The 125,046-nt window shown below is 42.1% G+C and overlaps 1 protein-coding gene, 1 non-coding gene and 2 pseudogenes across 3 annotated transcripts; 1 reads left to right on the top strand and 3 right to left on the bottom strand.

Moving 5' to 3' along the window:
- The first annotated feature begins 28,529 nt into the window (after positions 1-28,529).
- On the top strand, positions 28,530-124,775 carry AK4 (adenylate kinase 4). 2 transcript variants are annotated; one of them, XM_027537013.1, is made up of 6 exons: positions 28,530-28,548; positions 29,080-29,351; positions 89,051-89,170; positions 114,336-114,508; positions 117,305-117,423; positions 118,709-124,775. In XM_027537013.1, the coding sequence occupies exons 2-6, from the start codon at positions 29,207-29,209 to the stop codon at positions 118,821-118,823; spliced, it is 672 nt and encodes a 223-aa protein (XP_027392814.1). In that variant the 5' UTR covers positions 28,530-28,548; positions 29,080-29,206; the 3' UTR covers positions 118,824-124,775. The 2 variants fall into 2 exon arrangements, with proteins under 2 accessions (XP_027392814.1, XP_027392813.1); XM_027537012.1 differs by having other exon boundaries at positions 28,539-28,880.
- Positions 35,643-36,779, bottom strand: LOC113889770 (annotated as a pseudogene).
- Positions 45,722-45,794, bottom strand: TRNAE-UUC. The gene has a single exon. It is a non-coding gene; the product is annotated as a tRNA-Glu (tRNA).
- LOC113889773 lies at positions 47,334-49,786 on the bottom strand (annotated as a pseudogene).
- Positions 124,776-125,046: the final 271 nt, after the last annotated feature.

The following is a 125,046-nucleotide window of genomic DNA, read 5'->3' as shown; positions in this document are numbered from 1 at the left end:
CACTTTTTTTTAATCAGTGAAATTGGCTTATTTTTGTTTAACAAGATATTTATGGCTTTTCTTGAACTGGTTATTTTATTAAGATAGAACATCAGACATGAAAAATTTTAAAAGACCCATATGGAAGGGTGATCAACAAATGACTTTCATGTATAAAATAAATCACAGTAGTATACAATTTTGAGGGAGAAATGAAAAAGAGAAATGAGTCCAAGGACAGAAGGGAATAAAACAAAATTTCTAGCCATTATACACCTGTTCATATATTTTTTTAAACAGATTATCTGGATACAAACTCACTTTTGGTTTTAAATTCTATGGGTTATATCTTCAAAAGTGACTCAGCCCTTCCTCTCAGTCCCTCTTCCTCTAACTTGGGTTAGAAGAGGCCAGTTAGGTCTCAAAATGGAAGTAAACCCTCTGCCCAGGTGCCCCACCCAGACTCCATCTGCTACTAGAGGGACAGGACCTGTTGGATGCCCGAAAACCTGGTACCCAGCTAACAGTAAAGAAAAAAATATGTTGGTAGTATTAAAGAAGAATAAATTTTGAGAAACTATTTTGAAAAGAATGGTAAGATTGAAACCACAGAAGCTATGGAAGACAAGCAGAGTGAAAGAGAGGATGTGGCAACTTCATAGGTCCTGGAGAGAACTTAAGCCATAGTGGTAACTTCACTGGAGTCAGCTAATAGAAGTGGTGGGAGCACGGATAGTTATGAAGGGCATAATGGTAGATACACAGATTTGCAGGTGATGGTGGCAGCTGTGGAAGACGGTAGTAGATGGGACTATGGACCAGGACGGGGAAACCAAGGTGGAGGATAGAATGGTGGCAAAGAAAGAGAAAATTTTGGCAATGTTAGCTATTGTGGTGATGGGAACTATGATTTGGGAAATTATAATGGACAATGGCAATGAAATTATAGACCAATGAAGGGGGGCAGCCTCAGTGACACTGGATCTGGATCTGGATCTGGGGGTAGAAGTAGTGGATATGGTAGTAAAGGTTCTAAAAGTCTGGCATAAAAGGGCTACATTTTAGCAGGAGAGAGAACAAGGAGTTATCAGGAAAGTTGCAGAGTACTCTGAGACAAGGTACTAGAGGAACTACAAAAATCTGCCATAAAAGGAAAGATGAATGATGCCCTTCCATAGTCACAAAAGTTACTTGAGCTTAAATAGGAGACACTGCTTGTTTAGGGTTGTCATAGTCAGTTGGCAATACACTACACTAACTGACACTACATTATATTAATGACTAATGTAATGTAGTGTCAATTAGATGTACATTCTTGAGCTCTTTTAACAGTCACAGCTTTTCCCTTTTCTTTCTATTGCATCAGGCACGTGGCCCCGACTTCCAAATTGTGGAAGCAGTACCAGAAATTTTTTTTTTAATTTAAGGAAATTTTAACTACATCCCTACCAAAGAAAGGTAATGAAATGTTTTTAAAATGTCAATATTTATAATACTGAGAAAATTATAGCCTTTGCAATTATTTCAACTCGTGGTAAACCATTCTAGATGTCAACATGGAAAGGTACAAGGGGCACAAAAATATTTAAAGACCACAGGTACAGAGATAAGAGTACACAGGCTTTGCTGGGAGGAGAGACTGTCAGGTGTGTGTCCTTGGGCAAGTGACTTTACCTCTGTTCAGCTTTCTCCTCTATGTAGGCAACCGTAACAGGGATTTGATAACAGCATACCTCATAGGAGGATTAAGTGAGGTAAGATACATAAAAGAGCATCAAATGCGGTAGATAATAAATAATACTTCCTTCCTCCTCACAGCAGCACTGCAGGAAGGTATTGATTGATTCATTTAACAGTTTTTTTAGCTCCCATGTGTCAGTCCCTATTCCAGGTATTCTAGGACCTGCAGACACTAAGGTAAACAAAGTCCCTTGGACATGGATAAGAGTGCGCTCTTGGAGCCAGATTGTCTGGATTTGAATCTACTCTTTACCAGCTGTGTAATCATTGACAACTTAATTTGTCTTGGTTTCATGACCTGCAAAACATGGATCATAATAGTACCTCAAAGGGTCGTTGTTTTGAATCACAAAGAGCTGACAATGTGCCTGGCACATGGTGAACCCCTCAGTAAATGTTAGCTGTTAATGTGATTCTCCACACGAAGTTTGCAGGCTCATGTAGAGAGAAGGGGGGTGAGAATACTGGTCTGCATTTTATAGATAAAGAAACTGAGGGTCAGAGAGGTTAAGTAAACCACCTAAGTCAAATAGATAGCAGGGTGGAGGTGAGACTTAGTCCTCTGTTCCATCAGACTTCAAAGCCTACGTGCTCAGCTATTTCTGTCTGACTGATTGAACTCTTTCATGGCCTGTCTCCTCTGGGACATTCCCCTTTGCAAATTCCATTGGTGTGGACAGGAGTTTTAAAGAGTTTTCAATGGAGGACTTAGAAAAATCCAAGAACACAACTTGTAAACCTCCAGAGCTCTTCATTATCAGATCTGTCCACTGCAAAGTCTAGCTTCCGTCCCTTTGGATAAAAGAGCATCAAACAAGTCCTAAGGAAGAAATTCAGAGTAAGTGTTAGGAAACATGCCATTCATGGTGGTGGTAATTGCCTGAGATGTGATACTGGTCTCAACTACTGGTCTTCTGCTTGTCTGTTTTAAATTTTAAAATGGTGCCATGTTCCAGGCACTTTCCAACATAATGAGGATATCAAGTCACATACAACAGTCTCTGCCTCTTCACAGTACTTGGAGTACTGTAGGGGAAACCAGAAATCCTTGCACAAAGTGCTGTCTCCTATGATAATGATGATGGGAAAGCCAACAGCAGGACTCCTGAGAAGGAGTGAACGATAGGGCCAGGTGAGACTTCAGAGGAGGCAGCATGTAAACTGGATCTCGAGGCATGATTAGGTTGAGGAAGGGGAAGCATTATAGAATATTCTGGGATCTGAATAAAGATCTAAAGACAAGGAAGGAGAGTTAGATTAAAGTGGATGAGACACATGGTGCAGGAAGATTCTCTTGGTGGCAAGGGAAGAGGATGCAGCACCATGATGGCAGGGCCTGCTCTGATGTCTCAGATGTTGCTTGATACATGGCTCAATTCAGTTCAGTTCAGTCGCTCAGTTGTATCCGACTCTTTGCGACTCCATGGACTGCAGCACACCAGGCCTCCCTGTCCATCACCAGCTCCAAAAGCTTGCTCAAACTCATGTCCATCAAATTGGTGATGCCATCCAACCATCTCATTCTCTGTCATCCCCTTCTCCTCCTGCCTTCAATCTTTCCCAGCATGAGGGTTTTTTCCAAGGAGTCAGTTCTTCGCATCAAATGGTCAAAGTATTGGAATTTCAGCTTCAGCATCAGTCCTTCCAATGAACATTCAGGATTGATTTTCTTTAGGATGGACTGACTGAATCTCCTTGCAGTCTAAGGGACTCTCAAGAGTCTTCTCCAACACCACAGTTCAAAAGCATCAATTCTTCGGCACTCAGCTTTCTTTATAGTCCAACTCTCACATTCATGCATGACTACTGGAAAAACCATAGTTTGACTAGATGGACCTTTGTTGGCCAAATAATGTCTCTGCTTTTTAATATGCTGTCTAGGTTGGTCATAGCTTTTCTTCCAAGGAGCAAGTGTCTTTTAATTTCATGGCTGCAATCACCATCTGCAGTGATTTTGGAGCCCAGAAAAATAAAGTCTCTCACTGTTTCCTTTGTTTCCCCATCTATTTGCCATGAAGTGATGGGACTGGATGCCATGATTTTAGTTTTCTGAATGTTGAGTTTTAAGTCAACTTTTTCACTCTTCTCTTTCACTTTCATCAGGAAGCTCTTTAATTCTTCACTTTCTGCCATAAGTGTAGTGTCATCTACATATCTGAGGTTATTGATATTTCTCCCAGCAATCTTGATTACAGCTTGTGTTTCATACAGCCTGGCATTTCTCATGATGTACTCTGTATATAAGTTAAAAAAGCAGGATAGCAATATACAGCCTTGACGGACTCCTTTCTCTATTTGGAACCAGTCTATTGTTCCATGTCCAGTTCTAACTGTTGCTTCTTGACCTGCATACAGGTGTCTCAAGAGGCAGGTCAGGTGGCCTGATATTCCTATCTCTTTAAGAATTTTCCACAGTTTGTTGTGATCTATGCAGTCAAAGGCTTTGGCATAGTCAATAAAGGAGAAATAGACGTTTTTCTGGAACTCTTTGCTTTTTAGATGATCCAATGGATGTTGGCAATTTGATCTCTAGTTCCTCTGCCTTTTCTAAATTCACCTTGAATATCTGGAAGTTCACAGTTCATGTATTGTTGAAGCCTGGCTTGGAGAATTTTGAGCATTACTTTGCTAGCATGTAAGATGATTGCAATTGTGTGGTAGTTTGAACATTCTTTGGCATTGCCTTTCTTTGGGATTGGAATGAAAACTGACCTTTCTAGTCCTGTGGCCACTGCTGAGTTTTCCACATAGGCTGCCATATTGAGTGTAGCACTTTCACAGCATCATCTTTTAGGATTTGAAATAGTTCAACTGGAATTCTATCTATCATCTCCATTAGCTTTGTTCATAGTGATGTTTCCTAAGGCCCACTTGACTTCACATTCCAGGATGTCTCGCTTGGGTGGGTGATCACACCATTGTGGTTATCTGGGTCATGAAGATCTCTTTTGTATAGTTTTTCTGTGTATTCTTGCCACCTATTCTTAATATCTTCTACTTCTGTTAGGTCCATACCATTTCTGTCCTTTATTGTGCCCATCTTTGCATGAAAAGTCCCCTTGGTATCTCTAATTTTCTTGAAGAAATTTCTATTCTTTCCCATTCTATTATTTTCCTCTATTTCTTTGCATTTATCTCTGAGGAAGGCTTTCATATCTTTCCTTGCTATTCTTTGGAACTCTGCATTCAAATGGATATATGTTTCCTTTTCTCCTTTGCCTTTAGCTTCTCTTCCTTTCTCAGCTATTTGTAAGGCCTCCTCAGACAATCATTTTGCCTTTTTGCATTTCTTTTTCTTGAGAATGGTCTTAATCACTCCTGTACAGTGTCATGAACCTCTGTCCATAGTTCTTCAGGCCCTCTGTTTATTAGATCTAATCTCTTGAACCTATTTGTTACCTCCACTGTATAGTCATAAGGGACTTGATTTAGGTCATACCTGAATGGTCAAGTGGTTTTCCATTTTCTTCAACTGAAGTCTGAATTTGCCAGTAAGGAGTTTATAATCTGAGTCACAGTCAGCTCCCAGTCTTGTTTTTGCTGACTGTGTAGAGCTTCTCCATCTTTGGCTGCAAAGAATATAATCAATCTGATTTTGGTATTGACCATCTGGTGATGTCCATGTGTAGAGTCTTCCCTTGTGTTGTTGGAAGAGGGTGTTTGCTATGACTAGTGCATTCTCTTGGCAAAACTCTGTTAGGCTTTGCCCTACTTCATTTTGTACTCCAAGGCCAAATTTGCCTGTTACTCCAGGTATCTCTTTACTTCCTACTTTTCATTCCAGTCCCCTATAATGAAAAGGACACTTTTTTGGGTGTTAATTCTAGAAGGTCTTGTAGGTCTTCATAGAACTATTCAACGTCAGCTTCTTCAGCATTACCTGGTTGGGGCATGGACTTGGATTACTGTGATACTGAATGGTTTGCCTTGCAAAAGAAGAGAGATCATTCTGTCATTTTTGAGATTGCAACCAAGTACTGCGTTTCATATTTTTGTTGACTATGAGGGCTACTCCATTTCTTCTAAGGGATTCTTGCCCATAGTAGTAGATATAATGGTCATCTGAGTTAAATTTGCCCATTCCAGTCAATTTTAATTCACTGATTCCTAAAATGTTGATGTTTACTCTTTCCATCTCCTGTTTGACCACTTCCAATTTGCCTTGATTCATGGACCTAACATTCCAGGTTCCTATGCAATATTGTTCTTTACAGTATTGGACTTTACTTCCACCATCAGTCACATCCACAACTGGTTGTTGTTTTTGCTTTGGTTCTGTCTCTTCATTCTTTCTGGAGTTATTTCTCCATTCTTGCCTAGTAGCACATTGGGTACCTACTGACCTAGGGAGTTCATCTTTCAGTGTCCTATCTTTTTGCCTTTCCATACTGTTCATGGGGTTCTCAAGGCACGAATACTGAGGTGGTTTGCCATTCTTTTCTCCAGTGGACCACATTTTGTCAGAACTCTCCACCACGACCTGTCTATCTTCGATAGCCCTACATGGCATAACTCATAGTTTCGTTGAGTTAGACAAGGCTGTGGTCCATGTGATCAGTTTGATTAGTTTTCTGTGATTGTGGTTTTCATTCTGTCTGCTCTCTGAGGGATAAGGATAAGAGGCTTATGGAAGCTTCCTGATGTCAGAGACTGACTATATGGGAAACTGGGTCTTGTTCTGTTGGATGGGGCTATGCTCAGTAAATCTTTAATCCAATTTTCTGTTGATGGGCAGGGCTGTGTTCCCTCCCTGTTGTTCGACCTGAGAGCAAACTATGGTGGTAATGAAGAAAATGGTGACCTCCTTCAAAAGGTCCCATGCACTCAGTGCTGCTCAGTGACCATGACCCTGCAGCAGGCCACTGCTGACCCTTGCCTCTGCCAGAAACTCCTGGACACTCACAGGCAAGTCTGGGTCAGACTTGTGGGGTGACTTGTGACTCTTGTGGGGTCACTGCTCCTTTTTGCTGGGTCCCAGTGCACACAAAGTTTTGTTTGTGCCCGCTAAGAGTCTGTTTTCCTGGTCCTGTGTAAGTTCTGGCAGCTCTATGGTGGGGTTAAAGATGACCTCCTCCAAGAGGGCTTATGCCACACCCAGGTCTGCTGCACCCAGAGCCCCTGCCCCTGTGGCAGGCCATTGCTGACCCATACCTCCACAGGAGACACTCAAACAGTCAAAGGCATGTCTGGCTCCATCTCTGTGGGGTCTCCTAGTGAACACAAGATTTTGTTTGAGCCTTCTGAGCATCTCTGATGTTTGGGGTTTGATTTTATATGTGATTTTGCCCCTCCGACTGTCTTGCTGGGGCTTCTCCTTTGCTGTTGGATGTGGGGTATCTTTTTTTTTGGTGGGATCCAACATTCTCCTGTCAATGGTTGTTCCGCAACGAGTTGTAATTTTGGAGTTCTCGCAGAAGATGAGCGCATGTCCTTCTACTCCACCACCTTGGAGTGGTATTACATGGCTAGTGCGCATTAATTACCTATTAGTTAACTGAATGCTAAAACACTGTACCTACTTCAAGAGATTCTGACTCAGTTGATCAGGGGAGAACCACGACACATATGTTTTAAGAATTCCCCAGGTGATTCTAATGTACTTCCCAGTTTAGTAACAAACTGAATGAATGACCTGAACCAGTGGAGATGAGAAAATTTGTGTTTGTAGTTTTCTGTGAGTCAGAAGTCTTACTCCTTGAAAACACCCTGGGTGAAGGTACAGTGGTATTTTTCTGTCTTATAGAAGGGGGAAATGTAAGCTTTCAAAGATTTGTTTAAAAAATAAGCCTGGCTGACTATTGAGCCTGTGCTCTGGAGCCTGGGAAGTGAAACTACGTGAACCACAACTACTGAAGCCTGAGTGCCCTGGCGTCCGTGCTCTATAGCTGTATAAGCCACCACAGTGAAAAGTCTGTGCACCACAACTAGAGTAGTCCCTGCTCACTGCAGCTAGAGAAAAGACCCATCACAGCCAAATATAAATAAATGAAAAAAAAAAACAAAAAAAAACAGCCTGGCTGATATGGTAAAACATTCATGGAATCTAGATATGTAGCTGGGTGTATATGATTTTTCAATTTAGATGCTTTCAATTTTTTTCTTAATAAAATATTGGAAAAATTAGCCTGAACCAGAGTAAAAAAGCATGCTAATTGAGTGAGTGTCACTCAGTCCAGCATTTTATGAGGAGGCAGAGAAGCCTCCCAGGTAGGAAGGCAGTGGTGCTGGGATGGTGTGTTGGTCCACTTGGCTGGAGCAGAAGCAGGGAGCTCTGCTAAATGAACTCAGGAATGTTGATTTGACTGGTTTCAAGTGACTTTAGGTAATTGATGTGATGTCTCTGTACCTCATCTGCTACATGAGAGTCATATTAATAGCTCTTGTATGTACCAAACTCACAGAGCTGTTATGAGGGACAAATAATGTACACGGTATAAATCTAGTGGTTTTCAAAGACAGATACAAAGACTTTCCAAGGGATCTGATGGGCACAGGGAATGCTAAGGGAATCAGTTTCCAGATCTTGATTTCCGTCTATAATCCACCAGAAAGGATTTCTCTGAGGAAATGACAAGTGTTATGTCAGTTTTCTGTTCCCCACTCCCCTTTCATAATCACAGTTATCCCATTTATAAAATAAAAAGATATTGTTGTCCCCAGCTTATTATGTTACCTTGCACTGGGTAAAAACCTCCAGGGCTCCAAAGAGATTAAATTACTAGGGTAGCCTGAAAGTGAAAGTGTTAATTGCACAGTCGTGTCCAACTCTTTGGCTCCTCTGTCCATGGGATTTCTTGTCCAGGCAAGAATACCGGAGTGGGCAGCAATTCCCTTTTCCAAGGAGTACTTCCTGACCCAGGGATTGAACCTGGGCCTCTTACATTACAGGCAGATTCTTTACTATCTCAGCCACCAGGGAGCAGTGGCTTAAGGACAGGTTGCTGCTGCTGCTAAGTCACTTCAGTCATGTCCAACTCTGTGCGACCCCATAGACGGCAGCCCACCAGGATCCCCCGTCCCTAGGATTCTCCAGGCAAGAACACGGGAGTGGGTTGCCATTTCCTTCTCCAATGCATGAAAGTGAAAAGTGAAAGTGAAGTCGCTCAGTCGTGTCCGACTCCTAGCGACCCCATGGACTGCAGCCTACCAGGCCCCTCCATCCATGGGATTTTCCAGGCAAGAGTACTGGAGTGGGTTGCCACTGCCTTCTCCGAACATGATGGCAATTATTATTTAATAACCTCAGCCTTCCTATCCCCTGACTATTGTTAAAGAATTTATCACTTCTGACAGAGTCTTGTGACAGCAAATAAATGGGGGAGGAGGGTAGAGGCACATTGATAAAAAAAAATATCAACATTAAACAGGATTTTTTTCTTTTTAAAAACAGGTCATTTTTAATTGAAGTTTAGTTGATTTGCAATGTATTAATTACTACTGTACAGCAAAGTAATTCAGTTATACATATATATATGCATTCTTTTTTCATATTCTTTTCCATTATGGCTTGTCATAGGATATTTTTTATATTTACTTTTTAACTGGAGTATAATTGCTTTACAATATTGTGTTAGTTTCTGTTACAACAATGTGAATTAGCTATATGTATGCATATATCCCCTCCCTTTTGAGCCTCCCTCGCACGCCCACATCTCACCCCTCCAGGTGGATTATTTCATCTAAGAACAAATTCTCAGCAAGATCGCGTCTCTCTCATTTTGAGTTCAGAAGAGAGATGGTTGTCATGAGGATGCGTTTCAATATGTTTATTTGGATAGAAAAATATAGTCAGATCTTTTCTGACTGGAAAGAAAAATCTTATTTGGCTGGTTGGTTTGACTGTGAGGGCTGACTTTGCCAGTTAGCTGTTAGGCAGATATTTCCATAAATCAAATGAGCTAAAAATACAGCAATTACTTTATTTAAGAGAGAAAAATTCCTTGTAAATTTTATTCCTAATAAAATTCAAAAACTTTATTACCTAAGATATTTTGAAATTAATAGTACTTTCATTTTCTAAATCTTTCTGAACATACCAGGTTAATCAGAATGCCTCTAGGTGGAGAAGTAACAGATCTGATTTAATAATTGCTTGATAATTCTTGAGAAAGCCTTTTTGACAAACTTCCCAGAAATCTAGAAAGTGAATGGCTCGCCTAACTGGATAGCAAACACTTTTGCAAGTCAGGTATTTTCTAATTTTTTCCTTGCAACAGAATTGAGAAACTAATTGAGTTTCAGCTAATAGACAACTAAAAAATGCATTTCAGTGATAGATCATTCTGTGGTTCTTGAAATATACCTTGGAAGGAGTTCAAAGAATTAAATGATATTGCTGCAACAAAACTTTTATTTCCATCCACTGATACGTGTGGAAAGCTTTCTTAACACTTATATCTATAAAATGGAAAATAGAGTGGAATTAATGGTGAGCGCTATCTCAGTCTAGCAATAATATTTATATGAGCTAATTGTTAAAAGTATAATTTATCTTAGTAAGAGAGGCTTTTATAATAAAATATTAATTTTATTAGTATAGCAGAGTTGATGTTCCTCACTCATAGCCCCCTAACCCTCCCATGAGATGACCTGCAGACGATTCCTATGCATGCAGGTGGCTGTGTTTTTCTGCTGGAGAGACACCTCAGGAGTGACCTTCTACCTATGAAAACAAGTTGGTGAACTAATACCCCGGAACAATTCTGAGGTGTGTCTACATAGTCATTCAAAAAGTCTCTACGAGAATGAGCTCCAGTTGCCCCTCGAGGTGACTCACTAATTCATATATACTCTGTTGACTTCTTTCTCTTTCCCTTTTTCACTTCCCTCACTCACCATGCTTTATAGGGCCACCTTTCAAAAAAAAGACTTATACCCAATTCCTTTACTCAGGAGATCTGGGAGAATCCCAAGTTAATAAGTTAGATTCTAAGAATATAACAGTGAGCTTTCATTATATGCAGTTTATTGTATGTATTAAATTGTATGAAAATAGTAATGTAAGCTATACAAGGACAGAGATTTTTTTTCAGTTTTATTCAATGATGTATCACAAACATTTAGAACAGCGCTTGAATCATACTGTTTAATGAATAGTAGTAGTAGCTAATATTTACTGACTGCTTGCTATGTACTTAAGGTGATACATAATTTTTTTCAGAAAGCATTTGATCACCAAAAATATCTTATGATATAGGTATTATTATTATTTCCCTTTTGATTTAAAGGAATTCAGTTCAGTTCAGTTCAGTCCAACTCTTTGTGACACCGTGGACTGCAGCATGCCAGGCTTTCCTGTCCATCACCAACTCCCAGCCTGCTCAAACTCATGTCCATTGAGTCAATGATGCCATCCAACCCTCTCATCCTCTGTCGTCCCCTTCTCCTCCGCCTTCAATCTTTCCCAAGATCAGGGTCTTTTCCAATGAGTCAGTTCTTTGCATCAGGTGGCCAAAGTATTGGAGCTTCAGCTTCAGCATCAGTCCTTCCAATGAACACCTAGGACTGATATCCTTCAGAATGGACTGGTTGGATCTCCTTGCAGTCCAAGGGACTCTCAAGAGTCTTCTCCAACACCACAGTTCAAAAGCATCAATTCCTCGGTGCTCAGCCTTCTTCACAGTCCAACTCTCACATCCATACATGACCACTGGAAAAACCGTAGCTTGACTGTACAGACCTTTGTTGGCAACGTAATGTCTCTGCTTTTAAACATGTTGTCTCAGTTTGTCATAGCTTTTCTACCAAGGAGCAAGCATCTTTTAATTTCATGGCTGCAATCACCATCTGCAGTGATTTTGGAGGCCAAGAAAATAAAGTGTCACTGTTTCCTTTGTTTCCCCGCCTATTTGTCATGAAGTGATGGGACTGGATGCCATGATCTTCGTTTTTTGAATGTTGAGTTTTAAGCCAACTTTTTCACTCTCCTCTTTCACTTTCATCAAGAGGCTCTTCAGTTCCTCTTCACTTCCTGCCATAAGGGTGGTGTCATCTGCCTATCTGAGGTTATTGTTATTTCTCCCGGCAATCTTAATTACAGCTTGTGCTTCATCCAGCCCAGCATTTCTCATGATGTACTCTGCATATAAGTTAAATAAGCAGGGTGACAATATACAGCCTTGATGTACTCCTTTCCCAATTTGGAACCAGTCTGTTTTTCCAAGTCTGATTCTAACTGTTGCTTCTTGACCTGCATATAGATTTCTCAAGAGGCAGGTAAGGTGGTCTGGTATTCCCAACTCTTTAATAATTTTTCATAGTTTGCTCTGATCCACACAGTCAAAGGCTTTAGCCTAGTTAATGAAGCAGAAGTAGATCTTTTTCTGGAGTTCTCTTGCTTTTTCGATGATCCAATGGATGTTGGCAATTTGATCTCTGGTTCCTCTGCCTTTTCTAAATTCAGCTAGAACATCTGGAAATTCATGGTTCACATACTGTTGAAGCCTAGCTTGGAGAATTTTGAGCGTTACTTTGCTAGTGTGTGAGATGAGTGCAATTGTGTGGTAGTTTGAACATTCTTTGCCATTGCCTTTCTTTGGTATTGGAATGAAAACTGACATTTTCCAGTCCTGTGGCCACTGCTGAGTTTTCCAAATTTGCTGGCATATTGAGTGCAGCACTTTCATAGCATCTTTTAGGATTTGAAATAGTTCAGCTGAAATTTCATCACCACCACTAGCTTTGTTCGTAGTGGTGCTTCCTAAGGCCCACTTGACTTTGTACTCCAGGATGTCTGGCTCTAGATGGGTGATCACACCATCGTGGTTATCTGAGTCATGAAGATCTCTTTTGTATAGTTCTTCTGTGTTATAGTTCTTCTATTCTTGCCATCTCTTCTTAATCTCTTCTACTTTTGTTCAGTTCAGTTCAGTCACTCAGTCATGTCTGACTCTTTGCGACCCCATGAATCGCAGCACGCCAGGCCTCCCTGTCCATCACCAACTCCTGGAGTTCACTCAGACTCACGTCCATCGAGTCAGTGATGCCATCCAGCCATCTCATCCTCTGTCGTCCCCTTCTCCTCCTGCCCCCAATCCCTCCCAGCATCAGAGTCTTTTCCAATGAGTCAACTCTTTACATGAGGTGGCCAAAGTCCTGGAGTTTCAGCTTCAGCATCATTCCCTCCAAAGAAATCCCAGCTTCTGTTAAGTCCATACAATTTCTGTCCTTAATTGTGCCCATCTTTGCATGAAAAGTTCCCTTGGTAGCTCTAATTTTCTTGAAGAGAAAATAAAGGAATCAAGGTTAGACAAATGGATCTACATCACCCAGATTGCAAATTGTGGATCTTTGTGTCTAGTTAAGGTCCCTTTGATACTGGATCTCTTTCTTTCCAATTTTTTGTTTTGGCTTTGTTTTATTTTGTTGTTGTTGCTGTTATATGTCTGGCTTCTTCATTAGTGGTAAATTGTATTAAAGGTAGCGACCATATTCAACTCTGTAGCCCCATCACCTAGCCTGGAAGATGGAATAAAGTAGGAACCCAGTTATGTTTGTTGAATAAATAAAGTGAATCGTGGCTGATTTATACATATCTATGGTGAGGAAGAAAGGAAAAAGATGTTTTCTGGATCCAACTGGAGAAAAACCTTGAGTATAACCTGAGATATGGTCTATTTTAAGACAAAGCATTTTTAGGATGCTGCCATTTAAAACACCTCTGAGACTTTTTTTGAGGGAAGGTCACACCCCATGGCATGGGGAACTTCTTCAACCAGGGATGGAACCTGCCCCCCTGCAGTGGAAGCAAGGAGTCTTAACCATTAGACCACTGGCAAAGTCCTGCCCTGAGATTGTTGACTCTACGACCAATTCAGCTTGGACTCTATTTTGGCTAGTATTTTAAGATATCTTCCTTGGTGAATTTTCCTTCGTCTAAGAATTTAACTCATATCTCTTTCTTTCATTTATAAGTTTTCTGGCAGAGGTATTTAAACCATTTCTGAATCTGAATTCCTTGTATATGATAAACTATAATCAGTGAAAAGGGGTCTCTTTTAACCATCATTATACTGAGTGACTGGTATGCAGTTGGCATTCAATAAATGCTTGTTACATGAATGAATGAGGCAGAAGTAGAGAGTGGAAATCATCTTGTTTCCAGAAATCATCCATGAACAGTTGAAAAAAATATATCTTCAAGGCTTTATGTAAATACTGGGTTTGTGAAAAAAGCAACGTCAGTTTTAGATAATATGAAATTTTAGCAAAATGAATCATAATTCAACTATGATGTGAAAATTGTAACTTCTAAAATTTTTCTATGACTAAAATTGATATTGATTATGAGTCTGTCAGGATGCTTTAACTTCAGACAATAGATAATATAATTCAAGTTGACCTAAACAATAAAGAGTTTATTGACTAATACATTAGAGCACATCCAAAAGTAGGGAAGAATTTAGGGTTGCTCTAGAGGCTAAATTATATCATCAAGGACCAAGTTCTTTTCATCCTTCTGCTCTGCCATTCATGCTGTTGGCTTCAAACTAATGCTGGTCCATCACATGACTGTGGGTGGCTCTCAACAATAGTTGGGTTACAAAGAAATCTTGTTTTTAAGAAAGATAGACTGGCTCCCATTGCTGACTCTGAACCAGAAACTTCCATAAAACACTCACTCATGGTTGCTCAGAATCAGCTGCTTATTATTCCATTTCTTTATTTGTCCATACCGGGTCTTAGTTGTGGCACGTGGGGTCTTTGGTTCTCACATGGGCTCCCTAGTCGTGGCGAAGGAGCTCCAGAAGTGCCTGGGCTCAGTAGCTGCAGTGTGAAGGCTTAGTTTCTCCCTGGCGTGTGGGATCTTAGTTACCCAACCCGGGACAGAATCTGCGTCCACTGCATTGCAAGGTGGGTTCTTAACCACTGGGCCACCAGGGAAGTCCCCATTCTTGAATTAATTGATGGTGGGGGCAATTGAAATGTCCTTGGACCAATCAGGTATGTCACTTGAGTCAGGGTCAGTTTCCCTAGCTTCACTGCTAGTCCTCAATTAGAGAGGGCACAGCTACGAGGGAGTCAAACATAATGCCCAAGCACAAAACATCTGTCACTAGGGTTGCCTTCATTTTTTTTGGAGAGTGGGACTTTGGAAGTGCCATGACTTTGAGGAAGCATCCTGGTCTGGTTGTCATCCCTCCACATCAGCATTCACTGAGACACTGTTGTTTACCTCTGGTTTTCAATCACAACTGAGCTGCCCATTCTCTCCTTCTCTTGCACGGCCCTCATGTGTAAATGGAACTACTTTGTTGAGGCATATTGGGAACTGTGTGGAGCATTAATATTTTCTTGTCTGTCTGGCTAGTCAGGGATTTTAAACTCAGTGCCTTTAGGGGAAAGTCAGTACAGTAGACCAAGTATAAGATCATAGAGAGTGAGGACTGGAGAACCCAGAAAGGGCATGCTCTACTCAGAGTCATTCAGAATCAAATTGTTTAAAACCCTTGTCCTTGGGACTTCCTTGGTGGTCCAGGGGCTGAATCCATGCTTCCAATGCAGGGAGCCTGGGTCCCATCCCTGAACAAGAACTGGATCCTACATACTGCAGCTAAAGATCTGGGGTATGCCACAATTAAGACCCAGGGCTGCCAAATAGCTCAAGGCTGGGGCACTGGGATGACCCAGAGGGATGGGATGCAGAGGGAGGTGGGAGGGGGGTTCAGGATGGGGAACATATGTACACCCGTGGCGGATTCATGTCAATGTATGGCAAAACCGCTACAATATTGTAAAGTAATTAGCCTCCAATTAAAATGAATAAACTTATAAAAATAAATAAATGAATGAATAAAATAATAAAATACAAACCTGGCACTAACCAAACAGAACATGCTTGTGGAACAGATTCATTCTGTGATGCACTTCATTGTGAAGTTTTGTCACCTTTCTAGGTCCTACCTGGGGCTTCTCAGGTGGCTCAGTTGCAAAGAATCTTCCTGCAGATTCAGGACATGCAGTTTCGATCCCTGGGTCAGGAAGATCCCCTGGAGGAGGAAATGGCAACCCTCTCCAGTATTCTTGCCTGGAGAATCCCATGGACAGAGGAGCCTGGTGGGCTACAGTCCATGGGGTCGCAAAGGGTTAGACAGAACTGAGTGACTGAGCACGCATGCATGAACGCAGGTCCTACTTGGGGAAGGGGCGACACACTTCCCTGCATTTGGATCTTCTCCATCTCTCTTTTTCCTTACATCCTCCCTGCTGGGCTCAGTCCTGGGAAGTAAACAGATAGGCAGTTTCCCTTCTTTCTAGGAAATCGTTTTCACTTAAATTCTCCTCTGACTCTCATCTTCCTAACCCAGGGGATTTTTCCTAGTTTAGAATATAGAATGTAGTAGAAAGCTTTCAACCATTTGCAGACTCCCAAATCAACTGCATTTTTTTCTACTCCTTCTGAGATCCCTGCCCCAAACTCAAAGCCAAGAAAAGACTCTTGATTTCTCTCTTTCTGCTACTTCACCTTTCTTTCTTTTTTGTCTTAAATTGTATTCACTTTTGGCTGCACCGGGTCTTCACTGCTGTGCGCAGGCTTTCTCTAGTTGTGGTGGGCAGGGGCTCCTCTTGTTGCAGTGTTCAGGCTTCTCATTGCAGCGGCTTCTCTTGTTGCAGAGCACAGCTCTAGGGCGGGCAGGCTCAGTCGCTGCGAAGCACAGGCTCTAGAGCGTGAACTCAGTAGTTGCGGCGCACAGGCATAACTACCCCGCTGCACGTGGGATCCTCCCATACCAGAGATCGAACCCATGTCCCCTGTATTGGCGGTGGATTCTTAACCATTGGGCAACCATGGAAATCCTACATTACCTTTCTTAAGGTGATGGGCATAACATTCCTCAGCTGTTGCATGAAGAAGGAAAGGGATCATAGTAAAATGTTATCCTGCTATGGAAGAAATACACTGTACAGAACAAGAGAGTGTCATCAGACTACATGCAGAATGTCTTATTTGTTGCTATGTATCTCATTTTAGAATATATCCATCCACAGAAGATGCCAGGGATTCTGAATCACATTATGTAAGTATAATCAATAACACTTTCTATACAGCATTCAGCATCCAAGGCTGAGGATGTAGCAGTCAAGATAGATTAGCTTCTGTGTGCACATGTGTGCTCATTATGGTAGCTCTTCTTGTTACAGAGCTTGGGCTCTAGGGCACATGGTCTTCGATAGTTGTGGCTTCTGGGCTTAGTTGCTTTGAGGCATATGGAATCTCCCTGGACCAGGGATCTAATCCATGCCCCCTGCATTGGCAGGGGGATTCTTTTTTTTTTTTTTAATAATTGAAGGATAATTGCTTTACAGAATTTTGTTGTTTTCTGTCAAACCTCAACATGAATCAACCATAGGTATACATACATCCCCTCCCTTTTGAACCTCCCTCCCATCTGGCAGGAGGATTCTTAACCACAGAAACACCAGAGAAGTCCTATTTTTCAGTTTTTAAAGGTTTAAGTCCAAACTGTTTTCCATAGTTACTGTACCAATTTACATTTCACCAACAGTGTAGGAGGGTTTCCTTTTCTCCACACCCTTTCCAGTTTTTACTATTTGTAGACTTTTTGATCATAGCCACTCTGACCATTGTGAGGTGATACCTCATTGTAGCTTTGATTTGCATTTCTTTAACAATTAGCGATGCTGAGCATCTTTACATGGACCTGTTGACCATTTGTATGTCTTCTTTGGAGAAATGTCTATTTAAGTCTGCTGATTCTTTTTTTTTAATTGGGATGCTTGTTTTTCAATACTGAGTTATATGAGCTATTTGTATATTTTGGAGATTAGTCCCTTGTCAGTAGCATCTTTTGCAACTATTTTCTCCCAGTCTATAGGTAAGACACCCCTTTTAAATTACACCCTTTTCCTGCCCTTTTGGTTTGTCTCTCCGCTGTGTCCATAGTGACCTGTCAAATAGATGGGGGCCCATGACCCTGGCTGGAGATCTGGAAGCCAAGTTTGGGACTGATGTGGTGCAGAGGCTGTGGTGGTGGGACAGGGAGAGCAGCTGGAACTTGATTCCCAAGCTGGTAGGCAGGCCTGTGGTCATGAGATGGAGAGCCAAGTGGAAATGCCACCTGAGAGCCAGATCCGCAGTGAGTCAAGCTCCCGTCAAAGGGTTCTGGCAACAAGATGTGAGACACAGCAATGATCTGGCAACAGGTTGGCAGTGGGAGGCTGACAGGCAGGTTCAGGAGGGAAGATGTAAGTTAAAACCTGTGGTAATACCTGAGACAGAGGGCCTAGTGGGAGAAACCTTTCATAGGACCCAGTTGATATTACCTGGCTGTTGAGGGAGTGAAGTCAGGTTGAAGACAAGTGACTTTCTCCTTGCTGTTAGCATCTCTCTATTCTAGCATCCAGAGAAGCAGTCTGGTGAAGATTGCTCCTGACATAGTCGTAGGACCCTCTTCACTCAAGTACTAGGGAGACTGGGTAGGGTGTAGTGGTTATATGCTTTGATCCATGATACCTGGGTTCAAATCCCAGCTCTGGCTCAATGACACTGGGGGATAAACTACCTAACCTCTTAGTGTCTCAGTTTCTTCATCTATAAAATAAAAAGATAACACTATTACTCCACACATCTTTGAATTTGCATAGCACAATGATTAAAGAACGCTGGTTCTAGAGTCAGGATGCTTGATTTATGTCCTTAAATCATCTACTTATGTCTATAGGATGTCAGGCAACTTGCCAGATGTCTTGCTTCAGGTTTAAGATCTATAAAGCGGATACAAAATAATAGACTACCTATGGCATACGGCTGTGGCAAGCATTAATATTGTATATAATATAATAATATATTAACAATTTTATATATATATATATTATATAATATATAGATAAGATTGAAGGCAAAAGGAGAAGGGGGAGGCAGAGGATGAAGTGGTTAAATAGCATCACTGACTCAATCGACGTGAATTTGAGCAAACTCTGGGAGATAGTAGAGGACAGAGAAACCTGGCATGCTGCAGTCCATGAGGTCACAAAGAGTCGGACATGACTTAGCGACTGAACAACACCAACAAAATATATTTATATATACACATATATGAAGAGAGAGAGAGAAAAACAGTGGTACATAGCAAGTACTCAGTAAATGTTTATTATAGTCTATACTGCCCATCTTGGCATGAAATGTTCCCTTGTTATCTCTAATTTTCTTGGAGAGATCTCTAGTCTTTCCCATTCTGTTGTTTTCCTCTACTACTTTGCATTGATCGCTGAGGAAGGCTTTCTTATCTCTCCTTGCTATTCTTTGGAACTCTGCATTCAGATGCTTATATCTTTCCTTTTCTCCTTTGCTTTTCACTTCTCTTCCTTTCACAGCTATTTGTAAGGCCTCCCCAGACAGCCATTTGCTTTTTTGCATTTTTTTTCCATGGGGATGGTCTTGCTCCCTGTCTCCTGTACAATGTCACGAACCTCCATCCATAGTTCATCAGGCACTCTATCAGATCTAGTCCCTTAAATCTATTTCTCACTTCCACTGTATAATCATAAGGGATTTGATTTAGGTCATACCTGAATGGTCTAGTGGTTTTCCCTACTTTCTTCAATTTAAGTCTGAATTTGGCAATAAGGAGTTCATGATCTGAGCCACAGTCAGCTCCCGGTCTTGTTTTTGCTGACTGTATAGAGCTTCTCCATCTTTGGCTGCAAAGAATATAATCAATCTGATTTTGGTGTTGACCATCTGGTGATGTCCATGTGTAGAGTCTTCTCTTGTGTTGTTGGAAGAGGGTGTTTGTTATGACCAGTGCGTTCTCTTGGCAAAACTCTACTAGCCTTTGCCCTGCTTCATTCTGTACTCCAAGGCCAAATTGCCTGTTACTTTAGGTGTTTCTTGACTTCCTACTTTTGCATTCCAGTCCCCTGTAATGAAAAGGACATCTTTTTTGGGTGTTAGTTCTAAAAGGTCTTGTAGGTCTTCATAGAACCGTTCAAATTCAGCTTCTTCAGCGTTACTGGTTGGGGCATAGGCTTGGATTACCGTAATACTGAATGGTTTGCTTTGGAAACGAACAGAGATCATTCTGTTGTTTTTTAGATTGCATCCAAATACTGCAATACAGACTCTTTTGTTGACCATGATGGCTACTCCATTTCTTCTAAGGGATTCTTGCCCACAGTAGTAGATATAATGGTCATCTGAGTTAAATTCACCCATTCCAGTCCATTTTAGTTTGCTGATTCCTAGAATGTCGATGTTCACTCTTGCCATCTCCTGTTTGACCACTTCCAATTTGCCTTGATTCATGGAACTGACATTCCAAGTTCCTATGCAATATTGCTCTTTACAGCATCAGACCTTGCTTCTATCACCAGTCACATCCACAAGTGGGTATTGTTTTTGCTTTGGCTCCATCCCTTTATTCTTTCTGGAGTTATTTCTCCACTGATCTCCAGTAGCATATTGGGCACTTACCAACAGAAGATATTAAAAAGAGGTGGCAAGAATACACAGAAGAACTGTACAAAAAAGATCTTCATGACCCAGATAATCATGATGGTATGATCACTCACCTAGGGCCAGACATCCTGGAATGTGAAGTCAAGTGGGCCTTAGAAAGCCTCACTATGAACAAAGCTAGTGGAGGTGATGGCATTCCAGTTGAGCTATTTCAAATCCTGTGAAAAGGCTGCACTCAATATGCCAGCAAATTTGGAAAACTCAGCAGTGGCCACAGGACTGGAAAAGGTCAGTTTTCATTCCAATCCCAAAGAAAGGCAATGCCAAAGAATGCTCAAACTACCTCACAATTGCAGTCATCTCACACGCTAGTAAAGTAATGCTCAAAATTCTCCAAGCCAGGCTTCAACAATACATGAACCGTGAACTTCCAGATGTTCAAGCTGGTTTTAGAAAAGGCAGAGGAACCAGAGATCAAATTGCCAACATCCACTGGATCAAAATAGGAAAAGGAGTACGTCAAGGCTGTATATTGTCACCCTGCTTATTTAACTTATGTGCAGAGTGCATCATGAGAAACGCGGGGCTGGAAGAAGCGCAAGGTGGAATCAAGATTGCCAGGAGAAATATCAATAACCTCATATATGCAGCCGACACCACCCTTATGGCAGAAAGTGAAGAGGCACTAAAAATCCTCTTGATGAAAGTGAAAGAGGAGAGTGAAAAAGTTGGCTTAAAGCTCAACATTCAGAAAATGAAGATCATGGCATCTGGTCCCATCACTTCATGGGAAATAGATGTGGAAACAGTGTCAGACTTTAGTTTTTTGGGCTCCAAAATCACTGCAGATGGTGATTGCAGCCATGAAATTAAAAGACACTTACTCCTTGGAAGGAAAGTTATGACCAACCTGCTGCTAAGTCGCTTCAGTCGTGTCCAACTCTGTGCGACCCCATAGACGGCAGCCCACCAGGCTCTGCTGTCCCTGGGATTCTCCAGGCAAGAACATTGGAGTGGGCTGCCATTTCCCTCTCCAATACATGAAAGTGAAAAGTGAAAGTGAAGTCGCTCAGTCGTGTCCAACTTTAGCGACTCCATGGACTGCAGCCTACCAGGCTCCTCCATCCATGGGATTTTTCAGGCAAGAGTACTGGAGTGGGGTGCCATTACCTTCTCCGATGACCAACCTAGATAGCATATTAAAAAGCAGAAACATTACTTTGCCAACAAAGGTCTGTCTAGGCAAGGCTATGGTTTTTCCAGTTATCATGTATGGATGTGAGAGTTCGACTATGAAGAAAGCTGAGCGCCAAAGAATTGATGCTTTTGAACTGTGGTGTTGGAGAAGACTCTTGAGAGTCCCTTGGACTGCAAGGAGATCCAACCAGTCCATCCTAAAGGAGATCAGTCCTGGGTGTTCATTGGAAGGACTGATGCTGAGGCTGAAACTCCAACACTTTGGCCACCTCATGCGAAGAGCTAACTCATTGGAAAAGTGGGAGGAATTGGGAGCAGGAGGAGAAGGTGGCTTCTCTTAATGCAGCTCCCAGGCTCTAGAGCCCGGGCTCAGTAGTTGTGGCACACAGGCTTAGTAGCTCTGAGGCATGTGGGATTATCCCAGACCAGTTTGGGAACAACTTTTTTTTTTTTTTTTTATCTGAGAGCAACCTTGTAAAACAGATAATGCTGCCTCTTTTCAATAACTGTTAAGATGTTATAGTTTAATAACCATGTGAACTAGTAAAATTTGGAAATGACTCACTTGTAACAATGTGCTGCTGTTACACATAATGCCATGTTAGTCCTCCCTGTTTATTCTTCTCTCAATACAACCTTTTGATGTCCTAAGTTTTTCATGAGTCCCGGCAGGGAGAAAGGAGACAGGCAATCTGGGGCTAATATCTTGTTCCTTTTTCCATTATTTTACATCTTTCTTTTCTGAAACTTGCTGTATCCAAGTCGCTAGCATTCCTTCTTTCTGTCCCTGTGGACTTTACCCACTCTGCATTCAGCCATGAGTCAGTCATTTGATAATATTTGCCCTCCAAGTCTGGACTCTATACCTAACTGTGCGGAGGCCCTGACATACAAGATGAAGTCACTATGTAAACAGATGTACTGGGGGGCCCTGGAGAAAGAGAACTTCTCTTGGCATAAGAGAAGCCATTTTGGCCTGAGCCATTTTTTGATCTAAGCCTAGATACAAAGCTCATCCCTGAACAAGTTGTGGTAAAACTGATAATCTTAAGGAGACAAAGGAATGCAGGAACAGAGAAAAAGCAGTCAAACAACAGTGTAGGGATAAAGTAGAGTCCTAGCTCCTCCTTAAGGGCTATACATAATAATGTCTGAGTTCTGGAGGAACTAAGGCCCCCCTAGCCAGGTTCTGGACAGAATGGTGCTGACCCTCTGGACTTCAACCAACTAAGACTTGAACTCCGTGGACCTTTGCCCCATTTCTCCTCTACTCAAGCCTCTTCTTGAATATGCATGTAGCCTTAGCTTAAAGCGTCTCCATTTTGTTGTGTGGAGAGACACTCCTTTGGGGAAGATCCCTAGTGTTCTCCTTACTTGCTGCAAGCTATAAATTTTTCCTTTTCCTGATCTCTGACTTGGTTATGAAAGGTTGTTGTTGAATCACGTGAATACACCGGGATTCTTGGCCCCCGGAGGAGAAGAATTCAATCCGGGGCCAGAGACGAGGCTTGATCGCTCAGAGCTTTTGTGTAATAAAGTTTTATTAAAGTATAAAGGAGATAGAGAAAGCTTCTGACATAGGCATCAGAAGAGGGCAGAAAGAGTACCCGCTTGCTAGTGTTAACAATGAGGTTATATAATCCAAAGAATGTCTGGAGGGTGTAAAGACCTCATCAGACCTACTCTCATAATTTATTTTATTTATTTATTTATTTTATTTTTTTTAAATTAATTTTATTTTATTTTTAAACCTTACATAATTGTATTAGTTTTACATATAATTTTACATTATAATTTACATTTTAAGATAACACTGTCCTCAGGCAAGATACATCCTTGTAAAGACCAGGTCTACTCCCTTAATTAACATTTTAAGATAACAGAAGTTTGAATCCAAAGACTGTCCTTAGGCAGGATACATTATTAGTATATAATCCTAAGGAATGTGGAGAAAGAAAAAAAAGTTTGTCCTTTCTTCCTCCTTGAGAATTCCAGACCCCTCTCTCCTTGGGGACCCCTAGATTTCCTATCAACCTGCCTAGGAAATGACTCTCTCAGTTATACCTATTGGTTTGACATCCACCATGAGGCAAACTCAGTTTTCATATAACAACTATGTTCAAAGAGCCTACAGTCTTCATCAAATACAATAGAAGGAAGCCTGAATGATGATAGAAAGACAGTGATGGAGAGTGATAGTGTGAAGAACGGGGGTGGGGGGGGACATAGGGGTTAATGTTTGAAATGGGATTGGCATCATATCTGTGAACTATGGTTGAGGTCACATCATTAAAAAAAATCCTGGTGAGTTATACTAAATTACATTTCAAGGGTACACTTTGAAGTATGTGAAAGCGTTCCTGATGAAGCTAAAGATAATTGGATATGGAGATGGAGCTGATTCTAGGTGGTACATGGACCTGGCTTTGGATAATAATAAACTAAAGGTTAAGAAAGTGTTCCCTTTCTATTTTGAGCTGTATGTTTGTAGACAGTCTCATTTAGATCCTCCATGTCTTTTTATCTTTTGGCTAACACTTGGTAAACAACATCTTTTTTTTCTTTAAACAAAGATTTTTTTTTTAAATAAAGATTAAACTCAGAAACTCAACAAGTAGATTTGAGCAATTTGGTAACTTACTTTTATTTTTCTTGCATTTATTTTAGTGTATCCTTTGTATTTATGGTTAGTGAGTTATATATAGTTTCCTTTTCAAATAAATTATTTAAACAAATCGAGTCGATGTAAAGAAACATGATAAGCAGATTACAGCCAAGATGTTAGAAGACTATGGCAAAACTGTGAAAGTAGTGTGGAAATGACTGAAGTTTAGTAAATAAGAGCACTGTGCCTGGAATGAGAATATCTGGGTTTGGACCCCACCATGTCACCAGCTAGTTCTGTGATCTTGGGCAGTTCACCTCACCTCTCAGGACCTTGGTTTTTCTCATTTGTAAAATAGGAATGAGAATCTCTGCTCAAGCTTCTTTGCAAGCTTGTGAGAATCTGATGAAGGAAGTGTAAAGTATGAACAAACGTAGTCTTTATATTATGGAAAGTTGCAGAGAGGCCACACAGCTTGATAGTGAGCGTGTTAGGATGGAGGGGGGTGGTGAGATTTGCCAACTTTTACAGATTACTTACTATGGGCACAGGGCTATCTATCTATCTAAATCTTTTTTTTTTTTTTTTTGCCTCACCATGTGGCATGCAGGATCCTCCCCCACGAGGGATTGAACTTGTGCCTCCTGCAGTGGAAGCATGGAGTTTTAACCACTGGACCACCAGGGAAGTCCAGTGCTGTATATTTTTGAAAGTAGAAAAATAAATTCAATTTGGTTTCAGCCCTCAGAGTTTACAGTTTGTCTACAGACTAACACATAGATGTGAATTATTTTGAAGACTGTCATATATATTACAAATGGACTTAAAACCCTAGGCAAAAGAAATAGAAGAAGCCAATTACAAGAATGTTTGTGTTAAGAACAGCTACCATTATGGAATATCTTGCAAGGGCCAGGAAGCCTGCTAGGTACTTTGTCATCAGTTCAGTTCAGTTGCTCAGTTGTATCCAACTTTTTGTGACCCCATGAACTGCTGCACGCCAGTCTTCTCTGGCCATCACCAAGTCCCAGAGCTTGCTCAAACTCATATATATAGAGTTGGTGATGCCATTCAACCATCTCATCCTCTGTCGTCCCCTTCTTCTATATTCAATCTTTCCCAGCATCAGGATATTTTCCAATGCTGCTGCTGCTGCTAAGTCGCTTCAGTCATGTCCAACTCTGTGCGACCCCAGAGACGGCAGCCCACCAGGTTCCCCCGTCCCTGGGATTCTCCAGGCAAGAATACTGGAGTGGGTTGCCATTTCCTTCTCCAATGCATGAAAGTGAAAAGTGAAAGTGAAGTCGCTCAGTCGTGTCTGACTCCTAGCGACCCCATGGACTGCAGCCTACCAGGCTCCTCCGTCCATGGGATTTTCCAGGCAAGAGTACTAGAGTGGGTTGCCATTGCCTTCTTCGATTTTCCAACGAGTCAGTTCTTTCCATCAGGTAGCCAACATATTGTATCTTCAGCTCCAGCATCAGTCCTTCCAATGAATATTCAGACTGATTTCCTTTAGGATTGACTGGTTTGATCTCTTTGCTGTCCAAATTATGGCTTAATCTCCAACACCACAGTTCAAAAGCATCAGTTCTTCGGTGCTCAGCTTTCTTTATGGTCCAACTCTCACGTCCATACATGACTATGGGAAAAACCATAGCTTTGACTATATGGACCTTTGTTGGCAACATAATTTCTCTGCTTTTTAGTATACTGTCTAGGTTGGTCATAGCTTTTCTTCCAAGGAGCAAATGTCTTTTAATTTCATGGGTGCAGTCACCATCTGCAGTGATTTTGGAGCCCAAGAAATAAAATCTGTCACTGTTTCCATTGTTTCCCCATCTATTTGCTATGAAGTGATGGGACTGGGTGCCATGATCTTCATTTTTTGAATGCTGAATTTTAAGTCAGCTTTTATTACTAGCTCATAATCCAGGAACTGAGATCAGAGAGGCTATACAATTCTTCCATGGTTAATCATGATGATGTTAATGAATAAATACTTATTATATGCCCAGTCCTGTGCTAATTCTCACATACATTATCTCATTTAAGCCTTATCACCACCTGTGAGATAAGTACTATTTCCCTTTTACAGATAAGCAAACTAAGGCTCACAGACATCAAGAGCTTGAAGAGTTGGTGAATGGTGCTGCTGCAATTGAATCCTAGGGTATTTGACTCCCAAACCCACGTCTTCCAGTTCTACTGCTTCCAATCAGCAGCTGAGTTGTGGGACCTGAGGATGGCTATATACACGAAAGGTCCATTGGGGCTCTTGTGAAATGTCAGGTTCTAATCTCAGCCAGGCTTCTCTTAAGTTTACCTATGTCACAACTCCTTTTTTGTTTCATAATATATGTTCATGTGGGTGGCTAGCAGAGTTGCCTGACACCATAAGGTGATGTTGGTGAAGACATTTCAAAACTACGCAAAAGAACTGGGACATAGCAAGGTAAGCTATCTACATCTAGTTTGTGGGGGCTAGAAGTTGTCTTTCCTGTGGCAACTTACAGAATCAATTCTTGGTAAATACAAAGGGACCTCTGGCACCAGCTAAATCCAATCTCATTTTAGAAAGAGGTTAAGGGCCAAAGATCCCACAGCAGGTGGAGGAATCCAGACCACATATGTCTGAATACTGATTTCCTAAGAGCAGTGGTTTTCAAAGTGAGCTCTCAAGATAGGCAGCCCCAGCTCTACTTGGGGACTAGTTAGAAATGTCCACCTCATACCCACAGAATCAGAGACTTTGGGGGTAGGGATCAGCAGTCAGTTTTGACAAGCCTTCCACGTCATTCTGATGCATGCTCAGGTTGGAGAAGGACTGCAGAGTGTCTGCTATATATTATAGGGCACATGGCAGGAAGAAGAGGGGAGATTTGTCATCCCCTCCAAAGCCCCAGAGGCTCTTTCCCCTCTTTGCTTCCAGAAGAAGGGTAAAAGGGCTCTATATAACAACTCTCTGATGTTCACAGAACTTTGAGATAGTTTTTAAATTTTAATTTATTTTTGGCTGCACTGGGTCTCCTTTACCTTGCTGGGGCTTTCTTTAGTTGCGGAGAGCAGGAGTTACTCTTAGTTGCAGTGCTGGGCTCAGATGGGCTTAGTTTCCAGGGCATGTGGCATCTTCCCCCATCCAGGATCGAACCTGTGACTCCCTGCATTAGGCGGATTCTTAAACACTGGAGCACCAGGGAAATTACTGAGGTAGTTTTGACAGGGGAAGGGGACTTTGGAACAAATACTGACCTGGGGTTGGCGGTGCGGGGGTTGGCAGCCTGGGGGTGCTCCTGGGTAAGGAGAGACTAGGCTCTGTCTGGCTATCAGTGTGTGGAGGAGAAGGGCTGGGACCTGGGATCCCACGCCAGTCTCTCTCACCCCCTCCCCAGCCCCCCAACACAGACAGAGCAGCCAGGAAGCTAGAGTAGGCTCTTCTCCACACTGTCCCTCCGGAACTGGTGAGCCACGTGTGGGGGTGCTCAGAATCCTGCAGGGGATTTCTGCAATGGCAGGAGACAGAAGGCCTGTGGAAAGATGGCAGAGGTGTACGGAAGGCACCTGTGTGCTCCTGCTGACGATTTTTTTTTTCCTTTATGCTGAAGGGTCGATAATATCTGAGATGAGGAAATAATGGAAATTGATTCGCACTTTAGCAGCTGCATCACATATGGACGGCCGGAAGCTGGAGACTTGTGGGCAGGCGGTTATCACACTAAGTCTGAGTGGAATATCAAGGCTCTGTGTGGGGCGGGAACAGATTTAAAGAGAATATGGATTGGGATATTGGGATGCGCTGGGAAGGCTAGGGAGAAGATAGCATCCATTGGGACTGAGTTGTTAATTTAGTGCCAACGTCGTGGCTTCTTCAGTTCTGGAACCAGTGTATGAGATCCTGAGGGCAGGATCATTCCTAACTCTATGAGATCCTGAGGGCAGGATCATTCCTAACTCCCCCTCCCCTCTCCCTTTTCCTTCTAACTCAAGAACCCTGCGCTTTGGAGTCGTGCAATTGAGAGTTCAAAAGTCCCGCTGAAATGTAACTTCCACAGGATAGGAGTCCATCTCTGGTTCGCAGCTATATGCTGAGGGACTAGAGTGTCTGGCACACAGTAGGCGCTCAATAAACCTTTGTTGAATGACTGACTCAATGAATGAAGGGCCGTACTCCAAGCCTCCTTTTTCGTCCATCGTGCATGCCCTACCTGGAACTGTTACTGCTTCACGGAAATCGCCTAGCTCCGAAACTGACGCACAGTAGGCACTCAACAAGTTGTATTTTTCCTTCCTTTCCACAGGAGACCGGCTCCCTAACCTACCGCAAAAGAGGGGTTTCTGGCGCGTGCGTCTTCTCCACGCTCCTTCTGCCCCGCGGGCCCCACGGCGTCTCGGGGAGCAAGGTCGCGGAGGGGACGGATGGGAGCGGAGCGGCAGGACTGGGGCGGGGTGGGGAGCGCAGGCTGCCGGCTAGCGCGGAGCCGGTCTCCCGGCTTACGTAAGGCGCGAGCCCCGCGCGGCCGGCCGGGGCTCCGAGTGGGGGCGGGCGGAGGCGGCGCCGCCCAGCGGGATCTGGGCTAGAAGCCTCGCAGAGGGCCGCGTCCCGGCCAAGGTGTGTGTTTATTTGACTTCTCCGGGTGGAGAGGCGCCGGACTCTGGCTCCACGGCGACGAGAGCATCCCTCAGACCTCTGCGGAGGCGGCCGCTGCCACTCCCGGGGATGTGACAGCCGCCGGGGAGAGGCGGAGGCGCGGACCAAACGCTGCCCACGTGCGGGGACCCGGGTTGGGGCTCAGCCCCCAGGCCGCCGCGGCGTGGGGCTACTGGAGGCGCACTTGGAGTCACCGCCTGTTCCGGCTGTCTCACTCGGTGGAGATTGGCGTGGGGATGCCCGACCCCTTCCTCGGACTGGGCGTGGGGCACGAGATATAGGAAAGGATCGAGGTGGGCCTGGCCGGGCTGACCCCACTCCAAGCTCCCGAGGGCTACCCCCGCCAGGGGCGGGCGCTCGGGAGTTCTCCGGGATCGCAGAGTGGGGGCGTTGAGGGCGGGGAGGTGTAGCGTGGCGCTTACTCCGCCCTCGAGCCGCCCAGGCGCGGGGCGGAGAGGAGGGGTTGTCTCAAAGTCTCTCCTTCCCCTGCAGGGGCGGCGGCGAATCTCCGCGCGAGCCCAGGGTGTCAGAGGCAGGGGCAGAAGAAACAAAGTTCCCGGGGCTTCTCCGAGGCCGCTGTCCCGGTTGTCAGTTCGGCCTCCCCCTCCTCTCCGAGGCAATGGCTTCCAAACTCCTGCGTGCGGTCATCCTTGGGCCGCCGGGCTCGGGCAAGGGCACCGTGTGCCAGAGGATAGCCCAGAACTTTGGCCTTCAGCATCTCTCCAGCGGCCACTTCTTGCGGGAGAACATCAAGGCCAACACGGGTGAGAGGGAGCGGGGGCGAGTGAGCGGACGCGGGATCCGGTGAGGCTGGGAGGCGAAGGGCCAGCCAGGGGCTGAGTCTCTTCGGTCCCCGGGCGCCCTTCCCCCGCCCGCATGTGGTAGTGCAGGCTCCTACGTGCCGGGGCGCATGCAGCTGGTGGCCCGCGGCCGTGCGGCTTAACCGCGCCCGGGAGGAGGCCGAGGCTAGCTGGGCGGAGGGTAGGAGGGGCGCGAGCCCCACTCCCACCCCGCCACGGGCTGCTCTTGCCTTGGCGAAAAGCGGGTCACCAACCAGCAGATCGCGGCAGCTGAAAACCCGGAGCTTCTCTCTCGCCCGGCTTCCTTAAAACCAAGCCATCCCACCGCTTGGCCGTCTCCCACCCAGTTCACCGCGTCCCTGGTGATCCGTAGCATCCCCTCCTCTCGCCAGAGCCCCCCGGGCCGAGCGCCGCCCACCTGTGGGAGTCGGGCCCTGCCGCGCGCTGGGGAACCTGTGGCGCCGCGGGGCTCGCAGCCGCGCGCCGCTCCAGCCCCTCCACGCCTCCCGGGGCCTCTGGGCAGAGCCCTGGGTGGCTTTGAAAGGCCTGTCTGTTCCCTGCCGCCTTCTAAGGTAAACTCTCACCAGTAACTTCCCCTCCTCTTCAAGCCGGGGCCTGACCCTTAGGAGACTAGGAGATTTGATCTGACAAATTACAGTTTGAATCCAGCCTCCTTGGAAATGGCTTCTTGAGAACGCCTCCCTTGGCTTGCCTGGTTAATTTGGGGCTACAGGTCGCCTGCTCTCCTTAGCCTGTCAGTGCGGCCCTTCTCCCCTCTCCTCCCACCCCGCGTTCACACGAGTTCATAATGAATTGGCATTAAAAGGCGAGAGGTAGGTAGTTGTGGTGCTGCTGCGAGGTAGTTGGCCCTTCTGGGATGCAGAATTAGCAACTCATTTATGAAAACTTGTTATTGCAAACTGGGTGCTTCCCTCTGTCTTCTGTTTTCATCTGTTCCTAGGTGGTTATAGCCTATTACGGTATCTTCTTTACAAAAGCACAGATTAGTTTGACAGAGGTGGGTGGAGGACGGTGCTTGGAAAACGGAAAGCCTGAAAGAGGCGGGGAATTAAGAAGTATCTCAAAGGCAGAATTTTACTCCTTATTTCTTAAAGCAGGTTTTAAGAGCAAACTTTTATTTTGGTTTTCAATAATGCTGTTCCCCACCCTTCAACATTCAGAAGGCTGCGTCCTGTATACCTGATTGCACCTGGAATTTTCTCTTGCAGGTATTGTTACCACAACTGGGTCTATTTTAATTTTAATAACACATTCAAATGCAGTTTACTCCTTTCCTGTTTGGAATGCAGTTTGGGTGGGGGGAGAACTGTGAGAGGGTAGGCTGGCTCTAGGTGGCCAGGTGGGTTTTGTGGTCAGGTGGGGCTTCTCAGTGGGTATAATGAGGTGAGGAAACTGCTAGGTGGGATTGAGCCCATTTTTCTGCCTTCTCTGTACCTGACTCGGTAACTTGCCTCCTTCTGGCATGAAGGCTTTGCACCATCCATCCTGGGACTGAATTAGTGGCTCTTTCCTTTTAAAAAAGATGATTTACTTATTTATTTTTTTGGCTGTGCTGGGTCTTCCTTGCTGCTTGGGCTTTTCTCTAGTTGCAGAGTGGGGGCTACTCTCTAGGTGCGGCACTCAGGCCTCTCATCCTGGCTTCTCAAGTTGCAGAGCACTGGCTCTAGGGCACGTGGGCTTCAGGTAGTTGCCATTCCCTGGCTCTAGAGCACTGTGAATAGTTGTGGTATGTGGGTTTAGTTTCTCCTTGCCTTTTAGAATTCTCTCTTCAATTCAGGGATTGAACCCATGTCTCCTGCACTGGCAGGAGAATTATCCATCACTGAGCCACCAGGGAAGCCCACTCTGCTTTTTTGAAGAGAATGTGATGGGAAGTCGCTTGTTTCTGCACTTTTTTAGGGGGTTTGAAAACTTTTCCACTTGTTGTTTTCCCTTATTTTGTTCATTTTAATTTTCCTTTGTTCAGAATTTTAGTCTCCGTTCTCTTTCAAGTGCCTTCATTTCTCTGCCAGTGTTTCTCCCTGGAGTAAAAAGTGACTCTGCAATGTTTAAATTATCTTTTTCTGTTGGGAATCAAGTAGTTTATGCATGAATCAAGTAAAACTTAATCAAGAATGGACTTCCCTGGCCATCCAATGGTTAAGACTCTGTGCCTCCAGTGTAGGGGATGCAAGTTCGATCCCTGGTCAGGGAACTAGGATCCACTGTGCTGTGGGCCAAAAAACCCCCAAAAAACAAAAGCACTATCAGGGGAAAGAAGAAGAGGACAAATAAAGGACAATGACTGTTTTGAAAGTGGCTTGTTTCTAGTGGACTTGGAGGGTGCTCTTGGGTTATTTTTCTCAGAAGATATGAGTCTTAACAGGCTCGTTGCCTGGTAAATAAGAAACCATTCCACAGCATTTATTTTTCTGTTACTTGCTGTTTGCTTTTCACTAATTTCCTGGCAGAGAAGCACAATGACCGCTCCGTAGGTGCCCCTTTATAGTTGAAGGTTTGCAGGAGATGCTGAAGTGCAGCAAAATCCCAGGAAGTAAAACCTTGGTAAGAATTTGAATTGGAAAGTAGCTCAGGCCATCTGCTGCAACCTGCAGGGTTGGGGCATACTCCTGTCCACATGGTTTTCCTGCCGTTACTGCCTGGTGAAAAGGTGCTCTTCCAGGAAAGGAGTGGCTACTTATTACATTTGGGCAATTTTCCCTCACCTGCCCTGGCAAAATTCATCTCTTTGCACATAGCTTGTGAATTCTATTGCTGCTGTCACATACACTTCTGATGCAGTGCAGCTAATGTATTCTGATTTATCCAGTAGATACCTCCTGAATACCTGCTGTATGTCAGTGATCTAGGTGCTGGGGGCTATAGCAGTATTTTTTTCTACCTTCACCATAGTCCAGTTGCCACTGAGAGACTTAAAGGATGGATCTGACAAATGCCTAATGAATAAAAGGAGTTCAACAAGTCTGATGAAGACACCGTCATAAATTCTATCTACATCTTTCCCAGAAGAGTCAAACAGCCTTTAGTGATTAAGTCCATTCTGCTTAATTAGCTCTGATTTGTGATAAAAGTTTGTGTTTACTATGGATCTCAGATGAGCTTTGTGATATCTGTCACCTGTTGGCTCTGCCTGGTCTGCCTGAAGCTCTGCAGGCTGAGACTTATCAAATACCTTATTTGAAGATCCACCCCCAAATTTTTGGCTTACTTTTTTTTTTAGCACACTGAATGAGTAAATAGATGGGAGAGTTCTCTTAAGTTGCCAGAAGCTGGGACACTGTCATAAAAAATATTAGCTTTTGTGTGTGTGTGTTTGCATACATATGCATGAATGTCACACACACACACACACACACACACACACACACACACACACACAGCTGGTACTCAATAGAGTTCCATTAAAATTTGGGACTTCCCTGGTAGTCCAGTGGCTAATGTTAATGCCAAGTTCATGTGCCGGATTGTGCAGTGAAGCTAAACTGAAACGTCAGAGTTTGGAGCGAAGAAAGGTGTATTGCAAGTCCATGATAGGAGGTGGCCTATGCCCTGAAAATCCTGAGGCTTCCTAAAGGGTTTTTGCAAAGCATTTTTAAAGGGCAGGTGAGTGTCTCAGGGTACAGGATCAGCCAGTGTACAGTTCTCTGATTGCCTGATGGTGAGGTAGCAGAGTGGTGTTACAGGGGTTAAACTTATTTGTCCTTAGGCTCCAGGAGGCCTGGGGCTATGTGCTCATGGTCACCAAATAGTTCTTCCGTTTGGTGGAGTAGGGTTTCACATCAGCAAAGCAACTCAGGAAATTTGCATCAAATACTATTATCTAGGAGAAGGCAATGGCACTCCACTCCAGTATTCTTGCCTGGCAAATCCCATGGACAGAGGATCCTGGTAGGCTACAGTCCATGGGGTCGTGAAGAGTCAGACACGACTGAGAGACTTCACTTTCACTTTTCACTTTCATGCATTGGAGAAGGAAATGGCAACCCACTCCAGGGTTCTTGCCTGGAGAATCCCAAGGACGGCGGAGCCTGGTGGGCTGCCGTCTGTGGGGTCGCACGGAGTTGGACACAACTGAAGCGACTTAGCAGCAGCAGCAGGTACTTCAGAGAGGAGCTAAAGCAGAGGATATAGAAGAAGGCCTGTGGTTATACTAAGACTGTGATCCCATCTCAGAGGGCCTGGGTTTGATCCCTGATCAGGGAATTAGAGCATGAATGTGTGTTAGTAACTCAGTTGTGTCCGTCTCTTTGTGACCCCATGGGCTATAGCCCACCAGGCTCTTCTGTGCGTGGAATTCTCTAGGCAAAAATACTGAAGAGGATTGCCATTCCCTTTTTTTTTTTTTGCCATTCCCTTCTACAGGGCATCTTCCTGACCCAGGATCGAACCCGAGTCTCCCACATTGCAGGCAGATTCTTTATGGTGTGAGCCACAAGAGTCCAAATGCTGAAACTGAAAAAAAAAAGAAAAAGAAAAAATCCCACATGTCTCAACTAAAAAGCCTCAACAAAGACCTGGCACAGCCAAATAAGAAAATACATACCAAAAACCACTATTCCCCAAACCTTGGGACTGAACTTGGGCAGTTCAGTGGTTGAAACTCCATGCTCCCACTTCCCCTGCAGGGGTGCAGGTTCAATCCCTGGTCGGAAATGGAAGTCCCTCATGCTGCATGGTGTGGCCCAAAACAAACACCGCCCCCATTTATATTTAGTGATACCTTCATTTGTTGAGTGATCAGTGAATGAAACCTCCCTCTGAAAGGTGTGAGACTCCTGTTTTAAGGTTTGTACTGGATCTACTATCTAAAGTGCAGGGAAATTGGAAAGTTTCCATTTGGAAGCATCCTGGACTTGAGAGAAAAGATGTTCAATAACAAACCTGTTTCTGCTCTTAATTAATATTAACTGCAGCTCTTGCTGAGGTTTGCAGATGGAATTGGCATTTCAAATTAGTCTATGGGCTGAGCCTCTCCTGAAAAGATGATCTAGTTCAGAAGGTTCAGGTTTTTTTTTTTTTTTTTTAATGCTCATTAAGTATAAATGTGTGTCTTTTCTTATGTAAGAATGAAAACGTCTGACAATTGGAGAAGTTGTATTAAAGAGACTAATGTTCACCAATGTATTTAGAACAACATTAAATATTAATAGTTCATGTTTTTGGAGATCATACAAAGTCTTGGCTTAGTCTGCTATTTCTAGAGTATGGGATATTCCATATTTTTTCCCTCGTTTGGTGAGACTCAGGATGTAGGTCAAGGACCTGACAAGTTTGGAGGCATCTCTCCTGTCTGCAGGTCCACTTGTACACCCCCCTGTTTTTCTCATTTCTTTGAGGGTTTTCACACATACTTCAAGAGAACTGTTTGACTTGAATAAGGTCCCATGACAATAAGACTGACTTTCACACATGCATAGTTGAATCTGAGCCTCTTTTCAGTGTGGTCATTTTTTAATGGAAATCCACTTAAAAAAAGTATTTATTTGCCTGTGCCAGGTCTTATTTGCAGCACACAGGATCTTCAGTCTTCATTGCGGTATGCATGATCTAGTTCCCTGGCCAGGGATTGAACCTGGGCACCCTGCATTGGGAGCATGGAGCGTTAGCCATTGGACCACCAGGGAAGTCCTGGTCATTTTTTAAAAGTAGTTTTTTTTGACCAAAATCATGCCGTGTAGAAAATTTGAAAAATGCGAAGCTGTGAAAGAAACTGAAAAGGCGAGTGAAAATTACCCACTATTCCACACTGACACTAGGAAATTCTAACAAGTTATTTTTTTCCTGTATATTTGCCCTGCTGTCCCCAACAAACTAACTTGGCGTCCCACTTGGATATTGTGAGCATTTTCCTGTGTTCTTACCACTTCTTCAAAACCATTTAAAGTTTCTATATTATAGTCCATTCAGCAGATAAAAGTGAAAGTGTTAGTTGCTCAGTCTTGTCTGACTCTTTGTGACCCTGTGTACTGCAGCCCACCAGGCTCCTCTGTCCATGGGATTCTCCAGGGAAGATGGCTGGAGTGGGTTGCCATTCCATTCTCCAGGGGATCTTCCCAAGCCAGGATTCGAATCTGCATCTCCTGCATTGGCAGGGGGACTCTACTGTTGCGCCACCCTGGTGCTGCTTTATTCATGTACTTTTTTGCTTACTAAATATTTTATTTAATATAGACATAGATACACATACTTTTGTGTATATTTGTATTTTTCAACATCCCCACCCCCACCCCCACACCCCCTCATTGGTACTGCTACACTTGCAGGATCTTAGTTCCCTGGCTAGGGATTGAATCCGGGCTCTCAACAGTGAAAGTGTGAAGTGCTAACCACTGGACTGCCAGGGAATTCCCTATACTTGTGTATTTAAACGCTTTCTTTGGTTTTCTTTTTTCTTTTCTTTCTTTCTTTTCAGCTTGAAAGCAGTCTCTATTAAGTGAGCAGATTACAAAAATAGTGGTAAATACCTTAATTCATCCTTCTAATAAGGCTGTTGATCTGGTCTTCCTTGCTGCCAGCATCTCCACCTTCTACAAAATGGGTAGTCCTTTTCTTCATTCCGCCTCATGGAGAAGACGGTTTGAAGGGCCATAGGAAGTTGTTTACTTCTTGGAAACATTTTTCAGCAGTGTAGATCTTATGAAACAGATTCTGCATGTAGATGATGCCATATTTGCCAAGAGATTGAGCATCATGTTATCTGTCAGGGCAATTCTGTTGATTTTGCCATAACCATACTTGTAGATCAGTTCATTTGTTGACTTCAGGTTTGGGTAACACCTTATGCAATGTATGGTTCCACAATTCTCAGCATGTTACTTGAAGCCTTGCTGAGCTTTACAAAGGTGCCTTGGAAGATCTGATGGCGATGGAGAAGCTGCAACGCCTTTTGAACCTTTGGGCTCACACCAGTGATACCTCTGATCCTGATGATAAATGCCAATTTGGGTTCCTCAGCACAGAGAAGTTGCCAGCTTTTCTTGTCATCCTACCGTTCAAATTTCAGTTCTGTACATCTGCCTGTATTCCTTGTGATACTGCTTAGCGTTTTCATAGATTAACTTCCTCCTTACCTTTTAAAGCATCTTTTGGGCAAAGTTCTTTCTCAGGCATTTTATCTTAAGCTCTGCAAAATTCTTTTGCCTTTTTCTTAAGGATTTCTGGCACAGCAGGAACCTTCTTTTTCTTCTTTTCTGCACTCTCCATGGTTCCATCCAGGAAAGAGGCCTTTCATTGATTTTCTGATTGTATAAATAGTTCACGTTAAGTTACCCAAGGTTTAGAAATGCAAGAAAGATGAGGAAGTAAAAAATTTGTATTTGCACTAACTAGGAGGAAATAATAACTTAATATTTTTTATGTGCAGAATATCTTCCCGACAGTTTTTTAAGAATATATTATGTGTTACTGTTTTGAAAATGGCTTGTTTTATTTCACAGTGTATCATTTAATATTTTCCAGTGGCATTACAACCTGTTCTTCGATGTGAGTTTAATGCTTTGTACTATTTCAATGTAATTTTTATTACACTCTTGATTTTTTGAAAAAGGTGATACATGTAGAGGGCTTCCTAGGTGGTGCAGTGGTAAAGAATCTGTTGCCAATACAGGAGACGCAAGATACTTGGGTTTGATCCCTGGGTTGGGAAGATCTCCTGAAGCAGGAAATGGCAACCCATTCCAGCACTCTTGCCTGGAAAATCCTGTGGACACAGGAGCCTGGAGGGCTGCAGTCCATGGGGTTGCAAAGAGGTGGACATGACTCAGTGACTGAGCACACACATAATACATGCAGGTGGTAAAATGTTCAGATACACTAGGAATGGTGTGGAAAATCTCTCCCATCCCTGACCTCTGGTTCCCCAGTTACTTTCCACAGGGATACGTACTTTTTACTTTTCTTGGATTTCATCCTAAAAATATGTGTGTGTGTGTGTGTATATATATATATGTATGTTTAGTGGTACCTCTTTAAAAAATGTACATGTATATCAATACTTTGTTTTGCCCTTCTTTCTTTTTTAAATATTTATTTATTTGATGTGCCATGTCACCCGGGCTTCTCTGGTATCTCAGTCGGTAAAGAATCCTCATGCAATGCAGGAGACCTGGATTTGATCTCTGGTTTGGGAAGATCCCGGAGAAGGCAGTGGCACCCCACTCCAGTACTCTTGCCTGGAAAATCCCATGGACGGAGGAGCCTGGTAGGCTGCAGTCCATGGGGTCACTAAGAGTCGGACGCGACTAGGTGACTTCACTTTCACTTTTCACTTTCATGCATTGGAGAAGGAAATGGCAACCCACTCCAGTGTTCTTGCCTGGAGAATCCCAGGGACGGGGGAGCCTGGTAGGCTACCATCTATGGGGTCACACAGAGTCGAACACAACGGAAGTGACTTAGCATAGCATAGCACCGGGAAGATCCCCTGGAGGAGGGCATGGGAATCCACTCCAATATTCTTGCCTGGAGAATCTCATGGACAGAGGAGACTGGCAGGCTGTAATCCATGAGGTTGCAAAAAGTCAGACAAGACTGCGCAACTAACACACACAGCACACGTCTTAATTACGGCACACAACATCTTTACTTGTGACATGGGAACTCTTAGTTGTGACAGGTGGGATCTAGTTCCCTGACCGGGGATAGAACCCAGGCCCCCTGCGTTAGGAGCACAGGTACAGCCACTGGACCACTAGGGAAGTCCCTGTCCTTTTTTTTTTTTTTTCCTGTCCTTTTTTAAAAAACTTAGCATTATAGCTTGGACATTGGTTTCTACTAGTGTTTATCAACCTACCATATTCTTTTAAAAAATTGGCTGCATACTCCTATCATACAGCTATACCATTGTTTCCTTAACTGACCCATTCTCAACTGTTTGGGTCTCAGGACCTTTTAGTACATTTAAAAGACATTGAGAACCCCAAAGAGTCTTTGTTTATACAGGTTCTACCTATAGTTATTAACTGTACTAGAAATCAAAACTAAGAAAGTTTAAAAATATTTATTAATTTGTTAAAAGTAAGAGTAACTGGGCTTCTCTGGTCTCAGATGGTAAAAGAATCTGCCTGCAATGCAGGAGACCTGGGTTTGATCCCTGGGTCAGGAAGATCTCCTGGAGAAGGAAATGGCAACCAACTACAGTATTCTTGCCTGGAGAATCCCTTAGGACAGAGGAGCCTGGTGAGCTACAGTCCATGGGGTCTTGAAGAGTCAGACACAATTGAGTGACTAACACACACAAGAGTAATAAACCCATGTTAACCTATTTCTATTAAAAAAGAACTGTTTTCTAGAACAAACTCCAAAGAAGAGTAGCATATTTGCAAATCTCTGTAATGTTTGGTTTAATAGAAGAAAGCTAGATTCTCACATCTGGTTTCTTACTCAGTTTGCCGTGTTGTCAGATGAAAGTATTGGAAGAGAATCTGGCTTTACACAAATATGTGGTTAGAGAAAGAGGGGATTCACAGACACTGGGAAAGGTCTTATGGACCCTCAGAGATCCTTGGACCACACTTTGAGAATGGTGATTTAACCAGTTGCCTGTGGGTTATTTGCAGTCTTTCAGTATACAAAAATACGCTTTGCTGACTGTCCCTTGATTATATCTTTCAACAAAGGCTTGAGTGCCAGGCAGTACTGGCTTATGGGATACAAAGAGGTGAGTCAAGGTCTGTTTCCTGAAGGAGCTGTAAATTTATTGGGAGAGGCAGTGAGGCAAACAAGTATGCAGTGGATGAAAGGCTGCAAGGTGTGTGTTTGTAGGTCCTGGGCACATAGGGAAGAGGCAGCCTACCCAGCATTTAGGAGGAAATGGGGTTAAAGGAAGAGGCTTCCTAGGTGGCACTAGTGGTAAAGAACCCGCCTGCCATTGCAGGAGACATAAGAGACTCGTGTTCAGCCATAAGAGCTTTATAGTATCTGGTCTTACATTTAGTTCTTTAATCCATTTTGAGTTTATTTTTGTGTATGCTGTTAAAGTGTAGAAGGAAATGGCAACCCATTCCAGCACTCTTGCCTGGAAAATCACGTGGATGGAGGAGCCTGGTGGGCAACACCCTGTGGGGTCGCAAAGAGTTGGACACAACTGAGCGACTAACACACACACATATGGTGTTAAAGGGGGCTTCCTTGGTAGCTCAGATGGTAAAGAATCTGTCTGCCGTGCTGAAGACCTGGGTTCAACCCCTGGGTCAGGAAGATCCTCTGGAGGAAGAAACGACATCCCACTCCACTGTTTTTGCCTGGAGAATTCCATGGACAGAGGAGCCTGGGAAGCTACAGTCTGTGGGATTGCACAGAGTCATACATGACTGAATCAACTTATCATGCTTGCATGGAGTTAAGGAAAGCTTTTCGGAGGATATTTCTGAGCTGAATTTTGACAAGTCAGTTTAACTAAGAGGTGAGGAGAGGTGGATGTTTACATGGAATACCTGGAATTCCTCCTCCAGGGCTTATTTGAAGTCCATGGGATCCTTGCTTTTGTGACTTGATCACACCTTGTATATTATCATTTTAGACCTCATTCACCCTGTAAATATTGTTGTTCAGCCGCTAAGTCATGTCCAACTCTTTGTGACCCCATGGACTGCAGCACACCAGGCTTCCTTGTCCTTCACTGTCTCCTGCAGTTTGCTCAAATTCATGTTCATTGAGTCAGTGATGCTGTCTAACCATCTCATCCTCTGCTGCCCCCTTGTCCTTTTGCTTTCAATCTTTCCCAGCTCAGGGTCTTTTCTAGCAAGTCTACTCTTCACATCAGGTGGTCAAAGTATTGAAGCTTCAGCATCAGTCCTTTCAATGAATATTCAGGATTGAGTTCCTGTAAGATTAATTGGTTTGATCTCCTTGCAGTCCAAGGGACTTTCAAGGGTCTTCTCCAACACCACAATTTGAAAGCACCAATTCTTCAGCGCTCAGCCTTCTTTATGGTCAAACTCTCACATCCATTCATGACTGCTGGAAAAACCATTGCTTTGACTATACGGACCTTTGTCGGCAAAGTGATATCTCTGCTTTTTATTTTATTTTATTTTTTTCTGCTTTTTAATAACACTAAGTTTGTCCTAGCTTTCCTTCCAAGGAGCAAGCATCTTTTCTTTTCAAGGCTGCAGTCACTGTTCACAGTGATTTTGGAGCTCAAGAAAAGAAAATCGGTCCTTTCTTCCACTTTTTCCACTTCTATTTGCCATGAAGTGATGGGATTAGATGCCATGATCTTTGTTTTTTGAATGTTGAGTTTCAAGCCAGCTTTTTCAATCTCCTGTTTTACCCTTTTTTATTATGCATATTATCATTCTATTATACATATTCTTTTAATTATACATATTATCAAAGGAAAGGGTTATTATTCTTGCTTCATATCACCTTTTCCAGTTTCCATTACTGTGCTTACCTTTAAGATCCATACACATATGGTACCAGGAAACTTTTAATCTTCTGTTTCTAACTTCCTGAAACTCAATTCCTGGGTCAGTGACGGCAACTGATCTTGAAACTAGAGTAAATTGGCTCTAGACGATTAGCTATAAATACAATCATTATTGAAGGGCATGAAGAATTGCACATTTAACAATCTACCAAGTAAATTATTAAATCATTTCATATTATGCTAGTCTTCTCTTTAGCACTGTGTGTGGTCCATGTTGTGAAAAGACTTAAGACTTGGAAATTGTTTTTTTTTTTTTTTTTTTTTTTAAGTTTTAGCATGCTTTCACAGTGAATCAGATATATCAACTGTGTATTGTCTTTTTAGTGAACTAGATATATGTACAAATATATATTTTTAAAATATATTTTAAATCAGGTAATAGAGGCTTTAGATTACTCTGCCTTTTCCCCTCCATCACTTGATGTTTGGTTCTGATTGGCCTTTAAGACATAGTACAAAAGGTCTCATTTGTAGACCTTCATGCAGTCCCAATTAGATGGCTGATGTTATATTTTAACAGCCTCACTTCCAAGTTCCAAGGGTTCTTGTACTGGTTAAACGACAGGTCTGGCAGCAAGCATCTCTTCCTTGGCCAGAGAGCCTGATAGTATTGAAATAATGCAAAGTCACTCCTGCTCATCAAATTCCCAAGAAGCTAGAAATCAACTGTTTTCCATTCTAAAGCATTTTTAATTGACCAGCAACCTGTGAGCCTGGCACTTTGTAATTCTTGTGACTTGATCATTGTAACTGACATTTGCAGTGGGTCAAGCACGCACATTCTCTGTGCAGCACGCTCAGTTGCTCAGTCATGTCTGACTCTTCGAGACCCCATGGACTGTAGCCCGCCAGGCTCCTCCGTCCATGGGATTCTCCAGGCAAGAATGCTGGAGTGGGTTGCCCTGCCCTCCTCCAGGGGATCTTCCCAACCCAGGGATCAAACCCAGGTCCTGTATTACAGACAGATTCTTTACTGTCTGAGCCACCAGGGAAGCCCATGCACATTGTCTAGTCCACACACAAATCTGGAGCAGTTGTAAGTAATATCTCCTTTTATAAATAAAGAAATGGCATCAGATAGGTTGAGCTACTTGCCTTACATCAGACAGTCAAATAGAGAAGCTAGCATTCAAACTTGAGACTGCATGGCTGGGGTTTAAACTTTCCATTGTGTCCTGCTGCCTTGCAGGTGCTCCAGTAGCTAGTGAATATCTACTTTGTCTTAGAAATGTCACATTGGGCAGGAGTGGCAGGGAATCTGCAGCTTAGCTCTCCACAAGTCCACTGAGATTGAGCAGACCCTTTAATGGTGAGCTGGAGATACATGGTTTGTTGCTGTTACCACTCTGTCCCTAAAACATAAAAAAAATTCTAAAATAGGAAACACCGACTTCCTCTTTTCTCCCATAAAAATGGGCCAAAAGAGGTCTAAAATAGAAACCATATGTATTTGTGAGTAGGCAGAAATTGTTTCTCATCATAATGGTAAGACTTCTGGAATAATACTTGTACTTTTTAACTTATTATAGTCCCTTAAAAAATGTTTCTGTGCCTGAGTTAGGTAGGGGGAGGTATGCACAAGTGTCTTTGAGGCGTTTACTGTCAAGGATTCAAGGTCGAGGTTCCATGTTACATTCTCATGAGTCATGGTGGGTGTATGTGGGTGAAGTGTTGAGGTCATGAACATCGTTGAGGGAGGGTGTTATTCAGATATAACTTTCTCCCTTTCTCCCATAATGCTTTTCACACTTCAGTTAATCTCTCATAGTCTGTTTGCAGCCCCATCATTTCTATGAAGCTTTTCCACAGCTGTTGTAGCTATATGTCATTTTCTAATCTGGAATTTCTCCCATACCCATCTGTACCTCTAACACGGCATTCATGATCACCTCCCTGTAAGATGATCCATTTCATAACTTAAGTTACAGTCTTTCACCATCTGAAGAGTACATTCATTAGCTTTAGTTTAGCTCAACAGAAGTTTTGAAATCCTACTAGGGCAGGAAAGAAAAACAACTGAGATAACTGTACACCTTATTTGTTATGTAAGTACTATGAAGCAAATATAATAGTGCAGTGACAGAGTGACTGGGAAGACGACTTCAGAATGTGAAGTCGGAGGAGGCCTGTCTGAACAGATGATGTATAAGCTGAGCTCTGAACGTGAGCGTGGCAGCCAGGTATGTGAAGACTTGGGCAGAAGGATGAACATGTGACAAATTGTAATATAGGAGTGAGCTTTCCATCAGTGGAGAAGAGAGGAGACAGGTGTCTCAGGAGTATCATGAGTGCAGAGGAGACGGCAGAAGTGGCTGGAAAGGTGTAGGGTGGCCAGAAATTAGGACTTCATTATAACTGGATGCAAGGTAATGGAGGTTTTTTTTTTTTTTTTTAGCTTTATTGAGATATAGCTTTCATATAGTAAAGTTTATCCTTTTATAGTGCATAAGTCAGTGCTTTTTTTTAATAGAGTTCTGCAACCATCATGCATGTATGCTCAGTTGTGTCTGACCCTTTGCGACCCCATGGACTGTAGCCTGCCAGGATACTCTGTCCATGGGATTATCCAGACCAGAATACTGGAGTGGGTTGCTGTTTCCCCCTCCAGGGGATCTTTCCCACCCGGTGTCCTGCATCTTCCTGCTTTGGCAAGTGGATTCTATACCACTGGGCCACCTGGGAAGCCCTGTGCAACCACTATATAATTACAAAACATTTTCACTACCCCAGAAAGCAACCCTGCACCTATTAGCAGTCATTCCCCATTCCCCTCCTCCCTCTAGCTCCTAGTAATCACTAACCTACTTTTTGTTTATATGGATTTGCCTTTTTTGATCTTTCATATAAGTTGACTCATATAATACATAATTTTCTTTTGCAGCTGACTGTTTTAACTTTGCATGCTTTTGAGATTCAACTATATGGTAATATGTGTCAGTACTTCATTTCTTTTGCCTAATAGTACTCTATTAGATGGCTATACCACACTTTATTTTTTCATTCTTTGATGGACACTTGGGTCATTTCCTGCTATGAACATCACTATACACATTTTTGTGTGGACATGTTTTCATCTCCCTTGGGTGTATACCTAGAAGTCAAATTGCTAAGTCATGTGGTAACACTGTTTAACATTTAGAGGAACTGCCAAACTATTTTCTAAAGCAGCTTCATCATTTACACATACCCATCACCAAAGAATGAGTTTTCCAATGACTGTTTCCTTGTCAAGTCTCGTTATTGTCTTTTTCTTTTAGCCTCCCCAGTGGGTGTGAAGTGGTATCTCATTGTGGTTTTGAATTGCATTTCCCTAAAAACAGGCAATGCCAAAGAATGCTCAAACTACCGCACAATTGCACTCATCTCACATGCTAGTAAAGTAATGCTCAAAATTCTTCAAGCCAGGCTTCAGCAATACATGAACCGTGAACTTCCAGATGTTCAAGTTGGTTTTAGAAAAGGCAGAGGAACCAGAGATCAAATTGCCAACATCCACTGGATCATCGAAAAAGCAAGAGAGTTCCAGAAAAACATCTATTTCTCCTTTATTGACTATGCCAAAGCCTTTGACTGTGTGGATCACAAGAAACTGTGGAAAATTCTGAAAAAGATGGGAATATCAGACCACCTGACCTGCCTCTTGAGAAACCTATATGCAGGTCAGAAGCAACAGTTAGAACTGGACATGGAACAACAGACTGGTTCCAAATAGGAAAAGGAGTACGTCAAGGCTGTATATTGTCACCCTGCTTATTTAACTTGTATGCAGAGTACATCATGAGAAATGCTGGGCTGGAAGAAGCACAAGCTGGAATCAAGATTGCCGGGAGAAATATCAATAACTTCAGATATGCAGATGACACCACCCTTATGGCAGAAAGTGAAGAGGAACTAAAAAGCCTCTTGATGAAAGTGAAAGTGGAGAGTGAAAAAGTTGGCTTAAAGCTCAACATTCAGAAAACGAAGATCATGGTATCTGGTCCCATCACTTCATGGGAAATAGATGGGGAAACAGTGGAAACGGTGTCAGACTTTATTTTTGAGGGCTCCAAAATCACTGCAGATGGTGACTGCAGCCATGAAATTAAAAGATGCTTACTCCTTGGAAGGAAAGTTATGACCAACCTAGATAGCATGTTCAAAAGCAGAGATATTACTTTGCCAACAAAGGTCCATCTAGTCAAGGCTATGGTTTTTCCAGTAGTCATGTATGGATGTGAGAGTTGGACTATAAAGAAAGCTGAGTGCTGAAGGCTTGATGGTTTTGAACTGTGGTGTTGGAGAAGACTCTTGAGAGTCCCTTGGACTGCAAGGAGATCCAAGCAGTCCATCCTAAAGGAGACCAGTCCTGTTCATTGGAAGGACTGATGCTGAGGCTGAAACTCCAATACTTTGACCACCTTGTGCGAAGAATTGACTCATTGGAAAAGACCCTGATGCTGGGATGGAAAAGACCCTGATGCTGGGAGGGATTGGGGGCAGGAGATGACAGAGGATGAGATGGCTAGATGGCATCACCGACTTGATGCACATGAGTTGGGTGAACTCCGGGAGTTGGTGATGGACAGGGAGGCCTGGCGTGCTGCGATTCATAGAGTCGCAGAGTCGGATATGATTGAGCAACTGAACTGAAGGACTAATGATGTCGAACATTTTTTTCCCGTGTCCTTTTGACCATTTGTATGTTTTCTTTGGAGAGAAATGTCTATTTAAATCCTTTGACTGTTTTAAGATTGGCTCATTTGTCCTTTATTGTTGAATTCTTTATATATTTTGGATATAAGTCCCTTATTAGATATATAATTTGCATATATTGTCTCCCAGTCTGTGAATTGTCTGTTTATATTTTTTTGACCATGTTGCACGGCTTGTGGGACTTTAGTTCCTCAACCAGGGATTGAACCTGGGCCCTTGGCAGTGAAAGTGCCGAGTTCTAACCACTGGACCACTAGGGAATTCCCTGTGAATTGTCTTTTTACTCTCTTCAGGGTGTCTATGGAAAGTTTTTAATTTTGATGAAGTCCAATTATCTGTTTTTTTTTTCCTTCTTTTGCTGTTTGTGTTTTTAGTGATGTGGCTAAGACACCTTCACCTAATCTAAGGTGAAGCCATTGTTTTTAAATAGGAAATTGACAGTTTGATTCACATTTTTGATAGGTCATTCAGGCTGTTTGTAAACTGGCTTGGATGGTTCTAGAGTGAAACTTCCAAGGTCAGTTAAGAGGTTGTTATGGTATCAGACAAATGGTTAGACTTTAAACTTCAGTAAGCACTTGTTATGGAGAAGGCAATGGCACCCCATTCCACTACTCTTGCCTGGAAAATTCCATGGATGGAGGAGCCTGGTGGGCTGCCGTCTTCACTTTCACTTTTCACTTTCCTGCATTGGAGAAGGAAATGGCAACCCACTCCAGTGTTCTTGCCTGGAGAATCCCAGGGATGGGGGAGCCTCGTGGGTTGCCGTCTATGGGGTCGCACAGAGTCGGACACGACTGAAGCGACTTAGCAGCAGCAGTAGCAGCAGCAGCAAGCACTTGTTAAATCAAGATATTCCAATGGCATCTTGTTATTAGGAATAAAAAAATGGTCTCCACCTTTAAGAAATTCACAAGGTAAAACATACAGCCAATTAATTGTTTTATCAGGGAGATTATACTGAATACTATAAAAAGGCATGAAAATTTTATTATAAGAACAGTGGAGGGAGTTCATTTTTTTATCACCAGTATCTAACACAGGCAGTGTGTAATAGTTGTTTGTTACACTTTGGGATGACAGAGTAACTGAAAGCTATGGGAGAGATGGCATTACAGCTGGGCCTTTACAGATGGGTTAGGTACTGGCAGGTGGAAAAATGGGAGCAGGGTGTTTTGTTTAACTTTTCAGTTTTTCATCACACCATGCAGCATGTGGGATGTTAGTTCCCTGATGGGGAATTGAACCCATATCCCCTCCATTGGAAGAGCAGAGTCTTAACCACTAGACCTCCAGGGAAGTCCTGAGAAGGGTGTTTTTGAAGGATCATGTCTGGGAGTAGGTGACTAAAATTAAGGGTATTTTGATTAAAACCTAGAGTTGGGGATTATAGGCAATAGGCTGGAAATATTCCTGGTGGAGGCGGGAGATGGGCTGTCTGTATAATCCCAGATGGAGTTTGTAAATAGGAAAACTATGGGGAGTGCCTTCCTCAAATTCCTTTAGTGGTGTGACTGTGACCAGTGGACTGGTGGGAAGGAAGTGGAGCACAGCCAGGGTCGTGTCACCACGGTTTAGACCATAGTGGGAAGTTTAGAAGTAGTTTAGAAATAGTGGGAAGAAGTGTTTGGGAGAAGTTGAAGTGGTGACATTAGATGTGACTGTATGGGAATGGTGGGCAAGGCCAGATCCAAATGCAGCCCTTTGAAGTTTGAAACCAGCGATTGTCAGGGACAGCGGTCCCATTTAACAGAGGGGTGCAGTCCATACCTGTGGGAAGTTCCAGTTGACATGAACCCTTGTGGGTTTGGTGTAGCAAGTGGCTGGCACTGAAGCTGGCCCCATGGCATAGTGGAAATACTGTTGAGCTTTGGAGTCATGCATACCTCGGGCTCAACGTCTTACTGACTTTGTAAATTTGGGGGAAGTTAATGAACCTGATTTCCTCCTTTGTAAGAATCCTATTTCACAGGGCTTTGGGGAGGGTCAGAGGAGGTTATTTATGTCAAATACCTGGCAAATAAGAGGAGTCTCTGGTTTGTTCTCCTCTCTGGAGTTATATATTTTCATTTCATTTAAAATCTTCCTCAGTGAATGTGGTGCTTTGAATGGAATCAGTGACATAATCCAGTGGTGTTTAGGGGATGTGTTTGGGTGTGTGTGTGAGTGTGTGTGAGTGTATGTGTGTGTTCACCACTCAACCATTCTCTGTTCTGCAGAGGTTGTAAGCATTTGCTCATTGTTTTAATTGTGTTGTCCTATTTTCCTTTGAATTTGTCTTATTTCTGTGTTTTTTTTTTAAATTTATTTATTTGGCTGATTGGGTCTTTGTTGTGGTACTCAGAAGCTTTGGTTGTGGCGTCTAATTGTGTGACAGGGGCTCCTGAGCTCTTGGACTAAAGTAGTTACGGCCTGCGGGCTTAGTTGCTCTGAGATGTGCTGGATCTGGATCAGGGATCAAACCCACGTACCTTGCATTGCAAGGGCAGATTTTTAACCATTGGACCATAAGGGAAACCCCTTGTTTCCACTCTTATCCAAACGAAGCTACTTATGTGTGTACCTCTTTTGGAAGGCAGGGAAAATTTCTTTTTAAAAATTGTGTCATCATTAAAAGGACAGTTTTCTTTCTTTCTTCTTTCTTTTTTTAAAGGCAGAATAAGGTTTGTTTTTATTGAATGTGTGATTTATGCAATTGCTGAGGCTACTATGTACAGAGAAGAGGGGGAGAACTTTATTTCTTGGTCGTTTCCTCCTTGGGTAGAATCTTGATGATTTCCTCCTTGGCCTGAAGCTGCTCTTATTGGTGCTTGAGGTCTTCCTTGGTCTTAGACCTACAGGCCTTAGCCTGGTCTGCCAGAAGCTTCTTGCGAGCTTTGTCTGCCTTCACCTTGTAGATATATTCCATGATATATATATATATATTCCATGGATATATATCCAGCTTGTGGATATAATCCACTTGTTTTTGAGCATGTTACCCTTCACCTTCAGGTACAGGCTGCGATACACGTGGTGGTTAGTCTTCCTAGATTCATGGTATCTTCTGAGCAGCCAGCGCAGTTCTCATCCTCTGCTTTCAGGTTACTTTTCGGGCGTTCGAGCGTTGGCAGTACCCTTTCACTTATCTATGCCCATATGCCTGCCCTTCCAGCGAGCCAAGGTGTTTTTCCACCATTGAGTCCAAGAAGTCATAGGCTTCCAGGTGATCAGCCCATCTTTGATTGGCTTCTGGATCTGCTGATGGAAATTGGCCTTGGTGACTTTATTAGTCTCCTTGGGGTCCAACCAGACCATTTTGCCACAGCAGAGGGACCCTGGGGGCAAGCCTCTTCTGAAGCCTCAACATACTCATGGCTGTGGCCACAGCAGTGAAAGGAAAATGACAGTTTTCTTAACTTTACCTCTTTATCTGATAGGTTAGATTTTCTCAAGGTCTTCTAATAAACAGAGTAACTGACATAACTGAAATTCAACTTTTGCTTTGCTTGGTTTTCCTAAATTTTAACACAGATGCTTCTGTATTTTTCTTCTACATGACCCCTATAGGTCTTGGTAAAAATAGCCAATGTAGTTTGTAGGAGAGCTATAAAATTTTGATTGCATGTATGAGTAGTTTCCCAGTTTTCTTAAATGGTAACTATAAATACCATCTCAGGACATAATTTAGTTTTTCAAAGAGGGAGATTGACTTTCAACTTGCATTACTTCATTGGCTTAGCTTTAAAAAAAAATCAAGAATGCAGCTTGGAATAAGATGAAAGTGCAAAACCTTTTCATTGAACTCAGTTTTGTTTCAGTTTTCTAGGGTTCTTAGGAGCTAAACACTATGCATAACAATGATTGTGTTAAGTTTAATTATTTGTTCCATTTCTTAACATCTTAGAATTGGAAGGGATTTTAAGTCCTTCTGTCCAAGTGGCCATTCTGTGTCAGATCCCTTCTACAGCTGCTGACAGCCAACTTGCCTCCTCTGGAGGCAGGCTCTTTCATTGCTGGACAGGTCTAATTGTTGGAAGATTTTTTTTTCCCCCTCATACTGAGATGAAAGCCAACTCCTTGAAACTGTCATCTATAAACTGTCATCCACTTATCCAACTTCAGTCTTTTGTTGTCACATAAATTAAATCCACTAGCTCTTCAGATAATTGAAAATAGTTGCTAGGCACCACTTCTCTGACTTAAGTTGTCTTTTTTTTCCCCCCAAGAAAAATAGCCCTTGTTCCCCCAGCCATTCTTCCCATGATATCATTTCTAGGTTCTTTTGCAGCCTGATTTCACTATGGCCCTTTTAATCTGCAGTGGCCATCCCTCCTGACAGCTAGCTAAATGTGGCAGGATCATTGCACCTAAGTTACCAGAAAGCCAGGTTCACCTCTTGGTGGATGTTGAGCCAATAGACACAACCAAGCCAAAGTACGGTAGAGTGAAGGACTTATTATTACTTGCAGCAAGTACTTTGTGATCTTTCTCAAAGCAGCATACCCAAACAGCAAAATCAGGGAAGTTTAAGCTAAGGCTACATGCATATTCATGAAGGGGCTTGAGCCAGGAGAGTTCAGCCTAGAATTGGGGCAAAGGTCAACAATTTAAGTCTTGGTTGATTGAAGTCTGGAGGGCAGCATCCTTATCCTGTCTTCCATCTGGGTTGGGGTCTTAGTTCCTACAGAACTGAAAGATATATTATTATGTGTATCTTTTGAGGAGTAACTAGGACTCTTACTTTATCACTGAACTGTTGTTTGACTGCCTTTTCTCTATTCTAGCATTCCTTTGTTCCCTAAAGATCATTATTATTGAGACCTGTTCAAAGGCAAGCATCCTGATCAGGGTTAGATCACAAAATGTTCTTAGGCCAAAATGTGTTCTCATGTCAAGAAAGCCATTCCTGGTTCTCTTTCTCCGGGGACCTCCTACCCTATCTGCTTACAGTTATAGTGGATTTACTTCTATATTCTACTTCCTAAATGAATACATTATTTGGGAGTATTTCTGAACATCGTCCTGCAATGCAGTGTAGCTCATGTAGCCTCATAAAGCTGACAGTATTTGAAGATTAGCGCGAAGACCTAAGTTCAGACACCAGCTACTCCAGACTATTCAGCTCTGTAGTGCTGTCCTTGAGTGAGCATTCAGAGATCTTGCTTTCTTGGTTCCCTCTGAGAATTAGGGACAAATTAGAAAGATTCCAGGAGAAATTCCGGATGGAATTAATCAGCCTAAATATTGCAGGACACAGATCAGCAATGAACAACTCATGACTGAATTTACCCAGATTGTCATTAATTATAGCTTATTTGGATTGTTTCCTACATATTATTTTATGAAACCCAGAATTGTAGCAACTTAGGTTACCAAAGGCGAGATGAGACCAAATCAATTGAAAAATCAGAGCTTGTAGCAAAGTTTTATTGCAGGGTCAAGCAAGGAGACCAGTGGCTTATGCTCAAAACCCCGTGAACTCCCTGATGGCTTTTGAGGAAGAGTTTCTATAGATAAAATTTGGGGTGAGGGTTACAGGATGTGTGACTTTTCTTCTGATTTATTGGTGGTGAGGTAACAGAGTGGTGCTCCAAAATTACCACCCCCTCCCTGAGTGGAGTCTTAGTTCCTACAGAAGAACTCAAACATACTCTTATGTATTCCCTTGAGGAGGAACCAGGATGCTGCTTTAATCACTGTACTGTTTCTTGTTTCTTCCTCCTTTGTTTCTGCATCCCTTATTTCCCTGATTGGTAGCTGTTTGAATCTGCCCTTTAGATCTCTGGGAAGGTTTAGGAAGGAGGCTGAAGCCTTTATCCTTTAAATAAGAAATGGAGGTGACTTCACTGGGCTTCCCTTGTGGCTCAGCTGGTAAATAATCTGCCTGCAACGCAGGAGACCTGGGTTCAATCCCTGGGTTGGTAAGATCCCCTGGAAAAGGGAAAGGCTACCCACTCCAGTATTCTGGCCTGGAGAATTCCATGGACTGTATAGTTCATGGGGTCAGAAAGAGTTGGACATGACTCAGCGACTTTCACTTTCACTGGGGGTTTAGTGGCTAAGATTCTGAGCTCCCAATGCAGGGTGCCCAGGTTTGATCCCTGGTCAGGGAACTAGATCCCACATGCTGCAACTAAAGATCCCACAGGATGCAATGAAGATCAAAGATCCTGTGTGCTGCAACTAACCAAATTAATAAATAAAAGAAATAGTGGACCCAGAAAGACTTTGTGTCCAGCGGGGCCCCACAGGATCCTGATCAGTTTCACCCATGCCAGATACTTTAGTGATGGAAAGCTCTGAGAGTTGCCTTTAATAAGAGTTTGTGCTATGACCCACATAGCTGGGTTTGGAGTCTGACTTGGCCATGAACTGTAGGAATTTGGGCAAAGCATCAATGGCTAACCTTTTTGTGTTTATTCATTTATAAATGAGAGTCATGATAGAGCTGCCTCATCAAGTTTCCTTGTGTGAAATAAGTTAATATGTTTTGGCAGGGCTGAGGCTAAGTTTAAAAGAGCGAGCAAGGCACCCTCCTTAAGTAAAAAATTTAAAGGGCTGCCAAAAAAATCAGTCATCAAGATAAATAGTTTAATGGAGTAAAATAAGCCAAATGTCAACATTTTAAAAATTATTGTTTTAAAGATCTGTTTTTATTTATTAATGGCTGGTGCTGGGTCTTCGTTGCTGCATGTGGGCTTTCTTTAGTTGCTGCGAGCAGGGGGCCACTCTCCAGTTGCGGTGCTCAGGCTTCTCACGGTAGTGGCTCCTCTTGCAGAGCGTGGGCTCTAGGGCTCATGGCCTTCAGGAGTTTCAGCACGTGGGCTCAGCAGTTGTGGCTTCCAGGCTCTGGAGCCCAGGCTCAATAGTTGTGTTGCATGGGCCCAGTTGCTCCTTGTCATGTGGGATCCTCCTGGATCAGGGACTGAACCTGTGACCCCCGTATTGGCAGGCAAATTCTTCACCATTGAGCTACCAGGGAAGTGCCAAAATACCAACGTTTTAAATAGAGACCAAATCTGAAAGGACTGAGGTTGGGGTGAAGTGAGTAACAGTGAGTTGTACAAGTGCAGGATTGGATCCTGTCTTTATTTAAAATTTTTATAATTCTTCATCATGGATTTTTTTGCCTTGAGAAGTGAAATATTTCCTGCCATTATCAGTAAACAAAGGATGTCACAGTCATCAGCAATTGCAGACACCACGGATGGTGAGCTGGTGAGCCCTGTGGAACCAGGAAGAAGAGAATACCTGCCATCTAGCAGCCATCAGACTGTAGCTGCTCCTTATGTTGAGCACTGAAGAAACTCAGGATGGGACAACACAGGATATAGGCCCCAGATAGATTCCTTCATATCAAAGGAATGATTTCAGTGAGCCAGGACTTTTGTATTTTTCTATACATAGGAAAGTGCAAAATTCCTTAACTTGGGATATCTGGTTTTCTTTAATCAATGATAATCATTTGATGTTCAAACTACCTGCCCTTTGTTTTAAAACTCTACCTGGCTCCTCCCCTCACCTCCTTAGTGGTTCTCCAGGGTTACTTGAGATGCTGTCTCCTAGACTTGAAATACTAAAAATTCTCTTAACTTTTAAGTTGTGAATATCTTTTAAATCCATAGCCTTAATTTTGATATTTTAAAACATTGGATAATATTTAAAAATATTATTTATCCTGGTTACTAGAGCTTGTTTTCTTTTATATCCTCTCCAATTTTTGGCCCAAAGTGAGTGCCTCACTAATCTCACTCCGGTTGCAGACAGATGTGTTGTGTGTTGTTTGTAATTATCACGGGGATGTTAGTCTTGTGAAGGAAATGCGTTCTAAAAGCCTCATGTAAGGATTTCTTTGCCCAGCATAGATGTTTCTGTTAGGTTATCTCAGAGTGCCAGTCCAAATCTTATCAAGGTCAGCTTTAGGTTTTGAAACGTTGTGTTTCAAATACTGCTAAAGTTCACAGCTAGAGAATTAAAAATGCATGTACTGAGCTTATGTCTAGAAGAATCTAGCCAAACCAAATAGCACTGCAACATTGCTTCTCCTCGATGGTGGGGATTGTGAAAGATGGACACAGATGGTGGCTGAGCCAGAGCTGGAACTACTGTTAGTTGGCAAGAGATATTCTAAGTGACAGAAGCCAGACCACACTGGGGATTAGGAAGTGGTGTTTCTAGAAGTTAAATTATGATCATAGAATCTTTCTTTAATTCTGGTTCTTCTCCAGTTTGCCTTTAGTTATACAGACCTGATTATAAGCATGGAAATCTTTTTCATAGTTAATGACCAGTGAAAGGCAAAAAAAAAAAAACTACAGAATCTGATGTTTTAAAGCTTTCTTCTCGAAAGTCCAGGTGTCACCCCGGCAAGGCAAATTGTTAGGGTACTACTCTGTTGCAGTGGTCTTTTCCTCTTTCCTTCATTCCTTTCTTCTGCAGATTCATCCAGTGTTGCTTTCCGGACAAAGTAAGAGACGTAGTTCTTCTTAAAAGGTGGTCCAGTGGTTAAGAATCTGCCTGCCTATGTAGGGGACATAGGTTTGATCCCTGGTCTGGGAAGATGCCACATGCCTCAACTACTGTGCCCAAGTGCCCTTGAGCCCATGCTCTGCAACAAGAGAAGCCAGTGAAGTGAGAAGCCCGAGTAGTAGTGCCACCTGCTGCAACTAGAGAAAGCCCGTGCACAGCAATGGAGACCTCGTGTACCCCCCTCAGAAAAAGTCACGGAAACGGGATGTTGTTGATGCTTTGCATACAATATGTAAAGCTAAATAAACTAGTAACCACCATAGCAGTTGTCATTGGCTTTCATTAGGTTTAAATTTACCTGCAGGTTTTATCATTTTGGTTTTAGATTCCAAAAAGGTGGAATCCAATTGTTGTAGTAGAATGAATTAAAAACATAACTTCATTTTGTTGACTGCTGCCAGACAATGCTGCCTTGCCATGGCAAGGTGGATCTACTGCATGAATTTGATCACTTATAGAGACTCCAGGTGTTTTTTGGCTTAGGGTTAGAAAAAGAAAAAAAGAATGGGAAATTCTTGTCTTGAGTGTATGTCACCTTCTTTGTACCAGTTTTTAGAGAACCGCTGTGGCAGCTGCTAAACTATACATGTCTGCTTTGTTTTCCTTCTTTCATTTAGCAGGTGGGAAAAGTGAGAAAGTTTAAAACTGAGTGTAACATTGTATATCTGGTGGAGCATTCAAATCTCATGTATATGCATATCTAGCAGAAAAAGATGTAGAGACTTGAGTGTAGAATAAGTGTAGAGGTTGAAATCACTAGTATATTAGTGGCACTTTGATTTATAAGGGGGACATCCTCAGATATCCAGGAACTCTTCTTGAAATAGAGGCAACTCTGGGAATAATTATCTTAGCCTGAAAGCCATCCCTTGCTTTAATGTGCAAAGTTTAATGTTTCCCGTTGGGTAATTTATCAGCTCGTTTTCAAATTAGTTAGTGAGGTAAGACTTCTAGAGCCAGAGGATGAAATCCAATGCTTTCTTCTCTTGATTACTTCTGCTTTTGGGCAAGTTCAGACTAAGCTCTAAACAGATTTGCAAACCGCAAATCCTGGTCGTTAGCGTTGAGTCATTGCGATGGTGACCTGGGGGTGACTGTGACACGCTGTCACAGTCAGGGTGCTGGGTGACACTGGGGAACAGTCTGTGGCACTTGACCAGTACTCCAGCATTATCTGTTGAATTTGGAGGACTCAGGTTCCCATCCTGTGCCCTTGATAGCTCAGTTGGTAAAGAATCCACCTGCAATTCAGGAGACCCCAGTTCAATCCCTGGGTTGAGAAGATCCGCTGGAGAAGGGAAAGGCTACCCACTCCGGTATTCTGGCCTAGAGAATTCCATGGGCTGTATAGTTCATGGGGTCATAAAGAGTCAGACACGACTCGGCGACTTTCACTTTTAAATTCCCATCACCTGCTCAGTGGGTACACAGCGCTTCACTCCACCACCTACAGTTCTGACCATTCTCTAATCGCTCTTTGTTTAAGATTAGACTCAGTTTATTTGAAAAAAATATTTATTTATCTGGCTGCAGCAAGTTTGAGTTGCAGCAGGGATCTTCTGTCTTCTTTGTAGCATGCAGGATCTTTAGTTGCAGCATGTGAACACTTAGTTGGAGCATACGGGATCTAGTTCCCTGACCAGGGATTGAACCTGGGTCCCCTGAATTGGTAGCATGGTGTCTTAGCCACTGGACTGCCAGGAAGTCCCAGTATTTCATTCTTTTTAATGGCTTAGTAATATTCTGTGTGTGTGTGTGTGTGTGTGTGTGTGTGTGTGTATGTATATGTATCACCCACATTTTCTTTATCCGTTCATCTACTGATGGACATTTAGGTTGTTTCCATATCTTGGCTGTTGAACTGCAGTGAAGATTGTTGGTGTCTAGTTGCTGCGTCATCTCCTACTTTTTTCGCAACCCCATGGACTGTAGCCTGACAGCCTTCTCTGTCCATGGCATTTTTCAGGCAAGAATACTGGGTGTGGGTTGCTATTTCCTTCTCCAGGGGACCTTCTCAACCAAGGGATCAAACCCGCATATCTTGTGTCTCTTGCATTGGCAGGCAGATTCTTTACCACCAAGCCCACTGGGAAGTCCCACAGTGTACGAAAAGCTACATAAATCTTTTCAAGTTGGTGTTTTCATTTTCTTTGGATAAATACCCTGAGTGGAATTGCTGGATCATATGGTAATTCTTTTCTTTTCTTTTATTTATTTATTTTTGGCTGTGCTGAGTCTTCATTGCTGAGCACTGGCTTTCTCTGCTTGGGAAAGTGGGGGCTACTCTATAGTTGTGGTGTGTGGGTTTCTCCTTGTCTTGGCTTCTCTTGTTGTGGAGCGTGGAATTAGCTGCTCTGTGGCATGTAGAATCTTCCCAGACCAGGTTTCGAACCTGTGTCCCCTGCATTAGCAGATGGATTCTCTACCACTGGACCACCCAGGGAAGTCCCAGGTGATTCTATTTTTGATTTTTTGCAGAACCTCTGTACTGTTTTTTATATGGTTGCCCTCTGGTATTATTATTATTGTTGTCCCTGCTGGTGTTAAAGGATGATGGCATATCTGCCTTCTCAGTGGACCATATACCCCACTGGGAGCCCTAGAGGGAAAGAGAGGTGCCATCAGCTGTTTCCCTCATTTTCTTTTCCTTTGTTTGCAGGACTGTCTGCTACCAGCCCTGGGAGGCTGGTGAACGTGCACATCATCAGTGTTCTTGGAGTAGTTCTCCATCAGAGTATTGCCAGAAAGCTATGGCAGAGGGAGGGAGACGAGGGAGAGAGAGAGGACCCTTCCCCCCACCCCCACCGTGGGCAGCAGTAGCAATCCCTCCTGTTTGAGCAGATGGCTCTGGAGGAAACAGCAGCTTCCCTTGTGCAGATCTGCAGCCAAGATCCTGCACAGAGAGGCAGCTGACAAGGTGCCTGGCACAGCCAGATCCATATCCAGGCCTTCTGCAATGGGAAGGAATTCCTTTTATCTTCTTTAAAAGTGAAAATCCCCTCTGTCCTCTGCATGGAGCTAATAGTTGGGTTGTGGTCAGGTCACAAGGGAGGCAGGGAACATCTAGACAGCTTGTGAGATATAATGTATGATCCTGCTCCTTGGGGCTGGAAGTGCCTGTATCGTGGATGCCAAGGCAGACTTGCGGCACTTGAGGAGATGGCTGAACACTCTGGGTCTAAAACTCAGCCTTGATTTTGGCAAACCTCACAGATTACTTGCCTTTTCCCATTTGTTCCCTTGCCCAGATTCTGTTGCCTTCATCCCAGTCTGCTTTTTCTCCTGCTGCTTATGTAAGGCGGCATGTGGTCCTTCACCAGATGTTCACGGTGCGTCTCTAAATGCATGTGTTCCTATTCTGGGCCAAGAAAATATTCCAAAATTTTTTTGGCTTAATGAAATTTACAGTGTCTTTTTCCTTTCATGATTTATTTAAAAGTCTTAAAATGAAGTCACTGTGTAGTTTTATTCTTTGAATTGGTATGTGGGGGGTCACATAATTAATCTGCTGATGGGATGAGAAAGCTTAAGGATATTCTTTGTGCTTAGACATTCGATCACCTTCTTTCTCAGTTATGCGAGCCCCTCCCCTACTCAAAGTCGTGGCTTTTGTCCATGCATATTTTTATCTTGACTATTATAGAAAACACACCCATTGCCAACACATTTCTGGACCTAGGGTACAAAATTAGACTAAGTGAATGTAAATATCCAGTCTGGCTAGAGAGGTAAAAAGAAAAGAGGCCTAACAAAGCATTTGCCCTTATTCCCAGGCACATGGATCAGGCCTGAGTTCTGGTCCAGACCCCACTTGTCATAGAATGGGTATAGTGGTCAACACCTTAGCGGTGCGTGAAGGCAGGGAGACTCTCCTTCATCTCACCTGTCCTCACTTCAAAAGTAGAGTCTAGGTGGGTGAAAGGATCCTGCTGTGGTTTCAGATGTGCTAAGTAGCCTGAAAGCCCAAGTCAAAAGCCAGGAATACTTATACCTGCACTCATCTCACATGCTAGCCAAGTAATGCTCAAAATTCTCTAAGCCAGGCCTCAACAGTACATGAACCCAGAACTACCAGATGTTCAAACTGGATTTAGAAAAGGCAGAGGAACCAGAGATCAAATTGACAACATCCATTGGATCATAGAAAAGCAAGAGAGTTCGAGAAAAACATCTAATTCTGCTTCACTGACTACGCTAAAGCCTTTGACTGTGTGGATCACAACAAACTGGAAAATTCTTAAAGAGATAATACCAGACCATCTTACCTGTCTCCTGAATCTGTATGCAGGTCAAGAAGCAATAGTTAGAACCTGACATGGAACAATGGACTGCTTCCAAATTGGGAAAGGAGTACGTAAAGGCTGTATATTGTCACCGTTCTTGTTTAACTTATATGCAGAGTACATCATGCAAAGTGCTGGGCTGCATGAAGCACAAGCTGGAATCAAGATTGCTGGGAGAAATATCAACCTCAGATATGCTGATGACACCACCTTTATGGCAGAAAGCGAAGAGGAACTAAAGAGCCCCTTGATAAAAGTGAAAGAGGAGAGTGAAAAAGCTGGTTTAAAACTCAACATTCAAAAAACGGAGATTATGGCATCCAGTCCCACCACTTCATGGCAAATAGATTGGGAAATAATGGAAACAGTGGCAGACTTTATTTTTTTGGGCTCCAAAATCACTGCAGATGGTGATTGCAGCCATGAAATTAAGATACTTGCTCCTTGGAAGAAAAGCTATGACCAACCTAGACAGCATATTAACAAGCAGAGACATTACTTTGCAGACAGAGGTCTGTCTAGTCAAAGCTACGGTTTTTCCCGTAGTCATGTATGTGGATGTGAGAGTTGGACCATAGAGAAAGAAAGCTGAGCACAGAAGAATTGATGCTTTTGAACTGTGGTGTTGGAGAAGACTCCTGAGAGTCCCTTGGACTGCAAGGAGATCAATCCAGTCAATCCTAAGGGAAATCAACTCTGAACATTCACTGGAAGGATTGACGCTGAAGCTCCAATACTTTGGCCACCTGTAGTTGGTGATGGACAGGGAAGCTTGGCGTGCTGCCGTCCTTGGGGTTGCAAAGAGTTGGACACGACTGAGCGAATGAGCTGAACTGAGGTATACAAAATTGAAATTCTGCCTCTGAGATTACAGAGAAGAGTTCACCTCCCTCATGCAAATGAGAAAACTTGAGGCTGCAATCAGTGAAGGACATTGATGTGTTCAGGCCATGGGCAGTGACTTGAAGGCAAACTTAAGAGAGTCAAGACTCCAGCTTCCCACTCTTGTCGTAATTCATTGCATCATGTTGGCTCTTTGCTTCATTATGAAGCCAGTTCTGTGTTTTTAAAAGGATATATTGTCTCTTGATTAAAACTATAGATATTAGTAATAAATCAACTGAATGATCTCATTTAAATGTGGAATCTAAGAAACAAACAAAACAAAAAAACCTTGAGCTCATAGATACAGAGAACAGATTGGTGATTGCCAGAGGTGGGGGTTTAGCCTATCAAAAAGTTCAAACTAAAGTATGAGAGCCCTTGGGATGCACATATAGTGTGGTGGTTATATTTAAAATATTTTATTATGTATTTGAAAATTGCCAAGAGAATAGATTTTTTTTCCCCCTCAAAAGTAATTCATTTGTTTATTGGATTTCTGTTTTATCTTCTTTTTTTTTTGGGTCATGTTTTGCAGCATGTGGAATTTTAGTTACCAGCCAGGGATTGAACCCATGCCCCCTGCATTGAGAACACAGAGTCTTAACCACTGGACTGCCAGGGACGTCCCTGGTTTTCTATTTTGAATATAGAAATATTTATGTGTGTACACACTAATGAGAATGGATCTTAAATATTCTCTTCATAAGAAAAGAGTTTGTGACTATGCATGTTGACAGATGTTAACTGGGTTTATTGTGGCAATCATTTCTCAATATATACAAATATCAAATCATTATGTTGTAGACCAGAAACTAATGTTATGTAAGTTAGAGCTCAATAGAAAAAAAGAAATCACACTATAAATTCTTTCATTTTAATCTCAGAATTAGTGGTAAAGAGAAACATTTGTACTTTATATTTGGGTTCAAATCTAAAAAGAAGAAATAATTTTTTTTGCTATTAACCTCCTTTTAACCTTGAGAGTAGTGATTGATCATATAAATCACAAGTAATTTTCAAATATTTAGTCAAATAATTTTCACCACAATTTCCTTTGGTTAAAACACCAATAATATAATGACCTTGTGCTGTGCTAAGTTGCAGCCTGCCAGGTTCCTCTGTCCATGAGATTCTTCAGGCAAGAATACTGGAGTGGGTTGCCATGCCCTCTCCAGGAGATCTTCCCGACCCAGGGACTGAACCCATGTCTCCTGCGGCTTCCTCTTTGTAGGCAGATTCTTATTGCTGAGCCACCGGGGAGGCCCCAGTAATGACCCCATGATGAGCTAAACATTTTATCCTGAGACTAAATAGCAGAGGAAAGGTTTGGAAGACAGCAGTGCTTTGTGTGAAGTTAGGAGAGATGTGGTCAGTGATTTGATCCCAGGGGGAACTTAGTCTGATGATGTCCAAAGGAACAAAGAGTGGATAGAATAAAGTCTTCATAGTTTCAAAATTTGCATTGTCTTACATTAAATAGGTTATGCTGTGTTGCTTGTGCGATCTTAGTTCCCTGACCAGGGATTGAACCTGAGGCCTCAGCAATCAAAGTGTGGAGTCCTAACCACCGAACCACCAGGCAATTTCCTCTGGTCTTATTTAGTCTTGCTTTACAATTCCTAATATCTTGTGATTTATCAGGAAACCATTGGGTAGAACCTAACTTGTGACACATAGACACCCAGAAGAGGAGATAGCTCAGAGAGGCAGCAGGTTTTTGATAGTGGAGCCTAGTACAAACTCTGATTTGGGGTGACTTCCAAGCAAGCACCTGCGTGTTAGTTTGGAAATGATAAGTTGTTTCCTTAACACTAAACTCTCCGCTTATTCTGTTAGATATTTTGGAGTTGCACTCTCAGAATCTTTAAGAGGTGACTCATGCACCTCTTGTGGGTGTTGGAGAATGTCAGGTGGCTTCGGGAGGGGCAGGCATCCACTTGCAGGAACAGATCCTTTGTTGTGAAGAGCTCGTTTGGGATCCAAAGACAACCTGTGGTGATGATCTTTCTGCACCAGCCTGAATAGACTGAAGCAATCATCGTGAGACCCATTAACAAACTACACTGTGTCCATTTATAATGGTTTGCTTACTAATCCAGTAATTTATCTTATTCAATTATTCAAGGCTTGCCAAAGAATTAGAAAAGATAATATTTAAAGGAAATATTTCTCTACATAATTCTTACTATGATTAAGAAGGTCTTTCTAAACCTTAATTGCCTTAAAGTGTTGACTTTATCAGGACTGCTGAACAATATGATAGATATAAGATATTGTGGGTGTAGTGATAATAACGGAGAAGGCGATGGCACCCCACTCCAGTACTCTTGCCTGGAATATCCCATGGACAGAGGAGCCTGGTGGGCTGCAGTCCATGGGGTCGCTAAGAGTCGGACACGACTGAGCGATTTCACTTTCACGCATTGGAGAAGGAAATGGCAACCCACTCCAGTGTTCTTGCCTGGAGAATCCCAGGGACGGGGGAGCCTGGTGGCCTGCCGTCTATGGGGTTGCACAGAGTTGGACACGACTGAAGTGACTTAGCAGCAGCAGTGATAATAAAGTTCATCTAATCTGTAGGACCTTAGTGGTAGAAGGATGGAGATTTTAAAGATAGGGTAGCTCTTGATCTCAAGTAGAGTGGCTCTTGCTGTTGTTAAGTCCCTAAGTGTTGTCCAACTCTGCGATCCTGTGGACTGTAACCTGCCAAGCTCCTCTGCCCATGACATATTTCCAGGTGAGAATACTGGAGTGGGTTACCATTTCCTCCTCCAGGGTATCTTCCCGACCCAAGGATTGAACCTGTGTCTCCTGCATTGCCAGGCAGATTGTTTACTACTGAGCTACCTGGGAATCCCGTAATGTGTGGCCTCAAGGGGCTTATAATCTGGTGTGGAGGATTTCTGAGCAGCCTCCAATGAGCACAATGATTGACGTGTAGGTAGATGTGCAACCGCATATAGTGGTACAGGCTGTGAAACTGCATAGGGAGCGGGAGGGTGCTTGGCTGGGGAGTGTTGGGGGTGGGCTTACAGTCCAGCTTGGGTTCTGTCCACCGAGCTGTGTTCCCTGGCTTACAGCTGAGTCAGCTTTGAGAAATGGGCATCTTCCAAAGGCAATGTCTTTTTGCCTAATGTCTGAAGACACATCATGTACAAGCTTCAGCCCAGGTGCTGGTGGAGGACAGCAGAGAGCATTATTCCTTTGAAGGGAGTAGGAAGTACATGGCTGTGAGGTGCTGGTACATGAAGTCCTTGAAAGGTGACTCTTCAGGCAACCTCTGTCAGCCCTTCAAAGCTCAGTTCTAGGGAGGCACGTGTTCTGGGACCTAAGGTCAGAGGGCGGTGGCCACCTGTGTGTCCCTGTGTGTCTCAGGCACATGCCTGTCAGCACTGTCTTTCTCTCCGGTCTCGCCCTTTCCCCCACTGAGTCTGTGGACTGCTTGAGGGAAGACGTTGAGGGAAGGATCTGTGTGGGAGGTCAGGGTTGAGGAATAGTTCCAGGTGGATCAGAAAGATTTTGATTGCCATCCTGAGGAGTTTCCACATCATCCTGTAGGCCAGGGAATGCATTCTTGGTGTTTGAGAAAGAAGCGACTTGTGCCAACTATGTTTTCTTTTTTTTTTGGAAAGCCTCTCTGAGAGTTGTGTAGACATGGATCAGAGGAGAGAAGGGGCCATGTGGAGAGTTTGGAGGTATAGGGTTGCAGTGTGCTTAAGAGCTTGGTAGGAAATAGCTGCACAGAAATAGTTGCTGTAAGTTTTTATTTAGTTGAAGACATGTATTTCCCACAGGGCATACAATCACCATTAAGGTATGTATATCCTACACACACACAGACACACACAGACACACACACACACACACAGACACACACACACACACAGACACACACACACACGCTTCCCAGGTGCCGCTAGTGGTGAGGAACCTGCCTGCCTAATGCAGGGGACATAAGAGGCATGGGTTTGATCCCTGGGTCAGGAAGATCCCCTGGAGGAGGGCATGGCAACCAACTTCAGTACTCTTGCCTGGAGAATCCCATGGATAGAGGAACTGGCAGGCTACAGTCCATAGGGTCTCAAAGAGTCAGACAAGACTGAAGTGACTTAGCATGCATGCGTATATGACAGAAATGCATGCTCCTGTCCCTTTTGTTAGGGATTTGCTTCACCCTTCCAGGAGAATGAACTCTAACATCCAAAGTGCCATTATTCAAGGAAATGCTCTCAAACGCTGAGAGACAGTGTAGTAAAGTGGTTAAGGAAATGGAGGCTACTTGAGTTTGAGTCCTGGCTCTGTTACTTATTATTAGCTGAGTTACTTTCGGAGAATTACTTACTCTTTCTGTATTTCAGTTTCAGATCAGATCAGATTAGATCAGTTGCTCAGTCGTGTCTGACTCTTTGCGACCCCATGAATCGCAGCACACCAGGCCTCCCTGTCCATCACCAACTCCCGGAATTCACTGAGACTCATACTTGTTTGCAAAATGGGGGAAATACTAGCATTGACCTCATAGATATTTGTGAGGATTAAATGGGTTCATGTGTATAAACTGCTTAGGATGACACCTGGCATGTAGGAACATATATTGATTATCTCTGTGTCCTTGAATGGAATTTGCAAAGTGGCATTCTTCCAAGTCCTTTATACATACATATTAATCACATACAATTTTTAGCACATTCCTATGTGGTAATATTTCCATTTTATAGATGAAGAAGTGGATGTACAAACATACAAAGTGACCAAGTTGTAAAACCTTTAAGTGGGGTGCCAGAATGTGAACCGAGGCAGTCTAGTTTTAAAGTACGTGTTCTTGACTGTGACATTAGGTTCAGAATTGCCTTCACAGCCACAAATAGCAGGTGTCAGGGAGTGATTTAGTCTTTTTGGTGTGAAGGGAGGGAAAGCCTGGCTTTGAGCAAGGCCACTTGACAGATGGATCCTGGACATCTGAAATGAGTCGTTTAAGTGCCTAAGTTTCTTAAATTCAGAAGTTTCTCCCGTAATTTCTGCCTCCTCAGCCTTTGATATCAATTTCTTAACCAAACTTTTTTCTCTTTAAAAACTTATTTTACTATTAGGAGAAGTTTATCAACGTGGTATCAAGGATTAACAGTTCATAGAATAAAGTTTTTCTTTATCTTATTTTTTCCAAGTAACCGCTTCAGTACCAAAATGTTCTTCCAAGTGAGTGGGCAGGGGATTAAGAACTTCTATGCAGAATCACAAAGCTATAGTTCATTTTTGAATATTCCTTGTAGTGTGCCCTGACCTGCCTCTTGAGAAACCTGTACGCAGGTCAGGAAGCAACAGTTAGAACTGGATATGGAACAACAGACTGGTTCCAAATTGGGAAAGGAGTACATCAAGGCTGTATATTGTCACCCTGTTTATTTAATTTATATGCAGAGTATATCATGAGAAATGCTGGGCTGGATGAAGCACTAGCTGGAGTCAAGATTGCTGGGAGAAATATCAATAACCTCAGATATACAGATGATACCACCCTTATGGCAGAAAGTGAAGAAGAACTAAAGAGCCTCTTGATGAAAGTGAAAGAGGAGAGTGAAAAAGTTGGCTTAAAGCTCAACATTCAAAAACCCAAGATCATGGCATCTGGTCCCATTACTTCATGGGAAATAGATGGGGAAACATTGTCAGACTTTATTTTTTTGGGGCTCCAAACTCACTGCAGATGGTGATTGCAGCCATGAAATGAAAAGACACTTACTCCTTGGAAGGAAAGTTATGACCAACCTAGACAGTATATTAAAAAGCAGAGACATTACTTTGTCAACTAAGATCCGTAAGGCTATGGTTTTTCTAGTAGTCATGTATGGATGTGAGAGTTGGAATATAAGGAAAGCTGAGTGCAGAAGAATTGATGCTTTTGAACTGTGGTGTTGCAGACTCTTGAGAGTCCCTTGGCCTGCAAGGAGATCCAACCAGTCCATCCTAAAGGAGATCCGTCCCTGGTGTTCATTGGAAGGACTAATGCTGAGGCTGAAACTCCAATACTTTGGCCACCTGATGCGAGGAGCTGACTCATTTGAAAAGACCCTGATGCTGGGAAAGATTGAGGGCAGGAGGGGAAGGGGACGACAGAGGATGAGATGGTTGGATGGCATCACTGACTCAATGGGCAAGAGTTTGGGTAAACTCTTGCAGTTGGTGATGGACAGGGAGGCCTGGCGTGCTGTATTTCATGGAGTCGCAAAGAATCAGACACGACTGAGCAACTGAACTGAACTGTAGTGTTTGTGTATGGGAGAGCGAGAGACAGAGAAAGTTGGCCTTCTCAGTGATGTCCTGAGGGATCACTGTGAAGGGATGATACTGAGAGGGGGCAATGGTTTATCCTACTTTAGGCATCCTTAAGGGGGTATCAAGCTCTTTTACAGTGGTCTCTTTCACTGTTTTCTTTTTTTTTCTTTCACTGTTTTCTAACTTGAACAATGAAGAGAACATGGAATTGTTACGTGTTTCTGGTGATTTAGCCAGGCATCTTGGCAATTTGCTGCTTTGTGGACATTTGTGTAGCTCTGTCTTCTGTATTCAGTTTGCCATCGCTTTATAGGCAGTCAGACAAAAGGAAGATAAACACGGTGTGTATGATGTAAAGGATAACAACTGTGTATCCACCACTCAACCTAAGACATAAAACGTCACAAGTACCTTGGAAGCCCCTCTATGTTCTTTCTCTATGACCCCAGCTGCTACCCTGCCTCTTGTAGTTATCCTTTTGCTTTCCCATACACGTTTGCCATAGTTGTATGGGCCCCTCAACACATCTATGGTAAAAGTGTATGACAAAATAAGAGGATAATTAATTACAAGCTGCAGGGTCTCTCAGTGGGGCTTCCCTGGTGGCTCAGGCAGTAAAGAATCTGCCTGCAATGTGGGAGACTAGGGTTTGATCCCTGGGCAGGAAGATCCCTTGGAGAAGGAAATGGCAACCCAGTCCAGTATTCTTGCCAGGGAAATCTCATGGACAGAGGAGCCTGGTGGGCTACAGTCCATGGATTTGCAAAGAGTCAGACACGATTTGGCGACTAACTCACACACACATGGGTCCGTCCATAATACTTTGAATAATACAGTGTAATTTAATGTTTTAGACTTTTATATAAATGGGCAGATTTTAGAACAACAAAAAATATTTTTATCTCTTGGTCATGCCAGTGAAATACAGGAGACTATTCTTATAACTTGATTTTGTTTTCAAGTAGGCCAAGTTGTCAACTTGATCCCTGACCAAACCATCAGTGACCTATAACAACTTGTGGTCCTTGTGGCTCCTATAACAAACAATGGTCCTTTCATTGTTTCCCTGACATGTAGTGAAATGAGCCATGCCTAGCACAGACTAGTTGCTCAGTAAAATTTCTGAATGAATTGTAATAGCAAGGTCAGTGAACTTCACTTGTTACAACTTCCATGTAGTTTGTTTTTGACATCTCTTTGCAACATGTGGGAGCTGAATGTGGGAGTCCTAGCTGGGAAAGCTATATCCCAATGTAAATTCATAATCTAGCTTACAGATTAGTGGTTGAAGTGTTTACACATCTGTCTGGTTCTGTCAGAAGTAGCTACACCTATTATGAAAGGTGCAGTTAGCCCTGATCCTCTAGGGACTGAAAAGAGTTGGAGGGACTGGTTGGTCTTCAAGTGTGTATCAAACATTTGCTTTGTATCAGGTGCTGTTCCTGGGGCATTAGAGACAGTGGTGTACCAGACAGACACGATCCTCTGTTGTATGCTGGGGAGGACTGACATGAGAAATAAAATGCAGATGTGATGAGTGCTGTAAGGAGGGAGGACAGGTTGCCATGGGACCATGTACTGGGGGCCTAGCTTGTTTTGGAGACAGGACCTGGGACTGGAGAGTACAGATGATGTGGGATGGCCACATGTGGGTGATGGGAGAAAGTCTTCGAGGCCACTGAGGCAGGCAGGGGCCAGATCTTGGAGGCACTTGAAAGCCACTGCAGTAGAATCCCTTTGAAGTGTTTTGGTTTTTTTTTACTTCCCCACACATTTAAAGATTTTTTTTTATTTTTGATTGCTCTGGGTTTTCATTCATTTGCAAGGGCTTTTCTCTGCCTGCGGTGAGCAAGGGCTACTCTTCGTTGAGGTGCTCAGGCTTCTCATTGTGTTGACTTCTCTTGTGTGGAGCGTGAGTTCTAGGGCAAGTGGGTTCAGTAGTTGCAGCACTCGGGCTCCATAGTTGTGGCTCCTGGGCTCTAGGGCACAGGTACTCGGGCTTCGCTGTCCAGAGCATGTGGACTCTTCGCGGATCAGTGATGAAAACTTGTGTCCCCTGCACTGGCAGGTGGAGTCTCATCCACTAAGCCACCAGGGAAGCCCTGGAGTGTATTTAACAGGGATGTGATGTACTCAGATGTACAATTTGTACCAATCCAGCTGTAGGGTAGAAAACAGTGTCATGAGATGGTGGGATGTGGAGGAGCTTAGTGTTAGGAGGAAGCTATTCAATATCATTGTAATGCAAGCCTATGCCCCAACCAGTAATGCTGAAGAAGCTGAACGGTTCTATGAAGACCTACAAGACCTTTTAGAACTAACACCCAAAAAAGATGTACTTTTCATTATGGGGGACTGGAATGCAAAAGTAGGAAGTCAAGAAACACCTGGAGTAACAGGCAAATTTGGCCTTGGAATACAGAATGAAGCAGAGCAAAGGCTAATAGAGCTTTGCCAAGAGAACGCACTGGTCATAGCAAACACCGTCTTCCAACAACATAAGAGAAGACTCAACACATGGACATCACCAGATGGTCAACACTGAAATCAGATTGATTATATTCTTTACAGCCAAAGATGTAGAAGCTCTATACAGTCAACAAAAACAAGATCGGGAGCTGACTGTGGCTCAAATCATGAACTCCTTATTGCCAAATTCAGACTTAAATTGAAGAAAGTAGGGAAAACTACTAGACCATTCAGTTATGACCTAAATCAAATCCCTTATGATTATATAGTGGAAGTGAGAAATAGATTTAAGGGACTAGATCTAATAGACAGAGTGCCTGATGAACTATGGACGGAGGTTTGTGACATTGGACAGGAGACAGGGATCAAGACCATCCCCATGGAAAAGAAATGCAAAAAAGCAAAATGGCTGTCTGGGGAGGCCTTACAAATAGCTGTGAAAAGAAGAGAAGCGAAAAGCAAAGGAGAAAAGGCAAGATATAAACATCTGAATGCAGAGTTCCAAAGAATAGTAAGGAGAGATAAGAAAGCCTTCCTCAGCGATCAATGCCAAGAAATAGAGGAAAACAACAGAATGGGAAAGACTAGAGATCTCTTCAAGAAAATTAGAGATACCAAGGGAACTTTTCATGCAAAGATGGGCTTAATAAAGGACAGAAATGGTATGGACCTAACAGAAGCAGAAGCTATTAAGAAGAGATGGCAAGAATACACAGAAGAACTGTACAAAAAAGATCTTCACGACCCAGATAATCACCATGGTGTGATCACTGACCTAGAGCCAGACATCCTGGAATGTGAAGTCAAGTGGGCCTTAGAAAGCATCACTACGAACAAAGCTAGTGGAGGTGATGGAATTCCAGTTGAGCTATTCCAAATCCTGAAAGATGATGCTGTGAAAGTGCTGCACTCAATATGCCAGCAAATTTGGAAAACTCAGCAGTGGCCACAGGACTGGAAAAGGTCAGTTTTCGTTCCAATCCCAAAGAAAGGCAATGCCAAAGAATGCTCAAACTACTGCACAGTTGCATTCATCTCACACGCTAGTAAAGTAATGCTGAAAATTCTCCAAGCCAGGCTTCCGCAATACGTGAACTGTGAACTTCCTGATGTTCAAGCTGGTTTTAGAAAAGGCAGAGGAACCAGAGATCAAATTGCCAACATCTGCTGGATCATGGAAAAAGCAAGAGAGTTCCAGAAAAACATCTATTTCTGCTTTATTGACTATGCCAAAGCCTTTGACTGTGTGGATCACAGTAAACTGGAAAAATCTGAAAGAGATGGGAATACCAGACCACCTGACCTGCCTCTTGAGAAACCTTTATACAGGTCAGGAAGCAACGGTTAGAACTGGACATAGAACAACAGACTGGTTCCAAATAGGAAAAGGAGTACGTCAAGGCTGTATATTGTCACCCTGCTTATTTAACTTGTATGCAGAGTACATCATGAGAAACGCGGGGCTGGAAGAAGCACAAGCTGGAATCAAGATTGCTGGGAGAAATATCAATAACTTCAGATATGCAGATGACACCACCCCTATGGCAGAAAGTGAAGACGAACTAAAAAGCCTCTTGATGAAAGTGAAGAAGGAGAATGAAAAAGTTGGCTAAAACTCAACATTCAGAAAACAAAGATCATGGCATCTGGTCCCATCACTTCATGGGAATTAGATGGGGAAACAGTGGAAACAGTGTCTGACTTCATTTTTCTGGGCTCCAAAATCACTGCAGATGGTGATTGCAGCCATGAAATTAAAAGACGTTACTCCTTGAAAGAAATGTTATGACCAACCTAGATAGTATATTGAAAAGCAGAGACATTACTTTGCCAACAAAGGTCCGTTTAGTCAAGGCTATGGTTTTTCTAGTAGTCATGTATGGATGTGAGAGTTGCACAGTGAAGAAAGATGAGCACCGAAGAATTGATGCTTTTGAACTGTGGTGTTGGAGAAGACTCTTGAGAGTCCCTTGGACTGCAAGAAGATCCATCCAGTCCATTTTAAAGGAGATCCGTCCTGGGTGTTCATTGGAAGAACGGATGTTGACGCTGAAACTCCAATACCTTGGCCACCTTATGCAAAGAAGTGACTCATTGAAAAAGACCCTAATGCTAGGAAGGATTGGGGGCAGGAGGAGAAGGGGACAACAGAGGATGAGATGGCTGGATAGCATCACCGACTCGATGGACATGGGTTTGGGTAGACTCTGGGAGTTGATGATGGATAGGGAGGCTGGCATGGTGCGATTCATAGGGTCACGAAGAGTCGGACCCAACTGAGCTGAATATTAAATCCTATCTTTTGAAGCCTTTCTGTAAAGGGGAATAAAATCGGTTTGAGATTTGCAACCAGGGCAAGATGATAATTTGGAATTTTATTAGTATAATTATGAGCCTTGTGTTCGAAACTGTTTATTTTCCAAAGTGAGATTTAAGGTTAAATGTAGCATCCTCCTTTGGTGAAACCACACCCTTTCACTTCCACGTGCTTGGAATTTTTAAGAAGAACCAAGTGCTCTGGTTATTTTTAAATGGTTCCCTTTCCCCTCACCCTGCCAGAAGCCTGGGGGATTTTTCTGTGATACTTATTGTGGCAACCAGGTAGAGCGTCTGGAGGAAAATCTCATAATATTATGGGGTTCCCCCTGATTGGGACCTCCCTGAGTTTTTGTCCACATAGAGCCTTCAGCAGCTTTTCAATTACAGTTCACGTTTTCCTTCCTGGCACTGGCTGTGAGTTTGTGTCCAGTTAAGCTGTGGCCCCATGCATTTACCCAACTGTCTCTCTATCCTTGGGGACAGTGGTTTGCCTGGTGTCCTCCCGTCTCTCATGGAATCAAGAAGAATTGTTGATTTTTCAGTCTGTGCAGTTTTCCACTTGAATACAGTTTTCAATAGTTATATTTGTTCACGAGTCTGTCCCTCTCCTCTCATTCTTCGAGGTGGTCTCATGTTTGTAACTCTTGTGCTTGCGTGGTACCTGGCATGTAGCAGTAGTTGTTGTTTAGTCACTGAGTTTTGTCCAACTCTTGCGACCCCATGGACTGTAGCCCTTCAGGCTCCTCTGTCCATGGGATTTCCCAGGCAAGAATACTGGTTTGGGTTGCCATTTCCTTCTCCAAGGGATCTTCCTGACCCAGTGATTGAACCTGCGTCTCCTGCATTGGCAGGCAGATTCTTTACCACTGAGCCACCAGGGAAGCCCAAAGTGATTGCTGACTAATTTTTTTTTTGCCTGACAGTGTAAAATTCCATGAAATTTTGCTGTTGAACACTTTGCGGGGGCTAGGACCTGATCCCAGTGTTTAGGTTCTAAGCTGTGGTACAGGCCTCCTCTGAAGTTGGTACAGAGCCTGGTACGTAGTAGATTCTGAATAAATATGGACTGAGTGAATATTAAGTGGATTCAGAGTATTTAAGCCCACAAAATCAGCTACATTCCATATTCTCCAATTTTCCCTTAGTGAACAGTGTTTACCATCCCCTCCCCTATCTCAGAAATCTTTCTTCCACATTTTGGATCTTTATGCATTTGTTTCTTTTTGGAAATCATTTAGTCTCTGGAATGTTTGAGCTGGCAGTCGTGAATATTTAGGGTGGCTATAGAATGGATTTTGTGCTGACTACAAATCTGTGTGTGTGTTTCTATAGTTTTTCTAAAGAAATGTTATTTTCTTAGTAACTCTCCTAGTTATTTAGACTAAGATATTTTCTTTTTAATTAAGATAATTCACAATGTGTGTCCAAAATCCCCCTTTTAGCGGTGGACAGTATTTTCCATATTTGCTGCCCTGAATACAATGACCCATGTGAATATGGACAACTTTAATGTGAAAGAATTGAAGCCAATAAAAATTCTTCCATATCTTGGAAGCATGAATTTTGAAGAAGTGACCAATTTAATAAGTACACTAAGTTCTGTGATATCTTAAATTTTTAAAATTTTTTATTAAAAAATTTTATATTAATATACATTTATTCATTTAATATATTTTAATATATTTATTTATATATTATCTTAAATATATAACCTAATACATGTGTGCTCAGTCACTCAGTCATGTCCAACTTGTTGTGACCTCATGGACTGTAATTCACCAGACTCCTCTTTCCATGGAGTTTTCCAGGCAAGAATATTGGAGTGGGTTGCTGTTTTCTGCTCCAGGGATCTTCCTGACCCAGGGATCAAACCTCTGTCTCCTGCATCTCCTGAACTGGCAAGCAGATTCTTTACCACTGAGCCACCTGGGAAGTCCCATACAACTTGATAACATTAAATTCTGAAAATGTATTTGTTGTCTGATTTGATCAGAAATTGAAAAAATATATTTCTCAAGGTAACCAAGGCCATATCTGTTTTAATTTATATTTAATAGTAATTAAATGAAATAGGTTTTTTAGCTGCATTGCCACAAATTTTATATTTTAAAAGAGTGGAACATTGTTATAATACATTTAACATTGAGGATGGTGATATATGTCTGTGCACATACATAGATAATTTTGTAATACATACCATTTTTTATTCTGACAATTAATCTTTCCCTTTCTTAAGACAGTTTTTCCAAATGTGGCCTTAATCAGTGTTGTTGTTGCAGGAAAGGGGACCCCCTTCCAGGACTCTTGTCTAACACTCAGAAATGAATTGTCCGAGGAGACACATGTGCTGACAAAGCAAGAGATTTTACTGGGGAAGGTACCCGGGTGGAGAGCAGTAGGGTAAGGGAACCCAGGAGAACAGCTCTGTCACAGGGCTCGCAGTCTTGGGTTTGATGGTAATGGGATTAGTTTCCAGGTTGTCTTTAGCCAATCATTCTGACTCAGTCTTTCCTGGTGGTGCACGCCTTGTTCAGTCAAGATGGACACCAGAGAGAAGGATTCTGGGAGGTGGTCAGACATGTCGTGTCTCCTTTTGATCTTTCCCGAACTCTTCTGGTTGGTGGTGGCTTATTAGCTCCCTATTCCTTACAGGACCTCCTGCCATAAAACAACGTATGCAAATGGTTACTATGGTGCCTGGCCAGGGTGGGTGGTTTCAATCAGTGTGCTTCCCCTAACAACTCCCCGCTGAGAGACTTCATACTCAAGATTCTTCTTGGGAATTGGGGCGGAGGTCTTTCTTCTGTAACTTATTCCTGCTGTGCATGGGCATAGGCCTGCCTAGCAGAGCAGAAGTCTCTCTTTACCTGATCTAATTCAAGGTATTTTTTGCCTGAAACCAGCATTCACACTTGTAATAACAGCAATTTAATTTGAAACTGTTGGCCCATCTCAGAAATGAAATAGACAGGGGCCAAACAGGAGACCTAACAGGATGGTCATTACTGGTCCCCAGAAACAGGAGGAAACATTTAGGGTGAGGGCTGCAGGGTTTGTGACTTTTTTTTTTTTTTTTTGATTGGTTGATGATGATGCAACAGAGCTGTGCTCCAGGAATCTTGTGTTTAGTCTGAAGGTACCATCCTCCACCTGGATAGGGGCTCCAGTTTTGTAGTAGAACTCAAAGACATTGTTATGCATATTTCTTTGAGTAGGAACCTGGACCCTCTCTGGAGGCTGTACAACCATTTGATTGTTTCTCCTCTGTTTCTGTATCCCCTCCCTTCCCTGATTAGCAATTGTTTGAATCCACACTTTGGAACACAGGGAAGGTCAAGGAGGCTGAACAAAGCCTATATCCTACAGACAAGAAATGGAGAACACAGAACAGATCTGTACTCCAGAGCCCCACAGAGTTCTGCTCAGTTTTAATTTAGGGAACTAGCCAACTATGACTGTGATAACTTCCTGTCAAAATGGGGCATAGGACTGCCTCAGCTTGGAGAATTGACACTGAATGGGAAATATTCCTGAGCTCCAAGTTCTAGATCTGAGTCTTGTATGATTAAAATCTCAATCCCTTGGTCTGCCATTTTGGTGTAACAGACCCAATTAGAAGTAGTTGGAGGAGTGATAAATTGGAATTTTAATAGACAAAATAAATCTCATTTCTTTTTAGAAGAATAGGCCTGAAACCCAGTCTGGACCTGGCACTTTGGGGAGACTTGTAGCCAGGCAGCCAGTTACCTAGTTTTATAAAAAACTAAGCTTGCAGTTACTAGCTTCCAGCAGACATTGTTTTGAGAATGGTGGCATCCAAGCCTGACACAACTCAGAAAACTCAAGTGTTTAGCAATACAAGGTCTAGTCTGAAAGTACACCCATAACATCACCTAGTTATTTCCCAGGATATCTGAACCAGCTACTCTCTTTTGACTTTTAATTGTAACATTTTCCTTAATAGCCAAAGCAGATGTCACCATTAATGACGTCAGTGTTTCTCTAGGTATGAGAAGATGCAAGAATTGGAACTCATAAAATATTCTCCTGAAAAGATCTAACTATCTGAAGGCCTGTTCTGTCGGTTTTCCCAGAGCACAGAGTACCTCATTCCTAATTTTCACCCTGAACTCCTTTCAGGAGAGTTGAAGGTCAGCAGTTGCAGTGACCATGATTTAATCTTTGTAGACATAGGTGGAAAGTGTCAGTTTTCAGTTTGCAGAGCCCATTTTTGCTCATAAACTTGACCATGATTTTGAGGAGGGCATTTCATGACCATTCTATCCCATGGTGCTTTCCATTCTCAGGTTTGGCAAAGATTTTGTAGACAGGCCACTCAATGTGCTGTTACTGGACTAGGCCATACAACAGTATCCAAAATTCTCTGGACCACCTGTCTTACTAGCCTCTTGGTCCAGGAAAACATTTCCTGTTGTTGCTTCTTCCCATATCTAGAGTTACACTGTTATCATCATCAATCTCATATGGAGTATATATTATTCTATCAGAGGCCTCAAACACACATTTGGCAGTGTAAGAAACAGCAATTTTGTAAAACAGGTGAAGTACAAATAACATAGCCAGCAGTATTAGTAAAGTCACAAGTAAGACTTACGAGCTTCCATTAGATGTAGCTCAGTATATCCCAGGTCATCTGACTTTTCTACTCTGTAGAACCTTTATCTTCCAGAGAAATTATATATTGGCACTGTCTATAAGGCACATAGCCCAGTTTTCTAGTGCTACTAGACTGATTATCCTTAGTATGATTTAATTGTTCCCAACATAGAGGAGACTTTAAACCTAAATTACCATAGCCCAGTGTTATCTATATAAATCCATCCCATAATTGTGGGAGATTTTTTCCTCCTTTGCTGAAACTTTGCTTGTTGCTCTGACTGAACTTGAGCAATAGAAGAAAGCTCAAATTTATGGCCAGAGTAGAGCAGGCATTATTAATTGGCCCAGTGAGGGGATCCCATCTAGTAATATCACAATGACCTGAATATGACTATAATTTTTTTTTAAGTAAATTTTCTCAGGGCCAACCAGTTAGAGTCTTGTAGTAGAGAAATTTACCAAGATAACTCAGAACTAGACACAGGTAATTGGCCACAAACCCAACAACTGGACTGATTTCTAAAACTAGCATAGTATCAGGTCTATGATAGAAAAGCATTTGATTTGTATGTAAAGGTCTAAGAAGTCAAGAAAGTATTATAAATGATCATACGAATCAGGTCCAGCATCTTGGGCAAGCTGTCTACCTCTGATGTCATTGTCTTCTCATCCTGGTATAGTGTAGTTTCTCCTCTGTTTGAGCATCATTTTAAGGTGAGATCAGTTCAGCTGTCTTCTCTATAGACAATCCAGTGTAGGGGCCTTTGGAAGTGGGAATTAATCTAAGAGTTAATTTCCCTTCAGTTTTATTTTGCATGAGCTAGTTAAGAGTACCTGATAAAAAGTCCTTCTATCAACATTGGATATAGTCCTTAAATTATGTCTTTTTCCAGTCCTGGTTGCAGGTCATGAGGCAGTATCAGATCTTCATCCAAAGATAGATTGCTGAGATAAGCTTCAGAAACAAATTTAGGGTGTTCTTTAAGAATTCAATTAAATTTTACATTAATATCACATAACAGCAAAGAACTGTCCAAGAAATGAGTCTTATTAGATGCAGACCTCCATTAACAAACTGGGATTTAACATTTATTGAAACATCTTTTTCTCCATAAAATTACCCTCATTTTTATCAAATATAACCAAATTAAGGCTAGTTTATTTGCAAAATAGGCCTGTTCTCACTAATTTTGGTCTGATGATTTATATAACCATAATTGATCATAGACTTTTTATTTTGCTGAAACATTTGTAGAGTCTCAGACTGAATTTCTAAAATGAAACAGGACTGGGAAACTCACACCAAAGGCTTATCACAGATTTTGCCTAACAAATCTAGGTGAATTCTTCCCTTTTTAAGGTCTCCAAAATTCCTTGAGATTTTTGTACCTGTTAGTGGGTTAACCTTTCTAACTCATTTGATAAACTTACTGGAAACCCAAGAGTTTCCAATTTCTGGAGGAGTCAGATAGAAAATACAATTGTTTTGTTTATAATGTATAATTTTACCAAAGTATTGTCATAATTAGTTTGAGAGGAAGGTTTTCCCTACTCCTGGAAAACATACGATTCAAACCTGTAATTTTTCAGACAGAAACCATAAAAGTTATAAACATATTCACTGGTTCATTCAGTCCTTTGTTAACTTCTGTGAAGTCATCAGGTTTTTCATTAGAATACCAGGACATATCAGAATGTTAAGAGCTCAATATAATTTCTAGGATATCTATATTAGTAATATTTATCATACATTATAACATGAGAGAATTTAGTACTCACTTGATAATATTTTTCATGTAATTTAACCAACCAAATAAACACAGTTTAATATCTTTCTTTGGGATGTTTCAGGGGTCCTCTGAAGCACCCCAAATTTAGCTAGAGGTCAAAGGAACTTCAAAAGAATTCGATTTAGCTTCTGGTTTCCTCAGTGTGTATGCCCAGCAGTGGGATTGCTGGATCATAAGGCAGTTCTATTTCCAGTTTTTTAAGGAATCTCCACACTGTTCTCCATAGTGGCTGTACTAGTTTGCCTTCCCACCAACAGTGTAAGAGGGTTCCCTTTTCTCCACACCCTCTCCAGCATTTATTGCTTGTAGACTTTTGGATCGCAGCCATTCTGACTGGCGTGAAATGGTACCTCATAGTGGTTTTGATTTGCATTTCTCTGATAATGAGTGATGTTGAGCATCTTTTCATGTGTTTGTTAGCCATCTGTATGTCTTCTTTGGAGAAATGTCTATTTAGTTCTTTGGCCCATTTTTTGATTGGGTCATTTATTTTTCTGGAGTTGAGCTGTAGGAGTTTGTGTACCCCAATGTTCATCGCAGCACTGTTTATAACAGCCAGGACATGGAAGCAACCTAGCTGTCCATCAGCAGATGAATGGATAAGAAAGCTATGGTACATATACACAATGGAGTATTACTCAGCCATTAAAAAGAATACATTTGAATCAGTTCTAATGAGGTGGATGAAACTGGAGCCTATTATACACAGTGAAGTAAGCCAGAAAGAAAAACACCAATACAGTATACTAACACATATATATGGAATTTAGAAAGATGGTAACAATAACCCTGTGTACGAGACAGCAAAAGAGACACTGATGTATAGAACAGTCTTAGGGACTCTGTGGGAGAGGGAGAGGGTGGGAAGATTTGGGAGAATGGCATTGAAACATGTATAATATCATGTATGAAACGAGTCGCCAGTCCAGGTTCAATGCACGATACTGGATGCTTGGGGCTGGTGCACTGGGACGACCCAGAGGGATGGTATGGGGAGGGAGGAGGGAGGAGGGTTCAGGATGGGGAACACATGTATACCTGTGGCGGATTCATTTTGATATTTGGCAAAACTAATACAATATTGTAAAGTTTAAAAATAAAATAAAATTAAAAAAAAGAATTTGATTTAGGAAGTTTTGTCAAAAAAATCAATTAAAAGGGTTTAGAACATTTGGTCAGATTTAGTGTTGATGGGTGTATCATTTAGCTTGTTGATATGTCACAATGGTGTATATACCTCAAGGTCTAGTGAAAGTCAATTCCGCCACCTTGGACCTGCTGCTGCTGCTGCTGCTGCTGCTAAGTCACTTTAGTCATGTCCGACTCTGTGCGACCCCATAGATGGCAGCCCACTAGGCTCCTCTGTCCCTGGGATTCTCCAGGCAAGAATACTGGAGTGGGTTGCCATTTCCTTCTCCAATGCATGAAAGTGAAAAGTGAAAGTGAAGTCGCTTAGTTGTGCCTGACTCTTAGCGACCCCATGGACTACAGCCTACCAGGCTCCTCAGTCCATGGGATTTTCCAGGCAAGAGTACTGGAGTGGGGTGCCATTGCCTTCTCCAATCTTGGACCTAGTTGGCTCTAACCAATTTTCCCATGGCTGTGTCATTCCTAACAAAATCCATTTATCTAACTAACTGTAATCCAATTTTTAAAAAATCCTGATCATTCGTCCCTTTTTAGTATTTTTTTATACCTTTTTTTTTAACTGAAAACACACTTCCTACTTTCCTTTAGCAACCACGAACTAACTTTTATATTAGCATTTTATAGATTGGTGAGCATAAATACTAGTGATAATTTCTAAAACCCTTGCTTTCTTAAAACATTTTAGGATGGCACCAAACATTATTCATTTATAGTCCCCAACTCTTTAGTTTTTCTGTAAAAAGAAATCAGTTAGTAGTAAATGTTTCAAAATCTTATTTTATTTGGAAGTGACCTAACTATTCAATAGACTTCCAACACTTAGTTTAGCACAACCCTTAGAAATTCAAGTTACCCCAATCTTGAGAGACTATTTTAAACAGATATTCCTAAAGCATAATTATTATTAATAGAGCTTATCTAAAAGCTAATATCTCATTTACATTTTTTTAGAAGTTTCTTCACTCGAGGTAATTTCCTTGTTGACAAACTTGTAACAGGTAAGATAATATTTAACTTATATTAAACCTAGGTACAATGAAAACATTCTACTTAATGTTAATTATTCTAAGACATGTATGTATTAGATAGATCAACAAACAAACATTAATATCAGGTATTTAATACTGAATATTTACCAGTTCACATGAACCTGGAATTTATTGTTTAATTTATAATTATTTTATTTGTAAGTGCTTACCTTTCTTTAAGCCAATTAAAAAGAGCTCATTTACAAATTAATCTCAAAAATATTATCCAGAGACAAAGACATACTGAGACATATTTAGACAGACACAACACAAGATCTAGCTTCATTTTCTAATTTTAGTCATGAATTAGATATTACAATATAAAATGTAGTAGTTTATAAAAAACAGTTGGAATAAATACAATTTTTAAAGCCTTTTTCCCATTTTTCCTCAGTCTCAGGAGTTAGAGATGGTCTAGATAAGTGTTCCTGAGAGCCCTGGTCCCAAGGCACAGGGAAAGAAAATCAAGTTCTAACAAAATGGTGGCAGGCCTAAACCAAATGGTGGCCAGACAAAGCAAAATGGCTGTCAAAAATCACAACACAGAACACAGAGTTAAAACACACATATAAACCTGGCAGTCCTCATCAGACACTCCCTTAAATATAAGAATACAGTCTCTCAGAAAACCTCCTATAGACATAGAACTTCAAATCCAAGTACTAACAGAGTAAAGGAAAATATGTCAGGTCTTCAAAGATTTCAAAGGGAGGAAAGGAAGCCAGGTTGAAAGAAAGGGGAGGAGGCGAGAGAGGGGGGCAAAAGGAGTGGTCTTACAGATGTCTCCTGCCACCTGCAGATACCCAGGTATTATGGGACTTTACCCTGAGCCTCTAGAGAAGGGAAGAATGAAACTCAGTCCTACCAGAAACCAGACAGAACAGAACCAGAATTAGAGTTCTCTGCCAAGAGGAGGTGATCAGTCTCCAATCCTCAGCTCAGGCTGAGGCCCTTTGACCAGATTCCTGTGTACAGGACCAGGAAACTAGAAAAAAGGGGAAGGATAGGAAGGGTTAAGGAGAGGAAAGAGAGAGGGAAAGGGAGAGAGTTCAATAAAGTCTCTTGTTCCTTACCAGTTGGGGTACTCTGGTCAATTGTCTGCGTCAGGAGGAGACCAGGGAAAACAGGGTCCCGGTTGCGGCCGCTGAGTCTGGTCCATTGGCAGAAAAGCTGGCCCGTGAGTACCCCGAGTGGTCAGGATGTCAGTCGCAGTGAAGATGAGTCCCACCAGAGTCGCCATTTGTCATAGGAAGGGGGACCCCTTCCAGGGCCCAAAACTGGGCTCTTATCTAACACTCAGAAATGAATTGTCCAAGGAGACACATGTGCTGACAAAGCAAGAGATTTTATTGGGAAGGGCACCTGGGTGGAGAGCAGAAGGGTAAGGGAACCCAGGAGAACAGCTCTGTCACAGGGCTTGCAGTCTCGGGTTTTATGGTGATGGGATTGGTTTCTGGGTTGTCTATAGCCAATCATTCTGACTCAGAGTCCTTCCTGGTGGTGCACACCTTGTTCAGCCAAATGGACACCAGAGAGAAGGATTCTGGGAGGTGGTTGGACAGGTGGTGTCTCCTTTTGACCTTTTCTGAACTCTTCCGGTTGGTGGTGGCTTATTAGTTCCGTGTTCTTTACCAGGACCTCCTGCAGTAAAACAACTTATGCAAATAGTTACTATGGTGCCTAGCCAGGGTGGGCAGTTTCAATCAGTGTGCTTCCCTAAACAGTGTTATGGTCAATCTCATAAACACATAATTGGGTGTCCCTTTTTTTTGGTTGTTGTGACACTTAAAAAATGCAAAGCTATTGACCTTCATTCATAAAAGTTTATTTTTAAAACCTTCCTGGTGGTTTATGGTTTATTATTTTGGTGAGCATGTGTGTGCATGTGTATGTACAAAGGATGCAAAAACTGTAAGAGAGCATATGTGTATCTACAGCTTTTCTTTGAAATACTGCTTGAGAAATTGGCTCAGGTCTATGTTTTAGCCAAACATGCTGCATTAGCGTTTAATGATACTGCTTTCTCTTCCAAGCGAACTGACAAGGGCAGATGAAGGTCCTGTTTTCTGGAATGGGCCTGTATTCTGACCAGTGTTTTATTTCAGATTGCTGTTGTAGGGAGGTCTTCATTCAGATGCAAATTCGTTGTTAAGTTCATTTTCCTCTGGCTGCTGTTGGCTTTTCCTGGTTTTTCACAGGGCCGGGGAGGGGGATTGAGAAACTCAGAGGAAGTTTGATTTTGTAACAGATTAGAGGGCATGTTGTCTGTCCTGTTCCAGAGAAGAGCCAAGGATGCCAAAAATACTTGGGAAGGGATGCTGCCCTTAGAGCTTTCTCTTCATTAGTAAATTGGATTAAGATGGTTCTGGAAGTCTTCCACAGAGTTATTTTGAACTTGAGTTGCACAGTCGATGATGGGTCAGTTCAAGGTACTCTCTCAAGGGCCAGAATGTCATCTAATGTTGTTTCTGCAGGCCTGTCTGTGCTGGATTATTATCACAGCCTCCTTTGCTTTCATCACGCCAACCCCATCCAAATTTCATAGCCGTGGGCACGTGACTTGTGTCACGTGACAAAAGGCCCTGCACTTAGTGCAATGCTCTGCTGTTACCATCTTGTAATTTTAAATTTTTGAACCAGGAGGCTCCATATTTTCATTTTGTCCTGGGCCCTTGGTAATTGCTTTCAGCTATGAGAATGCCATTTTTGAAGCTACCTGTTTCCTTTAATCCTTCAAAGCCTATGCTCCTTTTCTGGCCTGTCTAGTGCTCTCTGTGTCATGATGTGCTTATTTTCAGATGTTACTAATTGAAGTTCCTCCAGGTATGCCAAGCAGCTCCATGCCTCTGCAACATTGGCTCCTAGTATTTCCTTATCATTTTCCCTCGTGTACGTGGCTCTTCTCTATTCACAGTTTGAAATGCTGAGGAAATGAGACTGAGCTGTGAAACCCTATGTGGTCATCTCACCTAGTTAGTACTGATCTCACTTTGTCACATATCTCCCTTGAAAAAGTTGATACCTGGCAAGGTTGGGCTATATTTGACATTGGAGTAATGGTTCTGTAATAACTGTAAGGCAGATCAGATTGATTCTTGCCTGGGGAAGAGACTCTATAATCTTCAATGTATTCATTCATTCATGCAACAAATTTTAATGGAGTATCTATGCATGCCAGACCATATTGTAAGCACTCAGGATATGGCAGTGAGCAAAGTATTATTATTTTTTCCAGTGAGCTAATTATATTCTAATCTGGAGGGGCAGAAAGTGAATTCACCGATACATCAGTATATAATATGTAAAGCCTGTAGTTTTGGAAAAGAATGCACAGTAGGATAAGAGAGTAGAGGGGGATTGGGACTTGGATGTTTGTACTTGTGCTGTTTGGATAGGGTGGGAAACCTTTCTGAGGTGATACTCAATCAGAGACCTGAATGCTGAGAGGACTTGACCTTTTGAAATTCTGGTGGAAAGAGTCTTCCTGACAGAGGGAAGAACAAATGCAGAGGTCCTGCAGTGGACACATGCTTGTGATCTTCAGGAAAGTGCACGGAGACTCTTGTGTCTGGACTAGGATGGGTAGTGAGGAGAGAAGTGGGAGATGGGGTCAGAGCTTGGAGACCAAGGGGAGGACTTGGCTTATACTCTCAATGACATGGGAAGTCATAGGAGGGGCATAATGGGCTTTAAAGGGGTCACTCTGTATTTATGCACAGGAGTCACGTCACATGCTGCTGAGAAGTCAAGCAAGCAAAGAATTGAGAATTGGCTGCTTAGGTAGTCTAATTATTCTTTAGATTGACACATATGTGCAAGAACCCAAAAGCACTCTTGTTTTGTAGCCAGTCAAGGATTGGTATGGGTAAAGGACTTGCTTTGACCTCAGCTATGGGATCCTTTATCAGTTCTCTCCTCTTCACTATATAAAGATTTCTTAGGCTTTGGAGTTTGTCTCACTGCTTCCTTCCCCTTTTCTCCACTTTCTGATAAGCCACGAGCTCTTGTTAACTACCAGGGCAGTCCAGGGCCTTCAGTGTGTGTTTCACAGTGGCACAGACTGTTCTGCAGGACCGCAGCTTGTTCCAGTTTGTTCAGCAGTTAGTGTTGTGCTGTTATGTTTTGATCAGCTGTCCTGGATGTGAGAGACACGTGGAAGTATAATGCTAAGATTTCGTGTTCAGCTAGGTGTAGAGAATGGGAGAGGAACTTCCTTGGCAGTCCAGCGACTGACTCCATACTCCCAATGCAGGGAGCCCAGGTTCAAGCCCTGGTCAGGGAACTGCTGCTGCTGCTAAGTCGCATCAGTCATGTCCGACTCTGTGTGACCCCATAGATGGCAGCCCACCAGGCTCCCCCGTCCCTAGGATTCTCCAGGCAAAAACACTGTATTGGGTTGCCATTTCCTTCTCCAATGCATTAAAGTGAAAAGTGAAAGTGAAGGGGCTCAGTCATGTCCAACTCTTCGCGACTCCATGGACTGCAGCCCACCAGGCTCCTCCATCCATGGGATTTTCCAGGCAAGAGTACTGGAGTGGGCTGCCATTTCCTTCTCTGAGTCAGGGAATTAGATCCCATTATTTGACAAAGCCAAATAAATAAATATTAAAAAAACCCAACAACAACAAGCGAAATCAAGAAACTCAAGACAATTGGTGCTTAATCTTAGATGATATCTGAGGAGAGTACAGTAGAGTCCCCCTGTCTGTGGGGAATGCCTTCCAGGATCGCCAGTTGATGCCTGAAACCAAAGTACTGAACACTATATATACTATGTTTTTTCCCTATACATACATACATACCTAGGATAAAGTAATTTAATGGTAATTAATAAATTAGGCACAGTAGGAGATTAATAGCAATAACTAATAATAAGATATCAAACCAATAAATCCTAAAGGAAATCAATCTTGAATATTCGTTGGAAGGACTGATGCTGAAACTGAAGCTACAATACTTTGGCCACCTCATGTGAAGAACTGACTTGTTAGAAAAGACCCTGATGTTGGCAAAGATCGAAGGCAAGAAGAGAAGGGGACGACAATTAGATGATTGGATGGCATCAGCGACTCGATGGACATGAGTTTGAGCAAGCTCTGGGAATTGGTGATGGACAGGGAGGCCTGGTGTGCTGCAGTCCATGGGGTTGTAAAGAGTCAGACACGACTGAGCAGCTGAACTGAACTGAATAAGATAGAACAGTTGTAACAACATACTCTAGTAAAAGTTAGGTGAACGTGACCTCTCAGATTTAGTGCTTTTTGCATCTTAACTATGCCCTTATGCACTGTGTTCATTACTCCTGAAGTTTGAGGTGCAGCAGCAAAACCGGGGCGTGAACTTCCTTTTTCTTCTTTACAACTTCATCAATAGATTTGCTCTTACCATATATCTTAGCAGCCTCAGCATACAGTATTTTTCTTTCCTCCTTAAGTTGAACTTTTACCTTTTTACTTAAAAGAAGCACTGTTTATGGTTTCTCTTTGGCACATCTGAATGGCCAGCACCACTGTTCTTGCACTTTGGGCTATTATGTAAGATAAGGTCACTACACATCAGTATGTACCAAGATAGCTACTACGTGACTAACAGGTGGAATACTGTAGATGAAGGGATGATTTGCATCCCAGGCAGGATGGAGCAGAGTGGCAAGAGATGTCATCGTGCTGCTCAGAACGGTGCCTGATTTAAAACTTATCAGTTGCTTATTTCTGGACTTTTCCATTTAATATTTTTCAGACCGTGATTGACTTTGGATAATTGAATCCAAGGAATCTGTTACTGATGAGGCAGGAAGCATCCAAGACAAGAACAGAGTGGGAGGGTAATGTGATTTTGGACAGGATAAGTTTGAGGTGTCAGCGGAGGTACATTTTGAGCCATTTAGGAGATAATCAGAGGTCTTAGAGCTATCATTTTGGACACTGTTCTTCATTAAATTACTGAATTCAAATGTACCACAGTACCGTAAGTCTTCCATCTGTAGGGACCTGAAACATGAATTAAGCCCAATCCAGTTTTCAAAATCCCTCTATAATATCCCTTCTCTGAGTCTCCATTCAAATATTTCCTCAGGCGACTTTTCCTGTCCATTTGCAATTCCCACTAGTACTAATTCTAAGCCCTGGGGGATTAAGTAAGATAATGCCTTTTCCATCTGTCCAGAATCAGATTATGGGTCAGTTGTTATCATGTCCTTCTCTGGGTCTTCTCTTTTCCCTACAAGACAGTTCCTCCTCATTAACCGTTTCCTCATGTTCATATCTTGGTCTCTCACCTTGGAAGATGTATATTTGTTGTTCGCGTACCTTTAAGTTTGGTGGACGAGACTGAGAACAGGGCTCTGAGGTTAGCCTGACCATCACAGAGTAAGTGTTTCAGTTGCTCTGAGCATTCTGTCTGACAGTGATTTTTCAGATGTACACGTGTTTCTTACAGATATTACCCAAGAAAACTGAAAGTATATGTTCACATAGAAACTTGTACCTGAATGTATATTGCAGCATTATTCAAAATAGTCCCCAAGTGAAAACAACCCCAGTGCCTGATAACTGATGTATGTATAAACAACATGTGATATGTCCACACAATAGAATCATAATATTCAGCTTTGAAAATGAAGTACTGATATGGTACAACATGGATGAACCTTGAAAACATGCTAAGTAAAGGAACCAGACACAAAAAAACTACATCGTGTACACTTCCATTTATGTGAAATGTGCAGTACAGGCAAACTATAAAGACCAAAAGTAGATTAGTAGTTTCCAGTACCTAGAGGGAGGAGCGGATGGGAGTGTGACCGCTAGTAGGTATGGGGTTTCTTCCTGGGATAATAGAAATGTTCTGAAATTAGGTAGTGGTGATGCTTGCACAACATGGAGAGGGTATTAGATCAGATCAGATCAGTCGCTCAGTCGCGTCCGACTCTTTGCGACCCCATGAATCGCAGCACGCCAGGCCTCCCTGTCCATCACCAACTCCCAGAGTTCACTCAGACTCACGTCCATCGAGTCAGTGATGCCATCCAGCCATCTCATCCTCTGTCGTCCCCTTCTCCTCCTGCCCCCAATCCCTCCCAGCATCAGAGTCTTTTCCAGTGAGTCAACTCTTCACACGAGGTGGCCAAAGTACTGGAGTTTCAGCTTTAGCATCATTCCTTCCAAAGAAATCCCAGGGCTGATCTCCTTCAGAATGGACTGGTTGGATCTCCTTGCAGTCCAAGGGACTCTCCAGAGTCTTCTCCAACACCACAGTTCAAAAGCATCAATTCTTCGGCACTCAGCCTTCTTCACAGTCCAACTCTCACATCCACACATAACCACAGGAAAAACCATAGCCTTGACTAGACGGACCTTTGTTGGCAAAGTAATGTCTCTGCTTTTGAATATGCCATCTAGGTTGGTCATAACTTTCCTTCCAAGGAGTAAGCATCTTTTAATTTCATGGATGCAGTCACCAGCTGTAGTGATTTTGGAGCCCAGAAACATAAAGTCTGACACTGTTTCCACTGTTTCCGCATCTATTTCCCATGAAGTGGTGGGACCGGATGCCATGATCTTCGTTTTCTGAATGTGGAGCTTTAAGTCAACTTTTTCACTCTCCTCTTTCACTTTCATCAAGAGGCTTTTTAGTTCCTCTTCACTTTCTGCCATAAGGGTGGTGTCATCTGCATATCTGAGGTTATTGATATTTCCCCCAGCAATCTTGATTCCAGCTTGTGCTTCTTCCAGTCCAGCGTTTCTCATGATGTACTCTGCATAGAAGTTAAATAAACAGGGTGACAATATACAGCCTTGACGAACTCCTTTTCCTATTTGGAACCAGTCTGTTGTTCCATGTCCAGTTCTAACTGTTGCTTCCTGACCTGCATAAAAATTTCTCAAGAGGCAGATCAGGTGGTCTGGTATTCCCATCTCTTTCAGAATTTCCCGCAGTTTATTGTGATCCACACAGTCAAAGGCTTTGGCATAGTCAATAAAGCAGAAATAGATGTTTTTCTGGAACTCTCTTGCTTTTTCCATGATCCAGCGGATGTTGGCAATTTGATCTCTGGTTCCTCTGCCTTTTCTAAAACCAGCTTGAACATCAGGAAGTTCACGGTTCACATATTGCTGAACCCTGGCTTGGAGAATTTTGAGCATTACTTTACTAGCGTGTGAGGTGAGTGCATTTGTGCGGTAGTCTGAGCATTCTTTGGCATTGCCTTTCTTTGGGATTGGAATGAAAACTGACCTTTTCCAGTCCTGTGGCCACTGCTGAGTTTTCCAAATTTGCTGGCATATTGAGTGCAGCACTTTCACAGCATCATCTTTCAGGATTTGAAATAGCTCAACTGGAATTCCATCACCTCCACTAGCTTTGTTCATAGTGATGCTTTCTAAGGCCCACTTGACTTCACATTCCAGGATGTCTGGCTCTAGGTCAGTGATCACACCATCGTGATTATCTGGGTCATGAAGATCTTTTTTGTACAGTTCTTCTGTGTATTCTTGCCACCTCTTCTTAATATCTTCTGCTTCTGTTAGGTCCATACCATTTCTGTCCTTTATCGAGCTCATCTTTGCATGAAATGTTCCTTTGGTATCTCTGATTTTCTTGAAGAGATCCCTAGTCTTTCCCATTCTGTTGTTTTCCTCTATTTCTTTGCATTGATCGCTGAAGAAGGCTTTCTTCTCTTCTTGCTAAAGCCACTCAATTGCACACTTTTAAATGGTGAATGTTACGGTGTGTGACTTGTTATGTTATGGTATGTGACTTGTATCTCAATAAAGCTGTCATAAAAAAAATACAAGTTTTACCTCCTATCTAAAGGTGAGGATCCTATGAAGAATCATTGAAATAACACAAATAAAATGTTTAAAGCACAGCACCTGCTAGTTTGTATTCCCAGTTAAAGATTCTTATTGTTGCTCTCAGGTAAAGTCATACTGCTTGAATATTGGTAAGCTGCAACTTTCAGTCGCTGCTACATTTGTAGAATATTACCTGTTAAGTAGTACGCAGTCAATAAATCCTTACTGAATGAATGTGTTTTGTTCACATTCATGTTTAGCCACTCATATGTTCTTTCTCTTGCAGTGCGTTTCTGAATCCCCATCACTGGGCCTAACAGTGGCCTCTCTGCCCCGTGGTAGTCATCCAGTGACAGGGAACTCTTCACAGCCCATGTTTCAGTGTGGAAGGTGAAGCTGGCAGTGTAGATTCAGACTGTGGAAGGAAGGTCTCTACCTTATTAAATTCAAGCAGAAGGTGGGGGCAATTGGTTTTTAACCTTTTTTCCCCCAGTAATATAATTCTGCCCTGTGTTTTTATAAGAACTGAATTGGCCTGTCAAGAATGTGTTTCTAATGGTTCATGATCAGATTGCTAGAGAGCTGAGGACTTCATCTGGATTAAAAAAAAAATCACTTTCTAGAAATTTAACAGATGTTCTCCTGAACCCAACTGACAATTTCCACATATAACAAATTGTTATTTTAAATTATAATAGGAGCATTTTTTTCTTTGAAAAAAAATTGAAATTCGTGTCTTTTCACGAACTTGGCATTCCACTAAAAACACTTGAGTTGCTTCTACAACTGCGTCAGCAAGGTGCCATCTGCTTAACTGAGGCTCATGAAGGAAACCCATTGTTGTTTGTATCATCCAGCCCTTTTTCTAGAAGAGTAGTGGACAATTTTCCCTTTGGTGTCTGAGGAATGGTTGAGTCTCTCAGCTTCCTTTAGTTTTCCCTGTACCGTGAATTGTGAAGTTGATCCTTTTTCCTTGTTACCGGAAACTGGTGGGGGGGCTTAGGTCCAGAGTGCGGCTCACTGCTAGCAAGAGGCTGGACTTCGCTTCTCTCCTGGTCTTTACTATGTGCCGCTCTCCCTCTAGACTCTGGCTTTATTTCCTACTCTGATTTTCCCTTTGCCCTAATTTATATCTCCTTTCATTTTTATTTCTGTCTGTGTGTATCTTCAAGAGATGCTCTTCTAATTCTTTGGCAGACAACTGAGAGACAGGGTCACCATTATTGAAGCCAATTTTAAAAATATGACTCTTTAAAAACCTTTCCCCCCAGGACATCAGGCAGGAATGGAAGAAAAAGCAAAACTGTCAGGAGAGAGTTGGTAAGCATTACCCCCCCCCCCGCCCCGCCCCCAGAAGCTTTTCTGAGTGTTTCTTTTTCCTGTCTTTTTAATAGAAGTTGGTGATATGGCAAAGCAATACATAGAGAAAGGCCTTTTGGTTCCCGATCATGTGATCACACGCCTCATGCTGTTGGAGTTGGAGAACAGGCGCGGCGAGCACTGGCTACTTGACGGTGAGTTGAACCTGGGGGTCCACCGGGCTCCTTATTCTGCTAGTAGTGGGTCATGGTCTCCTTGAACACTTCCATAATTTCTTACAGATTGCAAAGTGCCTTTTTTCCCCAGTCATTTCTTTAGACATATTCCAATTTGGCAACATAATTAAAACACCCATGTGGGTGAAGCCTTTTAATTCCTTTGCCTGCAGACTACCATCCCTAAAGCCATCAACTTGAAGCAAACCTTAATTGAATTCCCAGTATTGTTCCAGTTTTGATGGTACTTTTTGTTTCCATGACTAAGTCATCATAAGTATGACTCATCTTAAATCAGAGGTTCTTTCATTCAAAATAAGCCACGTAAGTTAAAAGCATTTGTTATCATTTTTTACCTGTCAGATTTAAAAAAGAGAGAAAATCTGAAAATCTTTTTTTATTGAAGGTGTAAGAAATAAGTATTCTTGAGAATAAAATGGGTAACCTTTGGAGGGCAATTTAGTAGTCTTTAGCAATTCCCTGCTTCATTTCTTGCCTAAAAATATATATTCAAGGATGTTTATTTTCAGCAGTCTTTGCAAGACACTAGTTGTTGTTCAGTCCCTCCACTCTTTGTAACCGCATGGACTGCAGCACGCCAGGCTTCCTGGTCCTTCACTATCTCCCGGAGTTTGCTCAAACTCATGTCCATTGAGTTGGTGATGCCATCCAACCATCTCGTCCTCCGTCATCCCCTTCTCCTCCTGCCTTCCATCTTTCCCAACATCAGGGTCTTTTCTAATGAGTCAGCTGTTCGATCAGGTGGCCAAAAGTATTGGAGCTTCAGCTTCAGCTTCAGCATCAGTCCTTCCAATGAATATAAAGGGCTGATTTCCTTTAAGATTAAGTGGTTTGATCTTGCTGTCCAAGGGACTCAAGAGTCTTCTCCAGCACAGCACAGTTCAAAAGCATCAATTCTACGGTGCCCAGCCTTTTTTATGGTCCAACTGTCACATCCATACATGACTATTGGAAAAGCAATTGCTTTGACCTTTGTTACAAGACACTGGTAACAACCTAAGTATTTATCTTGTGCTCAGTCCCTCAGTCAGAGCACGTCCAGCTCTGCAGCCCCATGGACTGTAGCCCACCAGGCTCCTTTGTCCATGGGATTTCTCAGGCAAAAATACTGGAGTAGGTTGCCATTTCCTTTTCCATGGATCTTTCTGACCCAGGGATTGAACCCAAGTCTCTTGTATCTCCTGTATTGGCCGACGGATTCTTTACCACTAGTGCCACCTGGGAAGCCAAGTATCTTAGCCTAGGGTTGCTTTAAATTTTGGTATGCCTATTAACCAAATATCTAGATCTATGTATTGATATAGATAGTGCTCTAAGATAAACTGCCACGTGAAGAAAACTAGTTGCAATATAGCATATATCATATACTATTATCTCTGTAAAAATGGAGGGATATAATATTACTGTATGTGTACTTATACACACATATATAAGCTGTCTTAGGAAGGATATAAAAAACTGATAACATGGTTGGCTCTGGATAAGGATTAGGGTTGGGAGATAGATTTATGTTTCATTGTATATACCCTTTGCAATTGTTTGATTTTTAATATCTAAGTAATACATAGGCCTAATTTTTCAAAAAACAGGCAAATATCATATGAGATCACTTACATATGGACTCTTAAAAAAATCAACCTTATTTATAAAACAGAAATAGATCCACAGACATAGAAAATAAACTTATGGTTACCTAAGGGGCTAACAGTTGAGAGGAGATAAAGTAGGAGTTTAAGATTAACATATACACATTATTATATATAAAATGGGCTTCCCAGGTGGCTCAGTGGTAAAGAATCTGCCTGCCAATGCAGGAAATGCAGGAGACATGGGTTTGATCCCTGGATCAGGAAGCTCCTCTGAAGTAGGAAGGAAATGGCAACCCACTCTAATATTCTTGCCTGGAAAATTCCATGGACAAAGGAGCCTGGTGGGTTATAATCCATGGGGTCACAAAGACTTGGATGTGACTGACCATATATATTAATATATATAAAATAGGTAAACAACATAGATGTACTGTGTAGCATTGGGAACTATATTCAATATCTTATACCTATGATGGAAAAGTGGAGAAGGCAATGGCATCCCACTCCAGTACTCTTGCCTGGAAAATCTCATGGACGGGGGTGCCTGGTAGGCTGCAGTCCATGGGGTCGTGAAGAGTCGGACATGACTGAGTGACTTCACTTTCACTTTTCACTTTCCTGCATTGGAGAAGGAAATGGCAACCTACTCCAGTGTTTTTGCCTGGAGAATCCCAGGGACGGCGGAGCCTGATGGGCTGCTGTCTATGGGGTCGCACAGAGTTGAATATGACTGAAGCGACTTAGCAGCAGCATAATGGAAAAGTGTGAAAAATAATATATATATATATTCAATTATGTATATATATGGAGAAGGCAATGGCAACCCACTCCAGTACTCTTGCCTGGAAAACCCCATGGACAGAGAAGCCTGGTAGGCTGCAGTCCATGGGGTCACTAAGAGTCGGACACGACTGAGCGACTTCACTTTCCCTTCTCACTTTCATGCATTGGAGAAGGAAATGGCAACCTACTCCAGTGTTTTTGCCTGGAGAATCCCAGGGATGAGGGAGCCTGGTGGGCTGTCGTCTATGGGGTCACACAGAGTCAGACAAGACTGAAGTGACTTAGCAGCATGTATATAAATAACTGATTCACTTTAGTGTATACTTGAAACAGCATTGTAAATTAACTTCAATTTTATAACAATGGTTTGAAAAAAGAACAGCTCTGTGGTTCCTATGATATGTTACCTAGGAAAATGCATACAGATGCTCATACATGAACTACTACAGTTTTGTACTTCAGGAAGCTGGAATTAAGAATCATCTACTTTAAGTAGATGATTCTTTAAGCCCAGTATAAATCTTTTGATTTATTAATTGAAAAAAAAATAGACTATAGATTCCTTGGCAGTGAAAATAGAAACTTGATGAATATATTGCTTTCTAGAAATGAAAGGATAGTGAGATTTATGTATAAGAAACTTCTTTCCATTGCAGAGTAGTTTTCCTTTAGTTCACTCAGTGTATTCTTTCCTGTCTTACTTTGGAGAACCAAAGCCTCAGCAAGTTGTGATAATGTGAATTTCAATGTTTGTTAGCTGCAGAGAAGCCAGAGTGAATTGTCCTACGTTTTAACTATCAGATTGCCTATTTCTCCTAAAGTCTGGAGCTGTGAATCTCCAAAATGACTAATATGTTGTAGAGTAGTTATTCTGTATCAGTGTTTCTCAAAGTGTATAGTGTTAGTAATGGCTTGATGGGAAAACACTGTAGTTTACAAAATGTAAGTTTAAATATTAAAGATTGCTTGAATTTATTGAGTACTCACTGTGTGCCAAGTAGTGATCTGAGCTTTAGATATTTATCTCATTCAGTCCCTACAGTGACCATATGAAGGTAGAGATTGTTATTTCCATTTAATAGATGAAAAAATGGAGGCACAGTAGGGTTCACTTACCTATTCAAAGTTAGTAAATCCAGAGGTAACCAACTTCTTAGGACTTTAATGAACTTTTACTATGATAGTGTGATTTAACTCTTCATAGAAAGCGATATCATGAGGCATTTTCTGAATTTATTTAACCCTAGAATCTCCTACCCTATTGAGAACCTGTGTGTTTGGTTCTATGGCCCATTCTTTGTGAACTCTACTGTTCAACATCTATTCTTCAGTGTGGAGGTGTTCTGAAAAGTTGACTATAGCGTAGATCCTATCTTTCTAGAATGCCTTCTATTAAAAATATTGGGAACTGTATTCTCGTGGGGCTACAGGGAACCAACAGACTGAACTGAAAACTTCTGTCAAGAGAGAGGCTATAATGGTCTGTGGAAAGTATATGTTTGTTTGTTAGTAATGAATAAAGCTCCTACTGTGAGTCAGGAACTATTAGGTGCTGTTGATAAAATGACAAGACACTTTCTCTATTAAGGGACTTATATCACAGTAGGGGAGTCAGATGTGTAAAAAATTATGACCGTGTAATGAAATCAGTACCCATGTGGGTACACTGAGGACCCAAAGGAGAAAATTATCTCTTCTCATGGTAGAAAGTGGGATTGGCAACTTTATGGTAAAAGAGATGACTGGAGTGAGGTCCTGTAGGTTGATGAATGGGGTTGGAAGGAGGATTTTTTCATCAAAGGGGTAATGTGAACTGGGTAAGAGAGGAATGACTTAGCCTAGTGTTTTCCTGTGCCTGCAGACAGAGGCATAGGAAATCCTGGGGTGATGGACTTTGATTCTATACAGAGATGGTGGAACTGGAAATTGTTGGTGATATGGACCACTGAAAACTTGTGCATGTGTTCTCAGTCGCTTCAGTCGTGTCTGACTCTTTGTGACCCTATGGACTGTAGCCCACCAGGCTTCTCTGTTCATGGGATTCTCCAGGCATGAATGTGGGAGTGGGTTGCCATGCCCTCCTCCAGGGGATCTTCCCAATCCAGGCATTGAACTCACTTGTCTTGCATCTCCTGCATTGGCAGATGGGTTCTTTACCATTAGTGCCACCTGGGAACCTCACTGAAGACTTAAAAAGGGGAATAGCTTGATCAAATCTGTTGGTGTTTCAGAAAGACTATTCTGTTAGCAGCAGAGCAATTAGATGCTGGGGTAGGGGAGGAGGTGGTGACCTGAAGCTGGGGAAGAGATTGTTAGCACAATTGGACCAAGAGGTATTGAAGGCCTGAATTTAAGCATCAACAGTGACATGGCCAGGAGGCATCATTCCTGAAAGATTGCCTTGATGAGGAAAAAAAAATTGACAGGAGTGTTGACTGATGTTAGGCACTATAGACCTGGGGTTCTCTATGATTGCCTTCCCAGCTTTTGGAGTTTCTTGGCTATCAGTACCTTACCTATGCTTCTCCAGTTATGTTAATTTCTCCAGACTCTAAATATTTAACTCACAAAAATTAGCCCCCAACTCCTTCTTTCTTATGTTGGTATTTTCCATGACTGATAACTTGAACTTTGCCACCACTTAACAGTAATTTACATTTCTCTAGTTTAAATTCTTTAATTGTAAGTTTTCTCACCTTATAAAATGAGCTTGTATAGTTTTAAGTAAACTTAACTGTTAAAAAAAGGATCAAGTGTCTTAAACTCCTTTGGGAAGGTGGTTAGTGTAATCACCACTAATCCCAGTAGTACCAGTGCTTTCAAATCCCAGCTCTGCCATTTACTGGCAGAGGGTAAATGTCAGTGACCTTGGGCACAGTACCTTATTAGCTCTCTGCATTTTACTCCTCATGGAAAACAGAGATTACAGAAAGGATGAAGTAAGTGAATATATGTAAAGGGCTTAGCAGAATTCGTGCGGTTATAGAAAGTACTATATGAGATTTTGTGATTTGTTGTACATGAGGTGTAGGTCGGGAATTTTTTTGTTTTTTTGGTGATTATGTGAAGCATTAAGTTCAAAAATAGTTTAAAACATCTTCAGCTACACGAAGTTAAAAAGTCAGTTTCAGTTGTGAAATGTTTTATGTATCTTTTCACTGCTTTGCTTTTGCCATAACTTTTCCTCTCAGTGAATGAATAAGTGAAATTCTTTTATATCATAGGCCTGTTTTTAGTAAAGTACGTCAGTCTCCTCACTGATTTAGTTTATAGTTTTCTCCTTGAAAACCCATCTGGTCACGGTTTTGGTTGTGATTTTCCTTTAAAGCTCTGGAAGAAATCCTTTTGGCAAAGTGGGGACCGTCAGGAATGCTAAGTTCTATGTTCAGCTTGCAACCCGTTATGTTCCAGGGCATGTGCTCTGCGGAGGACGTGCCGGTTGAGTGTGCTAAAGGTGATTGAATGTGGAAAGGTCAGGAGAAGAATTTTGGATGACAGATGACTCATCATCTTGGTCCATATGGCTGTGGAGAGGCATCCTGCAAACAGTGGGTGGAAAACGAGCAGTGCGGATGCATGCCAAGGAAACACCAGGGTGGCTGTGAATGGGCTTGGTGAGTGCTCTGTGGCTTGGTCAGCCGTGTACTTGCTAAAAACAGTCCAGTACCATCTTGTCTTCACAGTGTGCTTTTTAGTTGGATAAGAAACACTCTTTTTTGTATTAATATGTGTATACAGGTGTGGCTTTCCCCCTCTTTTCTTTGTCTTTCTTTAGTTTCCTTAGACGTTCCATGAGTGAGAGCAGTTTTATAAAAATAATTTTCATATTTTCTAAGATATTCAGCCAGTGGAATGTCACGTATAAGTCTTCTAGTTTTGCTGTGAAACTCTGGTTTTGATTTTGCTTTTTTCTTTAAGATGTTTATGGCTTACTAGGTGATATTAAGGTGAAATAGTAACTAAGGCACAGTAACCAACCCTTACAAATAACCAGCTCAAATACAAATTCTTCATTTAAAAAGAAAAAAAGCTGGCTGTGAGATGAGGCCCGTTGGGAGGTGTGTTAGGTAATAGATTTCTTTCCCCCTATTTCTAAACATGGCTGCCAAAACCTGTGCATTTAAACAGTAAAATGCTCTCAGGCTCAGTCCTAATTTATCTCAAGTTGTAACAGAATTGTCTGCCAGATGACTTTAGGTGTAGGTATCGAAATATTTTGTATTTGCTGTCAAAGTTTGGTTTCATGGAAAAAATCTTCAATTTTGGAATTGTAAGTGGAATATAATTTAAACCTTTTTATTGGAGATAAAGATACCTTTACAAGGAGAGTCATCGTTCGGTCATGTTCCATTTGTATATTCCATTTGATTTTGTTCTGAGCACTAATGGGTGCTCTCTGTGGGTAATTCTGGGATTTTTTTTTTTTTTTTAGCAGAAGTCAGAGCCACCTGAATGTGTGCAGTGTTTGTATGTGTTTGCTCTGACCTTATCCCAACTTTGTATTTTTTTTTCTGATTCAGACCTTTGAAGGGTGTGACATCCCGCTGGGCAACATATGCCTACAGAGAAAAAGCCAACAATCACATATCTTCTGAATCACATCTTTCAAGAAAATGCCAAGGGCAATTTTTTTTTTTCTGTTGCCCTTGGGAATGTAGGGTATGTCAAAAATAAAACATGTAGTACATTTTTTGGAAGGTCACTGAAGACATTCTCTGTGAAGAAAAAAGAATCAGGCTTTCTCCTTGTATGTGTATGAGTGCATGTATTCAAGAGGGTAATACCCACTTACCTTCAGATGTTTAGTCCTTGGGCTTCCCTGATAGCTCACTTGGTAAAGAATCCACCTGCAATGCAGGAGACCCCAGATCAATTCCTGGGTTGGGAAGATCCCCTGCAGAAGGGATAGGCTACCCACTCCAGTGTTCTTGGGCTTCCCTTGTGGCTCAGCTGGTAAAGAATTGCCTGCAGTGTGAGAGACCTGGCTTCAATCCCTGGGTTGGGAAGATCCTCTAGAGAAGGGAAAGGCTACCCACTCCAGTATTCTGGCCTGGAGAATTCCATGGACTGTATAGTCCATGGGGTCACAAAGAACCTCTGTATCTTCAATCACTATTAGGGCAGTATGTATGCTCTCCCAACCTTGAACAGAAGGTGTGAAGCAATTGGCGTGACTGCTGAAGAGTGGAGAGTCACAGACTTGAAGGAACTCTGCTGGAAACGGTGGTGGTTCTCAGGCCTGCCAAGCATGGATTGAACAGTCATAATCTCTGGCATCTCACCAGGCTCATCCTTCTTGACATACTCATGTGTATAGGAATGAATATGAAAATGAAAAAGATACATGTATATGTACAGAAATCAATATAGTTGTTAGACATTAGCATTTCAATACTAAACTGCAGAGAAACCTAAAGTGTTAAGTCTTTGTGAGGGTCTTTGGTTTAATTAACAGTGTAAGAACTTGTTTTTTTTGTTGTTGTTATTGTTAACTTTTTATTTTATATTGGAGTACAGTTGGTTAGCAATGTTGTGTTAACTTCGGGTATACAGCAAAGTGATTCAGTTATACATGTACGTGTATCTTTTTCAAATTTTCTCATTTAAGTTGTTACATAAAATACTGAGCAGAGTTCTCTATACAGTAGGACCTTGTTGGCTATCTATTTTAAATATAGCAATGTGTATGTGTCTGTAAACTCTCTAGCTATCTCTTCCCCGTTGGTAACCATAAATTCAAAGAATTTGATTTTTATTCCACGACCCTTCCTTGTTCAGTGTCTTTGGTATCTGGATGAGCTCAGAGTATCTGAAAAACACTGTAAGACTCTGGATCTCTTATTCATTTCATTGGATTCTCTCCTGAGACTCTGTCTCTGTGTCTATTTCTGGTGTGTTTCTTCTAATTGATCTGACTGTTGCCTCAGGATGAGGAACAATCTTAACATAGTAGACAATCCTGACTTTGTTTATTCCATTTGTGTTTTCAGGGAATGATTAGATTTTAACATGGAAGCATTAAGGACCATACGGAAAACAAACATTTGAACACATCCTAGGAAAACTTGGTTCAGAGATCAAGAAGCAAATTGAGTATGCATTATTTGTGTATCTCATCAATCCATCTGAGGAGGGAATAGCATTACTTCCTGACCTTACAGTCCAGGAGGAGCAAATGCTACTTAAATAATCATAGTGTAGGATCTTGAGAACACCAGTGAACTAGGTAGGAGGGGAGAGCTAGCACAGAGGAGAAAGTGACTGGCTCTCTTGAGGCCGAGGGAGGCCTCCAGGAGGAGGGGACACAAAATTTTGAAACTGGGAGTAAAGCACAATCTAGACAGAGAAGATCATGCACGAGAGGTATAGAGGTATGAAACAACGTATGTGTTCTGAAAGCTACAAGTAGTTGGATAATTTGAGAGCCAAAAATTATGAGCAGATGAGGCTGTAAAAGTGGGTGGGGGCAAAAGTTAAACACTTCTTGAAAGGCAAAACAAGGACTTGAATAATTGTCAAAGTTAATATTAAAAATGAGTTGGAAGGAAGTTAAAAATAAAAATTTAAAACTGAGTTTGGAAGAGTGAATAATTTATTTTTAACTTTCCTTCCAACTAACATTTAAAAATTAGCTAAATTAAACAATTTTTAGAGGGAGGATGAAGGGGAGGTTCAAAAGGGAGGTTCAATATATATATATACATAATATGTATATTTATAGCTGATTCACATTGTTGTACAGCAGAAAACAACACAACATTGTAAAGCAGTTGTTGTTGGTTTGACTCCTATAGACCTCTGCAGGCCAGGACTCCCTGTCCCTTACCATCTCCTGGAGTTTGCTGGAGTGGGGTGCCATTGCCTTCTCTGTATAGTTCGCTAGTTTAAGTAATAAATAAAACAATTATTGTACACTTACTTTGAACGTGGAAGAAGCATGGATTTGAGAGTCAGGTCTGAATAAGTAGTTTGTAGTCTCCTCTTTCCTGGATTCTTTTTTCTCATCTGTACAATAGGAGTATGTATGGCATAGGTTTGCAAGGATTGACTAACAAATGTAAAACTTGTAGTAGAGTTCTGGAACATAGTAGGTGGTCAGGTGGTAGATATGTGTTCTTATTTTCAGTGTAAAGATAATTTAATTGATTATTATTAATGGCAACATATGTAGGCAAACACTGATATAGATGTTAGAACTTAAAGTGTTGAGAAAATTAACAAAAATATTGTCATTCCATTAAGGATCAGCATATTTACCCCTCATTATACACCTGGGGAAAGCCTAAGTAAATGAAATCACTCATCTTCCGTTAAACCTTGTCTAGTAATCTAAAACAAAACAGTATAAAAAGCTGTTGCTTTTCCTATTACTAACAAGAAAACTCAGATTTTGGAAAGATGAACAAACTGATTAGGATTAAAAATAGAAGGTGGTGTTGAAAAAAGCAGACAGTTCATTTTATTATTTTTTTTTCAGGGCTGCACTGTGTACCTTGCAGGATCTTAGTTCCCCAAACAGGCCCTCGGCAGTAAAAGCACCAAGTCCCAACTACCGGACCAACAGGGAATTCCCACAGATGATTTAATTTTACTTTTTTCACATTGTTCTTGTAGAAATTATTCATGACCACTATAAAACATTCAGGCCATATGAAAAAACGCAAAGTAAAAGCAACAAATTTTGCCTGAAATCCCAGTAGCCAGAAATAACAAGGGTTAGCAGTTGCAGACCACCATTCTAGACACCTCTCCATGCACATAATGCAGGTAAAACTCTGTAAGAATAACACCATACTTTACATACTTTAAAAAAAAGGCATTCAGTTTTACTCAAATTGAACTATAGCAAAAGCTAAAGTGAACCCTAAGGAATTAATACTGAATTTCAGATAAAAACCTTCTTCATCACAAGGGATATTAATTTCCATGGAAGCCTGTTAAGATTATGAAAAGATGAGATTGACATATTTGTTTTTTTTAATCTCACATTTCAAATTTAAACAATATACTTCCATTTTTTCCCATCTCCTCTCCCTTTCCTCCCAATTTTGTTAGCATTTAATGTGAAAATGTATTATAAACTTCTCTAACTTCCCATTTTTCAGTTTTACAGTTAAGAAATTTTAATGAATTCTGTGCACTCATTTTTCCCCCATACCACTCCTCTGTTTATTTTATTTTGATTAATCTTAGTTATATCACTGAATATACTAGAAACTGTTGAATTATACACTTTAAACAAGTGACTTGTATATGAATGAAACTGAACTACTTTTTAAAAATTTTTATTGGAATATATAGTTGATTTAAGATGTTTCTGCTATGCAGCAAAGTGAAACAGTTATACATATACATATGTCCACTGTTTTGAAAATTCTTTTCCCACGTAGGTCATTACAGAGTATTGAGTAGAGTTCCCTGTGCTATACAGTAGGTTGTTATTAGTAATCCATTTTATATATAGTAGTGTGTATATGTGGAGAAGGCGATGGCACCCCACTCCAGTACTCTTGCCTGGAAAATCCCCTGGATGGAGGATCCTGGTAGGCTGCAGTCCTTGGGGTCGCTAAGAATCAGACATGACTGAGTGACTTCACTTTCACTTTTCACTTTCCTGCACTGGAGAAGGAAATGGCAACCCACTTCAGTGTTCTTCCCTGGAGAATCCCAGGGATGGGGGAGCCTGGTGGGCTGCCGTCTATGGGGAGACACAGAGTCGGACATGACTGAAGTGACTTAGCAGCAGCAGCAGCAGCAGTATGTATATGTCAATCCCAATCTCCCAACTTATTCCTCCCCCGCTACGCTTCCCCCTGGTAACCATAACTTTGTTCTCTACATCTGTGACTCTATTTCTGTTTTGTAAATAAGTTTATTTGCATTATTTTTAACACAGCTTTCCCATTCATCACGTGGTTTACTGGATTTTATTGAATGCCTCTCTTCTCTCCCTCTCTTCCCTTCTCCACTGCCCTCCTGGCAGAACAGCTCCCGAGGTGCTATATTCCGTGAATTTTCATGTTTGAAAATATCTCCTTGTTGTCTAATGTTTTAGCTGACTGTGATATTCTGAAGTGGTCCTTGTGTCCTTTGCAGTCGAGTTTCATTGTCTTCTGGCCTGGTTTATTGCTCTGTAGAAGCCCAAGGCCAGTTTGACTGTTTTACCTTTTGTGAATACGGTTTCTTTTCTGGTATAGACTTTCTGAAGAATTATTTCTTCCTCAGTTCAGTTCAGTCGCTCAGTCGTGTCTGACTCCTTGCAACCCCATGAATCACAGCACGCCAGGCCTCCCTGTCCATCACCAACTCCCGGAGTTCACTCAAACTCAAGTCCGTCGAGTCGGTGACGTCATCCAGCCATCTCATCCTCTGTTGTCCCGTTCTCCTCCAGCCCCCAATCCCTCCCAGCATCAGGGTCTTTTCCAATGAGTCAACTCTTCTCATGAGGTGGCCAAAGTATTGGAATTTCAGCTTCAGCATCAGTCCTTCCAATGAACACCCAGGACTAATCTCCTTTAGGATGGACTGGTTGGATCTTCTTGCAGTCCAAGGGACTCTCAAGAGTCTTCTCCAACACCACAGTTCAAAAGCATCAATTCTTCAGCGCTCAGCTTTCTTCACAGTCCAACTCTCACATCCATACATGACCATATGAAAAACCATAGCCTTGACTAGACGGACCTTTGTTGGCAAAGTGATGTCTCTGCTTTTCAATATGCTATCTAGGTTGGTCATAACTTTCCTTCTAAGGAGTAAGCGTCTTTTAATTTCATGGCTGCAATCACCATCTGCAGTGATTTTAGAGCCCAAAAAAATAAAGTCTGACACTGTTTCCACTGCTTCCCCATCTATTTCCCATGAAGTGATGGGAACAGATGCCATGATCTTTGTTTTCTGAATGTTGAAATTTAAGCCAACTTTTTCACTCTCCTCTTTCACTTTTATCAAGACGCTTTTTAGTTCGTCTTCACTTTCTGCCATAAGGGTGGTGTCATCTGCATATCTGAGGTTATTGATATTTCTCCTGGCAATCTTGATTCCAGCTTGTGCTTCTTCCAGCCCAGCGTTTCTCATGATGTACTCTGCATAGAAGTTAAATAAGCAGGGTGACAATATACAGCCTTGATGGACTCCTTTTCCTATTTGGAACCAGTCTGTTGTTCCATGTCCTGTTCTAATTGTTGCTTCCTGACCTGCATATAGGTTTCTCAAGAGGCAGGTCAGGTGGTCTGGTATTCCCATCTCTTTCAGAATTTTCCACAGGTTTTTGTGATCCACACAGTCAAAGGCTTTGGCATAGTCAATAAAGCAGAAATAGATGTTTTTCTGGAACTCTTGCTTTTTCCATGACCCAGCGGATGTTGGCAATTTGATCTCTGGTTCCTCTGCCTTTTCTAAAACCAGCTTGAACATCAGGAAGTTCACGGTTCACATATTGCTGAAGCCTGGCTTGGAGAATTTTGAGCATTACTTTACTAGCATGTGAGATGAGTGCAATTGTGCGGTAGTTTGAGCATTCTTTGGCATTGCCTTTCTTTGGGATTGGAACGAAAACTGACCTTTTCCAGTCCTGTGGCCACTGCTGAGTTTTCCAAATTTGCTGGCATATTGAGTGCAGCACTTTCACAGCATCATCTTTCAGGATTTGGAATAGCTCAACTGGAATTCCATCACCTCCACTAGCTTTGTTCATAGTGATGCTATCTAAGGCCCACTTGACTTCACATTCCAGGATGTCTGGCTCTAGGTGAGTGATCACACCATTGTGATTATCTTGGTTGTGAAGCTCTTTTTTGTACAGTTCTTCTGTGTATTCTTGCCACCTCTTCTTAATATCTTCTGCTTCTGTTAGATCCATACCATTTCTGTCCTTTATCGAGCCCATCTTTGCATGAAATGTTCCCTTGGTATCTCTGATTTTCTTGAAGAGATCTCTAGTCTTTCCCATGCTGTTGTTTTCCTCTATTTCTTTGCATTGATCACTGAGGAAGGCTTTCTTATCTCTCCTTACTATTCTTTGGAACTCTGCATTCAGATGCTTATATCTTTCTTTTTCTCCTTTGCTTTTCACTTCTCTTCTTTTCATAACTATTTGTAAGGCCTCCTCAGACAGCCATTTTGCTTTTTTGCATTTCTTTTCCATGGGGATGGTCTTGATCCCTGTCTCCTATACAGTGTCACGAACCTCCATCCATAGTTCGTCAGGCACTCTGTTTATCAGATCTAGTCCCTTAAATCTATTTCTCACTTCCACTGTATAATCATAAGGGATTTGATTTAGGTCATACATGAATGGTCTAGTGGTTTTCCCCATTTCTCCAATTTAAGTCTGAATTTGGCAATAAGGAGTTCATGATCTGAGCCACAGTCAGCTCCTGGTCTTGCTTTTGCTGACTGTATAGAGCTTCTCCATCTTTGGCTGCAAAGATTATAATCAATCTGATTTCGGTGTTGACCATCTGGTGATGTCCATGTGTAGAGCCTTCTCTTGTGTTGTTGGAAGAGGGTGTTTGCTATGACCAGTGCATTCTCTTGGCAAAAGTCTATTAGCCTTTGCCCTGCTTCATTCCGTATCCCAAGGCCAAATTTGCCTGTTACTCCAGGTGTTTCTTGACTTCCTACTTTTGCATTCCTGTTCCCTATAATGAAAAGTACATCTTTTTTGGGTGTTAGTTCTAAAAGGTCTTGTAGGTCTTCATAGAACTGTTCAACTTCAGCTTCTTCAGCATTGCTGGTTGGGGCATAGGCTTGGATTACGGTGATATTGAATGGTTTGCCTTGGAAACGAACAGAGATCATTCTGTTGTTTTTGAGATTGTATCCAAGTACTGCATTTTGGACTCTTGTTGACCCTGATGGCTACTCTGTTTCTTCTAAGGGATTCCTGTCCACAGTAGTAGATATAATAGTCATCTGAGTTAAATTCACCCATTCCAGTCCATTTTAGTTCTCTGATTCCTAAAATGTCGATGTTCTCTCTTGCCATCTCCTGTTTGACCACTTCCAATTTGCCTTGATTCATGGACCTGCATTCGAGGTTCCTATGCAATATTGCTCTTTACAGCATCAGACCTTGCTTCTATCACCAGTCGCATACACAACTGGGTATTGTTTTTGCTTTGGCTCCATCTCTTCATTCTTTCCGGAGTTATTTCTCTACCGGTCTCCAGTAGCATATTGGGCACCTACCAACCTGGGGAGTTCCTCTTTCAGTATCCTATCATTTTGCCTTTTCATATTGTTCATGGGGTTCTCAAAGCAAGAATACTGAAGTGGTTTGCCATTCCCTTCTCCAGTAGACCACATTCTGTCAGACTTTCCACCATGACCCACCCGTCTTGGGTGACCCCACAGGCATGGCTTAGTTTCATTGGGTTAGACAAGGCTGTGGTCCATGTGATCAGATTGGCTAATTTTCTGTGATTATGGTTTCAGTGTGTCTGCCCTCTGATGCCTTCTTGCAACACGCACCATCTTACTTGGGTTTCTCTTACCTTGGATGTGGGGTATCTCTTCACAACTGCTTCAGCAAAGCAGCCGCTGTTCCTTACCTTGGACGAGGAGTAGCTCCTCACCGCCCCCCCTCCTGACCTTGAACATGGAGTAGCTCCTCTCGGCCCTCCTGCGCTCACGCAGCCGCTGCTCCTTGGACGTGGGGTTGCTCCCTTCGGCAGCCCCCTTCGGCCGCCATGGCTGACCTTAGATGTGGGGTAGCTCGTCTTGGCTGCTGCCCCTGACCTCGGGCATGCGGTAGCTCCTCCCAGCTGCCGCTCCTGACATCGGACAGCGTGGGTAGCTCTTCGCTGCCGCTCCTGTGCCGACTCAGCCTGGCACTCTCAGTCGCCGCCCCAACCTTGGGCGAGGGGTAGCTCCTCTCGGTGGCGCTTCTGCGCGGTCCGTCGCAGCCGGCGCGGTTCTTTATTTTCTTTATTTTTTCATACTTAAGTAAATAGAATCTCTCAATATAGATTTTGTTTTTCTCTTATATATAGTGTGTCCTTTTGATCTCCAGTTCAGTTCTTTCCTTTCTGGAAAGCTCTCCTGTATTATGGGCATCCCTGGTGGCTTGGTGGTAAAGAATCTACCTGCCAAACAGGAAACGTGAGTTTGCTCCCTGGATCAGGAAGATCCCCTGGAGAAGGAAATGGCAACCCACTCCAGTATTCTTGCCTGAGAAACCTCATGGACAGAGGAGCCTGGTGGGCTACAGTCCATGGGGTCACAAAGAGTTGAATATGACTTAACAACTAAACAACACAATTCCGGTATTATACCTTTTTGTTGGTCCATCTGTTCAGTTTTTCTGTTGTATTGGATGCTATATTCTTTGTCTTTATTGTGTTTTGTTTAATTTTTCTTGCTGCCATATTTCCTTTTGCCTTCATACCTGTTTAGAGCAGAGGAGAACAAATCTGCTTATATTCCATAACTATCTTATAATTTCTCAACCTTTTGGTTCCGTGCATGCTATGCTCCAGGGACTTTGTATTCAATATGCCCTCGCCCTGCAATACCCTGCCCTCCACCCTCCCCATCCATGTGCATTGCTGCATTCACATCTCTACTCAGATATCCCCTCCTCGGAGAATTCTTCGTGTACCATCCCATCCTGTCTATCCACGTCTCTCTTCCTTCTTACCTTATAATCATGTGGTGTTAGATATATATCTGTATTTCAGTGCTTCATACTTCCTTAGCCCCCGCCCCGGGTGTACGGCTCAGAAAGCAGAGATTATATTTGTGTTGTTCATGGTTGTATTGCCAGTGCCGCCCACTGTGTTTGCCCATAGAAAAGCTTAATAAGTATCTGTCCGATTATAGAAAGTCTGGCCTGCACCCTACAGATAAGCCTGTGTAGGGGATACTTGGGGCAAAAATGTGGGCTGTGGTGAAATAATTTACAAATTCCTTTTGTTTCAACTGAGACACAATGGGACCAATTTTTCCCTAATTTGGTTCTAGAGAATGAGGAAGCAGAATTCTTAAACAGAAGAGCCTTTGAGCAAAAGTTTTGCAGATGCAGCACCTTCCTCAGTGCGATGTACATCTTCCCTTACTGGGAAGAGGGCTTAGTGCTTTTAGAATAGCTTGTTTAAGCACAGGGATTTCAAGTTAGTCATTGTCAGCTACGTCCTTAAACAGGACAGATCCTTCCACTGATGCCAGAAGATGTCCATGCCATCTGGGAATTTCCCCACGAATGCCTGCCTACTAGGAATTCTTTAATTTCAATAAGCCATTTCCAAGATCCAAACTTGTGATTCAAAACCAAATTTTCTGTATCCTGTATTTATCAGTAGATCACTCAGTAATGATTATAGCCTATCTAGGTTTTTAAATCATTTACTACTAACCTATAAGCTCTTTGAGAGCAGTACCCACTTCTTACAAATCTCTAAAACCCGAGGGTATATAACAGGAGTCCAAGTGTCCCTGGAAGATCTCAGTGAGCAGGAAGCATGCCCTCGAGCACTCCTGGCGCAGAGGGAACTGTGAGCTCATAGAGTGATAAGAGGTAGCATAAGCCCCCTTTGCCAACATCTGGAGCACAGCTGCTTCTTAATCTTTTCACCATCTGTTAATACAAATTGGCTGAAATAGAATATGGAGGTCTCAGATATGCATACAAATTAATATTGTGTAAACAGATAAGATACAAGAGAGAAAAGTCCTTCACAAAACAGATTTTGATGGTGCTTAGTTTTAAGTTAATACTAAAGGGGTGGTGTGAATGCCCCACTGGATTAGGGGAAACCATGGAAGAATAACTGACTGCTTTCAGCTTTAATCCTTCTGTGATTAATTGTAATGAAGAGTCTGTAACCTGGTTCTTATTTTCCCAACAACTGGGAAGAGATGGGTGGTTAGAAGCCTCCATGCTGGCCCCAGATCTTACTGGAGGTAGGAAGGGGCCCTGAGGTTGCTTGACCTTTTTGCAAGCTGCTGATCCCAGGCGGATGTTGGAAGTTGCCCTTCAGAAGTGCCCTTTTATTTCCATTAAGTGGCGGGCTTTCTTTTCTGCCTGGGAATGTGGTGGTGGACTCTGGCTCTGTGCCTTTCCTCTGGAGTGAATGCACTCCAAATTAGAAAAACAGAAATGTCCTAGTTCCTCTAGTCCTCTGCTGCCTCGGCTTGTTGCTGTGACCCCTCCTGCTCCAGCTGCCCTCCCCCAGGCTCTTGGCGTGGCTGAGAGGGGCTGGGGTCAAGGCGCAGTGGCCAGCACTGCTGGGAACATATTACCAGTCCGGAATTTAGTGACATCTCCCTGCACCTAGTACATCTTTTGGGGAGGTCTAAAAAACAATCTGTGAGGCACTGTAAGCAGTGATGTCACACGATTGCTTCTGGGAGACATTTAACTGCATAACATTTCTGCTTTCAGCATGGATGGGCTGTTTGAACAGGACAGTGCAGCTTTTCCAGGCCGGGTTTTGAGATGAGATAATCCCATTGGGTTTTGAGATGAGGAAATCCCATTGGGTTTCCTGGATGGTGCAGTGGTGAAGAATCCACCTGCCAGTGCAGCAGACGCAAGAGACAGGGTTCAATCCCTGGGTTGGAAAGATCTCCTGGAAAAGGAAATGGCAATCTACTCTAGCATTCTTGCTGGAGAATCCCACGGATAGAGGAGCCTGGTGGGCTGCAGTCCATGGGTTCACAAAGAGTTGAACGTGACTGAGTGACTGAGGACGCACTCACGCAAGGATCCCATGAGGCCGGTTTTTCGTTCTCTTGATCAGAAACCAGGCAGCAGAACAGTCTCATGTGTAGTTAGAGGGAGGAAAGCAAGCTTTCTGTGCTTGAATATGATGCTTATTTTATTTGATCTGTTGGACTTTCTGGTTTCCTCAATAATGGAATATATTCACTTGGAATAGCCTGATAAGGAGCTGGAATGCTGATAGTCATTTAAAAGCATGTCTTTGAGGATTACTTTTAGTAAAAAATAAAACCGTACCACAGCTGCTGTTCTAAGTGGAAAAATTATTAATGCTGCCACCTGTTGACAGAACTTGAGTGTGCATCAGTCCACTTGGTCAGTAATCCCTGCCTGCCTGGAATACCATATCCACGTGGGACTGTATCCTGGGCCTTTCAGGAATACACACAGCCCCAGCCCTCAGGGATCTTGTAATTTTAATAGGCACCATGAGCCAGCATATTTAAAGAATAATGAATATCCATAGCTAGAGTGGCAAGTTCTCCTTGGGCCTGCCTAGTCTAAATCACTTAATTATGTGTTTAAAGACTTTATGTATGCATTGAAATACTTTCACATTCAGAATAACCATTCCTATTTAGATTCAGCTTTTCTCTTACAAGACTTCCAAGGGATCATGGTTTAACATTCTCTACATTTGTTAATTATTTGTTTCCTTTCAAATCCTAATATCTTAGCAATTCAAAATACTGAGTTGAATCTCATATGAAGAGTAGCTTTCTAGAAGAGAGTTTGGATGAGTGGATATCAAATGATAACTAAATGTATTCTAAAGTAAGTGCCCACATTTACCCCACCTCCCAAGTCAACATGACCATCTCATGTTCTGATACAGGGACATCTTGCTTGACAGGTTTCAGATAGTCTTCATTCTACCCCTCTGACTTCATGTTCTTTTTTAAAAATGTGTATGGATGCATAATGATGTTCTTTTAAAAATGGCTTGAAACGTTCTGGTCATGTTGCACCTCTTCTGACATTGTCTTCTGAGAATTACAAATGAATTACTTTAAGGATTTGCTCAGCCCACCTTGGAGACACTGATGTAAATCAATTCAAGGGATTCTGGAGCTACCATGCTGCCTTTTAGAATACTATTTCCTGTTTTATGGCCTGAAGCCTTTTGTTTATTTATCCACTCCATTCATTTATGTGTTTGGCTGCATTGGCCCTTCTAAGTTGCAGCCTGTGGGATCTTTTGTTGCGATGAGCAGGCTTCTCTTTATTTGTCATGTGGGGGCTTCAGAGCGCGCCGGCTCAGTAGTTGCCCTGTGGCTTGTGGGATCTAGTTCCCCGATCCGGGATCAGACCTGCATAGCCCAGAAAAACAGGCTGAGAAGGCTCAAGTTTGAAAGTGACCTAAAGGGTGATATTGGAGAGAATTGTAACCAGGCATGTTGACTGTTTTCATTGTTGCCATTGGACTAAATCTCAGGAGCTTGAATGATGGAGCCATCGTTACACAAAATGCTCAGGACCATGTAATATTAAGGCTTCGTTTCAATGCTCCCAAAAGTATTAAGTGCATATATTAAAATTTTTCACTTATCACAGGGAAATTTAAAATTGATTCATAAAAAAATCATCTTTTTCAATAGATCAAAGGATATGGAAATTTGTAAAGTATAACATTTTACTTCTTAAATGCCATTTTTCCTATAATGAAATTTTGTGTGCTTCCTGTGGGGCTTTTTGATCAACTAATACTCAAGTCATTTTGGGGGTCTGTATATACTAGCTACAGATTTTCTATGCAGTAAGCATGGTTTATATATAAATTGTAAATTTATAAAACAACAAAAACAACCATGCATTCACTGCACCGGGAGGCAGATCCTTAACCACTGGACCACCAGGGAAGTCCCTGTCCTGAAGCCTTAAAGTGAGGATCTGTAGATTGAAGGATATTCGTATTTTAATCATCTCGTAGACAGATGAACACTGCTCCCCTACTCCATGGAGCCTTTGTTCTTGTGGCTAACTAGAGTGACAGACAGGACTTGAGACCTGGGCTGTCAGCTGTGGCCGAGTTGAGCTCCCTGGTGCCTGGGTGGGGACCAGAATGCGGAGTCTGTGTGCTGAGCTGTAACTATGGCCAAGTGCAAAGAGCAACCAGCAACCCCCAAAGTGTTAGAAAATCTCAGAAGAGGAATTAAATATGGGTCTGAATGTGAGAGCCCAGTAGGTTGGCACTATCCAACATGTTTTTGAAATCTGTTCCTGGTGAATCCAGCTTATTTTGTACACGATTCCATTTCCCACCAATTCCTCTAGAGGCCCTCAAAAAACTCAGAAACAGTTCTAGGGGAGCTGAGCAGACTGCCTTCTACCCTCATTAGACAAGGAAAGTTTAACCAAGATGTGAGTTTTTATTTGTTGGGGGAACTGCTCTTCTTAGAGCTGCCTCTTCTTTCCTAGGGCTTTTTTCAGCTCTACCCAAAGGATAAAGAACAATATTTTCTTGTCAGGGTAGTAGCTAAGTGTTGCTGGAAAATGAGGCCCCAGGGACTGTGACTGAGAATTCAGGTCTGTAAGTGATCTCTAAAATTCTGTACACACTCCTCAATTAAAGTGTTGCTTACATCTTCAATATAAGGGCGTGTGTGCGTGTGCTCAGTTATGTCTGACTCTTTGCAACCCCATGGATTAGTAGCCTGCCCAGGCTCCTCTGTCCATGGGATTTTCCAAGCAAGAATACTGGAGTGGGTTGCCATTCCTACTCCAGGGGATCTTCCCAACCCAGGGACTGAACCTGTGTCTCTTGTGTCTCCTGCATTAGCAGACAAATTCTGTACTGTCTGAGCCACCAGGGAAGTCCACACTCACATGCTATGAAACCCCAATTCAGAAAGTCGGTTTGTTTTTGAAAATCAAAAGAGAAGTTGCTTAATGCATTGATTTTAAAGTCATCAAGCCATTCCATAACAGAAAGAGGGCTACATATTTAGTTTACAGAGCTCAAGAGAGTCATATAATTTCATGAAATTATTTACAAATAAGGAAGACTAATTAAAGAAGTATGCCACTGTGTGCCAGGCAGTGCTACCTTCCAGGGCTAAGGCCAAGGTGTCCACCCTGTACTTGGTCTTAGGCAGATATGATTTGATCTTTTACTTCCTCAAATACCAGGTAGTAATAATCTGATCTAACAGAAATTGTGAGAGTTGAAAAAAATCTAGTTAGCAGTTTATTTAAAGGCAATGTATATTTTTTCTATTTTGAAAACACTTTATCTCAGTTCCTATTGCAGAAGCACCATGAACATACTTCCAATCATCATTTCCCAGCAGGTGGGTGCCTTTATGTGAAGGGGATGCTTAGCCAGAGAGTCAGTGTGGGAGGATGGAGAGGATATAGCTGGGTGGCTATTGGCACAGGAGCCTAGACTGCAAGGTTAGAAGTACCTATTTCTCTGCTGAAGCCAGCCTGAATACTGGATGACAAGAGGCCAGCAAATGAGGATGGGAAAACAGTCTCTTTTGATGCTATCTCTAGTACTGGAAAGGCTCTTGTGCCTGGTGGGAGCATGTGTTTACCTTGGGTTAGGCTCATGATAGCTGATGAACTGAGACGTGCTCTGCAAGATAGGTCTGTCCTCGCCTCTGCTTGAACTTGCACTTTCCTTGTCATAAGAACAAAGTTGAAATGTGCCCTGGGTTTGGTTCTCTCTGTTCCTGTGTCCCTTTGCAAAGAGATACCACTTAATCTCTTACGAGATTCTGTAATAAGCAACATCAAATTTAAGAAAAGAAAGTTGGGCCATTGGGTAATTTCCTTTACTGGAGAAATTAGAAAAGAAGCCCCAGGGAAAGCCTAGAATAAACTATCTGTTGTGAAACTCCAGTTTTGTTTTCCCAGTCCACTGCAGAACAGTTCTCTTGCCAAATACAATAGAAACAAATTACTAGAAAAACTGAAAGGAAAAAACCACCAAGTTCAAGCCCAAATTTTAGATTCAACAGCTTTAAAATTACTCTGTGGAAATCCTATAAAATTCCTAAATGTTTTTTCTCATTTCTGTACTTACTGTGATGAAGGCTTACACTGGACTGCAGACCAGTTATTGAGTTTAGTAAGATATAGGTAATGGATAATTTCTCATGGAACTTGCAAAATACTGTAAGCAAGTTCATCAGGGCATAAACTTTGCAAATAATTCAAGGCCCTGTACTAAGTTGCTCATCAGTGTTAATATTTTAGGAGCAAAAGCGTAAAGAATGATCAAGACAGAAAAGTCCCATTTCTCGGAGAGTGAGTGAGAAAGGGATAGAAAATAAACATGAATACTCGGAAATTATTCATAGTAATAAGTAATAGAAAAATTGAATAGAATAGAATAAGATAACGAGAGGGAAGTGGGACTATTTTAAATATACTAGTGTAAGAAGTCTCCCCGAGGAAGTTTTATTTATGCAAATATCTCAAATGATAAACAGTCATGTTCAGGGAATTGTAGGAAGAACATTCTAGGCCGAGGACAGCCAGTGCAAAGGCCCTGAGGCAGAGGTATCTTTGATACAAAGGTAGTGAGGCCTGAGGAGAGCAATACTGAATGCAAGTTGATGTGGCCAAAGTCAACTGTAGGGAAGTGTAGATAAGGAAAATGGTGTCATGGGCAGCCCAGAGATGAAGCTGTGCAAAGAGGTGAGTTGGATTATAGCTACAGAACATGCAGGAACAAGGAATCAGGAATCTCATCCGTGACTTAGCTCAGACTCCTGGTAATAGAATATGCAAAAGATGATGGATGAGGAGCCTGGGAGGAATGGGCTTTGGAGAAAAGGGCCTGGCCTTATAGACGGGCAATAAGGAAGGCTTTGAAGGGAGCATTGGAGAGAGTTTTCTGCAGAGGTTGTTACCTGGAGCAGGGGCATAGAGACAACTTTGGGTGGGTTTTGTCATATTCAACTGAACAAACACTCTGATATCACCTTGGCATTCATACAACTTGGGGATTGTAACACAGGATGTGGCATGCTCATGTTTGAATAACTGACTTCCTATAATAGGAAAAGGAGTTCTTTGATGGTTAAGTGTTTTAGGGCCAGGAAGACCCATCTTTTCAAAATTCTCCTGTTACTTCTAATGATAAAAGGGTAGAGATGGGATGGTGTCCTTTTTGAAGGGATTTAAAAGTTTCTCTTCTGAATATTGCATCTTCTATTATACTTTCTTTCCTGTTCTTCATCCATCTGGCTCTTTTACCTAACTAAGACTTAAAGGACATTTTTTTTTTAAGTGATATTGGATACAGTCAGGTTTTTAACAACAGATCAAACTGACAAACTGTTTAGAAACAAGATACTACTGTGTAGTTCTATCCCAGCCAAACCTGGAGTGAAATTTAAAGCAGGTCAATGCCTAGAGGGGGAATTGTTCAGTGGCTAAGTCATGTCCAGCCTTTTGCAACCCCATGGACTGCAGCATACCGGGCTTCTCTATCCTTCACTATCTCCTGGAGTTTGCTTAAATTCGTGTCCATTAAATCAATGATGTTATCAAACCATCTCATACTCTGCCATCCTGTTCTCCTTTTGCCTTCAGTCTGAACCAGCATCAGGGTCTTTTCCAATAAGTCAGCTCTTCATTTCAGGTGGCCAAAGTGTTAAAGATTCAGCATCAGTCCTTCCAATGAATATTCAGGGTTGATTTCCTTTAGGATTGACTGGTTTGTTCTCCTTGCAGTCCAAGGGACTCTGAAGAGTCTTCTCTAGCATCACAATTCAAGAGCGTCTATTCTTTGGCACTCAGCGTTCTTTGAGAGCGGTCCAACTCTCATATCCATACATTACTACTGGAAAAACCATAGCTTTGACATAGCTTTGTTGGCCAAGTGATGTCTCTGTTTTTTTAATACACTGTCTAGGTTTGTCATAGCTTTTATTTCAAGGAAAAAGTGTCTTTTAATTTCATGGCTGCACTCACCATTTGCAGTGATTTTGGAGCCCAAGAAAATAAAATCTGTCATTGAGGGTGAAAGAGGAGAGTAAAAAAGCTGACTTAAAACTCAACATTAAAAACACTAAGATCATGGCATCTGGTCCCATCACTTCATGACAAATAGAAGGGGAAAAGTGGATGGGGAAAACATATATATAATTTGGGATCAGCTAACTGCAAAAAAGAAAGTAATACCTGTGAGTCCAAATTTCAGTTGCAGTTTATTTCCCCACGTTTAGCAAAGTAGGGTGAATTTATAAGTTTTGCAGTATCCATATGGTTTCAAAAGCATCAGTTCTTTCTGAGACTGGAATTCTGCCCATCTTACTGTTAAGGTGCAGGCTCAAATGAAGGTCTGAGTGAAAGGTTGTACTTTAATTGATTTGGATTTTAAAAATGTGTATGTGTGTGTGTGTGTGTGTATGTGTATTTAGTGGTAACCTAAGAATAATATACTCATAAGCTATTATAAGGGCTTCCCAGGTGGTGCTAGTGGTAAAGGGCCTGACAGCCAATGCAGAGGATGTAAGGGACGTGGGTTCAATCCCTGGGTCAGGAAGATCCCCTGGAGGAGGGCATGGCAACCCACTCCAGTATTCTTGCCTAGAGAATCCCGTGGACAGAGGGGCCTGGCGGACTGTGGTCCATAGGTTGCAAAGAGTTGGACACACCTGAAGTTAGTACATACACACACACAAGCTATTACAACTAGAAGGACACAAATATAAATTTGTCCCTTTGGTTCTTTAACAGAACAGGAAATGGAGGTGTTACAACTTGCCCAAGGTCACACAGGTAGTTAAGAGCAGAGCTTACACCAGAGCTGGGACTAGTCTAGGTTTTAGTACTTTTTGCTTTTATCATGTGACTCCTTAATGTTTTATATTCCAAATGCTGAAGCTAGGTTATAAAGTAGCATATTTTCTGCTCATATTCAATTTATTGAAGTCAATATAAATTCCTGACTTTTAAAGTTCCTTTCTGGGTAGTATTTGTGCAGATTTGATTATTCTGTCTCTGAAAATAATTCCAACAGCTAATTAGAATTGGGAAGTGTCTTGCATATGATGTATTTTGTTTTGGCATTTAGGTTTTCCTCGAACATTAGTTCAGGCTGAAGCCTTGGACAGACTATGTGACCTGGATCTAGTGATCACTTTGAACATTCCATTCGAAACGCTCAAAGATCGTCTCAGCCGACGTTGGATTCATCCTCCCAGTGGAAGGGTATATAACCTGGACTTCAACCCACCTCATGTACATGTAAGAGTATACAAAGTACTTTCACACGTTGACAAGGAGGTAAAACATTTCAGTTGAAAAGTGGGGGGACAATATGAATAGGCTATTCCAAAAAGAGCAAATATACATAGCCAACAAATATTTTAAAATTATCATTCACTTGTAACGAAGGAATGTAAATTAACACTTTTATTGCTGGTTAGGATCTGGGAACACGGTACTGTTATCTGTATTAGGTATATGAAATGTTAATCATCTTTTAGAGAAGCAACTTAACAACGTACATTAAAAATTTTAAATACGTATTTCATTCACCCCACTTCTGGGAGTACAGTCTATGAAAATGTAAGCACTAGCAGGTAAGGTCATGTACACAGGGAGACTTATTTTGGTGCTGTTTGTAATGGGAAAAATAAAACTTGAAAACATTACAAACGTTCATCTCTAGGGGTGGCTTAATAAATTTGGCAATAATCACATTTTGGAATATGATGTAGTCAGTAGAAAGAAAGTTGAGTTAGTACTATATTCATTGGGAAGATTTCCCAGAGAAGGAAATGGCAATCCACTCCAGTATTCTTGCCTGGAGAGTTCCATGGACAGAGGAGCCTGGTGGGCTACAGTCCATAGTGTTGCAAAGTGCTGGGTGCAACGGAGGGACTAGTGCTTTACTTACTATATTCTTTGGCCTCGAGTAATATTTTCCCCTGAGTGTTGTTAAGTGACAAATGCGAACAGCAGAATGATTCCGTTTTTGTAAAACCATGACCACCCTTATTTATGCATATCTGTTTACATGGTGATAAGTGCTCTCTAGCTTCATAAAAGTAGGGATAAAGATACAAAGGATCTATCCTGGGCTGCCAGTGTTTGGGGCTGGGGCAGAGTAAGGCACAGGGTTAGAGTGAGTGGGGTCATGTGAGAAGTGAGCATGAGGATGTACAGGGATGAGAGAGAGCCAAAGGCAAAGAAGATTGCCCTTTAAAAGAACTTCACAATATAATAACTATGTGTCTGCATAAAGTTAAGTACATGTAAAGGTATATGGTTAAAGAAACTTTTGGTAAACTCGTTTAAAGAGTTACTGTTCCTCCTGGTAAAGGCATGAATTAGTTCAGTCTGATCATTCTTATTTGCTAATATATAGTATTACTTGTCCCTATCTAAATGTGAAAGGTGTGGCTATTGTGTCTTACTGGTTTAATGTTTATGGACTGGGATAGACTTGAATATAGTCAATAACAACTATAGAAAACTACTTCACGGGGTTATGGATGGATACCATCTAGTTCCTTAAGTCATCATTAGGTTCTTATAAGCCCTTTTCATTTAGGTTAAGCAGTAGTCTCCTTTTGAAGTCTTCTTTTAAAAATGTACGTTATTCTGGAATTCCTTTGTAGAGCCCTTCCATTATTCCATCCCAAAAAACAAGTATGGGGGGAAAATGGATAAGGAGGAAAAGAGGGTTCTGAGTTGGCATTGGAATCTAACACAAATACATCATATTTTGGCCCTCCTTAGACTTGCTGATGTGGAGATTCTTGTAGAATTTGAGTTGCTTTCCAAAGCCTGGGTACCCCTAAAAGAGCACTGCAGTTGCAATGCTATTTCCAAAGACAGCAGTGGAAGTGCCAGTTTGGGCCAAGTCAACCAGCTGCTGTGACCAAGCTTCCCTGGGAGAGATGCTGTTGTCCTAGCATCCTTCTGCTCTTTCTGGAAGCAGTGTTGTATTTCTGGGTGCTCTAAAGTCCTGGAAATGATTCCTGAGCTTTGCAGCAATAAGTAAAATAAAGGAGAGGAATGAGTGATGGATCTCCTTCTCCCACCCCTCATCTCTCCTGTTCCATCAGGGTAACAGCCCTGTATTATACACATGATACTTAGGTGGCTCACCAGTAAATTCTAAGTGTAAGTTATATACTTAAGGCTTTGTGCTGTATTGGAATTTTAGTGCATTTCAAACTTAGAGCCAATTCTGGATTATCCAGTTGAATGCCTGAGCCTTCTGCTCTATGCCTGAGTTCTGCTCTATTCTGCCTTTTGACAGATTGATTTCCTGTGACTATCTGCCTTGGTAGTCCAATAGCCATGGACATGGGAGGTGAAATTCTGAGGTGTCCATTTTGCTTTTGTATGCAGATATAGCTCCCGGGGAAGTCAAAGTACACCAAAAAATCAGATTTTCTAAAATTACAGTTTTTCAGTTGCCAGAATGTTTGTTTGTGGTTATCATGGGTATATGATTCATGCCTATTTTGTTCTAACTTTAGATGTCATTATTTGATTTGCTAAAATAACCTGAGTAAGTTTAATCTTAGAAGAACTACGTGATAGAATTTGAAAGTAGCAAAAACAGGCCTGACATACCTTCTCTTTGATGAGTGTTTTTCCTAAGGAAGCCATTTGGTTCTTTGAGACATTCATTTTCCATTTTAAGAACTCAAGCTTTAGAAAGAAGCTAGTTTTAGGAATATTTAGAGGACCAGAGTGACATTGTCTAGTGGCTGTTTTGTTGTTGGGCAAAGTGGGATGGAATTTTGAACTATGAATTAAAGGTGTCATTTATCAAGCAGTGGAATATGTTTGGAAATATCAGAAGTCTTAAAGATTTCATGTTTCATCTCTTATGAAAAAAGCTTAACATACTTACTAATGCTGTTTGCTTTTCAACCACCTTCATCGTTTTTATTGTCCCCTGGGGCTAACTCATCAGGTGGTGGGAATCAAAGGTGAATGTACAGTTTTGCCCAGGAAAGTTTTTACGTATGGAATGGCTTAAGTGTTGGCCACACTAGCTGCTTTCTCTGGTGTCTGTAGGGCATGGATGACGTCACTGGTGAGCCACTGGTCCAGCAGGAGGATGACAAACCTGAAGCAGTTGCTGCCAGACTAAGGCAGTACAAGGATGTGGCAAAACCCGTCATCGAGTTGTACAAGTGAGTGTGCTTCCGTGTTTCCACGCCACTTGGCCAGCTGAAACGGTGTGGCTCCTCACGGGAAGGACAGTGGGTTGCAGTGGGGTGGTGTTTCTTTAAGCTTGACAAACCTGAAAGGCCAAATACCTCTCAGATGAAGTCAGATGAAATGCTGGTGTGTACATGGGCAAGAATGCCTGATGTTTTTATGCTTAAACTCTTATAAGGACCACAGCCTGATCATCTCTGTGCGATTATCAATTTGCATCTAGACATTTTCATTGTCTTAAGGGACTGAAATAATGGTTTACATTTTGATACTCCCACATGTAAATATATGACTTGGATAGAAGATTAGAAGGGACTTTTTGGCTTAGATATGTCTGGAGGGAGTTTAATAAAAACTAAAGCTATAAACTACAGGTTGCAAATTCAGGTAACTACAGGGGCCAGGCAGGTGATGGAAATGAGTGTCAAACCTGGTGGGAGGCATGTCAAGCTGGGCAATTGAGTGACAGTTGAATTAGACAGCTCCTCTGTTGCTCGAGCCAATTATCACCATGGAAGCACTCAGGCTAAGTGTGGCCAGTGAGCCTGTTTTTCAAAAGAAGCAGAAGTCAGGCTTTCTCTGCAGAAGAAAATCCCATATTTTATAATATATTGGCCAAAAAATTAAAAAAAAAAATTCTTGGCTATGTTGCACAGTTTGTGGCATCTCATTTCCCATCCAAGGATTGAACCTGGACCCCTGGCAGTAACAGCAGCGAGTCCTAACGTCTGGACCACCAGGCAATTCCCTAAAAAATTTTTAATAACTTGGACGCCAAACAAAGCCCATGTATGAACTGCATTCAGGACAGCAGTGTGCAGCCTCTGCTCTAATCATTGTCTGATCTTGTAGCCCCCAAATAATTTAGCCAGCCTTCAGATATGAAGTTCTTGACCATTTATTAGGATACATCTTGTGTTTCATGATCTATAACAAAGGTTTTAGAGTAGCAAGGTTTGTCACTGATTTGCTTTTCACTGTGTGTATTGAGGCAGATTTGGGGTTGTCCCTATAATGTTATCATGTTTTTAAAGGAGAAGAAAAGGTGGCATGACATCAAGCTTGCCAGAATTGCAGAGGATAGGACTTTATTTAGTTGTACCGAACTGGGGGTGTTGATACATTGGTTTTGGGACTCAGTGATGTGTGACATAGACCAGGAGATTGCGTTTACATTGTACCCAGGATCTTCATCTGCGCTGATATCATGTCAAAAGGAAACCTAAAATGCCCTGTATGTCGGACTTTGTTTTTCAGGAGCCGAGGAGTGCTCCACCAGTTTTCAGGAACCGAGACTAACAAAATCTGGCCCTATGTTTACACGCTTTTCTCGAACAAGATCACACCTGTTCAGTCCAAAGAAGCCTACTGAGCCTGCGCAGTGGAAGAACCAGGAAGATATGGTCATTTGTTCAACTGTATGTGTAGTGTTGGTGCCATGCCCCAGTTAGCAGCTAGCTGAGATAGCTTGCAGTGTCTTTTCTAGTTTAAATGGTGAACAGACATGAAAACTAATGAATAGAATGAGTTAATGACGAGGCTCTTCTCTGCCTTTCTAAAAGAGGGGCCACCTACACGTGTTTAAGATGTCCCTGCACATGTCTCAAGTTCTTTATAAGAAAGGAAGCAACACAGGCTGGATTCCAAGCGGTGTATCACCCAAGCTCTAGTTGATTTTCCACAGCCAGGTTGTTGCCATAATAGCTTTTTCACACATGACGGTGGTGCTCCCTGGCTCTCTCCAGCCCCTAAAGGCTGTTGAAACATAGCACCAGGAGGCCTGAGAATGCCAGGGGCTCTAGCTGCTTTTGTCCCTGCTTCTCTGGCATGTGCCCTCCTGGTGACAGTGGGATTGAAACAGTAGCTCTCAGTGATTGCTTCTCTGGCCTTGAGTGACTGTCCACAGTTCACTTTTTCCTATTAGGAATGACGCCTTCTCTGTATCCGTGCTCCATTGAATCTCTTTTTCATACATCCTAGAATGAAAGGACTTGGCTTCTACCACTTTTATTAGACATCTGTTTTCTCCCTCCCTAGACTATTAAGTAATATTGTTCCTGCTTTTATCCCTCTCAGATTCCTGTCTGAGAGCTGAGAGCTGCGGGACGATGTTCAGTCTCTCTATGCACCAGGAGCTGAACCGCGTGGAGGGTCTACTTAAACTGTTCGTCTGACTCTCATGAGTTGACACCGCTCCTTTCTTTTATTGTGGCAAAATAAAACCCTAAGAGTCTTTGGGGAACTCTCAAAAACTGGGAAAGATTCACCTCCATAAATGTTAAAAGATTGTATCTTATGTATAGAAGTAAATAAGACCATATGGAATTACTGGACTGAAAGAATAGTTTAGCTTATAATGAAGACAGAAAAATATATATTTTGAAAATGCTGCTAAATATTGATGCTGACAGTGTTTTTCTCGTGTGAGTGACCCAAGCATATTATAAATAGTTGGTAAAGGGAATGGAGCCTGTGGGGTCAAGGAAAATGTTGCACTACCTGTGCCTAGACTCATGATGACAGCTTTATGATTATGGGATTTGATAAAATTGTAATTTTTTATTCTATTCCAAAGATGCTTTCTATAGGATGGCCATTAGGTCTAGAAATATAGATCACACTATTTTGTCATTCATTAGAATGTAGCATCAATAAACCATTTATTAAGGATTTGCCTCGTTTCCAGACTTGGTGGCCACTAATGCTCGCCCTCCTCTGGGAAAGACAATGAAATTTATTCCTGTTGCCTTAAAAATAGATATCCTCTTCATGCATCGTGATTGTACCAGCAAGGGTCCTTTAGTATTTCCAGGAGTGACTTCTGTCTAACTCCTGATACTGCTGAGAAAACAAAAGCCTTTCAGCATAGGTGATGTTGGAACACATTATTTATTTTCTGAAGATGTCACAGTGAATTTCCAGTCATTCACTGACCCATGGATTCTGAATGGTAGCCATGCATCTTCTCTACAAATACTGCCCCTACTCTGGCCAGTCCCTCTCGCTTTGTCCCTTCATGTGAATGTTCTTTGGCTACCTTAGTGGAAACACAGACCAGTTTCCTCCTCATCCTCTGAATCCAAGTGAAGTAAGATTATTTACTTTCTAGGTTTATGCAGTTAAAATGCCCAGTTCAGATTTGTGAAACATCGGTGCATGATAGTGACTTTTGAAAAGAGTTGTGTTTGAATGCCAGTTGATGGGGATAGGGTAAAAACCAGACATGCAGATACAGCTCAGGTTTCCAGGGGAACCAGGCATAGAGAAAAACAAGTCTTATTTGAGAAAAATTGCACAATTTAGAGTAGTTTTGCCATGGAGACAATTTCCATAAAGTAGGAAAAGTAGAAAGTTAAGGTTATTATAGGGATCATTCAGGAGAGGAAAGTGTGTGCTTTTTTGGAAGCAGAAAAATCTTCAAAACTTTCCTCCCTTCTGTTGATGTTTAGCAGATGCTCCAATGAAATCATGGCCTTTGGAGTTTTGGGAAGAAGTATGGGAAATGGCCTAGGTGATCCCTGACTCGATACTCTGCTCCTTCATCCTCCCCTCCCTTCTCCCTTCCAGCAAAATAGACACTTAAAGCCAGTGTCAGTGTTGCTCAATGCCTCTCAATAGTGTGTGCTATTTCTGAGGTTGCCCGCAGTAGAGGGCAGTCACCTTTGCTGGGTGAGACCATAATGAAAGCCAAACACTGTTCCCACGGGCTTTTGAAAGATGATGCTTGTTTGATGATGTTCGATAGCCTAAAAAAAATGTTTCTGGTTTTCTTCAACAAAGTCTAGCTTTTCCTTCAATGATTTTACACTAAAATAAATAAAATTTTCTTGAAAATATTTTGACCAAGATAAAATTAAAGGGACCTATTTAGTTTTCCTTCTACTGCCACACATGAGGTTCCATCGAAGCTAGGCACAAAGAGTAGTTTGGGTGGTTTCTAAAATTCTTACATATCCCCTCCTTCTCTGATTCTAGCCAGCTCTGCGTTCATTTTGCTTTCTCTTATCCCCACCAGCTTCCTGCTTATTGAGAACTTGAAAACACTGCTGTGTTTCATATACTCTAACACTAAAGCAAGCATATAATAGGTACCATATATTGAAGGCCTGCTGAGTGTCATATGTGTACAGTTTTAGGACATTTGCAGACATCTCATTTAATCTTGCCAGCATCCTTTGAGACAGGCATGATCCCATGCTTATAAACAAAGCGAGGGTCGGCAGAGTAAAGCATCGTGCCCTGGCTTCTCCCAACGCGCAGTGTAGACACACTTGAACGCAGGCTTCCTGGCTCTGCTCCTAGATGTTGACTACCTGCATCCTGTCCCAAGCAACACAGGGCTCTGAGCTTGCTTGTATTTCCAAGTGGCCTCACATCCAGAATGGCAGGGTTCACTCTGGTGACATCCACCTCTGTGTGAGAGTGTTCCTTTTCCTTTTTCCCTTTTGCTTAAGCAAAGGAAGCTGCTAGAGGAGAGTCTGAGCCCTTGATCATCCATAATTGCTCACTTATAAGTAAATTGAGGGCTTCCCTGGTAAAGAATCTACCTGCTTTGTGGGAGACCTGGGTTCGATCTCTGGGTTGGGAAGATTCCCTGGAGAAGGGAACGGCTACCCACTCCAGTATTCTGGTCTGGAGAATTCCATGGACTGTATAGTCCACGGGGGTCGCAAAGAGTGGGACATGACTGAGCGACTTTTACTTTTGTACATAAGTAAAATGAAAGGCTGTCAAAGTAGGCCTGGCTTGGGTCCAGGCTACTCTGTGGCGGCGGCAAGCTCATGGTCCTCCTTTGTTCTCTCGGTGTCCATGGTTTTGTGTCCCTGAAGGGACCCTGATGCTTGCGCCACCCCAGCCATGGTGCTCACACACTCCCCTAGACTCCTGGGAGCCCTCCAGACACTATTCAATACTTTGTTTCCCTGACATCAGAACAAATGACTGCCTTGCCTCCACCCCCAAACAAGGCCCCCATAGTAACTGATCTTTCCTACAGTGCTAGCTGGTGAGCAGGTGGTGATTGAGCTCCTAATCCAGGGTCAATCCTAGACTGCAATGTCATCCTCCCTGTGTGACGTTGCATCATTAACATCGTCCTGAAGGCCAAGCCCACGTCTTTGCCTGCCTTCTGATGTGGTGGCGCTGCTTATCACTCACAATTCTGGCAGGAATGGCTTCCCACCTCACCTGCCTTCTCCAGGGTGACTCTCAATACCTTCTGATAGCTCAGCTCACATGAGTTCCAGCTTCATCCAGGGTGTGCCCCTCTCTTTGGTAGGGAAGGGGAAAAGGTAAGAATAGGCACAGGCAATGGAGGATTCTTGGGAAGCAGGTGATGCTGTGGCCTCTCCTGCCATTTCTAGGTTGAGTTTTTTTCTTTTCTGGCCATACCATGAAGCATGCAGAACTTACCCAACCAGGAATCGAACCTGTGCCCTCTGAAGTGGAAGTGCGGAGTCTTAACCACTGGACTGCCAGGGAAGCCCTATAGGTTGTTGACAGGATAAATTTTGATAGAAAGATGCCTATGTAAACCCATAAATAGAGTTTTTATACTTTTTAAATCACTGGAAACTGAGTTCAGTATCTGATTTCGGTTATTTGTTTAAAGAAGTTTTAACTACCCGCTTGTGGTGTGTGTTGGGAGCAGGAAGGGAGGGAGAAGTCTTTGCTTAAATCATAAAGACAGCAAATTTCCAAGTATGTTCAGGTATCAAAAGGGCTTGGTAGTCACTGTTTATTGGTGCTATGTGCACTCCATCCATTATCTAGTTAAATCCTCAACAATTAGCCTAAGTAATAGTATTATCTCAATTATCTTGCCTCCTTGTGTTTTAAAACTGAAATGCTCGTTTACTTAACCTTTTCCTATATGGGGATTAATCAGGAAATTCAAAAAGGCTTTTTAAATATGTTTCTCTAGTTTGAGCTCCCTATTCTCATGGATAGGTAAAACAATGTATTTGCTCCCACCTGGAATCTTTGCTTTTGGCTCTAGTGCCAAGACAGGAAGTGGGCATCAGTGGGTCCTGGCGGTAGCCGCACACTGCATATGCAGAGGACGGTGTTTCGTCTGTCCTCTGCTGGGTCACGGGATGTCTGGAGGCATTCATATCTACCTGATGGATTTCATGTGTTGCTTTTCACTTAATAGACAATATCTTTTCTTGCTGCAGTAATTTTGCCAGAAAGGCAATTCGTAAGATAGAGTCATGTCTATAGTATGAATTGCGTTCTATTCCCCTCCATCTTCAGCAACTTCCTTGTCTGTTCGGTGTTTCAGAAGAGGAACCCAGTAACAGACGCCTTTTAATGTGGGAATGTGGTCTGGTCATAAGGTCCCTTTCCTTATATAACTGACCCAGTCTGGTTTGCAGATGCAACGTGTGCAAGACCCAGATGACGGGGAACTGTGAAGCCATATTTCAACTGTGAGGAAAATTTGCTTCCTGCGTCTGTTGAGACATAATTACAGTTGCTGATAAATGCCATACCTTATCTTTCTTTTAACAAATTGCACAGTTCTTGCCAAAATAAATGTCATTATCTGTATGCTTCAGGAAATTCCCTAAATTGGTGTGTGTGAGTGAGTGTGAGAGAAAGAAAGGTAGTGTGTGTTTTGGGAAGGGTAGTGTTGGATATATTCATTCCTTCTTTGGTGATAATTAGGCTATTCTAGAAAGCACAGTGTCATTCTTGAAATAAAAGATTTCCTGTTTAAACACATGTCAAAAGAGCATTGCACCTTGAAGATTCTCACTGGGGTTGATGTGTCTAATATCACTTCATGAAACCTTTCTCTTGAGACAGAAATGTGCTAAATAAGGACAAAGTTTTTTGTTTCATTTAGAGAAGAATAAAGGGAAGAAAAATGAAAACTCAATCTTTATGTCAGCTCCAAGGTGTCAGGGCATAGAGGGCTTTCCTAGTTTTATGAGAATTTGTACTACTGATTTTTATAGATTCTTGTTTTTGAGATGAGTAGATCTTGGGAAATTGTTGCATTACAATGGCATTTCACTGTGATTCCTCTCAAGCTCAAATCAGTTCTCTAACCTAATGACAACTTGCCTCTGGTTTACTCTCCTGTGAAATGTCAGCTCCATTTTCCCAGAAGTTGTGTGTTTACGATGAGTCAGTGCTTTTCCTCAGTGTGAAAGTTATCAGCCCTCTTGATTTTGGTGTATGTGCTTAATTCAAAGTATCTAAACCTGTAGTCTAATCTGTACATGCTCTGTTAATTGTGTTATTGATGATTTTATCTGGCTTGAAGATCGATTCAAACTTTTTAATCTGATAGAAATAAAGTTTTTTCTGCTTATAACTAGTGAATTCATTTAACATTTCTATATAGCCTTTTATACTTGGCAGTACACACCTTCACAAATGCTCTCATTTATGCCACTCTGCAACCTTCCCATTATCAACAGTGTTTTCTCCACTTTGAAGATGGGGAAAACAGAGAATATAGTGTTCCCTGGATAATGTGATAGTTGGTGGCAGAGCAAGACCCCAAATCCAAGATTTATGACCCCCCCAGTCTCATTTTCTGCTACACTATGTTGCCTCACTTTGTTTACCTTCAAACTCCTTTA

This window comes from Bos indicus x Bos taurus, chromosome 3 (genome assembly GCF_003369695.1).
Source record: "Bos indicus x Bos taurus breed Angus x Brahman F1 hybrid chromosome 3, Bos_hybrid_MaternalHap_v2.0, whole genome shotgun sequence".
In the NCBI taxonomy this organism is placed as follows: Eukaryota; Metazoa; Chordata; class Mammalia; order Artiodactyla; family Bovidae; genus Bos; species Bos indicus x Bos taurus.
This window is presented reverse-complemented; position numbering and strand designations above follow the sequence as displayed.

Coding starts and splice junctions, on each gene's coding strand:
- AK4 (XM_027537013.1), top strand. CDS start 29,207: ATGGCTTCCAAACTCCTGCGTGCGGTCATCCTTGGGCCGCCGGGCTCG. Junction 89,171..114,335: donor CGAGCACTGGCTACTTGACG/GTGAGTTGAACC, acceptor TTTGGCATTTAG/GTTTTCCTCGAACATTAGTT. Junction 117,424..118,708: donor CCCGTCATCGAGTTGTACAA/GTGAGTGTGCTT, acceptor TTTGTTTTTCAG/GAGCCGAGGAGTGCTCCACC.